The sequence below is a fragment of the Microtus oregoni genome, unplaced genomic scaffold (genome assembly GCF_018167655.1).
Source record: "Microtus oregoni isolate MIOR12 unplaced genomic scaffold, Mior012 000067F_ref0000223, whole genome shotgun sequence".
In the NCBI taxonomy this organism is placed as follows: Eukaryota; Metazoa; Chordata; class Mammalia; order Rodentia; family Cricetidae; genus Microtus; species Microtus oregoni.
In genome coordinates, this window is record NW_024543974.1 from 5395825 (window position 1) to 5540003 (window position 144179).

Sequence of the window (144179 nt, forward strand, 5' to 3'; positions counted from 1 at the left end):
AGACCTGATTAACTGTGAACTGTGACCCCATACAGCAGGAAGCAGTTTGGAGAGAAAAAACTGTGCCCATATTCCCAAATATCGTTCATCAATGTTCTTTTACATTTAAAGAGAGATATGACATAGAGATGAATGATTTGCATTGGTATTGCTTTGTTGATGCAGATTTGGGGTCAATATTGTTATATGTATATGTATTTCTGATCTTGGTTAGGGTATTGTGATTATGTAGCTCATTTAAAAATGTAATATGTAATTGGGAAATATAGGTTAATAAGGAATCACCTTTAATGGTCAGCCTTGTAGTTTGAGGGCAGGCTGGTCTATATAGTGAGTTCCAGGATAGCCAGGACTGTTTCACAGAGAAACTTTGTAGTGAAAAACAAAAAAATAAAAGTATTTCAAATCAAATGTCTTCCTATATGGGTCCTTTTCCACATTAAAATGAAGCTGTTTTGTAGCCTTCAATATTTTTATTAACTGCAGCAAATTTTACTACATGCACTGTCTCTTTGATGTATATAGACTACTAATTGTAAATTACTTAATTATGGAAGGTCCTTCAGCATTACCACAAGCTGTCATGGTACACATTACGTGGTTTATGATGATGATTGCTTAGTAAATTTATTGCTAGTGGGATAGCTCATCAAAGAAATCTATCATTGATATAGCACATAAAACCCAGATTAACAATTTTTAAAATATCAGTGAAAGTATTTTGGAGTAAAAGTATGTATTAAAAGTATTTCAACTAATAGCTGTATCCAGTTCTTGTCTTGATCTTTTAAAGCTTGCAAAGGCTTAGCAATGTGAATTATGTGAGGATTTTCTCCATAATGAAGCTATCAAAGAGTTCCTGGGCAAACAAGATTTCAATTGCTAGTATTCCCAAATCAGGCTATAATACAAGGTTCTGATTCTCTCCATTTCTATGGAAAGATCCAGGTTATTTAAGTGCAAGCAGCCATGAGCAAGTCATGAAGATACACATGAACTGAGCAGAAAGGTCAGAAAAGGAATTTCTGGTTAACTGAACCCTAGAAAATGTTGGGGATATTTTGAGGATAAAAATGATTTTAATGTGTATGCCAAATGATTCCAAAAGAAAATTTGACTTGTGAAATGCCACTGTATGCCACACATTAATAAATCCTCAATATTTGGAGAATTAAAATCAATTGCCTATCATTAGAACTACATTAAATATCAGTTGATTTTAATCTTAATTATTCATAAAATAAAACTTTCTAATGGGTTTCATTTCTTTATTCAGTCTTCTAGGTAGAAACAACATGAGAGGAAAAACTAAATTGTTTTGCAGGAAAACTTGCAAATATTGTTCACTAGCTGAAGAGAAGATAGTCAAACTGGATTAGAGGACAGATAAAGGATGACATAATGACCTGTGGATATCCATGATGAATCAATAGACTAGCAGATCCTCATTGAGATTCCTTAGAATTTGAAGGAATGGGAGACCAGGAATATTCCAGAAAGAGAGCATACCATAAAAATGCCATGTTCAGAAATCTAGCATCCATCCAATCAAAGCAAAGTGATGCTGGAAGTGGGTAGAGAAAGTGAAAAGGAAAATAAACAAATTTTCATGTGTAAGATTGTACCAGGAGGACACTTAAAAAAATCCCACACTAGCTCAGAAATAAGAAATAGGTAGTCATGTATTGAAGAGTAAACTCATTTATCAGAATTCTATGCTTGACCAGTTGAATCACACCACCCAAAGGAGAAGCCAAATGGGCATGGAGTAAGGAGAACTAGAGAGAAGGGGCACACACGCTCAGCTTCCCAATAAATAGTAAGAGAGTCCATGCCCCTATGAACAGGCTAATTCAAGGTATAATATTTCCTGTAGCCCCTCCCCTTTTTCTTTAAATAAGAGAGTTCTAAGTTTAATACAAAATCATATACAATAAGAACAAATATTCTATTCTAACTAGCTTAACTCTTGTATAATAAAAAACTTAGCCAAGTCATGAGAGGAAAGTAACTACACTTATTTAGTCTTAAAGCCCATCAAAGATCTGAGAAGGAAAATATTACTTGAGTGAGTAGGAAGTGCAATCAAACAACTTCAAAAATGTACAAATGACAGGGAGAACTGTCTACTTGGAAAATAACCCAAAATTTTCACTTGCAATGTTGAGGCAACCAACTTTGGCTGAGTCCTAGAATAACTCACAAACTATTTTCAAAGGCAAGAAATTTTTCAAAACTGTCTTACCCTGTCTTGGCAAGATTTGACAGTCCTGCTTACCCATTTCCAGATACTATGTACTTTGTCAGTAGTTGATATATGGCCAGTTCCTTGCTCAGAGGTCAGTTTTGCCAAGAAGAAAACAAGCTTGAAGTGGAGTGACTTTGGTTCTCAACATTCTCTCAAAAATAGATTGGTGATGCCAGGAGTAATTGTGTCTCACGTCAACAGAACTCTAAATTATGTAAATGCCATTTTATACAGTTCTTTGAAGTGGTTAAAGATTATCTATCTATACAGAATATAATCTCTGTGCATCTAAAGAACCTGATTAGTCTAACTATAAGTATGACAAACATAGATGACTATTGATCTATAATTCTTAATACCTGTATAACTTAAAGACTCAGACAATAAACCAAACTGTGCAATAAATGAAGACAATGAACTCCAAATGTAAAGAATATATAAGTATCTTGATCAAAGGTGGAAATGTACACTGCAATATGATATATATATATATATATATATATATATATATATATGTATGTATCAATACATAATAGTGTTTTAAACAGAGACCCACATCAGCGCTCTGGACTGAGCTCCCAAGGCCCAGATGAAGAGCAGTAGGACGGAGAACATGAGCAAGGAAGTCAGGACTGCAAGGGCCTGGTCCACCCACTGAGACAGTGTACCCAATCTAATGGGAGTTCACTAAATCCAGCTGGACTGGGACTGAACAAGCATGTGATCAAACCAGACTCTCTGAGTGTGGCTAACAATGGGGGCTGACTGAGAATCCATTGATAATGGCACTGGGACTTGTTTCTACTGCATGTACTGGCTTTTTGGGACACTAGTCTATTTGGATGCATACCTTCCTAGGTCTTGATGGAGGGGGTAAGGTTTTGGACTTCCCACAGGACAGGATACCCTGCCCTCTCTTAAGACTGGAGGGGGAGGGAGAAGGAGGCGTGGGGGAACTGGTGGGGAATGGGAGGAGGGGAGGAAGTGGACATTTTTGAATGAAAAAAAAAACAAAAGAAGACCATGGCCTGGGGACAGACTCAACTACCCAGATAGTTATAAAAGTTCTTATGAGCAGCTCAACTCTAGACAGTGACCCATAGGAAAAAAAAAAGGGGGAAGGTGTTTGGAAATTTTAAATATACATTTTAAATAATGCTGAGATATGAACAGAATACTTATATTTAGCTATTGATGTATTAAGCTATTTTGTTTGAATAATCATATATTGCATGTAAATAAAATGTTGTTTTAGAATTGAAAAAAAAGAATGGCATATAATTCTGCCATCTCAACAGAATTATAAGGGCTTTGTTCCACCTTACTCAATTCATCTGATTTTAACCTGCCTTCTTCAATTTATTAGCATCAGTATAAAATGTACAGGCTCCAGTAATTGGAACATCACATACAATTTGAGGAAGAAGTCAAGAAGTTCTCTTTATAAGGTTAATTCTATCACTTTTGACATAGTTGCTATTAATTCCCCCCCCCAAAAAAAAATAGCACCATCTCTTTGCCATGATTCATTGTCTTCCCATAACTTTATAATCTCATCTATAGTGAAAGGCACTATAATTTCTGCTGGGTCTATACCTACTAATTGACAAAGTCTCAGTTTACTTTCTATAATTAATTCAGAGACATTTTCCACATAAGTTTTAAATTTTTTACTTGTTTTATGTGGTAAAATGATCCATTCTAGAATAATACCTTCCCTCTGCATTGAAATTCCCATAGGAGAAATTCTGGAAGGCAATATGACTAGAATACAACTAAGATTTGGGTTCACCCTATCCACATGTACCTCCTGTAATTTTTTCCTCAACCATTGTCAGTTCCTTTTCTGCTTCAGCTCTTAATTCTCTGGGACTATTCAAATCTTTATCACCACCTAAGGTTTTGTTTAATGAATCATTAGATCAGGTGTTATCCCAACAGCCAGTCATAGACTGGAAATATCTCCTAATAATCTTTGAAAGTCATTAAAGAGTCTATATCCGATCTCTCCTAATTTGTGCCTTTTGTGTCCTAATTTTCTGTAAATCTATTTTTATAACCTAGGTAATTGACAGAATCTCTTCTCTGTATTTTTTTTTCTGGAGCAATCTGCAATCCCCATTTAGGTAAAACTATCTTTACTTCTTCAAACACTCTTTCTAAAGTATGTGTTTTTGAATCATGTAGTGATGAGGCGAGCAGGCCTGCTTTTCATCCCGCCCGGCTCCTGCACGGCTAGTTTATGCCCCGAAATAATTACATGGAAACTGTATTCTTTTAAACACTAGTTGGCCCACTAGTTCCAGCCTCTTATTGGCTAATTCTCACATCATGATTAACCCATTTCTAATAAACTGTGTAGCACCACTAAGTGATGGCTTATCAGGAAGATTCTAACCTGCGTCCATCTTGGGCCAGAGATCATGGCTTCTGTCTCATTGCCTTCTTTCCAGAATTCTGTTCTATATACTCCACCCACCTAATTTTCTGCCCTATTAAAAGACCTAGGCAGTCTCTTTATTAACTAATGGAAGTAACATATAGACAGATGACCCTCCTACATCAGAATCATATAGCAAAATGTCATCCATGTAATGGTAAATTATAGACTTAGGAACTTGCTTACATGTTATTTCCAATGGCTGACTTACAAAGTACTAACACAGGGTCAGGCTATTGAACATCCCCTGTGGGAAGATAGTGCACTGGTATCTCCTGGTAGGCTGAGAATTATTATAAGTAAGCACTGTGAAGGCAAATTTTTCTCTATTCTTTTCTTGTAAAAGTATAGTGAAGCATCAATCTTTCAAATCAATAACTATAAGAGGCCATCCTTTTGGTAACAGAAAAGGCAGAGGAATTCCAAACTGTAGAGGGCTGATAGGTTGAATTACCTTGTTGACAGCTCTTATATCTGTCACCATTCTCCATTTACCAGATTTCTTTTTTACAACAAGCACAGGAGAATTCCAAGGGCTAGTTGATTTCTCAATATGCTGAGCATCTAATTGCTCCTGTACTAATCATTCTAAACCCTGCAATTTATCTTCAGCTAGAAGCCACTGCTTAACCATATTGGCTTCTCAGTTAGCTATTTTAAAGGGAGAGCTGTTGGTACCTCTAGCAGTTTGTTCATTGCTTTACGTTCTTGTATACGCTGAATGTCTGGTGACCTTCATTCATAGTACCTTATTACATCTGTCCCAGAATTATGACTTTCTGAGACTGTAGGGATGTTAATCTTGGTATTTCTTTGCTGTAGCAGATCACAGCCCTACAAATGTATTGCAATATCAGCTACATATGGCCTCACCTTCCCACTTTGACCATCTGGCCCAATAGTCAACCCATCCTGTGCTTTGTTTAACTTGAGATATGGTTCCAATTTCTAGTAATTGAACATCTGCCTCTTTAAGAGGCCAATTTGGATGCCATGATTCTGGAGTAATGATACTCATATCCACTCCTCTGTCTATCAAGCCAACACTTACAATTCCATTTATACGCACTCTCAGCTTTGGTGTCTGATGATTTATAGAAGTTTGCCAAAATATATGCTTCTCTTTTTCTATTTGAATTTTTGACTTATCTTCCAAATTTGAGTCATCATTTAGAACATGGTAATCTTGCAAGAAGATTCTAGGTATTTTAATTTTCTTGGTGTGACATGTCCACCATGGTTACAGGGAAAGACTGGGCCACTTTTGGTTTGGGGGACTTTGAAAGGCCCCTCAAGGTGTTTCCTGATGGTATCAGGTTGCCATGATTGTATGTTGTTGATCTGCATTCATTGGTTCAATGCTGCCCTTTATCATACATTCTACATATATCTGAAGGCCAAGATCTCCTATTTTTGCCACTCCCAGATGAGATAGTATTCCTAGAAATTCCTTACCTGCAATCCCTTTTCTGGTGTCCTATTTTACCACAATTAAAACATTTGGCAGTTTGATGTCTCCTCATTCATTTGGAAATTGCTTCTCCTACCCAAGATTCATCATTATAGTCAAACATCTCAACATTCATCATATGCTAATTTCATTCATCCATAGGTACTGATCTAGACCTTAAATGCCCAATTATCTTTTTGCATTGTAAGTTTGCATTTTCAAATTCCAGAGATTCAAGAATTATTCGTCTAGCTTCTGAGTCTGTTACTCCTATTTGTACAGCTTTAATGAATCTCTGTAAAAAGTCAGTAAAGAGTTCTCTCCGCCCCTACCTAACCCTGGTATATGATTTAACACTTTTTCCTGATTCCTGGATCCTGTCCCAAGCATTCAAGTCTGCTTTGAGGCATAGGGACAAAAATTCTTTGTTGTAAAGAGCTTGGACCTGTGTGTCAGCATACAGGCCTTTTCAAAGAAGTTTATCTGGGGAATCCTCAAGATCTTTAGCTTTCTCCTGTCATTCCACATGCTTGGATTCCTCCCTGAAATAAGAAACATCAAGCAATGTCCATTATCCAGGACTGCTGACACTAACTGAGAAAAATCGTGGAGGGTATCTCTGACATTAGAGGCCCAGGTTTTTATCATCTTCTTAACAAATGCAGAATGCAAGCCATAAGTAACAACAGCTTCCTTGATTTCTTTTAGATCATTCAGTCCTATTGTCATCAATCTACATTCTTTGGTGTAACGACGTAAATGAATTCATACAGATGGTAATAATATATACAGCTTTAATGGGGAAATAGACTTAGAGAACCTCAGGTTCCCGCGGAGAACAGGGAAGCAGAGAGCATGGTGGGCTCATGCTCACTAGATTTATAAGTAAACATTAGCCCGAGGTGAACACACCCCCTAATGGGCTGGGCTTATCCCTACACTTTGGCTCCCTTTTAGCCTTTAGAAGTTGATGCTTTGTCAGAGTAAATTACAGGGTAGGATACTAAAACCCTGGGAAAACCAGTTCTGACAGTCAGTGGTGATGTTGTATCCTGTCATTGTGCCTTCTTTCCCTGTTCATCAGCTCTAATAATTTCCTCAATCATTTCAAATCTTTTTATCATCGTCTTTTGTAAAGCCTGAATCTCTTGATACAGGGATTTCACTAAGGTATCAATTTTCTCATCCTTATTCTGTACCTGTGATTCCAAGGTTTTAATGTTCCCCTTTAAAGATAAAATCTCCTCCTTAAACTTTTCTTGGATATTGTGTAGATTTTAATCCTGGAGGTAAAATCTGTCTGTTAATTTATTAAAACTTTTTTTTTAATTTATTTAAACTTTGTGATAACTTCTGAACATTAACTTCAACAGTATGAACCCTTTCAGGTAACTTCCTAGTACCCTTAGATATGGAGTCAGTTTGTCCTTGCATAGTATCCACTTGTTCAGATAACCTCTGATTTTCAATTATATTAATCTAGTGCCATATTCTTACTTAATGATAGAATATGGAGAGAAAAACTGAAACCTAGTAACCAGTAAATTGAGACTGCAGGGATACCTCCATAGCCATATAGGTATTGTATAATACCTTCCATTGTGGTAGCAAAAAAGGCAGTAAAAGTTCCATTAGAAACAAAATCTGTCATATTACCTGTTCTCCAGCAGATGCTGCTATTTCTGAGTCACAACTATAACCAATGCAAAGATGGCACGACAGATCCTGTGTTAAAGTCCACCTTGGTACTTGCTAAAAACTGGGGAAATATGAGCCACTCAACAGATTAAATGCAGTTATGTCAATTCCATATGTGGATCAAGAAAACCCAGAGTTCAGGTGCAGAGAACAGAAACCCAGAAACCGCTGACTACACGGAACAAAGAATCTCTCTGGGGGATAGGTTTTGCAGCAGTTGATAAACAATGCAGCCATCTGTGCTTTGTCTCACTGCTTAAGTGCTGCAAACTCCACTGTGGTGGGGATTTTGACAGGGATTCCAGCCTGTGAAGGGGCTCAATGATCTGCCCAGGGCTCAGAGATCTGCCCAGAGGTGTGGAGTTTAAATGCACATGGGCGTCAGATATACAGGGAGTTATGGCAGTAAGACACTTAAAAGAAATCCCATACTAGCTCAGAAGTAAGAAATAGATAGACATTTATTAAGGGGTAAACTTACAAATCAGAATTCTCCACTTGACAGGTTGAATCACACGACCCAAAGGATCAGCCAGCTGGGCATGGAGCAAGGGGAATGAGAGAAGGGGCACAAGCATGCTCAGCTTCCCCATAAATAGTAAGAGAGGCAACTCCCCCAAAGATGTGCTAATATAAGCTGTAATACTTCCTACAGCATAAGATTATTCAAGTTCCTTAAAAGCATGTATCTTGAATTACAACTGAACACTGAAAAAAACATATAAATGTTGCCTCCCCATTCTCTAGTATTTCTCACATAGTTTACCTTATCAAATAAAGATGGCAGGGACATACAAAGCATACAAACTACAGTCCTTTGTATAGGTGTTATCCTCAACTTTGAACTTCAAATATATGAAAATCTGATTCTAAATTCCTATGTAGCCCAGATTCAGATGGTACAACTACTTGATACGAATTTTAGTTCTGGCCAGGTTACACCACAGAGCAAATATGTTCAAAGCCAAGGTCAGCAGCATAAATACAAGGTGAAGGATGGTCACAGAGACAGTATAGTCCATCAAACAGAAGCTGGAGTCTCCAGGTTGTGAGAGGCATAAAGCCAGGTGTATTGCCTAAATACCAAGAGACTAAAAATATCCAGAAGTAAGAATAACACTGGAGAACACATAAAAGGCCTAACACTGTACTTCCAATTCAATGCCAGTGTATAGTATATCTCACAACTAGTAAGGAAGGGAAGCCACAGACAGGTGGCAGAGATCCGTGAGACACCCAGAAGATGAGAAGAAATATTTGCACATCTTCTTCCAGATACTGCATTGAGACCTTCCTGATCTAGTGAGCATGTGTGTTACTTTAGCATGTTTTACACTCCAATTGCTACTTATTAGCCTATTCCGATATCATCTCAAAACTTGGTGTCTGTGAAAGAAATGTTAGACTATTGTAAACAAGACACAAACTGGGAGGAAATATTTATATATTACATATGTGAAAAATTAACTACTCTCCTAATAGAGTTCCATGATGTTATAGGAGCAGCAGGCCGCTTCCTGCTGCCTTGCTAGCTTATGCCCCAAAATAACAACACACAAATTGTATTCTTTTAAACACTGCTTGGCCCATTAGTTTCAGCCTCTTATTGGCTAACTCTCATATCTTGCTTAACCCATTTCTATTAATGAGTGTAGCACCATGAGGTGGTGGCTTACAGGGAAGGATCCTAACCTGCATCCATCTTGGAGAGGAGAGCTATATCATCTACCTGAGGTGTAGGCCCTACTGCCTTCTTCCTCCCAGCATTGTGTTCTGTTTACTATGCCTACCTAAGCTGCTGTCCTATCAAAGGCCAAGGCAGTTTCTTTATTAACCAGTGAAAGTAACACATAGACAAATGACCCTCCTCCATCATTTCCCCTTTTTCTGTTTAAATAAAAAAGAAAGGCTTTAATTTTAACATAATAAAATTACATATAACAAAACATTTATCAAGCAATGATTACAGTTACATTATTCATATCTACTTTATCTTTTATTATAACTAAGGAAAACTATAACTATAACTAACCATTCTTCAACTCCATCAAAGACTCCAGAAGTATATAATACTTTCTAAGTAAACAAGAAATAAGCAACTTGTAAACTCTAGAAATAACAGAGACATCTCGCTGCCTGGACAGTCACCCAAAGTTCTTCTGTACCATTGGGGCATCCATCTTTGGCCTTCAGGCCCCTAGTTTCTAGCAGATAGTTCCATGAAGCAGGATATTCCAAAGACAGTTCAGTCACTTTCTGGTGTGTCCGACAGAATGTCTCACAGAGTCTTTCATGAAGTAGCAACCCCGAAAGACCATCTCACCTTTAGGCAAGTTCAGCTGTCCTCTTTCTGCAGGATTTTTGTGTCCAGTTTATGCAAGTGTTTAGGCAAGAGCAGTTCCTTGCCCAAATGGCTATCAAACTCCATAAGGAGCCACTCCGATGTCCATCTTCCTCTTGAAGTAGATTGGTACCACCCAGGAGCAGTCATATCTCATTGTCATGAAAAACCCTAAGTTATTATAACATTTAAAGTGCCATATTCTGTAGTCTTTGAAAGATATATAGAATGCCTATTTAACTGAAATATATCTCTACATGTCTAGAAAATCTAACATGACTACAAGCTTGACTATTATCGATGATTATTCATTAACAACCTATATTTCTTAATTATATATTACATTTTTAAATGAACTACACAATCACAATACCTTAATCAATATCAGAAATACATATACATATAACAAAATCGACCTTAAATTTATGTCAACAAAGCAAGATTTATACCAATACACATTATTCATATCTATATCATATCCCCCTTTAAATGTAAAGGAACATTTATAAACAATATTTGGGAATATAGGCACAGTTTTTTTTTCTCTCCAAACTGCTTCCTGCTGTATGGGGGCACTGTTAATAAGGTCTTTTATGGTGTAACCTGTGTGCTAGATTCATCTCAGTCGGCAGTTGAGCGAAACAATTTTTTGAGGGTGTTCCCAGCAACCTTTCAGGAGGGTGTGGTCTATAATACCATATTGGGGTAGAAGCAATCCACAGGGTCTTAACCTCTGTGAAAACAAAAGAAGACCCTCTCCAAAGCATCATATCCTTAGACCCAAATTCTGAAATCATAATGCCCTTATGATATCCATTCTGGTTTAGCTTGGCAGCCCATATAATGAAATGTCTCTTTGTACTTAGCTCCTTTACAGTCAAAAATTTTAAAGAAAACACAATAATACAAAAAAAAAATCCAGACTCTTTGTGAATTTTCCATTTTTACGTGGGTTATTTCCCTTTATTTCTTTTAAACTATAACTATCTTTTATCCGTCTCTTTAAAGACTTTACCTTTTTAAGGCATTAACTTTATTTTCTATTTTCTTTTCTTCTCTCTCCCAAGCCTATGTATGTCTAACACTATGACCTATTTAAAAGTCTTTCATATCTGAATCTGTCCTACTTTGAATCTGTAATTCTTTATTATCCAGGAGCATTTCTTAAAATGTTAAGCACTTCTTAAAAATTTGAGTTGTGCCGTGTAGAGGTAATACGGTACCACCTGTTTCCTGTTAGTCTAAAACTTAATTGTTCTGTTACTAGGATAATTACGATAGTTCCTGCCTAAGTCCAGCACAGTTCAGCATGGCAGAGCTGAGCAACTATTGCCTCAGAGGCATTTGGTGTGCCTGAGCGGTGCACAGTTCCAGGCACACAACAGTCCACATTGCCATCAATCAATCCATAGCACTTTATGGCAAATGCTCCATTCAAAAGCTCTGTCTACTGCAGGAACCAGAAAGATATTGCAATGGCAGCACATCCCAGGAAGCTGCATTTTTAAATTGTGCAGCTTTTTCCTGCTACAGCTGCTGGAGTCAGGGAAATTTCTTTGTACCACACCACCCACAAAGAGCAAAAAGCTGTGTTAAACATTCTTTCCCTTATTTTTAAGCCTTCTCAGGGTTTTTTTTTATTAATTTTTATTGAAAAAAATTCCACCTCCTCCCAGCCTCCCATTTCCTTCCCACTCCTCTCACTCCTCTTCCCCTCTCCCACTCCTCTCCCCCTCCCTCTCCAGTCCGAAGAGCAGTCAGGGTTCCCTGTCCTGTGGAAAGTCCAAGGTCCTCCCCACTCTATCCAGGTCTAAGAAGGTGAACATCCAAACTGGCTAGGCTCCCACAAAGCCAGAACATGAAGTAGGAATAAAACCCAGTGCCATTGTCCTTGGCTTCTCACCAGCCCTCCTTGACCACCATGTTCAGAAAGTCCAGTTTTATCCTATGCTTTTTCAGTCCCCATCCAGCTGGCCTTGGTGAGCTCCCAATAGATCATCCCCACTGTTTCAGGTGGGTGGGTGCACCCCTCACGGTCCTAACTTCCTTGGTCATGTTCTCCCTCCTTCTGCTCCTCATTGGGACTTTGGGAGCTCAGTCCAGTGCTCCAGTGTGGGTCTCTTTCTCTATCTCCATCCATCGCCAGATGAAGGTTCTACGGTGATATGCAAGATATTCACCAGTATGGCTATAGGATAGGGCCATTTCAGGTTCCCTATTCTCAGCTGCCCAAGGAACTAACTGGGGACATCGCCCTGGGCACCTGGTAGCCCCTCTAGGTTCAAGTATTTTGCCAACACTAAGATGGCTCCCTTAATTGAGATATATACTTCCCTGCTCCCATATTCACCCTTCCTTTATCCTAACCATCCCATTTCCCCAAGTTCCCTCCATCATCCCCTTCTCACTTTTCTCTCCCTATCCTCCCTTACCCCACCCCCAAGATCCCAATTTTTTGCTGGGCAGTCTTGTCTACTTCCCATATATAGGAGGATAACTATAGGTTTTTCTTTTGGTTTACCTTCTTATTTAGCTTCTTTAGGATCAGAAAATATAGACTCGAAGTTCTTTATTTATGGCTAGAAAACAATTATGAGTGAATACATCCCATGTTCATCTTTTATGGTCTAGGTTACCTCACTCAGGATAGTGTTTTCTATTTCCATCCATTTGCATGCAAAATTCAAGTTGTCGTTGCTTTTTACCGCTGAATAGTAGTCTAATGTGTATATATTCCACACTTGCTTCATCCATTCTTTCATTGAAGGAGATCTAGGTTGTTTCCAGGTTCTGTCTATTACAAATGATGCTTCTATGAACATAGTTGAACAAATGCTTTTGTAATATGATAGGGCATCTCTTCGGTATATTCCCAAGAGTGGTATTGATGGGTCCAGGGGTAGGTCGATCCCGAATTTCTTGAGAAACCGCCACACTGATTTCCAAAGTGGTTGCACAAGTTTGAATTCCCACCAGCAATGTATGAGGGTACCCCTTCCTCCAAACCTCTCCAGCAAAGGATTTTTTAATTTTAGCCATTCTGACAGGTGTAAGATGATATCTCAAAGTTGTTTTGATTTGCATTTCCCTGATCGCTAACGAGGTTGAGCGTGACCCTAAGTGTCTTTTGGCCATTTCAACTTCTTCTGTTGAGAATTTTCTGTACAGTTCAATGCCCCATTTTTAATTGGGTTAATTAGCGTTTTGAAGTCTAGTTTTATATATTTTGGAGGTCAGATCTTTGTCTGTTGCGAGGTTGGTGAAGATCTTCTCCCAGTCAGTAGGATGCCTTTTTGACCTGGTGACAGTGTCCTTTGCTTTACAGAAGCTTCTCAGTTTCATGAGGTCCCATTTATTCAATGTTGCCCTTTATGTCTGTGCTGCTTGGGTTATATAGAGGAAGCAATCTCCTGTGCCCATATGTTGTAGGGTACTTCCCACTTTCTCTTCTATCAGGTTCAGTGTGTTCAGATTTATATTGAGGTATTTGATCCATTTGGACTTGAGTTTTGTGCATGGTGATAGATATGGGTCTATTTTCATTCTTTCACAGGTTAACATCCAGTTGTGCCAGCACCAGTTGTTGAAGATGCTTTCTTTTTTCCATTGTATACTTTTAGCTCCTTTACTGAAAATCAGGTGTTCATAGGTCTGTGGAATAAAATCCGGGTCTTCTATTCAATTCCATTGTTCGACTTCTCTGTTTTTATGCCAATACCATGATGTTTTCATTACTGTAGCTCTGTAATAGAGTTTGAAGTCAGGGGTGGTAATGTCTCCAGAAGTTCCTTTATTGTATAAAATTGTTTTGGCTATCCTGGTTTTTTTTTTCAAATAAAGTTGATTATTGTCCTTTCAATATCTGTGAAGAATTTTGATGGGACCTTGATGGGGATTGCATTGAATCTATAAATTGCCTTTGGTAGAGTTGCCATTTTTACTATGTTGATCCTCTCAATACAAGAGCAAGGGAGATCCTTCCATTTTCTGTTATCCCCTTGAATTTCTTTCTTCAAAGACTTAAAGTTTTTGCCAAATAGTACTTTCACTTCCTTGGTTAAAGTTACCCCAAGATATTTTATGCTGATTGTGGCTATCATGTAAGGTGATGCTTCTCTGACTTCTCTCTCTGCTTCCTTATCCTTTGTGTATAGGAAGGCAACTGATTTTTTGGAGTTGTTCTTATATACTGCCACTTTACTAAAGGTGTTTATCAGCTGTAGGAGTATTTGGTGGAGTTTTTGGGATCGCTTATGTACACTATCATATCATCTGCAAATAATGAAAGTTTAACTTCTTCCTTTCCATTTCGAATCACCTTGATCTTCTTATGTTGTCTGATTGCTATTGCTAGAAAATCAAGCACTATATTGAATAGGTATGGAGAGAGTGGACAGCCTTGTCGTGTTCCTGATTTTAGTGGGATGGCTTTGAGTTTCTCTCTGTTTAATTTGATGTTAGCTGTCGGCTTGCTGTAAATAGCTTTTTTTATATTTATGTATAACCCTTCTATCCCTAATCTCTCCAAGACTTTTATCATAAAGGGATGTTGAATTTTGTCAAATGCTTTTTCAGCATCTAATGAAATGATAATATGTTTTTTTTTTCTTTCAGTTTATTTATATGATCGATTATATTGATAGATTTTCATATGTTTAACCAGCCCTGCATCTCTGGGATGAAGCCTACTTGATCATAATGGATAATTTTTCTAATGTGTTCTTGGATTCGGTTTGCCAGTATTTTATTGAGGATTTTTGCGCCGAAGTTCATGAGTGAGATTGGCCTGTAATTCTCTTTCTTGGTTAAGTCTTTGTGTGGTTTTGGTATCAGAGTAACTGTAGCTTCATAAAAGGAATTTGGCAATGACTCTTCTGTTTGTATATTGTGAAATACATTAAGGAGTATAGGTATTAGTTCTTCTTGGAAGTTCTGGTAGAATTCCACATTGAAACCATCTGATCCTGGGCTTTTTTTTTTTTTTGGTAGGGAGGTTTTTGATAACAGCTTCTAATTCTTCTCGACTAACAGGCCTATTTCGATTGTTCACCTGGTCCTGGTTTAACTTTAGTATATGACATTTATCTAAAAAAAAGTGTCCATTTCTTTTACATTTTCCGGTTTTGTGACATACAGGCTTTTGTAGTAAGATCTAATGATTCTCTGAATTTCCTCTATGTCTATGGTTATGCCCCCCTTTTCATTTCTGAATTTATTAATTTGCATATTCTCTCTCTGTCATTTGATTAGTTTGGATAGGGGTTCATCAATCTTGTTGATTTTCGCCAGGAACCAGCTTTTTGTTTCATTGATTCTTTGGATTGTTTTCTGTGTTTCTATTTTGATGATTTCAGCCCTCAGTTTGATTATTCCAGTCTTCTTCTCCTCCTAGGTGAGTCTGCTTCTTTTTTTTTCTAGAGCTTTCAGGTGGGCTGTTAAGTCTCCAACATGTGCTTTCTCTATTTTCTTTAAGTGGGCACTTAGTGCTATGAACTTTCCTCTTAGATCTGCTTTCATAGTGTGTATCGGCGTAAATAAATGCAAGGCAGATATTAAAGAATATATACAGCTTTAATGGTTAAATGAACTTACAGAAGTGAGGTTGCGGCGTAGCACAGGATGCAGGAAAAGGGACTAGCCACCTCCTGCATGCCTGATTTATAAGTATACATTCGCCTGAGGCAAACCCTCACCCTAAGGGGGCTGGCTTAACCCTACAACAGTGTCCCATAGATTTGAGTATGTTGTTTCTTTATTTTCATTGAATTCAAGGAAGATTTTAATTTCTTTCTTTATTTCATCCTTGATCCAGGTGTGGTTCAGTAGTTGACTGTTCTGTTTCCATGAGTTTGTAGGCTTTCTGGGGTTAGCACTGCTGTTGAATTCTAACTTTATTCCATGGTGACCTGATAAGACACAGGTGGTTACTAATACTTTTTTTTTGTAACTGTGGAAGTTTGCTTTGTTACCAAGTATGTGGTCAATTTTTGAGAAGGTTCCATGAGCTGCAGAGAAGAAGGTGTATTCTTTCCTATTTGGGTGGAATGTTATATAGATGTCTGTTAAGTCCATTTGATTCATTACCTCCATTATTTCTCCTATTTCTCTGTTAGGTTTCTGTCTGACTGACCTGTCCATTGTTGAGAGAGGGGTGTTGAAGTCTCCTATTTTTAGTGTGTGGTTTGATTGCTGCCTTGAGTTTTAGTAATGTTTCTTTTACGTAAGTGAGTTCTTTTATATTAGTGGCATAGATATTCAGGATTGAGACTTCATCCTGATGAATTGTTCCTGTTATGAGTAGAAAATGTCCCTTTCCATGTCTACTGATTGATTTTAGTTTGAAATCAACTTTGTTAGAAATTAGAATGGCCACACCTGCTTGTTTCTTAGGTCCATTTGATTGATAAGCCTTTTCCCAGCCCTTTACTCTGCATAGATGGCTCTCTTTGTGGTTGAGGTGTGTTTCTTGGAAACAGCCGAATGTTGGATCCTGTTTTCGTATCCAATCTCTTAGCCTGTGCCTTTTTATAGGTGAGTTGAGTCCATTGACATTAAGTGATATTAATTACCAGAAGGCCTTCTTAGGTTTTTAAGTGGATTTAGTTACCACATTGGATGCCAATCTGTATATGAAGTGGCAGGCAGCCTCCTGCTGCCCAGGAGGGCTCCCAGCCACCAGCTAACTCTGTAGAAATAGGAGTAGTGAACTGCTTCCCACCACCTGGCTAGCTTTTCCCAAAATAATTACATGGAAGCTATATTCTTTTAAACACTGCCTGGCCCATTAGTTCCAGCCTCTTAGTGGCTAACTCTAACCTTGCTTAACCCATTTCTATTAATGTGTGTAGCACCATAAGGTGGTGGCTTATTAGGAGATATTCAGCATGTCTGACCTGGCATCTGGATCCATGGCAGCTGACAAACTATGCTTTCTTTCTCCCAGCACTCTGTTCTTTCTACTCTGCCTCTCTAAGCTGCTGTCTTTTGAAAGGCCAAGGCAGTTTCTTCATTAACCAGTGAAAGTAACACATAGACAGAAGACCCACTTATATTACCTTGAACTCTTTACCAAGGTTTTACTAGTAATGGTTCTTGTGTAACATTCCTCGAAAATCAAATCCAGGAGACTGGCATTGATACAACACTACTAAGTAGACTTCTAACCCTAAAAAGTATATAAGCAATTTTCAAAATTCATTGGGTATTAAACCAGACCAATGCTTCTTTGCAATGAACACTCACATATAAAAATGTATGAATAAAGGGCTTTACTGCATGACTGTGTCAACTGCAGCTCCCATGATGAGATTCCAACTTCTTCCATTTACTCCCTTTTTCTCTCTTAAATTTTATTTTGTTTTATTTGTAGAAGAGAGTCAGTGGGATGTAAATGATTTGAGAGACTCAAAGAATAAATTAAAAAGTTTTAAAAAGAAAGAGATGCAATCTAACAAAACGTATAGATGAATCTCCAAAGGGAAACTATGGGCGGTAAATAATCTTGTGGAAAAACTCAACAGTATTGCCTGCTCTGAAAACACACATTGAAATTATGTGGCATTAGTATCTACTATCAGAATGACTAAAACAAAAACAGTGACAATACCAAATTATGTAAGAGATGTTATGACCATCCATTATAGCTGTTAGTGAGCTAAATATGACAAAGTCATGCTAGATAATAGTTTGATGGTTTCATATAAACTCTATATTCAGCTAACACATAAGCCAGAGAAATGAGAACTATATGCACTCAAAAATGTGCATGAATATTCACATATTTATTCATAGTAGTTAAAACTGTAAGTGACCAAACTGTCCCAGTACAAATCCTGGATAATGGAATACTACAAAAATGAATGAAATAATGTATATTCATCAACCTAGATGCAGCATTCTAAATGGGGAAAAGGAAACTTAAAGATTTTATTCTGTATTGTATAGTGTGAGTGCTAATTGGTCTTAATAATAAAAGCCTGGAGTCAGGCATTGAGGAAAATGCTGAGAGATCAGAGAGATAAAGGAGCAAAATCATGGCCACCTTACATTTCCACTTCCAAGACTAAAAGAGATTGAGTTCCTGCTTCTTCCTGCCTTTCTCTGGCTAGCCATATCACTTCTTGTCTGTCTGTACAGACCTCCAGACCTATATGCTTAGCTAGTGGCTAGCTCTGCAGCTTGTTCTTCTTGCAAAATTTATTTTTGCAAAAAATACACCACCACAGTATTTCTGCTATTATATAATACACTTTAAATAGTAAAATCATAAAGAGACGCTGAAGAGATGATTCAGTAGTTTAGAGTATTTTGTTGATCTTACAGAAGACATAGGTTCAATTCTCAGCATTCACAGAATTGCTTAGAATCATCCATCACTCCAGTTCCAGGGAACTTAAAACCATTTTCTGAATTCCTCAGAAAATAGACATGGATGTAGTACACACACACACACACACACACACACACACACACACACACACACTTAAATATTTATATGAATAAAATAAGTAAATAAAAATTTAGAAATTTAAAAATAAAAATTATAAAAATGGAGAACAGAATAATGTTTTACAGGGACTAATATGGGGGCTGTGAGTATGAAGGAGTAAGAGATGGAAGTTATTTCCTGGGGGTTTAATAGTTCTGCATACTAATTATTACAGTACTACACAAATATATATATTAATCAAATAGCCTACATCTACCCACCTGCAAGTACATGTAAAATTATTGAAATTATATTATGTATGTAATATATGTATTTCTGTATATCATGACTGTTATTCCAACACTAAAGTGTTAATATCATTGCCTGTATATTAGTATGTACCAATCAATGTTCACTAGAAGAATGAATTAGTAATTAATGAGCAAACTACAGTGTGTATACCAGGTCTTTTGTCTAAGACTGTATATTAATATTAATTTATTAGTTTTGACATTACTCTGCAGTTATATATAATCTCAGCATTAGGAAAATTGGTTCAATGTAGGCTAGTATTACTTTTTCAACTTGCTATTAATATATAAGCATTTTCAAAATAAAGAATTAGAGAAAATTCTGATCAGAAGGGATACAACAAGCATGTTTCCATACAGCTGTAAAGGGTAAGTTCTTGCAACAATTGAGATATACATATGAAGATTACAACAATAATTCTAATCAGCTAAATCTATGGGAATGTATTTTAAGAAGTATCCAAATATCTATCTTAATACACATTCAGGTATTTTCCCAGAGTACTTGCTGCAGAGCTTCTTCTGCTTCTTTAGCCAATAGCCACTGAGATACAAGCCCACTGGGGTGTGGTCTCTCTCTCTCTTTAAAAAAAAGCAGCAGTAGCCCTCCTCTTTCTTGCTCCAGAGACTAGACTCCTTTCCTGGCTGTTGTGTAGGATGGTGTTCTGTAAGTTTTTCCCCTCAAATAAATAACCCTTTGAATCCACACTGGTGTGGGATTGCTTCCCGCATTAAGTACTGCCAATGAGAAAGAAATGACCTGACTTTGTTATGATAGAGTTATGACTAAGAAAGTGAATCATTTCATGCACTGTAGATTACTATGTGGCCAATAAAATATGATTTTGAATATTTATAATGTATGTAAATGTGAAATAACAATCCAGATACAAACCATCTGTACACATAAAAAAATCCAATGGAAATACCATAATTTTCAGAGGACTATCAATGCTAGATTTTTTTGAAATCTTTTTTTTTATTTCCTTATACTTACACTAACATTAACAATTTTCCATATATTATACAGTGAACATGTTTTCACATCTATAATTAAAATACATTAGACTTAGGTGAGGTTAACCAAAGCATTAGCAAGTATATCTTAGTAGTTACACTGTTATATCACTTACTCATTGTTTTATATCATTTTTGTTTCCACATTGTCTACAATAAATTTATTTTTTATTTTTATATAATAAGTTTATATTATTTATATCATCCAAAAATCAATGAATGACAATCCAAAGAAACTTTTCCAGATTAAATAATGGTCACTGATAACTTTGTTGTTGTAATTTTTGACCTGCAACTTTTCTGAAGATCACATGCATTTCACAAGCTTCTCTGAGTCAATATTCATTAGTTTCCTCAATTAGTCATTGATTCATTCCTTCATCTAGTGAAAATTTATCATCATATACCAGTGTAGAGCCAGGCAATAGGTAAGTGAAATATGCAGACGTGGCCTTTTCCCAGTTATGGTTGCTGTGAAGTGTTTCCCATAGGTTCATGTGTTTGATCATCTAATTTCTTACTAAATGCTGCTGTTTGAGAAAGTTGTAGACGTTTTCAAAGGCACAGTCAGCTCTTAGAGAATCTGAGAAGCTGAGAGCTGGGCTCTGAGTATCTATTATAAGACAGCCTTGCTTTGAAACGGTCCCCTGCTTCTTGATCTACAAGAAAGGAGAAATTTATAACACAAACTCTTCTACCATTCTTTCCCTTCCATGATGAACAACACATTCTCAATTTACTAGCTAAAATCAAGTCTTTCTTTTCTTTCATGCCAGTGAGAAAAGAGACTAATACAGACATTTAAAAGTATATTAAGTGGCAGAGATTAAACTAATTGCAAGATAAATCATCAATGGTTCCCAAGATCTCCTATGTATGATATCTAGTCAGATGTAATTTGCCTAGTACTCTCATTTCTATACACACCAGAGGTTCTCAACCTTCCTAATGCTTAGACACTTTAACACGATTTCTCATGTTGTGGTGACCACCAACCATAAGATTACTTTCGTTGCAACCTCATAATTGTAATTTTGATACTATTATGGATTGTTATGTAAATATCAGATTTGCTAGATATCTGAAATGTGACACCCATGAAAGTGTCACTTTACCCCCAAATGGGTCGAACCCCACAGGTGGAGAACACTGATGTATACTGTCAGGTGCAACCTACTTAATAACCTATGAGGCTTTAGTAAGGGAGCTTGAGGCAATTAACACTGATAATCTCTTTGATTATTGTTTTGCTGAAATATTTGTTGAAATAATTTTAGACTTCCATTTAGTTAACATAAATAATACAGATATGTACCATATGCATTTTTCTCATTTCATTTTGTAACATTTTGCAAAATTATAATGTAAATTCAAGCTATCATCTCTCTTAATAATATCCCCTAGCTTTATATATAGTCACATCGGTGTGTATATGCATCTGTATTAGCTCCGTACCATTGTATAAGTTTGCATAATCATGTGACTATCAAGATACACAACAGTTATAACAACATAAGGAAAGTAATGTTGATATTTATACTATTATCCATCTTATTCACCCTAATTCTTCCTGCTATCATGCCTCACTGCTGGTAGACACAATATATAAATGGGAAGAGATGTCAAAGAAGATGTGCTAATGAGAGACACATTAAATGATGTTCAACATCATTTTCCACAAGGAAACTAGATTTAAAATCATGATGAGACCTAAGAGTGTGGCTCGATGGTACAATGCTTGCCTCAAAAGTGTAGGTATTTGAATTCTAAACCCAACAATACATAAAATTACTGAATCTATATTATAATATGCAAAAAGGAAAACAAATAGTGACAGAACAAAATGCTGGTAAAGATGAAAAGAAACTAGCAATGTGTCCATCAATATTGTAATGTAACATGCTATAGTGACTATGGGGAAGAATTTTCATGTCTTTAAAATAAATATTTAGATATCACCTGAAAAAATTTGCCTCAAAGAAGGAAATTTTAACTATACAAAAAATAAATCTGCACACAAATGTTCATAACCCAGTTGCTGGTAAGAGCTCCAAATTAAAATTGCAGATATATTTTGCTTTCCTTTATTTTGGCCTACATAGGGAGTTCCAGACTGGCCTCAAACTCACAGAGAACACCTTGCCTATACCTATCAAGTGTTGAAATCAAAGGTATGCACCTCCACACCCAGCATTTCAGTTATAACTGTATCTGATACTACTACTCAGCAATACAGCTATCATGAGTAAAACATTTAGTGCATTATGGCTACTAAAATATTTTGAAATAGTACATATTGTATGAACTTATTTTTAAAGCATGTTTGAAAGGAAACACATTATAGTTACTTAGATTTTATTTCATTTTGATTCTTTCTCTCAGGTTCTTTGAAAAAAAATACCTTTTGTGCTGTATAATATAGATGATGTGGCAGTCTCCAGTGGTGAGTTAGTGATAAAAATAAGGAGTATGTTATATACAGTTATGAAAATTCAGCAAGCCATGATTTCTACATAAAGTAATTAGTTTTGTTGAAATTCAGATGCAATAATATTTAATCATTAAGTTTAACTGTTTATTATTTTCCTCTTTAAAGTAAACAAATTGAGCTTCACAAACATTAGTTTTTAACCAAGTTTACAAAAGTTCAATGGAGAAACAAAGGCAGGACCATGAGGGAAATGACCTCACCCTCTGCTTCAAGCTTACTCCTCCTCCTCTGTTAGACAAAGCTCTGCTCTTCCATCAAGCACACACCTTTGGGTTAGAGAACACAAGTGGAATGGTGAATAGGAATAAAACACCCACCTAGATATCCAGATTAGCCAAATCATTCCTGGTGAACAATAGGATGACAAATGAAATAGCCATATCACCCCAGTACTTATAATTTCTTTTTTCTCTTTTATGGTGCTGAAGATTGAACATGGAGTCTCATAAGTTAGGCAGTTACTTTTTCATTAATCAACATCCCCAAATCCAGGACTTCTTGTTTTTTAAATACTAATTTTACTTTTGTTAATGTTCATTATTTTAGTCTATGTTATTTTAATTTCTCATCCTTTCCTATTTATGGTTGTTTATGATATATAATCACTGGTGTAAAAGCTTTTATTAAATATCAGTATCTCATTTGCTTTTAATTTATGTTTTTGTCTGTGGCTTCTGCTACAGTGATATTAGTGATCAAGCCCAACACACTGAACACACAGGGTGGATGTTTTGCTAATGAGAGTGACACTAATTCCAGTTGCGAAAAACAGGTGATGGTACTATAATTAAAATTTTAGCCACAGCAATAAGGCAAAAAAAAAGATTAAAATAGGAAAGAAACAGATTGTATCAACCTATATCTAAAATACCCCAAGGACTCCATCAGAAGAAATTTTGATTTCAAAACAAAAATATTTCAGGAAAGTAGAAGTAACTGCCTCAAGCTCCCTTACTAAAGAATGTAGGGTAAAGCCAGCCCCTTAGGGGGTGGGCTTGCCTAGGGTGAATGTTTACTTATAATTCGGGGTGTGGGAGCCTGCACGCCCCTTCTGCTTCCTGTTCTCCGTGGGAACCGTGGTACTGTAAGTCTATTTCTTCATTAAAGCTGTATATATTCTTTACAATCTGTCTGCATTCATTTATGCCGCTACAAAAGAACTCATAGGTCATTAAATGGATTAGGCACCTGATAGTGCTCAACCTATGGGTCTCAACACCTTTGGGAATTGAATGACCCTTTTACAGGGGTCACATATCAGATAATCCTAAGTATCAGATAATTGGATGGTGATTCATAAAAGTAGCAAAAATACTGTTTTGAAGTTGCAATGAAATAATTTTATGGTTGGGTGTCACTATAGCATGTGGAACTATATTAAAAGATCCCAATATTAAGGAAGATGAGAACCATTCATCTCGAGAATGGCCATCCTTACAGAAAGGTCCATTGAATAGCATTTCTCTTACTTACCAGGCACTTGCCATGTATTATTTTTAATACAATAAGGGAGCCATATGTTACAGGAACTATGTGAGTTCTGTTAAACAGACAAGGGCACTGACATTGATAAAAATGAAGAATTATATTTAAAAAACCACACACAAAACTTGTGAATGGCAGAAATGGTGGTCTACATTATTTCTACACTTCTACAAAATGCCAAGCTATAGGCTTTTCTTCATCACTCCTATGGGTCCCTCAGTGAAGGGCCAGGAAGTGAGTATCTAGGCAAAAAAAGTCAAAAGGCAAATGAAATGTCACTACTCAATCAAAATCCTATAAAGACTAAAGCCATATGCTCATCTTTGTGAAGTTGTAATTGACTTCAGAGTATAAACTTTACTTATGTTTATAAGGTAAGAAAACTAAGCACTGTTGAGGAACAATTGAAAGTTTCTAACAGAATTATCACTCCTACATTCTAAGAAAAATATTTTTTCAGTATAAAAGCACTGTTTTTAAGTTGTTATATTCTCTTTGTCAGGGCTGACAAAGTATGTGTCCTTTCTCTTCCACACACTACAGAAACTTGGGCACAGAAATCAATTCCTGAAAACTCTGTAAAATTCAGATATCAACAATGTCAGTTCTAGGATGGTACAATAGTATTGTGGAAACCAGGGGCTAATCCTAATCAAGGGTGCATGAATAGGCTTATCAAAGCACACTATCAATTGCACAAGCCAACTTAAAAAAAAAAAAAAACAGTAGGTGAAAGGATAGTGGTGCCAGGCTCTGCAACAGACAGGGCCGAGGAAAAGGCGATCCCACTGGTCTCTCCCTGGGGCTGAGCGGGATATTGAGTGTCGGTGACCCAGACCTGCCCCTGGACACCAGGGAGAAATACACTGACTTGGGAGTCTTTCAAAGCAGGATCTTGTTTAATTGTATTAGGCAGGAACTTATATAGGGTTGTGATAGGAAGTGGGAGTCTTGGGATGGGGTGCAGTGGAGTAAGGAAAAAGTGCCAATAATATTCTGCCATGTCAGCGGTGGCTGGGCAGAGGCGTGTTAGGTTGGGCTGTGCTGAGTCACTCATATGTTAAAGTCACCGCCAAAGACAGGTCTCCAAACTCGAGCTAGGCTCAGGAAGTTACACTGCACCTCATGCTCAGGCAAACATAGTGGAACACATGTGAGAATAAAGGAGAGAAGTAAATACTGAGATTTAAAAGATTAAACTAGAATGGAGAAAACAGGAGGGTAGGAACTGGGTTAACTAAACTAAGAATTATGAAAAGGAAGACTTTATGGAAATCCACTAGTTAGTAAACTAATTTTAAAATAGAACTTTAACTGAAGAGTTAAAACAAAATAGCTTTGCATGTATAAAAAAAATTTGTTTCACAAGACATGACTAAGTAAAAATTAAATCCAAAATGTAGACTACATCTCTACAACTTATTGGTTAAGGAAGCCCCAGAAGTTTCCCAAACAGTACAATTTGTCGCCATTTCCCCAGGGTCACTCATTATAACTAAGATCCTATTACTGAAGACAATATACACTTTGACAATAGCACATGAAAAATTCAATTTCCAAACAACAAGGAAATTTGTTCCCTGGTGGCAAGATTTCATAGTACTTGAAGGTGACATAGGGAGAAAAGACATCAAAGTACAAGAAACACAGCCAGTACTAAAACCTAAATGCTACAGTGTCTACCTGGCAGCCAAGGTGTGCCCACTGATACAAAATTAGCATTAGTATTACACAGCAACTGATTTTTTACTAGAGTTGAGGCTATTTTATGGGAGAGGGTTTCATTACTAGTACTTTTGTCCTGATTAAAAATTCAATCATAATTCCTAGGGTAGACTGAGTTATTATTTTGCTAGGTGGTCATATTTTTAATTTGCCTTTAAAGAATGTATGCTTATATCCTTAGCCTTGAGCTGTTCTGAGCTATGGTCAGAGAAGCTACTTGACTTTTTTTTCTTTCTTTAAAATGTTTATTTTATGAGCATAACCATTTTGCCTGCATGCATGTCTGTGTACTACAAACATGTCTGGTGCACACAGAGGTCAGAGGAAGGTGCCAGATCCCCCTTGAACAGCTGTTATGGATAGTTTTGAGCCACCATGTGAATGAGAAGGAATCAACTCTGGGTGTTCTCTAATATAGGAGTAAGTGCTTTTAACCAGAGTCATCTCTTCTGCCACAAAGCTTCTTTTTTTAAGTATATAGCAGCCAATGGAAAGATTCATTATTTGTCAAAATGATGAAAAATAGGAGACTCTATGTAATATCTATATTAGCCATACAACCACTAAGGCTCAGAGAATATGATGAAAGAGGGGACAGAAATAATGTCAGAGCTGAAAGAGGGAATGAGTGCTGTGGGCTGCTGTCTTCTGGATCTGAAGGGTGGTATGGGTATATAAGAAGTTTAAAAACCCAAAATACTAACTTCACTGGTCTTTTTGAGATTTAGAAGTTTTCTTGAATAAGCATTCCTCAAATTGTTGGTGGTCTTTGGTGAATTTCCAGAGTTCTGAAAGGGTTGTTTATAATTTGGGGGTCCAGAATTTTTATTGTTTTATGTACAGTCAGGTATATCATGATCTGTCATTCTAGACACCCACACTGCTATGGTAGGGTTTTAATAATTACTCATTTCTTAAGGTAAAGTATTTACTCAGAATTATTGCCACAAAAGAAAATCCATTTTTTATCAAATGCTGTATCTAAAGAGATAGCCACACAATTTTTATCCTTTAGTCTATTGATACAGTGAATTATTTTTAATTGTACAAATGTAACCTTATATTCTTGGGATGTATCCTAATTACATGATACTGCTATAGTTTGAATGCATGTGCATGCATCCAAGATTTATATTGAAATGTAGTTGCAATTATAATAATTGTAAGAGGTGGGGACTTTAGAAATCTCTGTCATTATAAATAAATTAACATTTTTATAAAGGCATAGATTTATTATAATGCAAATGAGTCCAAGCTTTTTTGTACTATCATTTACCCTCCTGTTTTCCCCATGCAAGATAACACAAGAAGTTCCTGGCTAGGTATTAACATCTTAACCTTATGTTTCTTGTAACAATAATGGTGTGAAAATTAATTTCTGTATTTTATGAATTACCCATTTTATATTTTCTTTTATAGTAGCAAAAATAAGAACTTGAATGGCTTTGATTATACTATTTCATAAATCACTGAGTTCTATTCGTTTACATTTGGGTAGAGTATTGGCATCTATGGAAATTAATGCCTGCCCTTCATTTTTTTTCTTCTCAAAGAATTTTTTCCAATAATTATTAAGACTATGTTTGATTGATAAAATAAATCAGGAGACATTCATTTGTTTTCTTTTTTCTGCAGTTTTATGAAAAACTGGTATAATTTCTTGTTTGAACATTTGCTAGAACATGCCAGTAAAACCATCTGGGGCTGGAGTTTTCATTGTGAAAAGACTGCTGCTTAAAGATTTTTATTCATTTAATTCTTTTAGAACCATGTGGACTTCTAATTCTTATCAAATTGGTTTTGGTATATCAGACTTTTAAAATAAATCATCTGATTTATCTAACTATCTACCTTCTCAGAAAGAAAAAACATCATAAAATTTTATCTTTCTAATTTGAAGTATCTGTTTCAGTTATTTTTCATGCTGATTGTGGAAATTTTACAGGAAAAATATCAAAATAATTTTTCTCTGTTTGAAAGATAACTAATTTTTACAAATATATTTTACTTTTAAAGTCTCGGCTTATTCTCATTTTAAAGGCAAATATATTTGGAGTTACTTTATTAAAATTGTCCTTATTAGATAATGCATAAAGAGCAAAATTTATAACGTAGTCATTAGTAGTAAAAGATTGCTTAAGAAAAGTGTTGTTTCAATCTAATTATGATCTCAGGCCAGGTGGTGGTGATGCAAACCTTTAATCCTAGCACTCAGGAGGCAGAGACAGGAGATCTCTGAGACTTTGAGGCCAGCCAGTTCTACAGAGAGAGTTTCAGGACAAGATCCAAAGTTATAGAGAAACCCTGTCACAGAAAAAAACACAACAACAACATTAAAATCTCAAAAATAAAACAAAATTTTAAAAAGATTAAGAAAAAAAAGAAAAATTTTTTGAATTCTCATTTTCCTAGTCACTATTTTTTTTTCAGTTTTCTGATTCTTCTTCTCAACCATTATTTCCCCTTTAAAGATTCTACAGATCTTTGACTCTATATTATTTTTTATCATTCTATACAATTGTATTTTTGCAACCAACTCCATGTTTTCTTAATGATAATTATTTTCTAAGCATTCTTATGATTAGTTATTATGAATATTTCAACAATATTCATTCCTGGAGTTCTGTTTTTACGATGTATTCTTTCCTTTACATTTAAGTTGTACAACCAATTTTTCAATATCTTAAAGTGATGACTTAATAGAAATGTGTGATATTATGACATATATCTTTCCATAATTTTTGACTTATACTGTCTTCCTGATGTCAGGAACTACAATTTCCCTTCTCAAAGGTGTCATAGAAACCCTATTTATTTTCTAGTTCTTTTGTTTTTTGGAGTTGACTGTAAAAAGAATTTCTGATATCACCCTTGTCTAATTGAATGATGTAAAACATTTCTCATCCTAAAGAATGCTGCCCCTTAGAAAGAAGAACACTGCACTGCATACACATATAAGTAAAGAAGAAATTTGAAAAATGGCAGGTGTGCAGGGTTTCTCCATCTGGTCTACTGATATAACCAATGAAGCCCATTTCAAGAGTTTAATTTGAATCTATGTTATAAGTTTCATTCTCTACCTAGTTTTTTTTTCTTTTTTTTTTTTTTTTTGAATTTCGAGAAAAGGTTTCTCCGTAGCTTTTTGGTTCCTGTCCTGGAACTAGCTCTTGTAGACCAGTCTGGCCTCGAACTCACAGAGATCCGCCTGCCTCTGCCTCCCAAGTGCTGGGATTAAAGGCATGTGCCACCACCATACGACTTCTACCTAGTTTTTTGAGAAATAACATAATTACAAATATTTCATAGTTGTGTCAGTGAATTTCTAAACATGTGTAAGCATGTTTAAGATACAGATTAGATTTGATTTCTCATGGTCACTTTTATATGAGGTTTTTTTTTCCATGATAAGCTCAAACATTTTTCAATATGCAGTCTTCGTGTGTGTCTATTGCTGTGACACCATGACTATTGCATAGCAGCATGCAGACAGACAAGATGCTGGAGAATGAGCTGAGAGTTCTACAACTTGATCCACAAACAGCCAAAAGTGAACACCACACTAGACATGTCTTGCACATTTGAGAAGTCAAAGCCTGCACCGCTAGTGACATACTTCCTCCAACAAAGTTGCACCTCCTCCAACAAGGTCACACCTCCTAATAGTATCATTCTCTATAATCCTATGCAGGCCATTCTTCTTTCATACCACCACATATGCTTACTGACTTACCTTTTTCACAACTGCACTTTCATGTTTTTCACAATTCTCTATATCCAGTTCTCTCATTAAACACAAAATAAGACTTCTTATAGACATTAATGATCAAGAATCCACAGTTTCCTAGTTCTGAGTTGTGTTTTGAATTTATTTGAATCATTTTTATTCTGACTTCTAAAATTTTGGTGATACATATATGTAAGAAAGCAACCACTGGTCTAAAGCAAGTGAATACATACATTAAACCCCAGATATCCCATACATGTAAAAGTTTATAGGCCCAAGGAAGCTAAACTTCGTAGAGATATTCAGTAATATATTGCCTGTACCTAATCCATTTGCTCTCAGATAGAAAGGTGAAAGAAAGATCATGTATTCTGTATGAGAAATGAATAAGATATGAATACATTGTTTCCATGCAGGAAAAATATGGAATCTTGTTAGATATACTCACACAAAATTGTGAAATAGGCTCCAAGGGCAGAAGGGCACAACTGGGACAACAATGAAATAGCAAATAAAGTATCTGGTTCCAATTGGAACATACAGAGAACACTCTTACCCCTGAGGCTCACAACCTTTTATTAAGGCACCATCCCCCATGTAAATTTACATTAGTCTTGGGTCAACTTCCTGCATAGCCAATTTATGGCATGTGAATATTTGCCTCAACACACTAACACCATGCTTAACTATACACTATAAAGTCCAAATCTATAAGGCACTTACAGAGATGAACATGACCCTCAGACTTGAAAGAAGACTAGCATTCTCAATGCAGAGAGTCTACCTGTGGGGGCCAGCTGTCATTAGCTAAGTATAGGCAGATCACCCAAAGGAAGCTCTTTATTTCCAACCGCTATCACCTGTCAGAGTAGAACTCAGCCATCCATAAATTTATTAAGAGGCCTGAGTATCAGTAGTTTACCCTGAGGTAATACCTGGTTGCGGGAGGGACCACAAGCTGAGATTACCTAACCATAGCCCAAGAAAAGCCATCAAAAGAAAATGCCTAACATTCAAACCACTGTAGATAGGACCACCTCTAGATAGTGCACAATCACCAGGACACCCCAAGACAAATATCAGCCAATCAGAGGCTCTAAATCTCAGAAACCTTTCACACCCACCTTTACTACTATAACAACCCAATTCTAATTGACCTTGAGGCTCTTCAGTTATTCCAACACATTGACATGTGGAGAGACTGATTTTGCAACCTTGATTAAAATAAAGCCTCTTTGTTTTTACATATGGGATTATATCTCCTTGTTGACTTTTGCAGGGACTTCACAGATTTGGGCATAACACTACCCACAATGACACACTGGGACAAAAATCTAGGGCAATATCAGTGGACTCTAGGACAAAGCACTAGGATGGAAATGTTTCTTGGTGAACATGTAAGAAAAGAAGCAATTGAGGTACATGAGAGAAAATGTCCAGGAATGCACAGAAACATATCCTCACAAACATTTACATATAACCACTTTACCATGCAGAGAGAGAGAGAGAGAGAGAGAGAGAGAGAGAGAGAGGAAACAGAATGTACCACTAAAACTCATGTGTATAAGAAATGTATGGAGGAACACGCTCTCTTTGTCTTGTCCTCTCATAAACTGATGTGGTGAAGTGAGGATGGGCAGGCAGGCATGTCAGTGCTAGAATACAAAAGAAATGCCTCTGTTCCCAAATCACACCACCTAGTCATCCCTCTCCAGGGTGCTCTGTGGCTTTAAACCCCCCCTCCCGCAAGGCTAGTGTTCTCTGATGGGAGGTAGGGGAGTAGAGAATATGGGAAGGGTGGGTGTCTATGGAGGGTGAGAGACTGGGGATGGGAGGGCCAAATGTGGTGGAGGAGGAGGAACTAGGGGATAAAGAAAAGGTGGAGGATTGAGGAGGGGAGAGGAGTTGGGTGGTTGGGAAGGTTGGGGTAGTTGTGGAAGGTGAGGAAGGAAGCAGATGTGTAGGAAGGGAAGGAGGTAGATCCTCTGAGATTGGGGGTCTTCAGTGAACCAGATGGAGGGGCTAAGGATTTGGTCACAAGATGGCAATGCACAGAAACTTCCCCTTACAAGTTTGACCAAGAGGATGTAGAGAGACCTAGATGGAGAGAGGTGTGATATGTGAAATGACAATGACAACTCTTGTAGGAGAGTTAGACAATAACCTTAGCTGCTATCTAGCCCCATCCTTTGAAAAATGAAAATAACTTCTCTAAAAACCAGCAATCCCCTCATTCCATTGAAATCTACCCCAAAGACAAAGGATGGTGTTTTGTAAGGGCCACAATCCACTTTGCCATTAAAAAGCTTTCAATGCAGCTTTGTATACTGAAGGTGGGGACAGTAGAGAAGGCTGTACTTGGCAGATGCTGTCTATAGAATTTTATGATATGAACAGAGCAGAAAAAGTTGGTCCTGTTTGTATTATACCCATTGTCCTTTACAATATCTAATAGCAAATGATGTTGGTGATTAAACACTTCCTTTACTCCACTCCTGAATCTTCCCCTGAATTAAATTCCAAATGCTTGCTGTGATTTATGTTAAGTCATATATAAATAAGTATATTTTGTCTTTGCACATTTTCAGTGATTTCTCTTTTAAGAACTGGGTAGATTCATGAGGGAAATCATGTTAAAGTGTCCTATTGTGCAGTGGCCCAGCCTGTGCTGACAATTCCCAGGCCCTCTTTCCCTCATTCTTCCTCTTGCTAAGAATCACCAATCGGGCTACTACATGCAAAGTTCTAGTCTGCAGGCCTGAAGCAAGGTAGGCCAGAGAGGCATCCCTCATTAAAACCAGACTCTAAGCAATGGAAGAATAAAAACAACCCAGAGAAAGATAGTCCTGGCTAGATCCAGTTGTCTGTATTGATGTCTTACTCTATGCTGGTGTGACTGCTGGCATGTCAAAAAAAAAAAGTTTTGTTTGAGAAATGCAAAAGCTTACTGAATGGGAAAATATTTTACACATATTCAGTATTACCTTTAAAAGTTAAATGTATTATTTTTACTCAATTAAGACTACAGAAAAAAGCAAGAAAGAGCATTTTCATTACTTGTTTTATTGTCTTTTAATTGTACCTTTAACAGTCTTTGCAAAGATTAACTCGGTCAGTACAAATAGGGGTAACTGACCTAGAAGCTAGACGTATAATAAATGAATCTTTGTCTTATGAGAATGCCAAGATTGAGTGAAAATGGAACCTTGGGTCTCTAAAGATCAGATCAGCACCCATGGATGAATGGGTCTTGCATACAAGGGATGTTGAGACACTTGATTATGGTACTAAAGTGTGGGTAGGAGAAATAATTTCCAATGGTAAGAGAAGATATCAGAATACCAAATATTTTAATTGTGGTATAATGGGACATCTGAGAAGGGAAGGTAGATAATGGATTCCTGGAATATGTCTCTTCTGGGAATGGCAGGAATAGGAGGACTCGGCCTTCAGGTGTTTGTAGGAGGTGTGATGAAGGTCGACACTGAAACAATGAATGTAGGTCAATGACAGATAGACAAGGCAACCTTATACCATTGGGAAATATCATGGGAGTGCCTCTTGCAGGCCCCCATGATGAATGTGGTCTAGTCATTCCCATTTACTGAGGGGAAAATGTCTCACCAGGAAAATTAAAAAACCCAATGCCTGCTCTAAAAAGATATACTGGTATGAATGATGGGTTAAATGTGGAGGACAATTCAAAAACTCCAGTAGGGCAGAGGAAATGTATATTTTGGCAGACTTCTATAAATGATCAAAGACCAAAGCTAACAGTTTGTATAAATGGCATATTTATTGAAGGCATATTAGACATGAGTGCAGATGTAAATATCATTTCTCCAGAATCTTGGCATTCTAATTGGCCTCTTCCAGCGGTAGATATTCAGTTCCTGGGAATTGGAACCCTATCTTGTGTAAAAGAAACCACAAGATGGGTTAAATGCATAGTGCTAGAAGGGCAAATAGGAAGACTAAGGCAATATATAGCCAATATTGCAATGAATTTGTGCAGCAATTGAATAACCAGATTAACATTCCTGGAGCCCCAAAATGTATGTTTCTGGGGAAAATATTGGAAGATATTACAGATGATGGACACTGGCCATTCAATCTGTATTAGAACAACAACAAAAAAATTGATAAACCTTCAGCAGTACCAACAACCCTACCTTTAAAATGGTTAACTGTGAAACCAATGTGAGTTAAGCAGTGGTTTCTAGCTGAGGAAAAGTTGCAGGTTTTAGAACAACTGGTACAAGAGCAACTAGATGCTCAACATATAGAATAATCTACCAGCCCTTGGAATTCTCCTGTATTTGTTGTTAAAAATAAATCTGGACAGAGAATGGTGACAGATCTAAGGACTATCAACAAGTTTATTCATCCTATGGGCCATCTACAATCTGGAATTCCTCTGCCTTCTGTTACCAAAGGGATAGACTCTCATAGTAATTGATTTTATTTCTTCACTATACCTTTACAAGAAAAAGATAGAGAAAAATTTGCATTCACTGTGCCTACTTATGATAATTTTCAGCCTACTAAAAGATATCATTGGACCATCTTCCCACAATGAATGCTCAATAGTCCCACCCTGTGCCAATACTTTGTCAGTCAGCCATTGGAAATAATTCACAAGCAATTTCCTAGGTCTATAATCTACCATTACATAGATGACATTTTGTTATCTAATTCAAATATAGATACTTTAGAAAGGATGTTTGAAGAAGTAAAGAAAGTCTTGCTTAAATGGGGATTACGAATTCCTCCTGAAAAGATTCAAAGAGGAGGTTCTGTTAATTACCTAGGTTACAAAATAGGCTTACAGAAAATTAGAACACAAAGGCACAAATTAGGAGAGACAAGTTGCAGACACTTAATGACTTTCAAAAATTATTGAGAGACATTTCCAGTCTACAACTGGCTTTTGGGATAACACCTGATGTAATAATTCATTTAAACAAAACCTTAGATGGTGATAAAGACTTGGACAGTCACAGAGAGTTAACAGCTGAAGCAGTAAAGGAACTGATGATTGTTGAGGAGAAATTACAGGAGGCACATGTGGATAGGGTGAATCCAAATCTAAATTGTATTCTAGTCATATTGTCATCCAGAATTTCTCCTACAGGAATTTTAATACAAAGAGATGATGTTATCTTAGAATGGATCTTTTTGTTACATAACCAAGTAAAAAATTAAAAACTTATGTGGAAAAAGTCTCTGAATTAATTATAAAAGTTAAATTGAGACTTCGTCAATTAGCAGGTATAGATCCAGCATAGATTATAGTGCCTTTTACTGCCGATGAAATAAAAAAAAATAGGAAGACAATGAACCCTGGCAAAGGGCTTGTGCTAATTTTTTTTGGAGAAATTAGTACCAACTATCCCAAGAGCAATAGACTTAACCGCATAAGTAGAACTTCTTGGATTCTTCTCCAAATTGTACATGATGCACCAATAACAGGAGCCCATACATTTTATACCAATGCATATAAAACAGGGAAGGTAGGATACAAATCAGAAGAATTAAATAAGGTTGAACTTATAATTCTGTACAGATGGCAGAATTATATGCTATTCTTATGGTACTAAGGGATTTTAAATAACCTCTCAATATAGTTACTGATTCACAATATGCAGAAAGAGTTGTCTTACATATTGCAACTGCTGAATTTATACCAGATTATATGCAATTGACTTCATTGTTCATCCAGCTGCAATACATAATCAGGAATAGGCTTTTTCTATATACATAGAACATATCTGATCCCGTACAAGTCTGTCAGGTCCTCTAGCACAAGGTAGCACAGAAATTGATCAATTATTGATTGGAAGTGTGCTGCAACCCTCTGAATTAAAAAAAAAAAAAACATCATTTCAATAGCAAAGGTTTAAAGGAAGAGTTTTTTTATTACATGGCAACAAGCTAAGGAGATTATAATGAGGTGTCCTACATGCTCTTTCTATAATCAAATACCATTGCCTGCAGAGAGTAATCCTAAGGGTACTCAAAGGAATGAAATCTGGTAGATGGAGATGGATGTGTTACACTATACAGAATCTGGTAAATTGAAATACGTACACCACACCATAGAAACAAACTCACATTTTCAATGGGTGACTGCCTTTACCTCAAAAAAGGCTGATTCCGTAATCAAACATTTATTAGAATTTAAGGCCATCAAGGGCATTCCTGCACAAATAAAGACAGACAATTTTCCAGCATATGTATCTAAAAAAATGAAACATTTTTTTTGCTTATTATAATATAAAGCACATTACAGGTATAGCAAATAATCCTTAGGTCAGGCAATTATAGAAAGTTCATATCATACTATAAAGGATATGCTGAACAAACATAAAGGGACCGAAAATACCCCCAGAAATAGATTGCATATATCCAACTGTGTTGTTAAAAAGAATATTCAGAGTTTCTGTCTCATACTGGGATCCATCTGTTATGGTACAGAAGGAAGACTTTAGAAAAAAAAATTACCTTTTCAATGCCTATTTTGTCTGTATCATATTCTTCATTGTATGTATGTTTATATGAATGATATTTAAGTTTTCCATGATGAACAATAGATTTTCCTACAGATCCTTTACCTGCAGTAATCTTTGAAGTTTCCAGGAAGAAGATGGCACCACATAGCAACCACTCCACCTAACTGAGATGACAATATAGTGTAGACAGTGCTACTATATGACCATTTTGTGTACCAGCTGCTAAAATGGTGCACCTTCTCATATCCTGGCCAGCACCCAAATAAGAACTTTGAAAGAAAAAAAAGAGCTATTGACAGCTCCAAAATTGTTTTCAACTCTACTAGACATTAATTTTGGAATTTAACCTCCACTTAAGTTTTTCAGGGTCCCATTAAGAGAATATTGCCACCAAGACAGTGGGAAACAATTCTAGAAGATGATGCCTCCTATCCCAAAAAAGTTTGTCCATAGGGTTGGGAACACTGTTTAGGGGTTGTTGATTATTACTTGTACTAGATAGAGGGTTGGGGAGAAAATTATGTTTGTTCAAAAAAGGGGGGGATAGTAATAGTGGGTAATAGAGTAGATATTTGTGAGCTATTTTTTATTAAAAAATTACATTGGTATAGTTTTTTTATATTGCTACAAGTTTAAATTATATTTGTTACTTTTGTTTACATTATTTGTACATATATACAAAGTTATTTTGTCAGATTGTTTATATGCATTCTTCTACCTCAGTTTAGGACATTTTTTATATTGATACAACTTTTAGGGTATATTTTCATATTGCATTATATATTACTCCAACCTCTGATCAAGATACAGGTATTAATTGTATTAATTATTATCAGTCAATAGTTGCTCATGTTTGTTGTACATACAGTCATATCAATTAGGTTCTTTAGATACATAGAGATTGTATCCTGTCTAGATAGGTATTGGTCAACCACTTCAAGGATCTGTGGAACATGAGATCTAAATAACTTAAGGTTCTGATGACATGAGACATGATTGCTTCTGACAGCACCAATATATTCCTGAGAGAATGTTGAGCACCAAAGACATTCCACCTGTTTTCTTCTTGGCAAAAAAAGGCAGAGTCAGGCATATCTCTGTGAGTTCAAGGACAGCCTGGTATAGAGGAGCTAGTTACGGTGCAGGCTCTAAAGCTAATAGAAACCCCTTGGACAACAGAATGTTGTGCCAGTGTGGGGCTGATCAAATATACTTAAAAAGCCTGAAAGAGCTTGGGAAGTAATTCTAGACAAAATAAAAGAATAGAGTTAAGCACAGCTTATTGATAGCAGCATTTTCTAGGGTCTGCTCTGCTTGCTAGAGGCAAGCAAGCACTCTCATTTAAGAGAGGCTTTTTGACTCAGCTTTAGCTGCAAAACTTTGCAGCACTTTTAAGAGGTCCTGCCACAAAATGCTTTAATGCTGTTGATGAGAAGCTGACCGCATGCTTTTTGGTGGTGGCAGGGACCTTGAAACACCATAGAGTTGTGGCAATAAGCATGGCTCCAGTCGGTACCTCCACCATGAAGCTGGAATCTCAGAAAGCTAAGAAATGGGCCGGGTACAGCCATCAAAGACACAAGTTTAATCCTCTCTGTACTGCTTAGCAAATTAAAAACTTATATGGTCAAAAAAAGAGAGAGAAATACAGTAAAGAGAGGTTAAAAGACAAAGAAAACCTCTAAATGGTTTACAATGTGGTGCAGAACACTTATATTCTGTCAACTATGTTTTAAATAAATGCTGATTGGCCAGCAACCAGACTGGAAGTATAGGTGGTACAACCAGACAGGAAGTAGAGGTGGGGCAATGAGAACATGAGTATTCTGGGAAGAAGGAATCTTTTCCCACAGTCCTTTCCAGACACCGAAGAAGCAGGATGTGACCTGTCCCACTAAAAAGGTACTGAGTCATGTGGCTAACATAGATAAAAATAATGGTTTAATATAAGTTACAAGAGTTAATAAGAATCCTGTGCTAATGGGCCAATCAGTTTGTCATTAATATAAACCTAGGTGTAATTTATTTGGAGATTACCAGCTGTGGGAACTGGGCATGATAGAAACCCCAAGAAGCAGCCCCTCATGTTACAACAGTGTGTTAAAAATATATGCAGCCTTGGGAGAGAAAAGAAAAAGTTAAATTCCTTACAATAAAAAGGAAAGAGAGTAGTTGCATGTGGTGGCACACACCCTTAATCTCATAACTTAGGAGATAGAGGCAGGCAGACCTCTGTGAGTTCAAGGCATGGCGGCTCGTGTCTTTAATCCCAATGCTTGGGATGCAGAGGCAGACAGATCTCTGTGATTTCAAGGACAGCCTGGTCTACAGAGGGAGTTCCATGACAGCCAAACATACACAGAGAAACCTTGTCTCACAAACACAAAAATTAAAAGTAAAAATAAAAGAAATAGAGGTTAAAATAAAGCCACTTAAAGATGAAAAATACATAGAGAGTCTGGATACTGTATATTATCATGCTGTCTTTTAAATGCTTGACAGCTGAGGAAGGAGCAACAGCTACTGAAAGACATTTAAATATAAATGCTGCTAGATTAATAAAACATAAATATTTTGTAAATGTCTTGATTTCAAAATTGAAGTCAAAAGATGTGTTGCTTTGGAGCAGAGGTTTTGCTTTTGTTTCCACAGAAAATGAGAGGTTATGGATTCATTTTGAGCTAATAAAAATCAGGTTTGATCAAGGAAGATCACCTGAAAATTCTCTAGTAGGAACAGATGTCCCAGATGTCTGAGTTCTACATCAAGAACAGATTCAAGACTGCTGCCTGAGATGATCAAGACTCACAGGATATTCCAGTCAGGACTTGATCATAATTCTAAATTTTCTCTAGGCCCCCATAAGATTATCAGTGCCCCCAACCAGCAGGAAATATCCTGGAAAACTACTCCCACATTTTTTTTAAAATAAAAGTCTTATATTTTGGGGAAATCAGATTTCCCCTTTCCAAGCAGGTATCAAATTTAAACAGTCTCTTGGAGTAGGTATTTGAGTCTATCTCCCCATCTCAATGCTGAGATTTTGACTGGTTTGAATTTGTGCTGTCATTGTTTCTGTGAGTATTTATTTGTATCAATCCTGTCTAGAACACACTGTTTTGCTTAGAGTCAGTCACCATCTCTGGCTCTTACAGTATTTCTGCCCCCTCTTCAATATATTTACCTAAGCCTTAAGTGGAAAGATTTAATAAAGGACTTAATGTTTCAAAGTATCTCACTTTCTGCATTTTCCAATTGCAGGTCATTCTGTCCATTCTCATATACTGTGAGAAGAAGCATCTCTGATGAAGGCTGAGTGATGCACACAGATCAGGTACAGAACTAATCTATGAGTTTGTCAATGTATCATTAAGGGTTATTTTATTGTTATGCCCTTTAGCATTCTAATAGTATTAGTTTTTTTTTCCTTATGCCCATGTCCTATCTAGTCTCAGGTTCTTGACAACTTTAGCCCTTCCAAGTATGAATTCCATATCATGAAGTTGACCTTAATCCAATTAAAAAAAAACAAAACTTCCACAACATTTGTGCCACTATTGCAACAGTAGTTTTGCAGGTAGGTCACTAATATAGGTCACCAGGTTTATAGTTCTGTGATGTTAATGATTACTTTTGTTCCACCTGTATAATACACAGTATCTTTCAGCACCATGACAATGATAGTCAGTAGGGGTGAAGCTTCTATTTGGACACCAGTTCAATTTCTCCATGTTCTCCAATGGTGAATATATCCACCACTGATACACAACACAAAACAGATTCCATTTTTGGTAGATCTTTTTTTGCTTTGTTTTGGTATTTTTTTTATATCATTGTTTGTTTGGTATAACTTTCATTTTGTTTTTGTGTTTGGAGAAAGAGAAAGAACAGAAAGTTCAGTGGGTAGGGAAGTGGAAAAGATATGGGGGAATGGGAAAATATGATGAAAATATAATATATGAAAATTTTTAAATAAAATAATGACAAAGAAAGTCTTATATTTTAAATTGGTAATGACTTTACAAAGTTAAAAGTCACATTTCTTATGCTTTGTTTTGCTAAAGACATCCATTTGTATCCCCATCTTGTGAAGAATGTCTTTTGGACTCTTATCAAAAATCTCATTCTATATCTACTGTTTTGTTTTGCTTCAGTTTGATAATAATATAACTTCAGTGTTTTATTTCCAAAAATTTTACCAAACCAGCATTCCTGAGATAAACCTCACCTCATCAGCCATCCAAGTGTAGAGGAGATTCCTGTATCCCCTCACATGAGGCAGGACGCCCCAGTGGTTCACTCTGAACAGCTCAGCTCCCACCCATGCCCACAGCCTGACCATGTTTTTTTTTTTTTTTGGTTTTTCGAGACAGGGTTTTGCTGTAGTTTTGGAGCCTGTCCTGGAACTAGCTCTGTAGACCAGGCTGGTCTCGAACTCACAGAGATCCGCCTGCCTCTGCCTCCCGAGTGCTGGGATTAAAGGCGTGCGCCACCATCGCCCGGCTCCTGACCATGGGTTTGCCCACCCTAACATTTATCTAGGACCTGCTGGAGCTTGTAAAGGGCCTGGGCCTGTTGAATGATACATGAAGGATCTCCAGGATGCAGCAAGGCCACAGGATATTCCAGAGGAGCTTCAGGGAGGATCCAATAATGATTTTATACCAGAACCAGAGGCCTTGAACCAGACCACTGACTCACTGCAATAAACCTTTGCTAGGAAATCTGATTGTACAAAGGGTATACTATCTGACATACTGCTTCCAGTGCCACCAGGATGATAAAGATATGTTTGATAAGCAAGAAAGATGGAGAAACAAGAAATTTTTTTTTGTTATTTTCAGGGGTGGTTTTCATTTTTGTTTTTGCTTGTTTGCTTGCTTGGTTTGTTTTGTTTTGTTTTGATTTTTTTAAAGTTTTCTTTTTTGGGAAGATACAGGGGCAAGGAGAGAACATGGGTGACTGGAATGTAAGCAAAATAAGAGTGCATCATATGAAATTCTCAAATAATCAATGAAGAAATTATGCTTTAAAAAATTCTCACCTCCTCAAGGTGAGTAACTGCCATGCATATTGATAAGCTATTTTTTTTTTGGTTTTGGTTTTTGTTGTTTGGGTTTTTCTTAGAAATGATTTCTTTTACTATGGCTTCAAGTACAGACCTTTTTCTATTATTTGTCATTTCATGAGGTTTCATTTTATTTTTAATTATGTGTATATACTCTTGTGCCCAAGTTGAGACCCCCAAAGAGTCCACTGGAATCCAGTCAAGTCCGGAATGCAAAAGCAAGATTTATTTCTTTTGCTAGCTGGGAACTGTCCACTACATACGAAGTAGCATAGTAGGGAGAGCTCCCACTCCTCATTTAGGTTTGACATATATAGTCAAAAACCACAATCCAGGTTTACTTAGGGTCAAGGGGTTTAGTTTTACTGAGTACAGGGTATGGGCTCATTCTGCATACCCTCTTCCTCCTTCTGTTTCTGTGCATGTCCCCCACCCTCCCACCAAGCAGTTATTTCTGCTCCTGTCTAGACCATAAAGCTAGGTGGCTAGCCATCAAGAACAGTTGTGTTTTCCAGCTAAGTCCTATGATGTTTCAAAGAGCTCAAAGCATGTGTCTTAACCAGCTCCTAATCAAGAAAAGCTTTTTAAAGTTTTCCAAGTCCTTACATATACATTCACCTGTGTGTGGGTATGTGAGTGACAGCATCTATAGAAAACAGAAGGAGGCACTGGATTCCATGGATCTTAAATTTCAGATTATTTTAAGCTACCTAACATGGGTATTGGAAATTTAGCTTGGGTCATTCCCAAGGAAAAATTACATGCTCTTAACTACTAAGCCACCCTTACATCTGCTCTGTCTGTTACATGTAATTTATAATCAATGTTAATGCATCTGTTATCATAGATACTGTATTTGTCATTTCTATAAGTGACATGTGAGGTATTGTTCTCCAACTCTACTAATTTTTTTGACAGATAGAATACTGTGTCTTTCCATTTGGGGTAAATTACTATTCTTTATGATCATTTTAATTTTAAAATAATTTTATGTCAATTTGTCTTATTCTGCTTGGGCTTCTAGATCAAAATGTCTTTAACTGAAATACAAAAGAAATTTGTTTCTGACCATTCTAGAGGACAGCAAGTCTTAAAGCAACACAACTGGCATATTAGTGTCTTCTGGTCCACAGAGAAAGTCTTTCACCTGGGCCCTCACAATCCAGAAAGGGTAAATGATCTTGTAGGTTCTCTTTCAGACAGGCTTTAATAGCACTCAAGAGAAGCCTCTCCTCTCAACCTAATCACCTCAGAATCTATCTCCTTAGCTTTTTTCAATTTCAATTCATGACTCTTTGAAAGATACACATTCATCTTTTTGAATATTAACTCCATTAAGAGTCAATATTTATTGAGTCTGGATATTGTACCAGGTATTGCACTAAGTAGCAAACTCATATGTATGTGTTGCCATTTGTGCTGTTTTGATATTTACTGAACTCTACATTTTTCTCTCTCCCTGCCTCTCCCCACCCCCTTCAATGACCCCCAAGGTCCCCATGCTCCCAATTTACTCAGGAGATCTTGTCTTTTTATACTTCTCATGTAGATTAGACCTATGTAAGTCTCTCTTAGTGTCCTCATTGTTGTCTAAGTTCTGGGATTGTGGTTTGTAGGCTGGTTTTCTTTGCTTTATGTTTAAAAAACACTGATGAGTGAGTACATGTCATAATTGTCTTTCTGTGTCTGGGTTACCTGACTCAAAATAATGTTTTATAGCTCCATCAATTTTCCTGCAAAATTTAACATGCCATTATTTTTCTGCTGTGTAGTACTCCATTGTGTAAATGTACAACATTTTCCTTATCCATTCTTCAGTCAAGGGGCATTTAGGTTGTTTCCAGGTTCTGGCTATGACAAACAAACTGCTATTAACATAGTTGAGTGCATATCCTTGTGGCATGATTGAGCATCCTGTGGATATATACACAAAAGTAGTATTACAGGCTCTTGAGGAAGGTCGTTTCCTAATTTTCTGAGAAATCTCCACACTGACATCCAAAGGGTTTGTACCAGCTTGCATTCCCACCAACAATGCAGAAGTGTTCTCTTTTCCCCACAACCTCTCCAGCATAAGATGTCATCAGTGTTTTTGATCTTGGGCATTCTTATAGGCACAAGGTGGAATCTCAGAGTTGTTTTGATTTGCATTTCTCTAATGATAAGGATGTTGAACACTTCCTTAAATATCCTTCAGACATTTTAGATTACTCTGTTGAGAGTTCTTTGTTTATGTCTCTACTCCATTTTTTATTGGATTATGTGTTCTTTTGGCAACCAATTTCTTAAGTTCTTTGTATATTTTGGAGATCAGACCTCTGTCGGATATGGGGTTAGTGATCTTTTTCCCATTCTGTAGGCAGTCATTTCATTTTGTTGACCATGTCCTTTGCTATACAGAAGAAGCTTTTCAGTTTCAGGGGGTCCCATTTATTAATTGTTTCTCTCAGTGTCTGTGCTGCTGGGGTTCTATTTAGGAAGTGGTCTCCAGTGACAATGTGTTCAAGCGTATTTCCCACTTTCTCTTCTATAAAGTTCAGTGTGGCTGGCTTTATGTTGAGGTCTTTGTTCCATTTTGACTTGAGTTTTGTGCAAGTTGATAGATATGGGTCTATTTTCATTCTTCTATATGGTGATATCCAATTATTCTACTTGTTAAATAGGCTTGTTTTCCATTTGATATTTTCTGCTTCTTTTTCAAAAATCAGTTGTTTGAAGATGTGTGAATTGATATCTGGGTCTTCTATTCGGTTCCATTGGTCCTCCTGCCTGCTCTTATGCCATTGAGTTAATCTTGTATCCTGGTACATTACTGAAAGTATTTATGAGTTGTATAAGTTCCTTGGTATAAGTTTTGGAATTGCTGATGTAACCTATTATATTATCAGCAAACGCTGAGAGTTTGACTTGTGCTTTTCAGATTTTATCCCCTTGATCTCCTTGTGTTGTCTTATTGCTCTAGCTAGGACCTCAAGAACTATATAGAATTGATATGGAGAGAGTGGACAACCTTGTCTTGTTCCTGATTTCAGTGGAATCGCTGAGAGTTTGTTTCCATTTAGTTTGATATTGGCTGTTGGCTTGCTGTATATTGCCTTTATTATGTTCCTTGTATCCCTGCTCTCTCCAAGACCTTTATCATGGAGAGATATTGTATTTTGTCAAAAGCTTTTTCAGCATCTTATGAGATGATCATGCGGTTTTTATTTTTCAGCTTGTTTACATGGTGGATTACGTTGACTGATTTTTATATGTTGAACCATCCCTGCATCTCTGGGATAAAGCTGACTTGATCATGTTGGATTGAAAGTGTCTCATGTCAGCAAAACCTTAAGTCATTTAAATGCCATGTTCCATAGATCCTTGAAGTGGTTGAAGATTATTTATCTATACAGAATATAATCTCTATGTATCTAAAGAACCTGATTAGTTTAACTATAAATATGACAAACATAGATGACTATTAATCTATAATTCTTAATAACTATCTAACTTAAAGAATAAGACACTAAACAACTGTGCAATAAATGAGGACAATGACCTCAAAATGTAAACAATGTATAAGTATCTTGATCAGATGTAGGAATGTACACTGCAATATGGTAAATATATATATATGAAAAATGTTTTAAACAGAGGTAGGAGTATGCATGCATACAATATTCAATATAATTTAATTTTGTATCAATATACAAGAATATATGCCAATGTAGTTGTCTATAAATAATAACTCACAAATACCAATCTATTATCTCATCATCCAATTTTTTCTTTTTCTTTTCTTTAAAAAAAAAACTCCCTAAGCTTATATAATTCCTCCCCCAACCCTCTACCATATACCAATTATAATCAACCCCTAAATGATGTCCATAAGCCTGAGGACAACTGAAGGCATAAATCACAAACAATGCCACACAAGTTTGGAATTATGATTAATAGGGCGGTATTTATTTAAAAGGGAAAAAAACTTACAGATCACCGTCCCAGACAACAGCCCTCTGCGCAACCAGGAAGGGAGTCTAGTCGACAGCGGAGCAGGAAGTGAAGAAAGAGAGGAGAGGAAAGTGGCCGCTTTTTTAAAGGGAGAGAGACCACACCCCAATGGGCTGGTATCTCAGCGGCTATAGGCTGGAGGAGTGGGAGGACCTCCCGCAATACCTCCCCCTTTTGTTTAAGTAAGAGAGTTCTAAACATACTACTACATTACATATAATAAGTACAAATATCCTATTCTAACTAGCTTAGGTCTTGTATAATAAATAACTTGGCGAAGTCATGAGAGAAAAGTAACTACATTTATATAGTCTTCAACCCCATCGAAGATCTGAGAAGGGAAATAATGTTACCTGGGTAATTAGAAAGTTCAGTAAAACAACTTCCAAAACATGCAACAAATCACAGAGTCAACTAGCTACCTGGGCAATCACCCAAAGTCACGTTAGCAGCGTTGAAGCAACCAACTTTGGCTAAGGCCTAACATAACTGACATACCATTTCAAAGGCAAGCAACTTTTCAAAACTATCTTACCCTGTCTTGGCAGGATATGACAGTCCTGTTTTATCCATTGATGCATGCTCTGTATCTCTGTCAGTGGTTGAGGTATGGGCATTTCTTTGCCCAAAGGCCAGTTCTGGCAAAAAGAAAGGCTCCAGGTGGAGTGTCTTTGGTGCTCGACATTCTCTCGGGAATAGAGTGGTATTGCCAGGAGCAATTGTGTCTCACTACCACAAAACTCTGAGTTAGATTAAAGGCCATTTTCTACAGCTCTTTGAAGAAGTTGAAGATTATCTATTTATACTGAGTATAATCTCTATATATCTAAAGAACCTGATTAGTCTAATTATAAATGGCAAACTTAGATGACTATTAATCTATATAATTCTCAATATCTATCTAACTTAAAGACTAAGACAATAACGACTGTGAAACAAATGAGGACAATGACCTCTAAATATAAACAATGTACAAATATACATTGCAGTAGGTAAATATATATCAATACACAAATATTATATTAGTATCTTAATCAGAGGTAGAAATGTACACTGCAATATGGTACATATATACTATATATATATATATATATATATATATATATATATATATATATCAATAGAATATATGTCAATACATAAAAAATATTTTAAACACAGGTAGAAACATGCATGCATACAATAGTCAATATAATTTAACTTTGTATCAATATACAAGAATCAATACCAATATATTTGTCTAAAAACAGTAACTCACAATTATAAATCTATTATCCTATCATCCCTCTTTTTTTTTTCCAAAGGATCCCTGAGCTTATAAAATTCCTCCCCCAACTCTCAATCGTATACTAATTATAATCAACCCCTAAATGATGTCCCTAAACCCAAGGGCAAACTTTACTGGGAGAGGGGACGTCGTCCTCTAGAATTACTTCCAGCTGTCATGGTGGCGACGTTCTTTCTGGGGGATCCTGTGAAAGTAAAATGATTGTTAAATTTCAAGATCAATGTCTTTTTAAATTGCCAATAGTCTCTGAGTATTTTGTGCAGGTCTGGCCTAAATGTTGTATAAGATGTGCACCATTTCAGCTAACCAAGTTGGAACTGTCTTGTGTAGCTGGTACCCAAAGCAGGTCTTGTAGTAGCGCTATAAGTATCATGACGTCTTACCAACCAGGTGGAGTTGTTGTTATGGGGCCCCATCTTCTTCCTGGAATCTTCAAATGTCACTTTAGGAAAAACTCATTGTTCATTGTGAAAAACTTAAACATTAATCATATAGACATATATATATATATATATATATTCAATGAAAGACAAAAGATATATTTAATGAAAAGTATGATAGATATGAAGAAAAGCAAAGATGTTTTGTAAAGTCATATTTCTTTCTGTCCCATATCATGGCTCTTCACATGAGACAGAAACTCTAGAAACTCTGGGTTTTTCTCTTACTAACAAGCTTGGAATTGGAGAGGAATTGAGCCAGAGTCCAACTACAAAACCAGCTTTATTAAATTAGAAATATGGTTTAATATATTTTACTTACACAACTCACTCAGTTTTCTAGATATTTCCTATTGGGCAGGTATTTTTCCATCTGTCAGTATCCAAACATCCAGGGTCCCTTGAATTTTTCAAAGATGAGTGTTTTCCTGTGGAGATAAGAGCAGAACCCTGCCCCCATTCTATATATTTTTCTTACCACCTGTATGAATATCATCATTGTGGATGAGTTGTCATTTCTCCTTTCCAAGAGTTTTCTCCTCTTCAAAGCGAAACTTTATTAATTTTGATGGTATCCACAATTTTTCTTCTCCTGTGGAAACAAGAGCAAAATCCCTTCCCCAATGTAGCAGATCTCCTGGCTTCCATTGAGAGGTCAGCACATCTTTGAAATAAATCGGTTGATTTAGTTCAGCAGACTTTACCATTATCCAATGTCTTTCTGCTGCTGTTGTTCCTTTCTCATTAGCGTTAAGAAAATTCAAGGTTAATAAAGCATTATGTAATCTATTTCTGGGGGTATTTTTGGTCCCTTTATGTTTGTTCAGCATATCCTTTATAGTACGATTTGATTTTTCTATAACTGCCTGACCTGTAGATTTATTTGGTATACCTGTAATGTGTTTTATATTATAATAATCAAAAAAAACTTTCATTTTCTTAGATACATATGCTGGACCATTATCTGTCTTTATTTGTTCAGGTATACCCATGATGACCATAACTTCCAATAAATGTGTGATTACTGAATCAGCCTTTTCTGAGCTCAGGGCAGTAGCCCATTGAAAACCTAAATATGTGTCTATGGTATGGTGTACATATTTTAATTTACCAAATTCCATGAAATGGAACACATCCATGTGCCAGATTTCATTTCTCTTAGTACCCTTTGGGTTACTCCCTGCAGGCAACAGTGTTTGATTATAGAAAGAACAAGTAGGAAATCTCTTTATAATGTCCTTAGCTTGTTGCCAAGTAATGGAAAATTCTTTCTTTAGGCCTTTACTATTGACATGATGCTTCTTATGAAAATCTGAGGCCTGCAACATACTTCCAATCAATAATTGATCAATCTCAGCATTGCCTTGGGCTAGAGGACCAGGCAGACCTGTATGGGACCTGATGTGTGTTATGTACATCAGACAAAGCCTGTTCCTGATTATGTCTTGTACCTGGATAAACAATGAAGTCAACTCTGTGTCATCTGGTATAAATTCAGCAGTTTCAATATGCAAGATAACTCTTTCTGTGTATTGTGAATCTGTAACTATATTAAGAGGTTCTTTAAAATCCCTTGGCACCATAAGAATGGTATATACTTCTGCCTTCTGGACAGAATTATAAGGGCTTTGTTCCACCTTGCTCAATTCATCTGACTTGTAACCTGCTTTCCCTGATTTACTTGCATCAGTATAGAACATACGGGCTCCAGTTATTGGAGCATCACGTACAATTCTAGGAATAATCCAAGAAGTACTTTTCATGAGGTTAAGTCTACCACTTTTGGGATAGTTGCTATTAATTTCTCCCAAAAAATTAGCACAACCTCTTTGCCACGGTTCATTGTCTTCCTATAACTTTTTTATTTCTTCAGTAGTATAAGGCACTATAATTTCTGCTGGGTCAATACCAGCTGGTTGAAAAAGTCTCAACTTACCTTTTATAATTAATTCAGAGACTTTTTCCACATCAGTTTTTAGTTTTTTACTTGGTTTATTAGGTATAAATATCCACTCTAAAATAATATCTTCCCTCTGCGTTAGAATACCTGTAGGAGAAATTCTGGAAGGCAATATGACTAGGATGCAGCTAAGGATTTGGGTTCACCCTATCCACATGTGCCTCCTGTAATTTTTCCTCAATCATTGTCAGTTCCTTCTTTGCTTCAGCTGTCAGTTTTCTTGGACTATTCAAATCTTTATCACTATCTAAGGTTTTGTTTAAATGAATTATTACATCAGGTGTTATCCCAACAGCTGGTCATTGACTAGAAATGTCTCCTAACAATCTCTGGAAGTCATTAAGAGTCTTTAACCAGTCTCTCCTAATTTGTGCCTTTTGCGTTTTAATTTTCTCTAACCCTATTCTGTAACCTAGATAATTAATAGAATTTCCTCTTTGAATATTTTCAGGGGAAATATGTAATCCCCACCTAGGCAAGACTTTCTTTACTTCTTCAAACATTCTTTCTAAAGTTTCCTTATTTGAATCAGATAACAAGATGTCATCCATGTAATGATAAATTATGGATTTGGGGAATTGCATACGAATTATTTCCAATGGCTTACTTACAAAATATTGGCACAATGTAGGACTATAGAGCATACCCTGTGGGAGGACAGTCCATTAATATCTCCTATTAGGCTGAGAATTATTATAAGTAGGCACGGTGAAGGCAGATTTTTCTCCATCCTTTTCTTGAAATGGTATAGTGGAAAAACAATCTTTCAAATCAATAACTATAAGAGGCCATCCTTTTGGTAACAGAGAAGGCAAAGGAATTCCAGATTGTAGTGGGCCCATAGGTTGAATTACTTTGTTGACAGCTCTTAGATCTGTCACCATTCTCCATTTACCAGATTTCTTTTTTACAACAAACACAGGAGAATTCCAAGGGCTGGTTGATTCTTCAATATGCCGAGCATCTAGTGGCTCTTATACCAGCTGTTCCAATGCCTGTAGTTTATCTTCAGAGAGAGGCCACTGTTTGATCCATATTGGCTTCTCAGTTAGCCATTTTAAAGGTAGGGCTGTTGGTATCTCTAAAGGTTTGGTATTTGCTGTATGTTCTTGTACAGCCTGAATGGCTGGTGACCTTTTTCCATAATACCTCATCATATCCTTCCCAGAATTATGAGTTCCTGGAACTACAGGAATGTTATTCTGGGTATTCCATTGCTGTAGCAGGTCACGGCCCCATAAATTTATGGCAATTTTGGCTATATATGGCTTTAGTCTTCCAATTTGCCCTTTGGACCCTATGCATTCAACCCATCTTGTGCTTTGTTTTACATGAGATAGGGTTCCAATTTCCAGGAACTGAACATCTACCTCTTGAAGAGGACAATTCGGATGCCAAGATTCTGGGGTAATGATACTTACATCCGCACTTGTGTCTAATAAGCCTTCAATAAAAGTGCCATTTATACAGACACTTAGCTTTGGTCTTTGATCATTAGGAGAAGTCTGCCAAAATACATGTTTACTCTGTCCTACTGGGTTTTTTGACTCATCCTCCACACGTAATTCATCATTTAGACCAGTATTACTTTTTACAACAGAAATTGGAGCTTTTAATTTTCTTGGTGAGGCATGTTCTCCACTGTGACTGGGAATGACTGGGCCACTGTTGGCTTGGGGGCCTGCAAGAGGCCCCCCAAGGAGTTTCCCAATGATATTGGATTGCCCTGTCTGTCTATTGTTGACCTACATTCGTTGGACCAATGCCGGATTTTTTTTTTATTTATTTTATTTTCTAGAAAAGGAGAAAATAAAAAAAACAAGTTTCCACCTGCTCCCAGCCTCCCATTTCCCTCCCCCTCCTCCCACCCTACGCCCCCTCCTCCCACCCTTCTCCCCCTCCCCCCACTCCTTTCCCCCTCCCTCTCCAGCCCAAAGAGCAGTCAGGGTTTTCTGCCCTGTGGAAAGACCTAGGACCTCCCACTTCCGTCCATATCTAGGAAGGTGAACATCCAAACTAGCTGGGCTCCCACAAAGCCATCACATTACGTATGATCAAACCCCGGTGAAATTGTCCTTTGCATCTCATCAGCCCTCATTGTTCACCATGTTCAGAGAGTCCAGTTTTATCCCATGCTGTTTCAGTCAGAGTCCAGCTGATCTTGGTGAGCTCTCAATAGATCAGCTCCACTGTCTCAGTGGGTGGGTGCATCCCTCGTGGTCCCGACTTCTTTGCTCATGTTCTCCCTCCTTCTGCTCCTCATTGGGACTTTGGGAGCTCAGTCCAGTGCTCCAGTGTGGGTCTCTGTCTCTATCTCCATCCATCACCAGATGAAGGTTCTATGATGATATGCAAGATATTCGTCAGTATTGCTCAAGGATAGGGTCATTTCAGGTTCCCTATTCTCAACTGCCCAAGGAACTAACTGGGGACCTCAGCTTGGGCACCTGGGAACCCCTATAGGGTCAGGTCTCTTGCCAACCCTAAAGTGGTTCCCTTAACTAAGAATTGTGGTTCCGTGCTCCCCTGTCCAACCTTCCTTTATCCCAATCCTCCTGCTTTCCCAAGGCCCGACCTCCTTCCCTTCTAACTTTTCTCTCCCCATCTCCCCTTACTCCCAACCCTCCCCACCCCAAGATCCCAATTTTCTCCCCAGCAATTTTGTCTACTTCCCTTAGCCAAGAGGATAACTATATGTTTTTCCTTGGGTTCCCCTTCTTACTTAGCTTCTTTAGATTCACCTATTGTAGACTCCGTGACCCTTATATATGGCTAGAAAACAATTATGAGTGAGTAAATCCCATGTTCATCTTTTTGGGTCTGAGATACCTCACTCAGGATAGTGTTTTCTATTTCCATCCATTTGCATGCAAAATTCGAGAAGTCATTGTTTTTTACCGCTGAGTAGTACTCTAATGTGTAGATATTCCATACTTTCTTCATCCATTCTTCCATTGAAGGGCATCTAGGTTGTTTCCAGGTTCTGGCTATTACAAATAATACTGCTATGAACATAGTTGAACAAATGATTTTGTCATAAGATAGGGCATCTCTTGGGTATATTCCCAAGAGTCGTATTGCTGGGTCCAGGGGTAGGTTGATCCCGAATTTCCTGAGAAACCGAAACACTGACTTCCATAGTGGTTGCAAGAGATTGCATTCCCACCAGCAATGGATGAGGGTACCCCTTCCTCCACAGCCTCTCCAGCAAAGGTGTTTTTGACTTTAGCCATTATCACAGGTGTAAGATGATATCTCAAAGTTGTTTTGATTTGCATTTCCCTGATTGCTAAGGAGGTTGAGCATGGCCTTAAGTGTCTTTTAGCCATTTGAACATCTTCTGTTGAGAATTCTCTGTTCAGTTCAGTGCCTCATTTTTTAATTAGGTTAATTAGCATTTTAAAGTCTCGTTTCTTGAGTTCTCTATATATTTTGGAGATCAGACCTTTGTCTATTGTGGGGTTGGTGAAGATCTTCTCCCAGTCAGTAGGTTGCCTTTGTGTCTTAGTGACAGTGTCCTTTGCTTTGCAGAGGCTTCTCAGTTTTAGTAGGTCCCATTTATTCAATGTAGCTCTTAATGTCTGTGCTTCTGGGGTTATATATAGGAAGCAATCTCCTGTGCCCATCTGTTGTAGGGTATTTCCCACTTTCTCTTCTATTCTTTTCAGTGTGTTCGGGCTGATATTGAGGTCTTTAATCCATTTGGACTTGAGTTTTGTGCACGGTGAAAGATGTGGGTCTATTTTCATTCTTCTACAGGTTGACATCCAGTTGTGCCAGCACCATTTGTTGAAGATGCTTTCTTTCTTCCATTGTATACTTTTAGCTCCTTTATCAAAAATGAGGTGTTCATAGGTTTGTGGGTTAAAATCCGGGTCTTCTATACGATTCCATTGGTCGACTTCTCTGTTTTTATGCCAGTACCACACTGTTTTTATTACTGTAGCTCTGTAATAGAGTTTGAAGTCAGGGATGGTAATGCCTCCAGAAGATCCTTTATTGTATAGGATTGTTTTGGCTATCCTGGGTTTTATGTTTTTCCATATAAAGTTGATTATTGTCCTCTCCAGATCTGTGAAGAATTTTGATGGGATCTTGATGGGGATTGCATTGAATCTATAAATTGCCTTTGGTAGAATTGCCATTTTTACTATGTTGATCCTCCCTATCCAAGAGCAAGGTAAATCCTTCCATTTTTTGGTATCCTCTTCAATTTCTTTCTTCAATGCCTTAAAGTTCTTGTCAAATAGATCTTTCACTTCCTTGGTTAGATTTACCCCAAGATATTTAATGCTGTTTGTGGCTATCATGAATGGTGAAGCTTCTCTGATTTCCCTCTCTGCTTCCCTATCCTTTGTGTATATGAGGGTGACTGATATTTTGGAGTTGATCTTGTATCCTGCCACATTACTAAAGCTGTTTATCAGCTGTAAAAGTTCTTTGGTGGACTTTTGGGGGTCGCTTAAGTACACTATCATACCATCTGCGAATAACGAAAGTTTAACTTCTTCCTTTCCAATTCGAATCCCCTTGATCCCATTATGTTGTCTTATTGCTATTGCTAGAACATCAAGAACTATATTGAAGAGGTATGGAAAGAGTGGACATCCTTGTCGTGTTCCTGATTTAGTGGGATGGCTTTAAGTTTCTCTCCATTTAATTTGATGTTAGCTGTCGGCTTGCTGTATATAGCTTTTATTATATTTAGGTATGACCCTTGTATCCCTAATCTCTCCAAGACTTTTAACATAAATGGATGTTGAATTTTGTCGAATGCTTTTTCAGCATCTATTGAGATGATCATATGGTTATTTTCTTTCAGTTTATTTATAGGCTGGATTACATTGATAGATTTTCGTATGTTGAACCAGCCCTGCATCTCAGGAATGAAGCCTACATGATCATAATGGATAATTTTCCTAATGTGTTCTAGGATTCGGTTTGCCAGTATTTTGTTGAGGATTTTTGCGTCGATGTTCATGAGTGAGATTGGCCTGTAATTCTCTTTCCTGGATGAGTCCTTGTGTGGTTTTGGTATCAGAGTAACTGTAGCTTCATAAAAGGAATTGGGTAATGACCCTTCTGTTTCTATATTGTGGAATGCATTAAGTAGTATGGGTATTAGCTCTTCTTGGAAGTTCTGGTAGAATTCCGAATTGAAACCATCTAGTCCTGGGCTTTTTTTGGTAGGGAGGTTTCTGATAACAGCTTCTAATTCTTCGCGACCAACAGGTCTGTTTAGATTGCTCACCTGGTCCTGGTGTAACTTTGGTATATGGTATTTATCTAAAAAAAGTGTCCATTTCTTTTACATTTTCCAGTTTTGTGTTATACAGGCTTTTGTAATAAGATCTGATGATTCTCTGAATTTCCTCTGTGTCTGTGGTTATGTCCCCCTTTTCATTTCTGATCTTATTAATTTGTGTATTCTCTCTCTGCCGTTTGATTAGTTTGGATAGGGGTTTATCAATCTTGTTGATTTTCTCCAGGAACCAGCTTTTTGTTTCATTGATTCTTTGGATTGTTTTCTGTGTTTCTATTTTGTTGATTTCAGCCCTCAGTTTGATTATTTCCAATCTTCTACTCCTCCTAGGTGAGTCTGCTTCTTTTTTTTCTAGAGCTTTCAGGTGGGCTGTTAAGTCTTCAATATGTGCTTTCTCTGTTTTCTTTAAGTGGGCACTTAGTGCGATGAACTTTCCTCTTAGCACTGCTTTCATAGTGTCCCATAAGTTCGAGTATGTTGTTTCTTTATTTTCATTGAATTCAAGGAAGACTTTAATTTCTTTCTTTATTTCTTCCTTAATCCAGGTATGGTTCAGAAGTTGACTGTTCAGTTTCCATGAGATTGTAGGCTTTCTGGGGGTAGCATTGTTACTGAATTCTAACTTTAATCCATGGTGATCTGATAAGAAACAGGTGGTTACTAATATTTTTTTGTAACTGTGTAAGTTAGCTTTGTTACCGAGTATGTGGTCAATTTTCGAGAAGGTTCCATGAGCTGCAGAGAAGAAGGTATATTCTTTCTTCTTCGGGTGGAATAATCTATAGATGTCTGTTAAGTCCATTTGCTTCATTACCTCCATTAATTCTGTAAATTCTCTGTTAGGTTTCTGTTTGATTGACCTATCCATTGGTTAGAGAGGAGTGTTGAAGTCTCCTAGTATTAGTGTGTGCAGTTTGATGGCTGCCTTGAGTTTTAGTAATGTTTCTTTTACGTACGTGGGTGCTTTTATATTAGGGGCATAGATATTCAGGATTGAGACTTCTTCCTGATGAATTGTTCCAGTTATGAGTATAAAACGTCCCTCTCCATCTCTTCTGATTTATTTAAGTTTGAAGTCAACTTTGTTAGAAATTAGAATGGCCACACCTGCTTGTTTCTTAGGTCCATTTGCTTGATAAGCCTTTTCCCAGCCCTTTACTCTGAGTAGGTGCCTGTCTTTGTGGTTGAGGTGTGTTTCTTGTAGACAGCAGAATGTTGGATCCTGTTTTCGTATCCAATCCCTTAGCCTGTGCCTTTTTATAGGTGAGTTGATCCCATTGACATTAAGTGACATTAATGACCAGTGGTTGTTAAATCTGGTCACTTTTTTAGTAGTAGGGTTTGTGTGTTTCCCTTCTTTGAGTTGCGCTGGTGAAATGTCTCTAGTTGACTGAGTTATTGTGGGCATTGTTGGACTCCTTGGTTAGTGATTTTCCTTCTATAATTTTCTGTAAGGCTGGATTTGTGGCTACGTATTGTTTAAATTTGTTTTTATCCTGGAAAATTTTGTTTTCTCCATTTATAGTGAACGAAAGCTTGGCTGGATATAGTAGTCTGGGCTTGCATCCATGATCTCTTAGTTTTTGCAGTACATCTATCCAGGACCTTCTGGTTTCATGGTTTCCATAGAGAAGTCAGGTGTAAGTCTGATAGGTTTACCTTTTTAAATAACTTGGCCTTTTTCCTTTGCGGCTCTTAATATTCTTTTTTATTCTGTATATATTGTGTTTTGATTATTATATGGCGAGGGGATGTTTTTCTTTGATCCAGCCTATTTGGTGTTCTGTATGCTTTTTGAACCTTCATAGGTACCTCTTTCTTCAGGTTTTGAAAGTTTTCTTCTATAATTTTATTAAGTATATTTTCTGTACCGTTGAGCTGCACTTCTTCTCCTTCTTCTACTCCAATCATTCTTAGGTTTGGTCTTTTTATTGTGTCCCAAATTTCCTGAATGTTTTGTGATGAGAATTTGTTGGTTTTGCTGTTTTCTTTGATCAGTCTGTTTATTTTTTCTATGGTATCTTCAGTGTCTGATATTCTCTCTTCTATCTCTTGTAATCTGTTGTTAGTACTTGTCTCTGTCATTCCTGTTCGTTTACCCGGATTTTCCATCTCCATGTTTACTCTCTCCTTCTGGGTATTTTGACTAATCCTCCACACGTAATTCATCATTTAGACCAGTATTACTTTTTACAGCAGAAATTGGAGCTTTTAATTTTCTTGGTGAGGCACGTTCTCCACTGTGACTGGGAATGACTGGGCCACTGTTGGCTTGGGGGCCTTCGAGAGGCCCCCCAAGGAGTTTCCCAATGATATTGGATTGCGCTGTCTGTCTATTGTTGACCTACATCCGTTGGACCAATGCCGGATTTTATCGCATCTCCTACATATACCTGAAGGCTGAGGTCTCCTATTTTTGTCATTCCCAGAAGAGATATTATTCCTAGAAATTCTTTGCCTGCAATCCCTTTGCAAATGTCCTAATTTACCACAATTAAAACACCTGGCAGTTTGATGTCTCCCCATTGCTTTGGAAATCGCTTCTCCTACCCAAGATTCATCATTATAGCTAAACGTCTCAACGTTCATCGTATGCTGAATCCATTCATCCATAGGTGCTGATCTAGACTTTAAATGTCCAATTATCTTTTTGCATCCTATGTTTGCATTCTCAAAAGCTAGAGATTCAAGAAGTATTCATCTAGCTTCTGGGTCTTTTACCCCTATGTCCAGAGCCTAAATTAATCTTTGCAAAAAGTCAATAAAGGGTTCTCTCTGTCCCTGCCTAATTCTGGTATATGATTCAACCCTTTTTGCTGGATCTTGTATCCTATTCCAAGCATTTAAAGCTGCTTGGTGACATAGACACAGTATGTCACTGTCATAAAGAGCTTAGACCTGTGGATCAGTATATTCTCCTGCACCAAGAATTTGATCTTGGGAAACCTCAATACTTTTGCTCTTCCTTGCTGTTCCGTATGTTTGGATTCTTCTCTGCAATAAATTCCAAACATCAAGGAAGGTCCATTATCTAAAACTGCAGACACTTACTGACGGAAATCATGGGAGTTAGCTCTAGCATTAGAAGTCTACATCCTTATCATTTCCTTTACATATGCATTGTGCAAGCCAAAATTAACTACAGCTTGCTTAATTTTTTTTCAGATCATTCATTGCTTTTGGTGTCCATCTACCTTCTCTGACATCATTTGAGCCTTTAGAAGTTGATGCTTTGTCATAATTAAGTATAGGGTATGCCGCTAGAACCCTGGGTAAGCCAGTTCTAATAGCTGGTGGAGTCCTTGTGCCTCCTTACTCTGTTCACCAGCTGCAATAATTTCTCCAATCTTTTCAAATCTTTTTATCCTTGTCTCTCTTAAATCCTGAATCTCCTGACCTGTATATATTTCCAGTGACTTCACTGAGGTATCAATTTTTTGATCCCCATTCTGCACCTGTGATTCCAACGCTTTAATTTTTTTTCTTTAAATGATAACATGTCCTCCTTAAACTTTTCTTGTATATCATGTAGATTCCCATATTGGAGGTACATTCTGTCTGTTACCTTATCAAAACTTTGTGATAAAGTCTGAAGGTCAAATTCAACAGCCTGAACCCTTTCAGGTAACTTTCTAGTACCCTTGGAAATGGAGTCAATTTTGTCTGTCATAGTATCCACTTGTTCAAATAACCTCTGATTTTCAATAATTTTAATCCTGTCAATTAGTTGTTCATTATTATTTGGTAAAGATTCTATCATTCTTAGGAGTGCCATATTCTTCTGTTCATTATTAGTTCGTAAAGATTCTATCATTCTTAGGAGTGCCATATTCTTCCTTAATGATAGAATAAGGAAAAGAAAACTAAAACCTAGTAACAAGCAAATTAAGGTATCCCCATAATCATATAAACCTTGTATGACGTAATCCATTGTATTAGTAAAAATAAATTTACTAATCCATTGTATTAGTGAAAATAAAGCAGTAAAATTTGCGTTAGAAACAAAAACTGCCATATTACCCATTATCCAGCAAGTGGTGCTGTTGCCGAGTCACGATGAAAACAGGGTCCTTTTTCAGTGCCTTATTAGATGTTAAAAACTGGAAAATGCAAGTTTCTCAACAAAGTATATGTAATTAAATCAATTCCAGAGACGGAACCAGAATCCCAGAATCCAGGGGTAGAGAAGAGCAACCTGGAAGCCGCTTATGTCTCCACGTGACAAAGTCACCCTGAGGGGTTGCAGCTTTCAGCAACCGCATGCTCTGGTTCATGCCACTTAAGAGCTGTGCTTGCAAGGGAGATTTAAAAACGACTCAGAAAAGAGCAAACCACACGGGCAGAGACTACGCAGGCCTCTGGAGTTTAAATCCACCTGGGGAGGCAGACGATAGGGTACGTGGGGACTGGAAGTCAATCTGAGGTGTCTAAAGGGAAAATATAAAGAACTGCAACAAGAAAAGCCAGTGCGTGATGATTTATATTAAGCTGCTGGCTCCACGCACAAGACACAGGCCACAAGGCCGCCACCAACAAGGCCGCTACCACAAGGCGGCCGCCGCCGCAAGGCACAGGCCACGGCTGAGGAAGGGAGACTCGTGCCATGCCGAACTCGCGTCTGGTAGCCGAGCAGGGAAAGGAGAGGTCCTAACACCAAACGTTGGGTGCCAACTGAAGGCATAAATCACAAACAATGCCACATCAGTTTGGAATTATGCTTAATAGGGTGGTATTTATTTAAAAGGGAAAAAAAAACTTACAGATCACCATCCCAGAAAACAGCCCTCCTGCAACCAGGACAGGAGTCTAGTCGCCGGTGGAGCAGGAAGTGAAGAGAGAGAGGAGAGGGAAGTGGCCTCTTTTTTAAAGGGAGAGAGACCACGCCCCAATGGGCTGGTAGCTCAGCGACTATAGGCTGGAGGAGTGGGAGGACCTCCCGCATCAGACAACCTTTGCTGGAAGAGGGGATGTTGTCTTCTAAAATTACTTCCAGCTGTCTTGGGGGCGATGTTCTTTCTAGAGGATCCTGTGAAAGTAAAATGATAGTTAAATTTCAAAATTAATGTCTGGTAAGATTGCAAATTGTCTCTGAGTATCTTGTGGATGTCTGGTCAAAATGTTATAAAAGATGTGCTCCATTTCAGCTAACCAAGTTGGAAATGTCTTGTGCAGGTGGTACCCAAAACAGGTCTTGTAGTAGTGCTAACAGTATCATCATGTCATAGCAACCAGGTGGAATTATTGTTATTGGACCCCATCTTCCTCCTGGAAACTTCAAAAATTACTACAGGAAAATTCATTGTTCATTGTGGAAAACTTAAACATTATTTATATAGACATAAACAGACATATATATTCAATGAAAGGTTTGATAAAGAAAAAATAGATATGAAGGAAAAGAAAGCTGTTTTCTAAATTATTTTCTCTTTCCGTCCCACATCAAATGGATCTTGACATGAGATCGAAACTCTAGGTTTTTTCTTTTAACAACATGGTTGGATTTAAAGAATGACAGAGTCATTGTCCAACTCTAAAACCAGCTCTATATATTCATAAATAAATAAATAAATATATATATATATATATGCCTATACACATATATAAATGTATACATTGTATCCTTTTTACTTGCGAACCATATTTGATTTTCTTGGTGATCCTTATTGGATAGTTATTTTTCTACCCATCATCATTCAAACATCAGAGATTTCTTGAACTTTTGAAGATCAGTATTTTCCTGCAAAGACAAGAACAGGACCCTGCCCCTCTCCTAAATGCTTTTCTTACCACCTGAATGGTTATTACCAGTGTGGATAAGCTATCATTTTTCTGTTTCAATAAGTTTCTAATTTTCAAAGTGAATATTTATTAATTTTGATGTTATCCATATTTTTTCATCTCCTGTGGAAACAAGAACAGAACCATTTCCCCAAAATTGTACATCTCCTGGTTTCCATTGTAAAGTCAACACATCCTTGAAATATTCTTGTTGATTCAATTCAGAAGTTTTTTTCCATTATCTAATGCCTCTCCACTGCTGTTGTTCCTTTCTCATTAGCATTAAGAAAATTCAAGGTTAATAAAGCATTATGCTATTTGTTCAGCATATCTTTTATAGTACAATTAGATCTTTCTATAACTGCCTGACCTGTAGAATTATTTGGTATACCTGTAATGTGTTTTATATTTTAATAAGAAAAAAAGAATTTCATTTCTTAGATGCATATGCTAGACCATTGTCTATCTCTATTTGTGCAGGTGTACCCATGATAACCATAACTTCCAATAAATGTGTGATTACCGAATCAGCCTTTTCTGAGCTCAGGGAAGTTACAATTGAAAACCTGAATACATGTCTATGGTGTGGTGGATATATTTTAATTTAATAAATTACATAAAGTAGAACACATTCATCTGCCAGATTTCATTTTTTGAGTACCCTTTGGGTTAGTTCCTGCAGGCAATGGTGTTTGATTATTGAATGGACAAGTAGGACACCTCTTTATAATCTCCTTAGCTTCTTGCCATGTAATGGAAAACTCTTTCTGTAAACCTTTACTATAGACATGATTTTCTATGAAATTCAGAAGCCTGCAACATGCTTCCAATCAATCATTGATCAATTTCAGCATTTCCTTGTGCTAGAGGACCAGGCAAACACATATAGGATTGGATGTGTGTTATATACATAGGACAAAGACTATTCCTGATTATGTCTTGCACCTAGATAAACAATGAAGTCAATTCTGTATCATCTTGTTTAAATTCAGCAGTTTCAATATGCAAGATAACTCTTTATGTATATTGTGAATCCATAACTATATTAAGAGCTTCTTTAAAATACCTTAACACCATAAGAATGACATATACGTCTGCCTTCTGGACAGAATTATAAGGGCTTTATTCAACCTTATTCAATTCTTCTGATATATAACCTGCTTTCCCTGATTTATTTGCATCAGTATAAAATGTACAGTCTCCTCTTATTGTTGCATCACATCCAATTCAGGGAAGAATCCAAGAAGTTCTATTTATATGGTTAAGTCTATTGCTTTTGGGATAGTTGCTATTAAGTTCTCCCACAAAATCAGTACAAGCTCTTTGCCATGGTTTATTGTCTTCCCATAACATTTGTATTTCATCAGTAGTAAATAGCACTACAAATTCTGCTGGGTCTATACCTGCTAGTTGACGAAGTCTCAGTTTTCCTTTTATAATTAATTCAGAGAACTTTTCCACATCAGTTTTTAAGTTTTTACTTGGTTTATGTGGTATAAATATCTGTTCGAAATAATATCTTTCCTCTTCATTAAAATCCCTGTAGGAGAAATTCTGGAAGGCAATATGACTAGAATACAACTAAGATTTGGGTTCACCCTATCCACATGTGCCTCCTGTAATTTTTCCTCAAAATTGGCAGTTCCATTTCTGCTTCAACTGTACATTCTCTGAGACCATTCAAATCTTTATCACCATCTAAGGTTTTGTTTAAATAAACTATTAGATCAGGTGTTATCCCAACAGATGGTCAGAGACTGGAAATGTCTCTTAACAATCTTTGAAAGTCATTAAGAGTCCGTAACCGGTCTCTCCTAATTTTTGCCTTTTGTGTCCTAATTTTCTGTAAGTCTATTTTGTAACCTAGGAAATTAACAGAATCTCCTCTTTGAATGTTTTCAGGAGCAAATTGTAATCCCCATTTAAAATGGCAAGACTTTACTTCTTCAAACATCCTTTCTAAAGTATCTTTATTTGAATCAAATAACAAAATGTCATCCATGTAATGGTAAATTATAGACTTAGGAAATTGCTTACGAATTATTTCCAATGGCTGACTTACAAAATATTGGCACAGCACTCGGGAGGCAGAGGCAGGTGGATCTCTGTGAGTTCGAGACCAGCCTGGTCTATTAGAGCTAGTTCCAGGACAGGAACTAAAACCACAGAGAAACCCTTTCTCGTAAAACCAATATATATATCGGTATATATATATATATATATATATATATATATATATATATATCGGCACATTGTGGGACTCTTGAATATCCCCTATGGGAGGATAGTCCATTGATATCTCCTAGTAGGCTGAGAATTAGTATAAGTAGGCACTGTGAAGTCAAATTTTTCTCTATCTTTTTCTTGTACAGGTATAGAAAAAAAGCAAAATTTCAAATCAATAACTATAAGAGGCCATCCTTTTGGTAATAGAGAAGGCAAAGGAATTCAAGATTGTAGAGGACCCATAGGTTGAATTACCTTCTTGACAACTCTTAGATCTGTCACCATTCTCCATTTACGAGATTTCCTTTTATAACAAACACAGGAGAATTCCAAGGGCTGGTTGATTCTTCAATATGCCAAGCATCTAGTTGCTCTTATACCAGCTGTTCCAAAGCCTATAATTTATCTTCAGATAGAGGCCACTGTTTGATCCATATTGGCTTCTCAGTTAATGATTTTAAAGTTAGGGCTGTTGGTACTTCTAAAAGTTTGCTAGTTGCTGTATGTTCTTGTACAGCCTGAATGGCTGGTGATCTTTTTCCATAATAACTCATTATATCCTTCCCAGAATTATGAGTTCCTGGGACTATAGGAATGTAAATCTGGGTGTTCAACTGCTGTAGCAGGTCACGGCCCCATATATTTATGGCAATATTGGCTATATATGGCCTTAGTCTTCTTATTTGCACTTAAGTCCCTATGTATTCAACCAATCTCATGAGTTATTTTACACGAGATAGGGTTCCAATTCCCAGGAACTGAACATGTACCTCTTGAAGAGGCCAATTTGGATGCCAAGATTCTGGAGTAATGATACTTTCATCCGCACCTGTGTCTTATAAGCCTTCAATAAAAATGCCATTTATATAGACTCTTAGCTTTGGTATTTGAAAATTAATAGAAGTCCAACAAAATATATGATTACTCTGTCCTATTGGATTTTTGGACTCATCCACCACATTTAACCCATTATTTAGACCAGTATTGGTTTTGACAGCAGACATTGAAGTTTTAATTTTCTTGGTGAGACATGTTCTCCACTGTAACTGGGAATGACTGGGTCACTTTTGGCTTGGGGCCTTGCAAGAGGCCCCTCAAGGGTTTTTCTGATTGTATCAGGTTGCCTTGTCCATCTGTTGTTGACCTGCACTCATTGATCCAATGTTGGCCTTTACCACACCTCCTATATATACCTGAAGTCCAAGGTCTCCTATTTTTGTCATTCCCAGAGGAGATATTATTCCTAGAAAGTCCTTGTCTGCAATACCTTTTCAGATGTCCTAATTTACCACAATTAAAACACCTGGAATTTTGATTTCTACTCATTACTTTGGAAATTCCTTTTCCTACCCAATAGTCATCATTATAGCCAAATGTCTCAACATTCATCGTATGTTGAATCTATTCATCTACAGGTGCTGATTTAGACCTTAAAGGCTCAATTATCTTATTACATTCTAAGTTTGCATTTTCAAATGCCAGAAATTCAAGAATTATTTGTCTAGCTTCTGGGTCTGTTACTCCTATTTGCAGAGCCTTAATTAATCTTTGCAAAAAGTCAGTAAAAGGTTCTCTCTGTCCCTGCCTACCCCTGGTATGTGATTTGGCTCTTTTCCCTAAATCTTGTATCCTATTCCAAGCACTGAGGGCTGCTTTGTGACATAGGGGCTACACTTCTTCTACATAAAGAGCTTGGACCTGTGGATCAGCATAAGCTCCTACACCATGAAGTTGAACTTGGGAGACCTCCATACCTTTTTTTCTTCCTTGCTGTTCCATATGTTTGGATTCTTCTCTGAAATAAATTCCAAACATCAAGGTAGGTCCATCATCTAATATTGCAGACACTAACTGAGAAAAATCATGGGAGGTAGCTCTCACATTAGAAGCCCAAGTCCTTATCATTTGCTTAACAAATGAAGAGTGCAAGCCATAATTAATGACAGCTTGCTTAATTTCTTTTAGATCACTCATTCCTATTGGTGTCCATCTAGCTTCTTTGACTCCCTTTGATCCTTTAGTAGTTGACACTTTGTAAATTACAGGGTATGACACTAAAACCCAGGGCAAACCAGTTCTGACAGCCAGTTGTGACATTATATCCTGTCCTTGTGCCTTTTTATTCTGTTCACCAGCTCTAATATTTTTTTCAATCATTTAAAATCTTTTTATCATTGTCTCTCTTAAAGCCTGAATCTCCTGACCTGCAGGTGTTTCTAGTGATTTCAGTAAGGTATCAATTCTTTTGGTCCCCATTCTGCAGCTGTGATTCCAAGGTTTTAATGTTTCCCTTCAAAGATAACATGTCCTCCTTGAACTTTTCTTGGATATTATGTAAATTGCCATGCTGGAGGTACATGCTATCTGTTACCTTATCAAAGCTTTGTGATAACTTCTGAACATCAAATTCAACAGTCTGAACCCCTTCAGGTAACTTCCTAGTACCCTTGAATATGGAGTCAATTTTGCCTATCAAAGTATCCACTCATTCAGATAACCTCTGATTTTCAATAATTTTAATCCTTTCAACTATCTGTTCATTATTGGTCCGTAAAGATTGTGTCAATCTTAGGGGTGCCATATTCTTCTTTAATGATAGAATGTGGAAAAGAAAAATGAAACCTAGTAACCAGTAAATTGAGGTATCCCCATAGTCATATAAACCTCACATGATATAATCCATTGTATTAGTAAAGAAAGCAGTAAATGTTGCACTGGAAATGAAAACTGCCATATTATCTATTTTCCAGCAGGTGGCACTGTTGCCAAGTCATTACTAGAACCACTGCAAAGGTAACAGAAACAGGGTCCTGTTTCAGTGTCAGCCTTAGTGTTTGTTAAAAACTTGGAAATATGAGTTGCTCAACACAGTAAATGTAATTAAATTAATTCTGTACACTGTACCAGAAACCCAGAATCCAGGGATAGCGAAGAGCAACCCAGAAGCAGCATATGCCTCCACGTGACAGAGTTGCCTCAAGGGGTTGCAGATTTTGGCAAGGGAGATTTAAAAAACAACTCAGAAAAGAGCAAACCAGGCTGGCAGAGACTGTCCAGGCCATGGAGCCCTGGAAGCTTGGAGTTTAAATCCACATGGGGAGTCAATTGATAGGGTGCATGGGGACTAAAAGCCAATCCAAGGTGTGTAAAGAGAAAATATAAACAATTGCAGCAAGAAAAGCCACTGTGTGACAATTTATATTGAACTGCTGGCTCCACACACAGGGCACAGGGTGTGGCTGAGGGAGGGCTAGTGCCAAGCCTAGCTGGACGGAAGGCAGCTGAGTGGGGGGCGGGTTCTAAGATCAAACGTTGGGTGCCAGATGAAGGTATAAGTAACAAACAGTCTCATACCAGTTTGGGATTATGATTAATAGAATGGTTATTTATTTAAAAGGAAAAATTTACAGATCACCATCCTAGAAAAAGAAAGGAGTCTAGTAGCCGGAAGTTGAGCCAGTAGCAAGAAAGTGAGCACACAGCTACTGCTGCTTTTTAAAGCAAATGAGACTACACCAAATTAGGCTTGCATCTTAAAGTCTATTGGCTGAAGGAGCAGAAGGAGCTCCTGCAGCAGTGGATGATGGCTCTGATGTGTTGTTGGATTTGATTTGGCTATGTTTTATTATTTTTGCATCAATGTTCATGAAAGAGATTGTTCTGTAATTCTCTTTCTTAGTAATGTCTTTCTGTGGTTTGGGTATCAGGGTAATTGTAGCCTCATCAAAAGAGTTTAGCCATGTTCCTTCTGTTTCTAAGATATGGAATAATTTGAGGAGTATTGCTATGAGTTCTTCTTTGAAAATCTTGTAGAATTCTGAGCTGAAACCATCTGGTCCTGGTTTTTTTTTTTTTTTTTTTTTTATTGGGAGACTTTTGATGACTGTTTCTATTTCTTCAGAAGTTATAGGTCTGTTTAATTTGCTTATCTTGTCTTGATTTAATTTTTGTAAGTTTTATTTATCCAGAAAGTTGTGCATTTTCTTTAAGTTTTCCAAATTCATGGAGTACAGGTTTTCGAAACATGACCTGATAATTCTTTCTATTTCTTCCATGTCTTTTGTTATGTCCTACTTTTCATTTATGACTTTGTTAATTTGGATATTCTCTCTCTGCCTTTTGGTTAGTTTGGATAATGGTTTGTCTATTTTCTTGATTTTCTAAAAGAACCAACTCTTTGTCTCATTGGTTCTTTGTGTTGTTTTCTTTGTTTCTATTTTGTTGATTTCAGATTTCTGTTTGATTTTTTTGCTGTCTAGTTCTTTTGGTCAGTTTGCTTTTTTTTGTTGTAAAGTTTTTAAATGTTCTTTTAATTCACTAGTGTTGTATTTTTCCAGCTTCTTTATGTAGGCTTTTAGTGCTATGATCTTTTCTCTTAACACTGTTTTCAGTGTGTACCATAAATATGGGTATGCTGTGTGGAATTTTCATTGAATTTTAGGAAGTCTTTAATTTCTCCGTTTATTTCTTTCTTGACCTATTGAAGATTCTGGTGAGAACTGTAATTTCCATGTGTTTGTGGGTTTTCTGGAATTAGTATTTCTGTTGACTTCTAGTTTTATACCATGGTGATCTGATAAGGTACATTGGGTTATTCCAATTTTTTTTTTGTATTTGTTGAGGTTTGTATTGTTACTGAGTATGTGGTCATTTTTTTAAATTTCATATAATATACTTTATTATATTCGTGTTCCTTTTCTCAATTTTTTTCAGACTCCCCAACTTTCTTTCCCATACAATTTAGTATCTTTTTTTCCCACAAAATCAAGTTTGTGCTGATCAAATATTCTTGCATGTGCGGTCTCCCACTGGAGTATAGTTGACTTACGAGGGTCTACACATTTAGAGAAAATGGACCATGTTCACACCAGCCAAGTATTGCCAATAGCTCCCTAGGTCAGAGTGGATAATGGTGTGAGACTGTTCTCTCCATGTTGTGATTTGGTCTCTAAGGACTTTCATGGGTTGTGACACTCTCCCTTCCATTCAGTCCCAGCGAGAGTATGCCAGAGATCCCAGCAGTCAGATATTAGGATATTTCTGGCTGCTGCTTGGTTGCAAGATCCATTTGCTTGGAATATTTGTTTCTTTTCCTTTCACTTTAACTGGGGCTTCTTTTTTTTATTGAGAAAAAAAAATTCCACCTCCTCCCAGCCTCCCACTCCTCCCCCCTCCCCCACTCCTCTCCCTGTCCCCACACTCCTCTCCCCCTCCCCCCACTCCTCTCTCCCTCCCTCTCAAATCTGAAGAGCAGTCAGGGTTCCCTGCCCTGTGGAAAGTCCAAAGTCCTCCCCCCTCTGTCCTGGTCTAGGAAGGTGAATATAAAAACTGGCTAGGCTCCCACAAAGCCAGGACATGTAGTAGGATCAAAACCCAGTGCCATTGTCCTTGGCTTCTCAGCAGCCCTCATTGTCCGCCATATTCAGAGAGTCCAGTTTTATCCCCTGCTTTTTCAGTCACAGTCCAGCTGGCCTTGGTGAGCTCCCAATAGATCCGACCCACTGTCTCCGCCGGTGGGTGCACCACTCTTGGTCCTGACTTCCTTGCTCATCTTCTCCCTCCTTCTGTTCCTCATTGGGACTTTGGGAGCTCAGTCCAGTGCTCCAGTGTGGGTCCCTGTCTCTATCTCCATCCATCACCAGATGAAGGTTCTATGGTGATATGCAAAATATTCATCAGTATGGCTATAGGATAGGATCATTTCAGGTTCCCGATCTTCAGCTGCCCCAGGAACTAACTGGGGACCTCGCCTTGGGCACCTGGAAGCCCCTCTAGGTCCAAGTCTCTTCCCAACCATAAGATGGCTCCCTTAATTAAGATATATGATTCCCTGCTCCCCTATCCAACCTTCCTTTATCCCAGTCATCCCGTTGCCCCAAGTTCTCCCCATCCTACCCTTCTCACATTTCTCTCCCCATCTCCCCTTACCCCCTCCCACCCACCCTTAAGATCCCAAATTTTTGCCTGGCAATCTTGTCTATTTCCCCTACCCAGGAGGATAGCTATATGTTTTTCTTTGGGTTCACCTTCTTATTTAGCTTCTTTAGGATATCAAATTATAGACTCATTGACCTTTATTTATGGCTAGAAACCAATTGTGAGTGAGTACATCCCATGTTCATCTTTTTGGGTCTGGGTTACATCACTCAAGATAGTATTTTCTTTTCCCATCCATTTGCATGCAAAATTTGAGAACTCATTGTTTTTTACCACTGATTAGTACTCTAATGTGTATATATTCCACACTTTCTTCATCCATTCTTCCATTGAAGGACATCTTGGTTGTTTCCAGGTTCTGGCTATTACAAATAATGCTGCTATGAACATAGTTGAACAAATGCCCTTGTCATATGATCAGGCATCACTTGGGTATATTCCCAAGAGTGGTTTTGCTGGGTCCAGTGGTAAGTTGATCCCAAATTTCCTGAGAAACCGAAACACTGCTTTCCAAAGTGGTTGCACAAGTTTGCATTCCCACCAGCAATGGATGAGGGTACCCCTTCCTCCACAACGTCTCCAGCAGAGGCTATCATTGGTGTTTTTGATTTTAGCCAATCTGACAGGTGTAAGATGATATCACAAAGTTGTTTTGATTTGCATTTCCCTGATCGCTAAGGAGGTTGTGAATGACCTTAAGTGTCTTTTGGCCATTTGAACTTCTTCTGTTGAGAATTCTCTGTTCAGATCAGTGCCCCATTTTTTAATTATGCTAATTAGCATTTTAAAGTCTAGTTTCTTGAGGTCTTTGAATATTTTGGAGATCAGAACTTTGTCTGTTGCGGGGTTGGTGAAGATCTTCTCCCAGTCAGTGGGCTGCCTTTTTGTCTTAGTGACAGTGTCCTTTGCTTTACAGAAGCTTCTCAGTTTTAGTAGGTCCCATTTATTCAATGTTGCCCTTAATATCTGTGCTGCTGGGGTTATACATAGGAAGCGATCGCCTGTGCCCATCTGTTGTAGGGTACCTCTCAATTTCTCTTCTATCAGGTTCAGTGTGCTCGGACTGATATTGAGGTCTTTGATCCATTTGGACTTGAGTTTTGTGCATGGTGATCAATATGGGTCAATTTTCATTCTTCTACAGGTTGACATCCAGTTGTGCCAGCACCATTTGTTGAAGATGCTTTCTTTCTTCCATTGTATACTTTTAGCTCCTTTATCGAAAATGAGGTGTTCATAGGTTTGTAGGTTAGAATCTGGGTCTTCTATACAATTCCATTGGTCGACTTCTCTGTTTTTATACCAATACCAAGCTGTTTTCAATACTGTATCTCTGTAGTAGAGTTTGAAGTCAGGGATGGTAATGCCTCCAGAAGTTCCTTTATTATATAACACTGTTTTGGCTATCCTGGGTTTTTTGTTTTTCCATATAAAGTTGATTATTGTCCTCTCATTATCTGTGAAGAATTTTGATGGGACCTTAATGGGGATTGCATTGAATCTATAAATTGCATTTGGTAGAATTGCCATTTTTACTACAAAAGGATGAACGGAGCAAGAGGTCGGTGGTATCCAGAAGAGCACAGGAGAGCCTGGCGCATGCACGAACTGAAGGTGCCCAGGCTCCCTTACAGGGGATCCTGAGGCCTGCCCGGTAGGCAGGCACTCACCACTCTGGGTGGGTAGCCTCAGTGTAGGAGCTTAAAACTGTTCTTGAGCACTGGTCTGAGCATACAGCAGGGCAGGGTTGGGGAGGGGTGCTGGGGGGTTGGGTCGTGCAAAAGAAAGACAGCCCTGCAGAAGGAGCTGGGAGAGGGGGGTTTGTGCTCTCTTCTGGCACAATCCACCCCTGGATAGCACACACTCACCCGTGCAGATGGGATTCCTAAGCAACTAAACAGGGCCGTCCGGTAGCCCAATGATCTGGGGACAAAAGGATGAACGGAGCAAGGGGGGGGGGGCATTATCCAGAAGAGCACAGGAGAGCCTGGCGCATGCACGAACTGAAGGTGCCTGGGCTCCCTTCTATGTGGTCATTTTTTGAGAAGATTCCATGAGGTGCTGAGAAGAAGGTATATTCTTTTCTGTTTGAATGGAATATTCTATAGATGTCTGTTAATTCTATTTGACTCATATCATCTGTTAGTTCCCTTATTTCTCTTTTAATTTTTTGTCTAACTGACCTGTCCATTGGTGAGAGTGGATTGTTGAAGTCTCCCACTATTAGTGTGTAGGGTTCAATGTGTGATTTAAGCTTTAGTAGTGTTTCTTTACATATGTGTGTGCCCTTGTATTTGGGGCAAAAATGTTTAGTACTGAAATTTCTTCTTGATGGATTTTTCCTGTGACTAATATGAAATGTCCTACTTTGTCTCATTTGACTAATTTTAGCTTGAAGCCTATATTGTTAGATATTAGGATAACTACACCCACTTGTTTCTTAGGTCCTTTTGATTGGAATACTTTTTTCCCAACCCTTTACTCTGAGTTGATGTCTGTCTCTGAGGATAAGATGTGTTTCTTGTATGCATAAGAATTTTGGATTATGTTTTTGTACCTGTGTGCCTGTGCCTTTATATATGTGTGTTGATTCCATTTACATTAAGGGATATTAATTACCAGTGATTGCTATCTCCTGTTAATTTAGTTTTTATTGTTGGTGATGTTAATTTGTGTGTTTTTCCCTTCTTTGGGATTTGCTGCTATGAGACCATCAACTGCCTGTGTTTTTGTTGATATAGCCAACTTTATTGGGTTGGAGTTTTCTTTCTAATATTTTGTGTAGGGCTAGCTTTGTGACTAGGTATTGGTGAAATCTACATTTGTCATAGAATATCTTGTTCTGTCCTTCTATGGTGATTGACAGTTTTTCTGGGTATAGAAGTCTGGGCTGGCATCTGTGGTCTCTTAATGTCTGCATAATGCTTGACCGCGGCCTCCTGGGTTTCATTGTCTCCAGTGAGAAGTCAGGTGTAATTCTGATAGGTCTATGTTTATATGCTTCTTGGCCTTTTTCCTTTGCAGCTCTTAATATTCTTTCTTTACTCTGTATGTTTAGTGTATTGATTATTATGTTGCAAGAGGACTTTTTATTTGAACCCAGTCTGTTTGGTGTTCTGTAAGCTTCTTGTATCTTCATAGGCATATCTTTCCTTAGGTTGGGTAAGTTTTCTATTATTTTACTAATTGTATTTTCTGTGCTTTCCCCCTTTCTCTATACCTATCATTATGAGTTAAGTTCTTGTTAGATTTAGTCTTTTCTTTAACTGATGAGTCTCTTTCCTCTATTGTATCTTCAGTGCTTGAGATTCTCTCTTCATCTCTTGTATTATGCTGGTCATGCTTGCGTTTGTGTTTTCTGATCATTTTCTCATGATTTCTGTTTCTACAATTCCCTCAGTTTTTGTTTTCCTTATTGCCTCTATTTCAATTTTCAAGTCCTGAATAACTTCTTTCTTATGTTTGATTTCTTTTTTTCTTTCTTTTTTTTTTTTTGATTTTCTTTAAGTGATTTGCTGATGGATTTGAATTTTTTGTCTGTTTTTTCCTTCATTTCTTTAAGGGAATTTCTCGTTTCCTCTTTTAGAGTTTTAAACATGTTCTTAAAGTTATTTTTTAGGTCATTTTCTTTTGCCTCATTCAAATTTGGTTGTTCAGGTCTTGCATGTTGTAGGGTCTTTAGGTTTTTCTAGTGTTGTGTTGTTCTTTGTGGTGATGCATGTGTTCTTACCCTTTCCACTCATCTTTTCCTCTAATAAGTATTGTTGGGGATTTCTGAGATTCTGTTGAATAATCTTTTAGGTGCCAGTGAATCCAAATTTCAGATGGTTGTTCCTCATGGTATAGTCAGTGATACAGTTCTAGTTACCCCATTGATTACTCCATGTTCCTGGAGATAGCTCAATGCTCCTATGCTTTGCTCTACTCCCTTGGAGTTTGCTGTCTTAGGTCTACTTTGGACTAGGTTTCCATCTTTGTCCTGTTTCTATAAATCCTGGTCTGGAGCCCCTCCTGCAGAAGTCCCTGGGTTGGAGCTGGACTTGGAAATGTTTCTGGTACCAATCTACTGCCTCAGAGGTTCCAGGCTTGAGTTCACTCAGAATCATAGAGGATTTGTTTACTCCCTAAGAGGTCCCAGACTCATGCTCAGACCCGCAGAGGTTTTAGGTTCCTGCCTATTCCCTTTGATTTCCCAGACCAGTGCCTGAACCCACAGAGGTCCTGCTCAGGTCCACTCCCTCTGAGAACCCAGACTCACTCCTGGCACCGCCAAGATCTCTGGATCCTGCCTATTCCCTCGGAGGTCCCAGGTTCACTCATGCCCCAGACTGGTAGAGGTCCTGGCTCAGGCCTAGTTCTGGGGAGGTTCTAGACTCATGCCCAGACCCACTGTGGTCCTGACTGAAGTCTACTCCCTTGAAGGTCTCAGATTCACATCTGAACCTTCAGTGGTCTCTGGCTCACTTGTTCAGCAGTTACTCTGCTGTAACTGTTCTGGTGGAGATTGCTGACTCTGAATCTAGTTGCTAGCTCAATACTGATATGCCAGTCTCATCTTAATGCATACATTTATCCAACTCCTTTCTGTGCCTCTGCTACTCCATCTCCCTCTGAAGCATTTTCTCACTTTATGAGAGTTCTGAACATTTCCTCTCCTCCAGAGACTAAATGATTCACTCCATGCTACTTTCCTCCTCCCCAGAGGAAGAGCAGATGGCATATTCTCTGAGATGACTTCAAAAAGGCAGAACTATATAGTGACATGGAAAGGGGGAGCCAAAATGAACACAAGTTATATAGAGGTCTGGAAAATGCTAGAGCCTATAACTGAACCATAAAGAAATTCCATCTTTTCCATCTTTGTGCCAATGTGTTTGCTTTAGGTACCCAGACACAAACTCCTTTTGGGAGAGCACAGTCTTTATCTGCAACTGACATAAGAATCTGAAGGTATCAGCTTTGCACTGTGGTACTACCTGAATATTTTGCTGTTTGAGAAAGTTTTGATGCACAAGCAATATCAACATCTGTTTCAAGGCTCTCTGCTGGAATTGCAGTTTCACACAGCCAAATTGCCTGTGCTCCCATCAAGAAAATGGCTATTTATTTTATGCAGCCATCTGGCTTTAACTAGGATGTTTTGTCATTTGTGGTCTTGTTTTCTGGCTTTTTCTTTTAAGGATAAAATTTAATGACTTCATAAGTAATTTCCTCTCTAATATCATACACACACATACACACAAATTTGAATCAACATTCTCTAAGTGGTTCACAATGTCAGTGTGATGATAAATGTTTTGCCTTTGTGCCCTCTCTTCTGTTTACCTCAATTGTACTTAGATCTGCTGTACAATTGTATTTGTTGAAAATCAAGTTAATAAACTCTGCAGGGCCCATATGCAGTTGCCTGAAGATGTTTGTGGAGATTAGCTTTCTTTCAAAAGAAGCAGACTGCTTAGAAACTCAGTCTGTTACCAAATATGATTCTCCCCTACCTTTCTGTCACCTCTCACAGTCTATCTTAGTACTTTCAAAAATAATATGATCTCAACCTTTATAAACTTTCTGTATCTTTTAAAGTGAGTGACTTTCCAGGAAGAAGAGTAAAAATGACTGGTGGTCCAGAGTATAATTTCAGTGACTACCATTGTAGGAGAGATGATGTGATCTTAGGATAATCAATTTATCTTTAAGGCTGCAATATCCGTTTTCTTGAAATAAATTTATTTGACATTATGAGGTTTATAAAATCTTCCAAGTATTCTAATTTAAAATTAAAAGACATGAAAGACCCACGGACAACATGTGATTTTTCTTTTACATAGCAATCTCATTTACCTGGAATGAAGCTATAAAATATGAGGTCCATTGGAAGACTGCAAGAAGCCCAAATAAATTTTGAAGAGTTTATATCCACAAAACTTAAAGACTTTATTCATAGAAGTGCGTTTTGCTCATACTCCATTTACTCTCACATTACACACAATTATATCTAGTTTATCAGCCCATTACAAATTAGAATCAGCCAGTAATAATGAAAAGAGAAGCTGCCAAGGGAGAGTCAGAAGTGTTATCAATTGGAGACACAAAACTTAAAATTCACAGGGGTTCTGGTGTGCTTAGGATTGGGCTAAATCTCGTTCTGCTTCCATACTCATGAGATCACATGCATTATTTAGAGATAATCTCTCTGTAGGAAGGCAGAGACTGTAAAATATTTAGGAAATTTTTTGTCCAGAATAATTTATATTTTAAAAGGTAGTGCTCAGCAGTATTGAAGGGTTCATTGAAAGCCAGATGTCAAGAGTTTCTTCCCTACTGATAACCTTTCTACTATATCTCTACCATGCCCGTAGTGACTCACTTCCATAACTCATCTTTATACTCATTTTAAGAGTCATTTTCCTAAAGCAGTTGCTTTGATCAAATTAGTTCCATGACCATGAATCTTCAACAGATGTGCTTAGCCTACTACTAAAACAAAGTACTGAACTTATTCACAAAACACCTACAAAATAGTTCTAATCAATCTTTTCAATGTTATTTCAATTCAATTCAAATATACCATTCCCTGGCTTCTTTTTTCAAAATCTCTTAAGAAACACTGCCTGCTAATTTTTTAGTAGTGTACTGTATCAGAGACCTAGTAACAGAGAAACTCTTGTTTGGAGTATGGTCCAGTCCCTTAGTTTAATAAGTTTTTGAGTTAATCCTGATACACACTCAAGGATAAGACTTACTGAGCTAACAAATATAAAACTATCATTTCTTCTGCCTCTATGATTTGTCTTATGTTTTTCATCTTACTTCTCGTTGGTTTTTGTCTCCATCATAAAATTCTAAATATATTGCAAACATCTTTGAAATAAATCTTAAATATTCAGTAGCCTCGAAATATATTTTTCTATAAACCCTTCTCAACATTTATTTAGAGTTAATTCATTCTATTAATCATAACAGTTCAAAATCACTAAAGTATGTTATTTGCCAGAGAGATGTCCCAGGAGATAATGGTACAGGAATAAGTAGGAAATTATGTCACTGTATACTTTGTAGGCAATGGGAAAGGCACAAAAATCAGATCTTTTTATAAGCTTAAATTTTGCTAAGACTTTCTGCTACAAAGCATCATCTAAGCTCAATATAAAATATAAGAATAAAAAATCAGCAGTGTTTTAGTATACTAAAAACATCTTTTTAATTCTTTGCAGTACTGGATATTGAATTTAGAATTTGGTGGTTTTGAGCATATCTAACTGTGAGCATGTCTAGTTACATAAGCATGTCTAGTGCAGTGATACAAATAATTCCTTTTATAAGAATCTCAAGGTCTTCGGTGATGTCTTTCTTTATATCCAACCAGCGACTGTCAAATACAAAGATACTAGCGCAGCTTATATTGTCAATGTGTGCCAGACATATTCCTGGTATCTTAGAGAACCCCTTAGCTGAGAACACTAAAAATAAACACACATGTTGCCTATTTCTACATTTCACAGTCATTTTTCCTGCCTAAAACCAGAATTAAACATTGGAAGTATAATCATCTAAGAACCTAACACCCTTCTGACAAATGTCAACTGCCCTTTTAAATATTTCAACAACACACCAATTGATTATCCAAAATCATATGGTCATTCCTGACCACATACATACAAGTAACATTTTCCAGACTGAACTATATATATATATATATATATATATATATATATATATATATATATATACACACACACATATATATACATATATATGTGTGTGTGTATACATTTACATATATTCACACAACAATAATTAGTGAAATAAGAAGATATTAATTTAAAGGAGAGTGGGAAGATATAAAAGGAGGGTTTGGAGGGAAGAAAGAAAAGAGAGAAATGTGATTATGTCATAATCTCAAAAATAAATTTTTATAATTTTAGTGCAAAAATAATTTCAAGCCTATCTAGAAATTTACCTTCTGCTCTATTACATTAAACAACTGACGTGGGTCCAACAAAAAGACCCACAGATTGAGAAGGATTTCTCTACAAAATCAAATGAACCGCAGTGTCAGATTTCTCCAGTCAGATAAACCTCCTGACACACAGCTCTGAGAACTCTAAGAGTTGACTTAGAAGTGCCTCCTGAGCACAAGGAAACTTGTTCCCAGTTCTACTGTTTAGCTCAGGCAAGGTGCAGGGCTTGTGAGTAGCCAGGGTCAGCTCTCCTGCTCTCATGCCCTCAAGGCTGATTCACCTGTGTCTCCAACAGGGTCATCTTGAGTGTTCTGCCAAGACAGAAAGCAGAGGCTGATTATTGTGTGCTGCAGCCAGGGAGGGTCAGGGCTAACTCTCCCACTCATGTGCCCCCAGGACCAGCTCTCTCACCTGGACAAAATTCTTAAAATATATTATCTAAATGTGAGTAATTCTCTTACACTAATAAAATTTATCAACAGAGAACATACAACATCTAACCATCACCATCTGATGGAGAACCTCCTTCAGCCAATGGCCATTGAGATGCTGAAACAGGTTGGGTGTGGTCTTGGGTACCGAACAGGTGTGTGCCCACTCTTACTTGCTCTTTCTCTCTCCTCTCTTGCCTGGTTGCTGGATTTGGTTCCTGTTCCCCAATTGTGCAGAGGACTGTGATCTGTGAGTACCTGCTAAATATAAAACATTTTATTATACTCAATTCTGAGCTGGTGTGGAACTACTTTATTCCTGTTCTTCTACAATCATCGTTAGATTGTTTGGGTTACTTTTCTCTTCAACAGGGTTTCCCATTCTCAAATATGGCTACCTCAAATTCTGATCCCCCTGCCTCCATCTCTCAAGTACCAAGAATAGGGGTGTGCACCACCACATCTGGTTTTAGATTCTGAAATTTTTGGTGGTTTTAGCACAATTTTACTTAAGTCTTTATCATAAATGTTTCTTCTTTTTTTATTTCAATAGCTTTTATTAATTTTTTTTATTTTTTATTGAAAAAAAATTTCTGCCTCCTCCCAGCCTCCCATTTCCTTCCCCCTCCTCCCACTCCTCTCCCCCTCTCCCCACCCCTCTCCCCCTCCCCCAACCCCTCTCCCCCTCCCTCTCTAGTCCGAAGAGAAGTCAGGGTTCCCTGCCCTGTGGAAAGTCCAAAGTCCCCCCGCCCTCCATCCAGGACTAGGAAGGTGAACATCCAAACTGGCTAGGCTCCCACAAAGCCAGAACATGGAGTTTCCTAAGGTTTCTTCAAACAGCAAAACACCTGGTTGTTTCTGGACTAGCAAGTTGAGAAAGTAAAAGGTCAAGGACTCATTCAAGGACTAGTTCAATAATGGTATAGTATTATAGAATAGTTTCTTCCGGAACACTTTTCATTCACAAGTTAGATAACGTTTGTATCACTTTATATTGTCTGATTTACACACACTAATCAACTACTTTACACATAACCCTTAGTGACATTTTATTTTTCTGATAATCACATTATCAATTTTAAGTGCTGAATATTTGATGTGATTTTCTAGCTTCTTTCTGTATTTCTTTGCATTTTTATGGTATTCACAAGTAAAATTTAAAATATATATCAAAATATTTCCATGTCATCACTATAAAATGTCTTAAAGTCAGTTAGGAATTAAATTTTGGAACTATCTAATATTATTTCACTTTATCTCCAAGAAAATGAAGCCCAGATCAGCAAACACAAGCTAAAGGTTACACAATGAGTCAAAACAAAGCTATATTCTAACCAGTTTTCCTACCCCTGCATTCCAGATTCACTCAACTGCATTCCAATGTTGAAGCAATGCCCAGGTTTCCTTTACAAAGAAAATGCACTGCCCTCCCTCGAGTTAGCCAATTCCTTTTTACTGTATCTGTTTTAAAATATTCTGATTTCTGTTAGAGTTGGTTTACTGCCATTTTGGTTGTCATCATGAATCCCCCCTTTTGATACCATGAGAATAAAGGAAGAGATTTTAAGGGGTGGAGAATAAAAAAGAAGGAAATGAAATAATATGTCATGAAGGAAGAGAGGTGGGATATTTGGAGGGAAGAGGGAAAAGCAAAATGGGTCAGCAGGAAGGCATGAGTTAGCGCAGTGGGAGAAGGGGATAAATAAGAACCAAGAAGAATGGCATGCACATATGAACACACCATAATGAAGTTCATTACTTTATATGGGAATTTTAAGCAAAATAATTAAGATTAAAAGACCTCCTTTTAACAATTTGCTTTTTGCATTCAAATTATAACTGAAAGATTAATAAGGAATGTCTCTCAGAAAATAAGTTAAAATATTATATATATAAATATCTAGAGCTAGAAAGTCTGTATACCACATAAAATTGACCCTTCTGAAGTTGGTCTCAATTTATACTATACTTCATGCTTTAGAAAGCACTTTCAAGGGTTGAATATGCAGCTCAGTGGTAGAGTGATTGCCTTCATTCCAAGGCTCTGGGTTCATTCCTCAGTGTCTGGAAAATAAAGCACTTTCATCATAATGACCTCTGGGCTCCTTGCCAATCCTTAGGTGGGTAAGGATTGCTTTTGCCCCATAACCAGATTAGCTGGGCATTAATGAGGCAAATATGTCTTCTTTTACCTAACTCTCAGTTTTTTGGAATTTTTCAATCATTTATTTATTTATTTGTTAATTCTAGAAGAGTCTCCAAACAGTATGTAGCTACTTACATACTGTATCCCTACAAAATTAAATATGGGTATATCCTGATAACATATATTTTACATTCAGAAATTTAGGCTTGATGAAATTAACTAACTTTATTGCAACATCTGAATTTTCCAAAACTTTACATAATCTAATCCACTTCCACATAGTTGATAGTTTAATCTAGATGATTTTGTGTTATGATATTCCAAAGTATTGATTTAACATTTTTATATATAAACATGCTCTTTTACACTAAATCCAAACAGTTCTTTACACACACACGTGCACATGTGCACCTTTACATGAACACACATGTACATACAGTGCCTTCACCTGACATAAAGAAATAGAGAAGTGCTACCATAGCACAGGCACATTAAAGATCACTCCTGGAGGTGATGAGAGCAAACTTGAACTCTGAAATAGGCCCAAATGTCACAGGAAGCAAAGGAGATTTCCTACTACTTTTTAGACAATATTACTTGATTTAGCGCAAAAGATTCATGATGTTGTGAGGAAAGGATGATGCTAAATAATGCGGTATGATCAAGTCACATTAAACCAGATGGCAAAACAATGATCTCACAGGATGTTGTATGGAAAGTAATAGTGCACAAACACTATAGAGGATGGTGTATACCACATCAAAACTGGCATCACTGGTTCTTGCCCATTCTATCACTTTACATAAGCCTGCCAACATAGATGATGATTTGGGGAGAGAAGTCACAAAAGAATCTAGATATAAACTAAGATTTGAAATTGGTGACTTGAAGCAATCAGGATCATGTTTTGTACCATCTAGAAGACTTAGGACACAAGAAGCTACACTCACTTATAAAAATAATGGACTAACATATATAGCCCTGCTTTATCAGCTATATAGTTTGTACCTACTCAATAACTATTTTTTAAAAAAAATATTTACTAGAAGATAAAAAGTAAAGAAACAAATTATTCATTAGAAGTAGGAAAGGCTTCAATTTAGAATAGGAACGTCCATATTCAAGCTTCTGTTCTACCCCTTACTAACCTTCTGAAAACAACAAATAATTTTGTTCTTCTCTGCATTTTCATTGCTTTTCTTTTTATTTGTTTGCTTGTTTCTTTTCTTTTCTTTTTTTTTTTTTGAAGTACTAGGAGGGAGTTTAACCTTCACATATTCTATAAAAAAGTGTTTTACTACTGAGGTACATCCCCAGCCCCTTTTATTATTTTTTTATTTAATTTGTATTTTAAACACATCTCATTAAGTTGCCCAGGCTGGCCATGAACTCATTTGGTAGCCCATTCAGGCACTGAATCTGCAATCCTTTTGCTTCAGCCTTTCAAGTAGCTGGGATGGCAGTAATCCTCTGTGGTGTAGGAGTTCCTTCTCTTTTTGTATTACTTTCATTGGTTAATGAATAAAGAAACAGCCTTGGCCTAGCTGATAGGGAAGATCTTAGGTAGACAGAGAAGTTAGAACTGAATGCTGGGAGGAAGAAAGAAGAGTCTGAGAGATGCCACGGATCTGTGGCCAGAGATAGATGTGCTGAAACTTTTCTGGTAGACCACAACCTAGTGGTGATACACTTATTGATAGAAATAAGTTAAACTAATATGTAAGAGTTAGCCAATAAGAAGTTAGAGCTAAAGGCCAAGCAGTGTTTTAATTAATACAGCTTCTGTGTGATATTTTTGGCTGTAAGCCAGCCGGCCGGCTGGGACAAATAAGCTGCCTCTCCTTGCAACAATTGGTGCCAATGTGATGGACTAAGTCTACTTAAAAACCTGAGAGAGATTAATTCTGGACACACACACATGCAGAAAAAACAAAGTTTAACACAGTTTTTTGCTGCTTGCTGGCAGCGTGCTACAGAGAGATTTTCCTGACTCAACAGTAGCAGCAGAAAAAAGGCACACTATTTTAAAATGAGGGTTCCTGGGCTCTGCCACCAGTTCAAACTCTGGCTGTGGAGCATTTGTGGGCTGGGATGTTTGTGTGTCCACTTGGGGTCAGGGGGAAAGTAGCTGATACCATACCCATAGCTCAGCTCTTCCTGAAGGGCAGAAGGCAGGATCAGGTCTACTGGGTTTGGACAGCATAGCGGATTCCTACCACCGTACAGAGAGATGTTGCCAGGGTGCACAGTGCTCTGCATGGCAGATTTGGCTGTAACTCAGATAAAAAGGGTTTAAATGCTGCATACTCATTCTAGGGTTGGACTGCTGAGTGTGACTCCTGCCTGGTGGCCCCAGAGCAAGCACTGGTGGTACTTCCACCATTTTAAAATTGGAGAGAGGCAGAGCCAACATCAATAGAAACTACAACCAAGCTCCTTAGCATTTTAAAAGTTCTTCTAGATAGTAGATAATGCAATATGGACAGATTCAGTCATAAAAGACCTAAAATGGGTCACAGTGTTGGATAAATGTACGTAGGCTTGAGAGAGAAAAGAAAAAAAAGTATAAAAAGTCATAAAATATAGTTAATGCTTTAAAAAGTGTAAAGTCTTTAATGAGACAGAGTAAAGTAATAGAGTAAAAACAAGCCACATAAAGATGAAAAATTCACAGAGAGAAATTCTGGATTATGTATATTATTGTGTTTTCTTTGAATCTTTTGACAGTAAAGGAGCTAAGTATAGAGAGACATTTTATTGTATGGGCTGCTAAGCTAAACCAGCATGTATATTATATGGTATTTTGACTTCAGAATTTGGGTCTAAGGATATGGTGCTTTGGAAAAGAGGTTCTTCTTTTGTTTTCACAAAAGATGAGAACCTTGGATTACTCCCCTCTAGTTTCTCAGCAATATGTTGAGCAATGTTAGCTTCTGTCATCTTTGAAAACCTCTGTGCAAATGTAGATTCAATATTAAAATGCAATTTTCAATTTCCCATCTTACAAATTTGTTGCTCAAAAAATAACTTTGTATTTTTCCCCAAGCTAATACAGATTCGTTAAAAGCAAAATCAGTAACATAAGAAGTAGTGCAATTCCAATCACAATGTAATCTTTGTTCATCATCACCTTTTCTTCAGGATACTGTTTGCTTTAAGGCATCAACTTCATTCTGTAATCTGGCATCAATTCCATCTTTCTGGGACCAAAGTTCATGAGAATCTCTATCCCAAATGTCAACATAATGTTTAGTCTGCAACGGACTGTGTAAGGCTATCACAGATACTGTGGCTAGTGTCACAACTGAAATTAGACTTAATAACACATTCCAGTAAACAACCATTCCAGTAAATCTTTTACTACAAACAAGCAATTAAAAAAAACTCTACTGTTTACTGTATTAAAGGATTATATTACCAAGTTCTATTTAACTTTACAGGTAACCAGACGTAGGGTCATTGCTTCACAGTCGAGGTGGACTGACCATATAAAGGAATAGAGTTAGTTAAGCAAGTGTATACGGTACAGTTAACACAAGAAATATTTTCAGAAAAAAACAAAGTTCCCAATTAGCAGTAGATAAGGCAAAGGAACACAGGCTGTAACATTCCAGCTTTTACACATAGTAAAATTATACACAGAAGCACTGGAAGCAGTTCTGGAAAATGATCCATTATAGAGGTACACAGTCTTTAAGGCAGCAGCCAGCTTCCAAGTATATATCTGACCAGTGTCAGGAAATTGTAGAGTAGCCATTTGAGGTCCACTTATCCCTCCATCTCCCCAGGCCATAAGCCGAGGACCATTAACTGTTTTGTTGTTCTTTGTAGCTGGTGCCATTGGCTTCTGCAGAAGTTACGGACAGTAAAGCACACATGGTCAGGAAAAGATTCTCAGCTGTAACAGATTTATCACACCTTTGCAGAACAGCTTGACCATTAGCAGTGAGAGACTTACTTTGCCCCCAGGTAGGCACAGGAGCTTTAACATGCCAACGAGAACATTTTCTGTCCAATGATAACTGGGCCATTGCTGACACCAGCACCTCTAGATTGTCCTCATTTCCTCTTGATACCATTCTTCTCTGCACAGCTGTTTTAATCGGTACTTTGAGCCTTGATCCAGCAGCATGAAATCTACTGTTGGTGGCCATCTGGTATGGGATAATTGTGTGTATTCTGTCAATCATATTTTAAATAAACGCGGATTGGCCAGGCAGGAAGTATAGGTGGGTCAACCAGACAGGAAGAAGAAGTGGAATGATGAGAACAGGGGAATGCTAGGAAGGAGGAAGCCCATTCCTCCCACTCCTGCCCAGACATCAAAGAAGCAACATGTGATCTGCCCCGATGTGAAAGGTACTGAGCCACATGGCTATCATAGATCAGAATAATGGGTTAATATTAGTGATAAGAGCTAATAAGTAACCTGAGCTAATGGACCAATCAGTTAATAACTTATATAGACCTGTGTGTGATTTTCTTTGGGACTTGCCGGCTGTGGGGTACTGAGTGGGACAGAAAGCCCAACAAGTCAGCCATCATGTTAGAGCCATCCTGAAAAGATACAAGGCCGCACCCCCTTCCATCTACCAACAGCTGCACTGGAACCCATTCAGCATCAGGAGCAGTTTTTGCTCAACTTTCCTTAAAAGAAGCTGGCTCCAAAGCCTGAGACCTTTCAGACACAAAATGTTTCTCTGATCTTGTCAGAATGTCTCCCTGTGGTAAATTCAAAAAGTTTAAAATAAGCAAAGCCTGATACATAATAGTTATAGGATTGTTTTGTAATTCCCAAATGTCTTTCATACCCAAGTCCTGCATTTTACTCCTTTTTATTATTTTAATTTGTTGCTATAAGGTAGAGTCGGCTCTTTCTACAATGGCTTGACCTTGAGGGTTATATTCTATTCCAGTCACATGTTTAATATATTGATCACAGAATTGCTGAAATTTTGTAGAGGAGTATGCAGGCCCATTGTCTGTCTTTATTATGGTTGGCACCCCAATACTGCAAAAGCTTCAAATAAATGGGTAATGACATGATTGCTTGTCTCCCCAGATAATAGTGTAGCCCATATCATGGAGGAGAATTATCTATGGTCACACGAACATAAGATAACAGGCCAAATTCTAGTATATAAGTTACATCCTTCTGCCAAATATGGTAGGAATCCGAACCCTGAGGATTTGTACCGGGGATATTTTGTATTAAATGCAGGGAATTACAGATAGGACAGTTAAGAATAGTACACTTAGCTTGTCTGTAAGGAATTTTATATTGAACATGTAAGTGAAGGGCATAGGTGTGCAAATGTTGATGCTCATTTTCAGCCAGAGCAAAGTTTACAAGAGCATTAGCTAGATTATTTCCCCTTTGTTAGATATCCAGGCAATTTGATATGTGATCATATATGCGAAATAAACACTACATGATTTCACTTTTGCAGTAACTTTTGTAATGTTAAAAATAATCCTTGCAATTGTTCTTGAGCTCTCATTATCAGTGGGGTTCTTGGTCCTACTGCACGTACTGGCTTTGTGGGAGCCTAGGCAGTTTGGATGCTCACCTTACGAGACCTGGATAGAGGTGGGCAGTCCTTGGGCTTCCCACAGGTCAGGGAACCCTGATTGCTCTTCGAGCAGATGAGGGAGGGGGACTTGATCGGGGGAGGGGGAGGGAAATGGGAAGCGGGTGCGGGGAGGAGACAGAAATCCTAAATAAATAAATAAATAAATAAATAAATAAATAGACCACATAATGATGTTAGAATAAAAAAGTATGCTAATAAAACACCAAAAATTAATCCTTGCAGTATAAAATTATTTACATGAATAGAAGCAGTGCCGATGGTCTTTACAACCCAATTACATGTTTGGAATCACTTACTATATTAAGGGCTTCAGTAGGAAAATCCTGCAGTGCCTGAATGACTGTCCATAACTCATTCTGTTGTGCTGAGGAATAAGAAGATAATTGTGACCAAAACTGATTCAGTCCAATAAGTGAAACGAGTTCTACAACCATCAATAAAGACAGTTCAAGTTTGTGAAATGGGTTGTTCAGCTATAAGGTTATTAATGGCAAAATGTTGCTCTTTAAAAAATTTCTTGCCCCTGCTCAGTACATCATCTCAAATCCTTGAGATGAATTTATTCCAGATACTGATATTGAGATTTTAGTAACATTAGTTTAATGGTACCCAGAGAGGAATTATTATTTATTGAAGGCATTAATGTCCAAAATCCCTGTGATGACTGATGGAGAAAATTTATTTTTTTTCTAACATTCTAGGGGAGGGGAGAAACAGGGATGATGTATTTATTTCTGTAATTACTTCCTGCCGACCTTAGGACTTTGTTCTCAGGGCCCTGAAAGGCTAGAATGTTAGTCAAAAGCAATGAGGGAACTTAGAAGAATCTGGTTCATTGACAAACTGAAAATAGAGCAGTCACATTGACTGGATTGGTCCACATCAGGTTTTAGCAAAGTCAGGACTCAGTCATTTGGAGCAGGTTGTTATCAGCAATTGATGCATGCATGCATTTGTCAGCCAAGTGGAAACCTGGTAAAACAGACACAAACTGGGAACAGAAGTTAAATTTATGAACTCATTTGGAGCTTGTTTACTCATATTCTTTTCCCCCCTCATATTCTTAATAATTAAGGAAGGAGAAAGGTATCTTGTACATTTTTATATACATCTAAAGCCATTATTTCTTATAAATTTTATATTTTTAGAATATCTTCTAAGACCCATATAATCTCCAAGGTTTTATGCCTTCAAATCCTAACAACCTGTATTCATATTCTCAATTTTTTTTTATTTTTTTGACCCTCTGAATTAATATAGACTCACAATAAAAGCATTTTTACCTGTGACTAACCATCATAGGAGCAGTTAGACTGCAGTTTTAAGTTACCAACCATAGATGTGATGCTGAAGTTTTTAAGAAACATATTTGGACTTCTCTATGGGAGTCTGAATAGCTAAGAGCTTTAGCATTGTTATTTTATAGGAGGACAATCATATAGAACCCTGTAACTCAGAGGATTGCTTGTATTATGATGATTGATTATTAACTTGTATTTAGAACCTCAGTCTTCCTTTTACCTTCAAAGAACATGATTGCATAATTAATACAACTATTCCTCAGTGACGAATCACCAGTCTTATTAATGGAGAAGTCAATAAGAATTAGCACAACATAATTAAATATTTAGAATTTTTATAGTTTTCCTTAAAACTCATTATTGTCCATATATGAGTTTTTCTATATTATTTTAGGCTCTTGTGTGTCCCCTTGTCCTTTAGACAACATGTAAATCTCCATGAATATCTCCTCTCATGAATTTATCCAGTAGTCCAGAACATTGCATAGATACATTTCAAACAAAAGTCAAAATATATAATATATGTATGTATGTGTGTATGTATCACAATAAAAATAACTTAAATTTGTAGTGACATATAAAAACCTGTAGTAATGTGAAACTTTTGGAACCAGCAGTAGCTTTCTTTGTCTTAACCAGTAATAATTTGTACCCAATTTCCTTTAAAGATGGTAAGTATTTGTAACCAACTGGATCTAAAGGATTAAAACTCATATATTATTTTTTGTGAAAACAAAAGCATAATTTTCCCCAAACATAATTCATCTTTAACTATTATCAGTGCTTTTAAAAGTACACAGGTTGGTATAGCTCAACATTTCGTTTTTTTAGAGCAGTATCAAGACAGAGAACGGTTAAAATGAGAAATTGCTGGCCAGCAGAAAAGACCTTGAGTGTGCTCACAGTGAAGAAGAACTTGACTTAGGAAAGAAAAGAGGGGGAGCAGCACTTGTCGGCACAGAGTGTCCTTGACTGCCAGGATTCCTGAAAAAAAAAAATGTTAACTTCTTCAGCCACCATCCATAATTCTCTATTACACATTTGTGCAGTTTTTCAACTTCAAGCAATTAATTCCCTGCCACCACATACACAAGCACGTATCCCCCTGCAGTATCTCTGCTCACCTGAGCATGTGCCTGCATCCCCTGCCCTCTGCAAGAGCTGCTGGCACGCTGTGGACCAGAGAACGGCAGAGGAAGGTGGCCACTGGCATGTCTCACCTTAGAGAAGTTTTTATTTCAGGACCCAAAGTCCTGGAACTGATCCAATAAAAATGCACAGAGTCTAGAGGTAGAGACAGCTTGCCTCCTCTCTTCCAGGATAACAAAGATCAATAGATAACAGCGAACAGTAATGACAGTCAGACAGGTACCAGTACCGCTTAAACTTTTCAAAGACATAACACATAAAACAGCAACATAGTAACAGTTAAAACACAGACCAAGAAAAAGCGTGCTCATTCATTTGCATACACCTTTTTAAGTCTCTAGGTTCATACTCCCTTTTGTAGGGAACCAGGGGCACACATTCATTATACATTTCAAAAACTGAAGCAATTGTTGTTGTCCTTCCTTAGTACCCCTAATCTTTAAAGTATCTCTAAGTAAATGTACAAACAGCTCTTGGCTGTTTTCTTGGCCCATATTCACTTTACTTTTTTTTTAACACTTATATACAAGTTACTTCTTAAGTTACTTCTTATTTTACAATTATACTCAAGTTACTTTTTACTTGTATTTCACGCTGCGCAGCTAACCTCTTTCTTGTATTTACACCACACCTCCTGTCCTTATAGCAGAAGATTGACTGATAGGCAAATAAGGTAAAGGCAGCTATTGAGCAATACTTTTTAATTCCAAATCAGCAATAGCAGACATCATAATTTGTATTTCACCTTTATAATCACTACCAATTATTCCTAAATGCACTATAATTCCTTTCATACTTAAGCTAGGTCTTCTGGTTAATAAGCCAAAAGTCCCAGGAGGCAAGGTCCCATAGAGTCCAGCCGGCACCTTAACAGGCAAACTGTCCAGCTTTCAAAGTATGGTATGTCCACTGTGGCACTGTGTTTAGTGCTGGCTGGAGTGAAAAAAAAATCGTGGCTTGCCCTTCTTACATCATGGACTTATGCCCAGTATAGCACCACACTTAAGTTGTTTACAATTTTTCTTAAGGTGACATTTCATAGTCTTCCCTGAATTCTCATTCAGTTTATGGTAAGCAGTGATCATAGTTTCTGGCATAAGCTGCATTTTTTCTGATCTTTGATAAAATATTGTTAGAAGTTTTCATGTATTGATTCAAATCCCCTGATTCCTTAATGGGTAAAATGGCCCTTCAGCAATCCTCATTAGCATTCTCATAAGCCAATAACTTCAGTAACTGCTGTCTTGCTTCCTCAACAACTACAGTTCTTTCAGTAGTCTTCTTGACGTGGGCAATAAAATCTATGTAAAGTTCATTAGCCTTTTGAAAAATCCTAGTCCAGGACCCATAGTGTTCTCCAGCTGCCCTAATCTATTCCCACAGCTCATTAGCAATTTTTACTTGTTGATGTAGATCATTATATTGCCCAATTCCTGATAACATAGCATATGTGATAGCTCTAATTTGAGGGTCCTAACTGTGGACATTCTGTCTTGCCTTCTCAATGCACAAATCATTATACCACATTTGAAACTGCAAATATTCCCCTTCTTTCAGTAGCAAACACACCACAATTTTCCAATTCTCAGGAGCCCAATTTCCATAATGACTGGCAGTGCCAATTAAAATTTCTTTAGTATAATGTGATTGTGGACTGTACAAAAACTCCTTTCCAAGTCCTACTAATATTATCTACATCGATACCTTCATACCATGGCAGTTGGGATACTCCCCCAATAGGCAGCTGTCCTATGGCAGGGAATACATGATGGTCAGGGGGTCATCCTCATCCTGGTCAAGGCCAAACTCATCTGGAGAGTCAAGATCAGAAAAATTCAAAGATTCTGCATATCCCCTGACTGCAGCTGCCTTAAATGATTGCCCTCGCAGGGAAGGCGGAGACAGTTTTTCTTTCCCTTTATCTTTGGCGATATTTAACAATTCTTCCAGCTGTTTTTCTAACTTATTTGTCCTCTCCTTAGTAACTTCATTATCCTTCTGAGTAACCTTAACTGGCTTCTCAACTAACTAGGAATTATCTTTTTTAATCTCAGTTTGCATTTCTTCACTAACCTGTAACTTTTTCACCAGAGCATGAACCTCAGATGCTAAGTCTTTCACTGCTTCTTGCACTGCTTTAAAAACTACATAAACAAAAGACCATACAGACCAAAAACACACCGGCATTCTTTCACCTTGCTTCACAGCCTTCACAGCGTTAATCCGAACCCAATCCTAATTTTCTACATCCATTAAATTCTCATCTGAGGGAAACCAGGGATTATAGTCTTTGATAATTTTAAGACACATCTCTAAGTCTGACATAGACACACGAGCACCGTAAGTTTTCAGCAAATGTTTAAGCATAGACAGAAACGGAAAAGAATTACCTCGTCCCATTGACCTGTAATTATTTACCTTATTATCTGGCACTCCTGACATTCTTTCAGGGTTTCTATTTGGGTGCCAACTGTTGAGGACCCTTCCCCAACCCCCTCAGTTATGGATGACCCTGGGTAGTGCTGCAGAAATCAGGACACAGTGGATGCAGAGTAGGAGATACAACTGTATACTTTATTACAAAGCCAGTGCTCTTTTTATAATACTCAAATCATGATCCAAACTAGGTTTCCATAATACATGAAAATAGTTTCATAGACTAGTCACTTGGTTGCAACTAATTTCAAGAGCTTTGTGCCCTAGATAATCTAAACAAAAAGCTTGGTGTTATGGGAAAAACTCTTGTTGTAATATAATATGTAAAAACACCTGATCAGAAGACAAACCACAACCTAATCAGAGCATTTGAACCACAGTGTGCATCTGTGTTCTCAAGGACTGATGATTAGCAAGGCACTTTACTGATGGGAGAGGTATCCCTCCTCCAAACTTGGTTTGCCAAGCTTGTAAGTGAGAGTGCTACCTCAAGTCACCCCTGTACAGAGTATCTATGAAGTTCAAATTCGGCCCTCTATACTACTTCAAGAGGAGGATGGACATCAAAGAGGCATTTGCCATTTGGGCAAGAAACTGCTCTTGCCTGGACTGGTTCAGTAGGCATGAAGTACCCACAGAGAGATTACTTCTGAACTTGCTTAAAGCTGAGATGGCCCTTCGGGGTTCCTGCTTCATGAAAGTGTCTGCAAGACATTCTGCAGGGCACAGAAGAAAGTGACTGAACTGTCTTTGAAATTTCCAGCTTCATGAAAAAGTCTGCTGAATATTATGGGACTGTAGGCTGCAGATGGATGCCCCAACAGTACAAAAGAAGTTTGGATAAATGTCGAGGCATCAAGATGTCTCTGCCAATTCAAGAGTTTTTGAAGTTGCTTAAAATTCACTTCCTGTTTAATAAGGTAACACTGTATCCTTCTGGAGTATTTGATGGATTTGAAGAATAGATAGTTATTATTATAGTTCTCCTCAGTTATGATAAAAGATAAAATAGATAAATATTGCAACTGTAGTTTTTGCTTCATACCTGTTTTGTTATATGTAATTTTACTATGTTAAAGTTAAAGCCTTCCTTTTTGTTTAAAGAGAAAAGGGGAAATGATCTAGGAGTTTCTTCTGTTTGTGTGTTGCTTTCATTGGTTAATGAATAAAAAAACTGCCTTGGCCTAGCTGATAGGGAAGAACTTAGGTAGGCGGAGAAGACAGAACTGAATTCTGGAAGGACGAAAGTAGAGTCAGAGAGATTCTATGGATCTGCAGCCAGAGGTAGATGTGCTCAAACTTTTCTAGTAGGCCATGACCTCAAGGTGATACGCAGACTGATAGAAATGGGTTAAACTAATATGTAAGAGTTATCCAATAAGAAGTTAGAACTAATGGCCAATCAGTGTTTTAATTAATACAATTTCTGTGTGGTTATTTTGGGTGTAAACTAGCTGGGTAGCCAGGACAAATAACCTGCCTCTCCTTGTAACACCTCTGACACCTAATCTGACTTGACTAAATATTTAAATGTCTGTGAAATGCAAGTGTTCTCATCCAGGAGGTATGTTCACTGTTTTGTCTTCTCCCTAATTCCTCTATGAAATTGAATTAAAATCCTTACATGAAAGTTTTTGTGAAATGTAAATTTCTCTATAAATATTAGGTATAAGTTATAATGACATTCATTTTATACTTTTTAATTTTTTTATTATTTTACTTAGGTTGAAGGGATATCTATGTGTCAGTATGTGTTTCTGTGAATGCCATTGAACTTGGTGGCTAGAGATTTTGCATCCCCTGGAACTGGAGTTTCAGGTAGTTATAAGCTGATTGGCATGGGTGCCAGGAACTGAACTTAGGCCCTCTAGAAGAAGAGTATGTGCTCTTAACTGTTAAGCCACTTCTCTAGACCCCATTATTTTATACCAGATCTATTGACTGAGATTTTCTCTCCTGCCCAGTTTCTGCAGTTTTTAAGTCCCAAAGAAATTACATAGAGTTCTATATTAATTATAAACTGATTGGTTCATTAGCTCAGTCTTCTTATTAACTCTTATAATTTATATTAGCCCATTATTCTTGTCTATGTTAGCCACGTGGCGTGTTACCTTTTTTGGCAAGGCAGTCACATCTTGCTTGTTCTGTGGCTGGATCAGGTGTGTAGAAAGAGTTTTCCTCTTCCCAGAGTTCTATTCTCATTGACCCAACTCTACTTCCTGTCTAGTTGTGCCTCCTATATTCCCTACCTGTTTACTTGCCAATCAGGGTTTATTTAAAATATAATTTGACAGAATATAGACCATGGTCCCACAGGACTTCCCCCTCGTTTTTTAACATAGACAAGAATAATGGGTTAATTTAAGTTATGAGTTAATCAGAAGTCTGAGCTAATTGGCCAATTAGTTTATAAATAATGTAGACCTCTGCGTGGGTTCTTTGGGACTTAATGAATGCTAGAACAAGGCAGGACAGAAACCTCAGTCAACATATATCTTTCTTCTTTTCCAATGCAATATTTTATTCATTATTTGGGAGTTTCACATAATGCACCCTGGTGGCATTCACTCCCCAGTCCTCCTAGGTTCACTGACCCTGCTTTGGGATTTCTCCCAAGAAAAAGAAAAGGGAAAAAAACAAGAAGAAAAATATCTCAAAGTAAACTGAGTCTTTCCCTACCTCAATTCCTGCCATAAACCATCAACTGTGAATAACTACATTACAGGATTCCTATCACAAATTTTAAGAGTTCTCTTCAAATAGCTTCATGTCTACACCATTTCTTTTTGGGGGCAGAGAGAAAGTGGTGAGAAGAATTTGTCACAGAAGCCTTCTATATCTCTCATTCTCAACTATGAGTCTGCAGTCATCAACATCACTGCGAAAGAAGCTTTCCTGCCCTTTACTCTCAGAGGTAGCCTGGATCATGGACTTCCATATATTTTCTGCTGGCAGACTATAGACATCAACACAGCTTTTGGTGATCACATAGGCCATGGACTTCTACATGGCTCCTGGATGCAAATATCCTTCAATATATTATTATATTACTATGAGAGAATCATCTAACTTGGAAATATATGTGATGATACTGATACAGTATATTAACTTTTTCATTCCTGAAATAATATTTCTGCTTGCTATTCTTTCATTGATATCAAACCCAGTTTCTTTACAATTCCAATGGCTCAAGAAGAGTGACTTTCTGGGAATCTTCTAGTTCTTCATTGTCACAATGGGACTGCTGAGACACAGAGTTATATATACTGCACAGTTACTGGGTTCTCAGCCTCTCCACTGTGTGACACCCATTACTGAATTATTCAGATTGAATTGTGGAATCCAGTCTAATAAATTCTTTTAATATATTGTTATATTTTTTTTTATTCTGTACCTCTAAACAACTATGATTAACAGAGTTAACATTATCAGGTCTGTCATACTCTATACCTCTTTCCTCCCTGTTACAGAGTTTGTTTTGGTTATACTGAGCATACCCTCATAAACTAGGAAACTTTCCCTATGTCAAAGATTCTTACCTTGATTCACATCAGCAAAAGCCTTTCTTTGGCATATGTATTCATTTCAAACAGCATTAATGAGGATTTTGAAATAGCAGTAAGATATTCTTTCAGTTATTGAGGGTAGCTATAAGGCTTTGTTTCATCTGAAGATTCTACCAATTTAGGTACATCTCGAGCCTCAAATATGTGTTATTAATGTGTCAGACACTCACAGACTTGCATCATGAAATCTGGAAACACAGTCTTGGAAGTGTCTATTAGACAACATTCAGATTATATTGATGAGCCTCAAAAAAGTAAAGTGGGATTCCTGATGCTTGCAAAAACTTTAAGAAGCAAAGACCAATGGTGTAGGAGGTCTTTCAGTATTTGTCTTGCTTTAATGGGTTAATCGATAAAGAAACTGCTTGGCCTGATAAGGCAGAATTTACATAGGTGGAGAAGACAGAACTGTATTCTAGGAGGAAGGAAGCAGCAAATAGAGCCGAGCCAACATGAAGCTGTCAGGTCAGATATGCTGAATCTTTCCTGGTAAGCTACATACAGATTATTAGAAATGGGTTGAATCAATATGTGAGAGTTAGCCAATAAGAAGCTAGAGCTTGTGGGCCAGGCAGTAATTAAATGAATACAGTTTCTGTGTGGTAATTTCCAAGGTTAAACTAGTCGGGCACCAGGGCACAGCCTGCCCCTCCATACTACAGAATGGTGTTCAACGTGGTTAACGAATGCCACATAAAACCTGCAAGGGCTTTAAAAGGAATTATTGACACAAATATAGAGTTTAACACTGCCTTTTGCTGTTTGCTGGTGGGGTGCTGCAGAGAAAATTTCCCAACTCAGCAATAGCAGCAGAAAAAAAGCTGTGCCATTTTAAAATTTGGTTTTCTGGGCTGTGCCATCAGTACAAACAACAGCTATTAAGCATTTAAATGGCATTTTGGGACCCAGATATTTCTGTGCCCACTAAAGTTGGGAGGAAACTGGCTGAGACAATGCCTGTGACTCAGTGCTCCCTGCCTAGGCAGGCAGTGGGATCAGGTTTACTAGGCGTGCACAAACAGGAGAGCATGGCAGATTCCTGCCTCTATACAGACAGATGTTTCCAGGCTGCACAGTGCTCTGCCTGGCAGATTTGGCTGTAACTCAGATAAAAAGATCATTATCAGAGTTAAAGTGCTGCATGTGGCTCCTACCTGGTGGTGGGAAAAAAGCCATGCAGTTTTAAAATGCCAGTTTTCTCCTAGTGCTACCTCTGTCTTTTGCAGGGGACAGAAAATTTGGATGGGGTTTTGTGAGTAAAGTGCTATGGCTTGCTTGATGGCAATGTGGACTGCTGTGTGCCTGGAACTGTGCATGGCTCAGGGGCACCAAATGGCTCTGAGACAGGAGAGGTTCCACCATGCTGAACTGTGCTGATCTCAGATAGGAACTATCATAATTATAATAACAGCACAGTTAACGTTTAGACTGGGAAGGAAACAGGTGGCACCATATTACCCCTACATGGTACAAGCTAAAGATTTTAAGAAGTGCTTAGCATTTTAAGAAGTGCTCCTTGGTAGTAAAGAATTACAGATTCACAATAGGACAGATTCAGACACAAAAGACGCCTAAATGGGTCACAGTGTTGGATGGGTGTACGTAGGCTTGGGAGAAAGAAGAAAAGGGATATAGAGAGTCAAAACATAAAGTTAATGCCTTAAAAAGGGGTAAAGCCTTTAAAGAAACAGAGCACATATATAATCATAGATTAAAAAAGAAAGAAAGAAAAATAAGCAACATAAAAATGAAAAATTCACACAGAGTCTGGATTATTAGTATTATTGTGTTTTCTTTGAATTGTTTCACTGTAAAGGAGCTAAGTACAGAGGAACATCTCATTGTATGTGCTGCTAAGATAAACCAGGATGTATATTTTTTTTTTGCATTTTCCCCAGCTTTTATTTTTTTTTAATTTATTTATTTATTAAAGATTTCTGTCTCTTCCCAGCCACCGCCTCCCATTTCCCTCCCCCTCCCCTAATTAAGTCCCCCCCCCTCAGCCCAAAAAGCAATCAGGGTTCCCTGTCCTGTGGGAAGTCCAAGGAACCCCCCACCTCCATCCAGGTCTTGTAAGTTGAGCATCCAAACTGCACAGGCTCCCACAAAGCCAGTACGTGCAGTAGGATCAGAAACCCACTGCAATTGTTCTTGAGTTCTCAGTAGTCCTCATTGTCTGTTATGTTCAGAGAGTCCGGTTTTATCCCAGGCTTTTCCAGACCCAGGCCAGCTGGTCTTGGGGAGTTCCCAGTAGAACATCCCCATTGTCTCAGTGTGTGGGTGCACCCCTCATGGTCCTGAGTTCCTTGCTCGTGCTCTCTGCTCCTGATTTGGACCTTGAGAGTTCAGTCCTGTGCTCCAATGTTGGTCTCTGTCTCTGTCTCCTTTCATCGATTGCTGAAGGTTAATATTCAGGTCTTACACCTGTCAGAATGGCTAAAATAAAAAACACCAATGATAGCCTTTGTTGGAGAGGTTGTGGAGAAAGGGGTACACTCACCCATTGCTGGTGGGAATGCAAACTTGTGCAACCACTTTGGAAAGCAGTGTGGCAGTTTCTCAGGAAATTCGGGATCAACTTACCCCTGGACCCCGCAATACCACTCTTGGGAATATACCCAAGAGAGGCCTTATCATACAACAAAAGTATATGCTCTACTATGTTCATAGCAGCATTGTTTGTCATAGCCAGAACCTGGAAACAACCTAGATACCCTTCAATGGAAGAATGGATGAAGAAAGTATGGAATATATACATATTAGAGTATTACTCAGCAGTAAGAAACAAGGACTTCTTGAATTTTGCATACAAATGGATGGAAATAGAAAACACTATCCTGAGTGAGGTAAGCCAGACCCCAAAAGAAGAACATGGGATGTACTCACTCATATTTGGTTTCTAGCCATAAACCAAGGACATTGAGCCTATAATTAGTGATCCTAGAGAAGCTAAATAAGGAGAACCCAAAGAAAAACATATAGGCATCCTCCTGAATATTAACCTTCAGGATGTATATTATAAAGGTATCTTGATTTCAGAATTTGGGTCTAAGGATATGATGCTTTGGAAAAGAGGTGTTTTTTTTTTCACAGAATATGAGACCCTGTGGATTGCTTCTAGACCAAGCTGATAGGATAGACCACACACTCCTGAAAGGTTGCTGTGAACACCTTCAAAAATTTACTTTGCTCAACAGCCAATTGAGATGAACCTAGAATACAGGATGCACCATAAAAGACCTGATTGACAGCACCCCCATACAGCATGAAGAAGTATGGAGAGAAAAAAAAACTGAGCCCATATTTGCAAATATTATTTATAAAAGTTTTATTTTTTACATTTAAAGGGGAATATGATATAGATATGAATAATTTGCATTGGTATAGATTTTCCTTTACTGATATAAATTTAAGGTCAATTTTGTTATATGTATTTCTGATCTTGATTAAGGTATTGTGAATGTGTAGTTCATATAAAATATAATGTATAATTAGGAAATATATATTGTTAATGGATAATAATCAATAATAGTCAAGCTTGTAGTCATGTTAGATTTTCTAGACATGTAGAGATATATTTCAGTTAGATTGGCATTCTTCATATGTTTAAAAGACTACAGAATATTGCATTTTAATGTTTTAATAACTCAGGGTTTTTCATGACAATGAGACACGTCTTCTCCTAGCAGCACCAATTTACTTCAAGAAGAAGATGGGCATTGAAGAGGCACCTTATGGAGTTTGATAGCCATTTGGGTAAGAAACTGCTCTTGCCTGTACTGTTGCATAAACTGGACATGAAGAACCCTCAGAGAGAGGACTGCTGAACTTGCCTAAAGGTGAGATGGTCCTTCAGGTTTCCTGCTTCATGAAAGAGTCTGCAAGACATTCTGTAGGATACAAAAGAAAGTGATGGAACTCTCTTTGAAATTTCCTCCTTCATGGAAAAGTCCGCAGGATACTATAGGCCTGTAGGTTGAAGATGGATGCCCCGATGGTACAAAAGAACTTTGGGTGATTGTACAGGCAGCAAGATGTCTCTGTCATTTCTAGAGTTGTGGAAGTTGCTTACTTCTCATTTACTTAGGTAATATTATATCCTTCTGGAGTCTTTGATGGAGTTGATGAATAGAGAGATAGTTATAGTTTTTCATTGTTTTGATAAAAGAAAAAAAGATGTAAATACTGTAACTGTAATTCTTGCTTTATAACTGTTTTGTTATATGTAAATTTACTATGTTAATGTTAAAGACTTCCTTTTTGTTTAAACAGAAAAAGGGGAAATGGTGTAGGAGGTCTTTCAGTATTTGTGTTGCTTTCATTGGTTAATCAATAAACAAACTGCTTGGCCTGATAGGGCAGAACTTAGATAGGCAGAGAAGACAGAAATGTTTTCTGGGAGGAAGAAAGCAGCAGATAGAGCTGAGCTGCCATGAAGCTGCCAGGTCAGACATGCTGAATCTTTCCTGGTAGGCTACGATCTTGTGGTGACATACAGATAATTAGAAATGGGTTGAGTCAAGATGTGAGAGTTAGTCAATAAGAGGCTAGAGCTTATGTGCCAGGCAGTAATTAAAGGAATACAGTTTCTGTGTGGTAATTTCGGTGGTTAATCTAGCCAGGCAGCAGGGCACAGCCTGCCCCTCCATACTACAGACAAATAATATCCCAATTTTTGCTAAAGGTCAAGGACAAAGTCCTTCCTACTGTGTTTCTTGACAGAGCCCTTGCCTGTGCTCCATGAGCTAAAGGGCAACACAGTATGCTGTGTGAAATCATTGCAGAAGAGAGATCTGGATGGTCAAACAATTCTCCTCCAACAGATATTTACATCTTTACCCCCCAAACCTATATATGTTCTCTGCCTCAATGTACAGGCTGAATTGAGCCATCCCCAAAGAAACAGATTGGTAAATACAAATCTGGAGGTATGGCTAGTAGTTCTGCCAAGACAGAAAAAGTTAAACTAATATAGAAGTGGGACTCTGTTGGGGTAACCCCTCCAATCCTCCAATCACCTGCTGGTTGCCAGTACTATATTTCCCTTTTCCTTGGTACTTGGAGAGATTTCTAATGCCTGGGAGGCCTTGATGTCAAGCTACCAGAAATCTTTGAATGTATGTAAGCCATGTACTGAGTTTTTTCTTAGTTTAATATGTCTTACTTATTTAGTTTTACATAGCTTTCTTTAGGCAAAAGTGACTACTAAGATGGTGTTGTCATTTTAACGAGAAATGTTCACAATAGGTTTTGGTATTTGAACACTTGGTTCCATCAGTAGCACTGTTTAGGGCATTTAACTATAGTAGCCCTACTGAAGGAAGGGCTATGCATTATAAGAACAAACTTTACGATTAGTCAGTCTCACACCACTTTCAGTTTATTCAGCTTTGTCCTTGCAGTTAAAGTTGTAATCTCCCAGCTTCCTGATCCTGCAGCAGTGCCTGATACTCACTGTCATGACCACTTGACATGGTTAATAACCCTTACCCTCTGGAACAATAAACAGGTAAATTCTTCTATAAATCGCCTTGGTCATGGTATTTCATTCCAGCATCAGAAATGTAACTAGTATACATGGTATACGCTTAAGATGTATAAAAAATTGTTTAAATATATGCATATGTTGTGAAATGATTACTGTCATCATGATAATTCACATACACATTACGTTTCATAGATTTTGGTATGTTTATGTGTGGTAAAAACACATGAACTATATCCTAGCATGAATTACAGGTATAAAATACAATATTACTAAATATAACCACCAAGATGTCCTCTTCTCACAGTTAGTGATATTCAGTAAACATTCCCCATTTTACCCCATAGTAGCCAGCATTCTGCTGCTATTTTACAATTTACATGGTTTTGGTGTGTGTGTGCGCGCGTGCGTGTGTGCGTGCGTGCGTGCGTGCGTGTGTGTGTGTGTGATATCATGATTTCTCTGTCTTTCTCAGGATTTATCTATTGTTCTGTGTCAGGCTGATTTCTCTTAGCAGAGTTCTAAAGACACTTCCATATGCTCATAGATTACAGAATTTTATTCTTCTGTGTGAGTGAATACTATAGTACTCTTCACATATCACATGTTTTCATATTCATTTATTAGTTAATGATTATTTAAGCTGTTTCAATGTCTAGGTTATAATACAAAATATTGCAAAGGGTATGGGAGTGTAAATACCTATTTAGTATAATAATTTTAATCCTTTTGCATGAATGTCTAGAAGTGGGATTAAAATATGCTAAAAAATCTCATTTGATAATATCTTATAAATGTTGACTGATATTTCTGTCCTGCATGGTTTATTTTTTTTTGACAGAGGTTTCTGTTCTGCCCAGATCTCTCAGCTGTTAAGACAAAAAGAAACACACAGATGTCAACATTAGTTAAAAATTGATTGGCCCATTAGCTCAGGCTTCATATTAACTCTTATGACTTATATTGGCCCATTATTCTTGTCTATGCTAGCCACATAAAATACAGACCATTGTTCCACACCAAAGACCTAAAAACAAAAGTCAAGAACTGTAGGGATAAGCCCAGCACATTCGTGGGCGTGTTCACCTCGGGCTAATGTTTACTTATAAATCTAGCAAGCATGAGCCGCTCTGCTCTCTCTGCTTTGCTTCCCTGTTCTCCACAGAAACCAGTGGTTCTGTAAGTCTATTTCCCCATTAAAGCTGTATATATTATTACAATCTGTCTGAATTCATTTACGCCGTTACACTTGGCACGCTGTGAGGCTTTATGGATAACACCCCCCCCACCCCCCCCAGTGGCCCCCCCCTCTGGAGGCCTCTCCCCATTGCCGGTTCGCTCTGCCCGACTATGGCAACAGAAACAACTATGATTCTGAGTCACTGAACATCTGCAGAGACTCGATTTTTCCTGGCCCTTGCTAGAAAGTCGGCAAAAGATTACAGCGGAACCCCACTGCCTGAATTAGCAGAAGCTCAGGTGCCTGCGGTTTTGCAGCATGAGGGCAGTAGATTTGGTCTGATACAGAGGGATCGCTTCTGAGACCACTCTAACTCCTCAGGCGGAACAATCCACATCTAATTCAATCCGGCCTTGACTCTGCCAGGATTCCTGGCCCTACCCCCAACTGCTATTTAACTTGGGGTTTTGAGTTGTTTCAAACTGCCTCTGACTTAGGCCACATGGACTCAGGGGCAATTTTTCCGCCACCATTGGCAGGAAAACGTCATTACAGGTAATTTTTTTTTTCTTTTATAAATAAAAATACTGATTTGATTGAAAATGTCTGAAAACGTTACCATTCAAGACTTTAACAGCCTTTTTGATTGTATCATATGGGAGATTTTACAAGAGGTGTCTGTCACCCCACATCTATGGATCTTTCTGGGATTCGGAGTTTTCCTTGGTACTATGTGGTTTGATAATAGAAATATGATAAAGTCTATATGAGACAAATCCAGGATTCTTAAGGCAGAGGTTGAATGCTTAAAAACAATTGAGAATGACAATAATCTTCTCAAGAATCAGTTTAAAGTTCTCCAGAAAGAGAACAGGTCTTTGTTTAACATGACTTGATCATCTGAGTAAAATTTAGAAAAGGTACAGGCTGATGTTAAGGAGAAATTCATTACTATGGAAGAAGGAACAGCTGATTTGGATCATAAGCTTTTTTCCCTTTCTGTAGGAACTGAAACATTAACTGAGAGAATCAAAACTGCTGAATGTGACAATCGGATTTTGTCTAAAGCCTGTGACAGATTGTCAAAAAAATTGTCAATTCAGGAAGGCACGGATTATGCCATGAAAATTATGTAAAAAGATGAGATGTTATCTCTACTGGACAAACTTCATACTTTAGAATCCTCAATGAAGGCTTTGGAACATAATTCTGGACAGGAGTTTCAGACATTGCAGAAGGCAATGGTGAATAGAATTGAAAAGATTGAGGAATTTCTAAATTCTGATGAAGAAGAGCAAAGGGTAGAAAGGCATTTTAACTACATCTGTGGGTAAATCTCTCGAGGACAATTTCCACAAAGCTCTACCTACAGCTCTACCTGCCTTTCCAGTAATAACAACAGAGAAAGTGGTTGGTTCCAGAAACCCTAGGGTCATCAAAGAAGATACATGGGAGCCTGTCTGTATGAATGAAATAAAGGAAATTAAAGAGGCTGTGATGACTTTTGGGATCCAGGCCTCCATTGTTAAAGAGATGCTAAAATCTTGTGCCACGGCAAGCAGAGTCAGGCCCTCAGACTGGTTCCAGTTGAGTGGTGTGGTACTTGAGATGGGACTACAATAGAAATGGAAATGCTTATTCAGGCAAGAGGCTAGACTTTTAGAACAGCAGAAAAAAGTGAAGGGATTGACACTTCCCTAGATAAAATTCTAGGTGAGGGGCTCTTTTCTGACCCTCAGGAACAAGATAATTTGGATGAAAACACGCTCTCCATGTGTACTACAGCAGCCTTAAGGGCTTGGGGCAGGGTACAAGACCCAGGACAGAGAATGGAATCATATGTCAGAGTTAAACAGGGTCAGACAGAACCCTTTAGTGACTTTTTACAAAGGTTAACTAAGGCTGTACAAATAGGGATATCTGACCCAGAAGCAAGGCATATAATGATTGAGTCTTTGGCTTATGAAAATGCAAATGTGGAATGCAAAAGGATCTTGGGGCCTTTAAAGCTCAGATCAGCACCCTTGGAAGAATGGGTCTTGCATACACTCAATGTTGATACATTTGACTTTGGCACTGAAGCATGGGTAGAAGAAGCATTTTCCAATGGTAAAGGAGACACCAGAATACCAAATGTTTTAATTGTGGCAAAATGGGTCATATGAAAAGGAATTGGAGACGATGGATTTTCAGAAATAATAATAATGCATCTTCTAGAAATAACAGAAATAGGAGGACTCAGCCTTCAGGTTTATGTAGAAGATGTGGGAAAGGCAGACATTGGACAAATGAATGCAGGTTTACAGGAGATAGACAAGGCAACCTGATACAGTCAGGAAATGTGAGAGGGGGGCCTTACAGGCCCCCATGGCAAACATGATTCAGTCATTTTCAGTTACTGCAGAGATCATGCCTCGTCAGGACAACTAGGAAGCCCCATGCCTACTGTTACAAGCAATAATGATCAGAAAGATGAGTTCTGTGTGTTTTGGCAAACTTCTATAAGTGATCAAAGACCTAAGCTGAGAATGTGTGTAAATGGCAGTTTTATTACTGGCCTGCTGGACACAGGTGCTGATGTAAGTATCATTACCACAGAATCTTGGCATCCATATTGGCCTCTTCAGAATGTAAATGTTCAGCTCCTGGGAATTGGAACCCTATCTCAAGTAAGGCAGAGCATGAGATGGATTGAATGCATAGGGCCAGAGGGACAAATAGGAAAATTAAGGCAATATGTAGCCAATATTGCAGTGAATTTATGGGGTCCTGACCTATTACAACAATGGAATACTCAAATTAACATTCCTGCTAATTCAAGAGCATATATGTCTGAGAGTAATACTAAAAGATATTACAAATGGAGAAAACCGGCCATTCGGGCTGTACAAGAACAAGCAATTGATGTCCCTTCAGAGATACCAACAGCCTTGCGTCTAAAATGGTTGACTGAGAAACCAATATGGACAAAGCAATGGCCTTTAGCTGAGGAAAAGTTACAGGCTTTAGAACAGCTGGTACAAGAGCAATTAGATGCTGGACATATAGAAGAATCTACCAGCCCTTGGAATTCTCCTGTATTTGTGGTTAAGAAAAAATCAGGTAAATGGAGAATGGTGACAGATCTCAGGGCCATCAACAAGGTTATTCAACCTATGGGCCCTCTGCAATCTGGAATTCCTTTGCCCTCTTTATTACCAAAAGGATGGTCTCTCATAGTTATTGATTTAAAGGATTGTTTTTTCACTATACCTTTGCAAAAAGAAGATAGAGAAAAATTTGCCTTCACAATGCCTATTTATAACAATTGTCAACCTTTGAGGAGGTACCACTGGACCGTCCTCCCCCAGGGTATGTTAAATAGCCCCTCCCTTTGCCAATATTTTGTGAACCAACCATTGCAAATAATATGCAAGAAATTTCCCAAATCTATAGTATACCATTACATGGACGACATATTGTTATCTGATTCAAACATAGATACCTTGAACAGACTGTTTGAAGAAATACAGATACTGTTACCTAAATGGGGAGTGCAAATTGCTCCTGAAAAGATTCAGAAGGGAGATTCTGTTAATTATTTAGGTTATAGAATAGGTTTGCAAAAAATTAAGACACAGAAGGCACAAATTCGGAGAGATTGCCTTCGGACTCTTAATGACTTTCAAAGACTGTTAGGAGACATTTCCAGTTTACGACCAGCTATTGGGATAACGCCTGATCTAATAATTCATTTGAAAAAGACCTTGAATGGTGATAAAGATTTAAACAGTCCCAGAGAATTAACAGCTGAAGCAGAAAAGGAACTGACAATGATTAAGGAGAAATTACAACAGGCACATGTGGACAGAGTGTATCCAGAGCTCGATTGTATTCTCATCATACTACCAACAAAAATTTCTCCTACAAGAATTTTAATGCAGAGAGATGATATTATCTTGGAATGGATCTTTTTACCACATAAACTAAGTATGAAACTGAAAAATTATGCAGAAAATGTCTCTGAGTTAATTATAATAAGCAAGTTGAGACTTCGTCAACTAGCAGGCATAGACCCAGCAGAAATTATAGTGCCTTTCACTGCTGATGAACTAAAGAAATTATGGGAAGATAATGAACCATGGAAAAGAGCTTGTGCTAATTTTTTGGGAGACATTAATAACAACTATCCAAAAAGCAAGCGGCTCAACTTCATAAAGAGAACTTCTTGGATTCTTCCTCGAATCGTCCATGATGCCCCAATAACTGGAGCCAGTACATTCTATACTGATGCCAATAAATCAGTTAAGGCAGGTTACAAATCAGAAGACTTGGGTAAGGTGGAACAACGTCCATATAATTCTGTCCAGAAGGCGGAATTATCTGTCATTCTTATGGTGCTAAGGGATTTTAAAGAACCTATTAATATAATTACTGATTCACAATACGCAGAAAGTGTCATTTTATATATTGATATACCTGATGATACAGAACTAACCTCATTGTTTCTCCAGGTACAAGATTTGATCAGGAACAGGCCTTGCCCTATGTACATAACACACATTCGCTCCCATACAGGGGTCCTCTAGCACAAGGTAATGCAGAATTTGATCAATTATTGATTGGTAGTGTGCTACAAGCCTCTGAATTTCATAAAAAACATCATGTTAATAGCAAAGGTTTGAAGAGTTTTCTATTACATGGCAACAAGCTAAGGAGATTGTAAAGAAATGCCCTACTTGCTCTTTCTATAACCAAATGCCACTGCCTCCAAGGCCTAATGCAAAGGGCACAGAGATCCGCCTGCCTCCGCCTCCCGAGTGCTGGGATTAAAGGCGCGCGCCACCATCGCCCGGCTTGGCCACATTTCTTAATGTTATCAATCAAATATTATAATTCATAAGTATTTTCTGAAATATTTATTCTAGGAGCTATGGAGAGAGGTTATTTTAAATCTCTGTACTTGAGTGTTTGCTTATGTCTATTATTTTGCTTCATATCATTTAATATCATTTTATTACATAGGCTTTGTAGAGTAGATATTATCTTTTTACTCAAAAGATATTTTCTTTTTATTAAATACCCAACATTTTTTACATCAGTAGCACCCAAAAATTGGTGTATTTCATGGGAAAAGAATTCTAGAACTCTGAGATACCCTGACAGGCATTTAGTTGAGTAGTAGCCAGTGCATATATGTTACAAAACTACCTTATCCCAAAGAACTGTTTGAGCATGGTGGAAGCAGGACTGCATTCTGAATTCTCACCATTTTTGGCTCATATGGACTCCCAGCGCTCTCTATATTCTCATTTAAGAAATATAGATCTTGGCTAATTTTAATATACAGGAAATTTTTCTGTCTTTTAATATAGTAGATTTATAATTTTATGTTGTTTTGTAGTGGGTTTTGCATATTACCCTTTTACTCCAGTTTTCTTATGAGTAGAAAAATATTTAGTAAAGTGCTATATGCTTTCTTACATTAGTGTATGACTAAAAAGATAGCTAGTACCTAAGGTAAAGATCATTGTAATTAAAAATATGCACAAAGTTCGTGAAACAATTAGATAATTTAAAATCCAGACAACTGAAGTGAAAATGATGAAAAGTAACTTTCAACTTTCTATACTTCCATTCTTCTCCATATGATTTTACCTATGTGAAATATGTAACTGAGGTAGAATTGTTTCATGTGTTACAACTAATTTCTGGAAACCTGCTCCAACAGAGTTCATGTCCCAAAGAGTTGTGTAGTCATTGAGGGAAGGAGGAGACTGATATGATCCAAGGGGGATCAGGATGGCTGCTCTTTTATTGAAAAAACAATATATTACACTCTGTAATTGCACAAAGGATTAAATGGAAGAAAGAAAGCACGAGACCTTGGATACAACTTGTGGCCAGGGGTTGATCTTGATACATTGATAAGCACCATTCACATGTTAATGAAAAGGTCACAAGTTCCTCTTGTCAGAGACAAGACTGTCTCCTTTCTTGGCAAGTGGGGACTTTCTCAAGTCTCTGCAAGTTGGGTGTATTTGTCTAAATGCTTGATGTTGGGAAAAGGACTTTCTTAAAGGATCATACACTCCATTACAGAATATTGCAGGGTTTTTGTGTGGTTTAGTTTATCTAAATATCTGAAGCTTAAAAAAAGCAAGGTAAAGCTAGACAAATATTATTGTGAACCTAAGTAGACTTTAGAAATTTATAAATCTTGATTATCAAATATACTTTATTTAACAAGCATATATTACTTATATAAATTTTCTAGCAACCTGGTGTATGTGAGAAGGCAGAACCAATATGGTTCCACATAGGAGGAGATTTTTCCAAAGAATTATTTTATTTATAGAGGTTAATATTTTACACATTTTTATTCTTCAAAAATTCCCAAAAGAAAAGGCATAAGGAAAATCCCATAACATCTAGGGAAAATCACTAAAAAATGAAAGTAAAAGGGTTCTGGAGAATTATGATCTGCAAAGTCAAAATGCTATAACATTGTCAAGTACCATTGGCTGCCATGCGGTCCATATCAAATAATCATTGTTAGATGTTAGTAAAAGAACAGTGATTAGAAATGGGTGGTATTATTTTGTATGATATTCATTACTTGATCACATGGGTTCTTGAATGTTCTAGGTCAATATCTCAAATAATGAATGTTGTCAATATATTAAAGATACTTATACTTGTTAGTTTATTACCAATGTGGCACAAGTTCAAGTAATTTGGAAGAAAGACTTTCAGCTAAGAAAGTATAAAGATTTGAAGGTATTTTCTCATTTAGTAATTGTTGTGGGAGGACCCAGTCTGTGGTGTATGGTGCTTCCTTTGGGCTGGTGGTGATTCCTGGGCATATAGAAAAGCAGGCCAAATAAGCCAAGAGGAACAAGTCATTAGGCATAATTCTTTGATGGCCTCTGAATTTCTGTCTTTAGGTTCCTGCTCTGTTTAGTTCCTGTTCTGACATCCTTTAATGATGGACCGTGATTGGGCACAGTAAGCTAAAATATGGTCTTTCCTCCTCAAATTGCTTTTGGTAAATGTGTTTTACTGCAACAATACAAATCCAAATTATGACAATTACTTTGTCAATATTTATTTCTAAAGTTTATGTGCAAATCATTCTGCATTCTGAGTTACTTCTGTCATATATCCAGCTATTGTAGTCATGGTATCTAAATTTGTGTACAACAAATACAAAACAATCAATGAACATCCCCAAAGTATCTGACTTTTACATAAGCTTTTCTAAATAGAAAGCCAGGATGTTTTGTTAATCAGAAGTGATACTAAAATCCATTTTTAATTATGTCTTCAAAGACTTAGTAAGTGTTGTCTTCTTTATGACTAATTTTTTTGTCAAACTCAATCTAAAACTTTCTCCAACAAATATGACATTTCATACTGCTCCTCAGAAAGCATGTAAAATGAGCCCATGTTTTCAAACAGCAAGAAACCTTCCAGTAGAACAATTAACTGGTAACATATGGCACTGCTGCCAAGAGGGTTTTTAACACCGTTAAACATTAATGTAGCGTTTTTGCTTCTGTCACAATAAGGCAGCCATCTGTGTTTGAACCTGCTGGGGAACTGCGGATATGTTTGCAGAAAGAAGAAAAAAAATGCAGATAGGCAGGACATTCAGGTTTAGAAGCTTGGCATCGAATGTCAATGATGGATAAAAACACTGAGAAGTTTGTTGGTGTATGGATTATTTTGATCCTCAACGGCTCATTTGCAGAAACTTCTCTTTAAATTTTCATAAAATAACTTCCCTTTTCTTATACTAAGGAGCTTTTTATCCATATACTTGTTTTTAAAGCATGAAAAACAATAATATCTTAACAATAAGCTTAACCATGAAGGCTAGAAGCTTTTATACTGTAATGTTGCTAAAAGTAATTAAATCACATTTCTCAGCATTTCTTTTACAAAATATTAGATAATATCAATTTGATGCTTTCTACATAAATGATATTGTCTATGAGATTGAAATCCAATTATCCTGCTTTATTACTCATTTTACACATCTATCAAATTATCATATAACTGTGTAATTTTTATATCATGCATATATTTTTTTCAAAAGTAATCCACCAATAAATGGCCATCTCCTGTTCATTGACTGAAGGCTTAATATTAAGATATCAGAAATCTACAGATTAAATACAAAAAAATCATGATATTCTTTCTTTGTAAAAGAAAAATTAAATACAAAATTCATATCAAATATAGGTATGTCACAAGTAGCTCATGTAATGTTGAACAAAAAAGAAATTAGAAGTCTTCTGTCATTGAGTTTCAAAACTTACCTGTGGTTATGGGTGGTGATTCATACCTTTAATCCCAGGACTTGGGAGGCCAAGGCTGAAAGAAGATCTCTTAGCATTTAAAGTTGATCTACACAGTAATTTTCACAGTCTATGATGCTGTATCAAAAATAAAACAGAAGAATTCAAAGAAACTTTTCTGTGATAGTTTATAGTAGTCATTAAAATGTGATCCCGATCTATTGACAGACAAATAAATGAAGTGAAATCATGACCATCCAAATAAAATCTTACTTATAAAAACCAATAATTTTCAACAAACATACAAATCTTATTTGTTATAGAACAGATAGTCTCTTCAACATATAATGTTGAGAAAGCAAGTAAACACAACATAATAAAATCAAGCTATTGCTTTATAACCTTTTAAGTATGAACTAAAAATAGTAAATGAAGAGCTAAATATATTGTGTAAATCTAAAGAAGTGTCAGAACAAATCAAGAAATGTTTCATTATATTTTTAGAAAAGGGATTTTTTGTATGTATTAAAAGGGTTGAAAGCAAGAGAAAATGCAGATTAATTGGATTCATCAAAATTATAAGGAGGAAGGTTTCTAACAGTTCAAAAACTGTCAGTTGGGAACAGAGAACTCAAGTGACCAATTTGATTGGCAAATGCCTCTATCTTTGCTTTTCTACTTTTCTCTCAGATTCAGAGATTTGGGAGATAACTCTCTAAATGTGGCTCCAAGGTCTTTGTATAAGAGCTCAGGAATCACCTACAGTTTTTTCCATCTGCATACTAGAAAACCAGTGCCCATTACAAAGCATATTTTATAAATCTGTAGTAAGTGTTTTTATACAAAATCTCATGCTAATATAATTAATCTCATGTTAAAATAATTTTCCAATTATTCCTTGTCAGTGCTTAGAATTTTGTATTGTTTTTCATGTTTCTTCTGTCCAGCAACATTAATTTATTAAGTATAATTTTTGGGTGTTAAATATGGATTGTTTTAAAAGTTTTGATGCCACCTAATAAGATACATACTTTTAATTCTTTTGCCCATTTCAATATCTTTTGTTGTTTTTATTAGCCTATGTATTCTGGCTAAGAATGTTAATAGACGAAGTATGCATCTTGAGTTTGTTCCTAGAAGAAATAGTAATAAATCTTCCAAAACTGACTATACTAAATGTAGACTTAGCATATTTGGTCTTTGGTCTACTGAACTCAATTCTTGTCTTAGTTTGTGGAGTATTTTTATTGTGAAAGGACACAGAATATTTCTGCATGCTCTTTTAGATTAAATATGATAACTTTGAAGGTTTATTCCTGTATTCTGTGTACAGTGGTTGAGTTTTGATATTAGGAAACATCTATGCATGCCAGGACTAAATGTCATCCATTTATGTTAAATAATCCTTTCATAGTGTCAAATTTCATAAAGTGACATGTTTTTAGGCAAATTCACATTATTCGTCATAGATAATTGATTTCATTTACTTGTTTGCTTTGTTTTATTTTTCTTTTCCCATTGTCTTTCTTAATTTGGGTATCAGGTAATGCTGGCCTCATAAGCAGTTTTAATGCTTGCTACTTTTTTTATTTTATGAAGGTGTTTCATTATAATTAATAATTATTCCTTTCAAGTGTTTGGTAGAAATATTGAGAGAAACCATCACATTCTTGGCTTTTCTAAAGAGCTGTTATTACAAATTTGATGTCTTTACCAGTTGTTGTCATGTTCATATTTTCTTCTTACTCAAATTCTACCATGATTATTAGGTTTTTCTAAATTTTGGCACTATCCATTTTCCTTGTTTGTATATAATTATTCAGAATACTCTCATATAATTATTTTATTTCTGAAAAATATATTGCAGTTTTCTCTGTTTTATTTGCCATTTTTGCTACATTTTAGTTTTTGTGGGCAACTTGACACAATCTATTTTCACCTAGGAAGATAGAAACCCAACTAAGGCACTGCCCAAATCATATTGGCTTGTAGTCATGTTTGTGAAAGATTTTATTGATTGTTTATTAATACTGAAGACTCCAGAAAAATACACGTGGCATTATTGACAGACATATGGGCCTAAGTTGTCTAATCAAGCCATCAGAGCCAAGCATTGATCAAGACAGCAAGCTATTTTTTTCTGTGGTTTTCTTCCTATGTTCGTAAATTGTGTTCTTGATATACCTTCAAGTGATGGTCTATGGCCAGGAAGGGTAAGCTGAGATAAACCCCTTCATATCTAAGTTGCCTTTTAGTTATAATATTTTATCACAGCAATAGAAAGCAAATAACAGCTAGCAGTTGCACTAGTCTAAAAGAGAAAATGAGGATTTCCCTTTTCACATATACTCTCCAGTCCTATTATCAATTATTTCATTGATCTTGGCCATTTAGATTGGGAAAAGATGAAATATCAAAATAGTTAAAATTTGCATTTTCATAATTTCAAAGGTTGTTGAATATGAAAACTTTTTTGAGATTTTTCCGAGACATTATTATTCCTTTTTTTGATAACTTTCTGTTCAGAAGGAGGGAATTTATTAATTGAGACATTTGTATACCTGACTCTGTTCTTTGGATAATTTATGTATTATTCAAAATTAATCCCTGTCAGATATATAATGAGCCAAGATTCTCTACTACATGGACTCACCTTTCACTGGAATGTTTTGTTATATAGTAGCTTTTTAATTTCATGGAATTCCATTTGTTAATTATTAGCCTTTATTTAATGCCAAATCAAGGACTATATAGAAAGTGCATTTCTATATCCATCATTTGTGAGACACTACCTATGGTTTCTTCTAGCTGTTTCAATGTTTCAAGGTTTATACTATGGCCTTTGATCCATTGGGAGTTGATTTTTGCAGGTAGTAGATTTGTCTATAATTTTATTCTTCTACACATGGACATCTAGTTTTCCAACTATTTCTTGAAGATGTATGGTTTTAGCTTCTTTGTCAAGCATCAGATGGCTGTAGTTACATGAACTCAAGTTTGAGTCTTTTCTTTTTTTACCATCAATATGCATGGTTTTTTTTTGTGCTGGTACCATGCAGTTTTTGTTACTATAGCTTTACAATATATTTTTGTTGTTACTTAGGATTGTGTTGATTATTTGGGTATTATGTTGTCTATTTCTTTCAATTCCAGAGTTTTGTTCATTTATATTTAAAATCATCAAACTGGAGATAGTTTTCTACTACCATTTTTATTCTTTTTTGTATATTTTACCAGTTTATATACCAGTTTTCCTCTGCTAAACTCTGTGTTCATGGTTGATATGTTTCAATATTAAACTAAATTATATTTCTATTTCTGTATACATAGTAGATATATTATTTGGGTATCCAACTCCAAGAACTCCAAGAATATAAATTATCTTAAAGACTTTGTAGTTTATTTTAAAAGAAGTAATTAAGTAAAAAAAAAATACTTCTTTATAGCTCTACTCCTACTTCTTTTTTTTTAATTTTTTTTGCTATTTGTCTTAGTTCGAGCTAACGGGGGTGGGGATCTGGAGGCAGGAACTGATGTAGAGGACATAGAAGAGTATGGCTTATGGGCTTGTTCCTCAGGTATTGCTTAACCTGATTTCTAGCTTGCAGGACCACTTGCCCAAGTTTTTCCCCATCCACAATGGGCTGGGTCCTTGCACATCAGTTACTAATTAAAACCTTCAAAACCTGCCTACAGCCCATTACTATGGAGGCACTTTCTCAGTTGAGACTCCTTCCTTTCTGATGATTCTAGCTTGTATCAAGTTGCCAAAAAACAGCCAGCAGAACTGATGACTTGTCAACTTGACACTTAAAACCATCACAATTATTCCATAATGTTTCATTTCTTGTTCATCCCAAAGACCACACATTATTATAGACATCAGAGTATAAAACATTTTACAAACTTAAAATGGCACACAGTACTACAAATTTAAATCTTTAAAGGTTGTCTCTTTAAATGCCTTTAATCCCAACACTTGGGAGACAGAGATAAGCAGATCACTTTTGAGTTCTGGGCCAACCTGGTCTGCAGAGCAACTTCCAGGATAGCCAGGAATACACAGAGAAACCCTGTCGTAAAAAACAGAAAACCAAAACAATACAAAACAAAATTGAGGCTCCTTTAATGTTCAAAGTCTCTTTCTTAAATATTTAAAGTTTCTCACTGGGACAACCTACAAAAAAATAAAGTACTTTTCATAAAACTAGCTGGCACAGTATTATAAACATACATATTATATATCACATGCCTGTTCATACATACTTTCAGTTCTTTAGTGTGTATGTGTGTGCATGTGTGTGTGTGATTACGCACATATTCGTTTGGATATGCACATGCACGTAGAGTGTACAATTGCATTTGGTGTAATAATATCTGTATGTGCTTTTAATTTTCAAGGTCAGAGGTTGCTATTGAATGTCTTCCTCAATCACTTTCCACCATAATTTTTAAGATCTCTCACCGAACCTGAAGTTGTTGATTCCACTAGAGCTGCTGGCCATCACTAATAAAGGGATTTTCATGTCTTCATTGTGCTCGGATTGCAATCATATGCTGCCACACCTGGCTTGTTTTTTTTTTTTTTAATACATGTTGGGAGTGGGATTGGGATATGCAACTATGATCATTCAGAACTTTATTGATCATTCTTTGTAGATCAGTCTCAATGGTAACAAAATTACATGAGTTCTTTGAATGTGTACATCCCTTCTACCCTCTTTGAGAAGCCTTGAATTACTGTTTTCTGAAAGACGCTGTCATGACCTTTCCCTCTTTTTTCTCGGAATACTGCAATGAGAATATTTGTCTACCCAATAATATTAGTTAAGTTGCTATGCTTTAAACAAGTTTATATAGCTTTTCTCGCTAATAATTTTAAATGACTGTTTTCAAGTTTCATTTGAATGATTGTTTTCATCAATTCGTTTTTTAATTTTTTTTTAATCTTTAATTTTTTTATTAAAAATTTCTGCCTCCTCCCACCTCCCTTTTCCCTCCACCTCCTCCCACTCCCCACGCGCCACTCCCCTCCCCCTCCCTCTCCAGCCCATAGAGCAGTCCAGGTTCCCTGCCCTATGGGCAGTTCAATGTCGTCCCCCTTCCATCCAGGCCTAGGAAGGTGAGCATCCAAACAGGCTGGGATCCCACAAAGCCGGTGCATGCAGTAGGTTCAAAACCCAGTGCCACTGTCCTTGGCTTCTCAGCAGCCCTCATTGTCCATCATGTTCAGAGAGTCCAGTTTTATCCCATGCTTTTTCAGTCCTAGTCCAGCTGGCCTTGGTGAGCTCCCATTAGATCAGCCCCACTGTCTCAGTGGTGGGTGCACCCGTCACGGTCCTGACATCCTTGCTCATGTTCTCCCTCCTTCTGTTCCTCATTTGGGCCTTGGGAGCTCAGTCCGGTGCTCCAATGTGGTTCTCTGTCTCTATCTCCATATGTCGCCAGATGAAGGTTCTATGGTGATATGCAAGATATTCATCTCTATGGCTACAGGATAGAGCCATTTCAGGCTCTCTCTCCTCAGCTGCCCAAGGATCTAGTTGGGGACATCTCTCTAGACCCCTGGGAACCACTCTAGAGTCAAGGCTCTTGCCAACCTAAAATGGCTCCCTTAATTAAAATATATACTTCCCTGCTCCCATATCCATCCTTCCTTTACCCCAACCATCCCATTCCCCTAAGCTCTTCCCATCCTCCCCTTCTCACATTTCTCTCCTCGTCTCCCCTTTCCCCCATCCCACCCCACCCCCCAGTTCCCAATTTTGCCCAGTAATCTTTTCTACTTCCAATACCCAGTAGGATAACTATATGTTTTTCTTTGGGTTCACCTTCTTATTTTGCTTCTCTACGATCACGAATTAAAGCCTCAATGTCCTTTATTTATGGCTAAAGACCAATTATGAATTAGTACATCCTATGTTCATCGTTTTTGGGTCTGGGTTACCTCACTCAGGATAGTGGTTTCTATTTCCATCCATTTGCATGCAAAATTCAAAATGTCATTGTTTTTTACCATTGAGTAGTACTCTAATATGTATATATTCAACACTTTCTTCATCCATTCTTCCATTGAAGGGCATCTAGGGTGTTTCCAGGTTCTGGCTATTACAAATAATGCTGTTATGAACATAGTTGAACAAATAATTTTGTAGTATGATAGGGCATCTCTTGGGTATTTTCCCAAGAGTGATATTGCTGGGTCCTGGGGTAGGTTGATCCCAAATTTCCTGAGAAAGCACCACACTAATTTCCAAAGTGGTTGCCCAAGTTTGCACTCCCAACAGCAATGGATGAGTGTATCCCTTACTCCTCATCCTCTCCAGCAAAGGCTATCATTGGTGTTTTTGATTTTAGCCATTCTGACAGGTGTAAGATGGTATCTCAAAGTTGTTTTTATTTGCATTTCCCTGATTGCTAAGGAGGTTGAGCATGACCTTAAGTGTCTTTTGGCCATTTTTTTTTAATTTTTTTCTTTTTTTTAAATTTATTTATTTATTAAAGATTTCTGCTTCCTCCCCGCCAGCGCCTCCCATTTCCCTCCCTCTCCTCTGATCAAGTACCCCTCCCCTCATCAGCTCAAAGAGCAATCAGGGTTTCCTGACCTGTGGGAAGTCCAAGGACCACCCACCTGCATCCAGGTCTAGTAAGGTGAGCATCCAAACTGCCTAGGCTCCCCCAAAGCCAGTACGTGCAATAGGATCAAAAACCCATTGAGTTTTCAGTAGTCCTCATTGTCTGCTATGTTCAGCAAGTCTGGTTTTATCCCATGCTTTTTCAGACCAAGGCCAGCTGGCCTTAGTGGGTTCCCGATAGAACATCCCCATTGTCTCAGTGTGTGGGTGCACCCCTCAAGGTCCTGAGTTCCTTGCTCGTGCTCTCTCTCCTTCTGCTCCTGATTTGGACCTTGAGATTTCAGTCCAGTGCTCCAATATGGGTCTCTGTCTCGGTCTCCTTTCATCGCCTGATGAAGGTTAATATTCAGGAGGATGCCTATATGTTTGTCTTTGGATTCACCTTCTTATTTAGCTTTTCTAGGATCACTGTCCTTTATTTATGGCTAGAAACCAAATATGAGTGATTACATCCCAAGTTCCTCTTTTTGGGTCTGGCTTACCTCACTCAGGATAGTGTTTTCTATTTCCATCCATTTGTATGCAAAATTCAAGAAGTCCTTTTTTTTTTTTACTGCTGAGTAGTACTCTAATATGTATATATTCCATACTTTCTTCATCCATTCTTCGATTGAAGGACATCTAGGTTGTTTCCAGGTTCTGGCTATTACAAACAAAGCTGCTATGAACATAGTTGAGCATATACTTTTTTTGTATGATAGGGCCTCTCTTGGGTATATTCCCAAGAGTGGTATTGCTGGGTCCAAATGTAGGTTGATCCCAAATTTCCTGAGAAACCACCACACTGCTTTCCAGAGTGGTTGCACAAGCTTACATTCCCACCAGCAATGGATGAGTGTACCCCTTTCTCCACAACCTCTCCAGCAAAGGCTATCATTGATGTTTTCTATTTTAGCCATTCTGACAGGTGTAAGATGGTATCTTAAAGTTGTCTTGATTTGCATTTCCTCTTTTGCCCTTTTGAATTTCTTCTGTTGAAAATTCTCTATTCAGTTCAGTGCCCTATTTTTTACTTGAGTTAATTAGCATTTTAAAGTCTAGTTTCTTGAGTTCTGTATATATTTTAGAGATCAGACCTTTGTCTGTTGTTGGGTTGGTGAAGATCTTCTCCCAGTCAGTGGGTTGCCTTTTTGTCTTAGTGACAGTGTCCTTTGCTTTACAGAACCTTCTCAGTTTCAGGAGATCCCATTTATTTAATGTTGTCCTTAATGTCTGTGCTGCTGGGGTTATATGTAGGAAGTGGTCTCCTGTACCCATATGTTGTAGAGTACTCCCCACTTTCTCTTCTATCAGATTCAGTGTGTTCGGACAGATATTGAGGTCTTTAATCCATTTGGACTTGAGTTTCATGCATGGTGATAGATATGAATCTATTTTCTTTCTTCTACAGGTTGACAACCAGTTCTGCCAGCACCATTTGTTGAAGATGCTCTCTTTCTTCCATGTTTACTTTTGGCTACTTTATTGAAAATCAGGTGTTCATAGGATTGTGGGTTAAAATCCAGGTCTTCTATTTGATTCCATTGTTCGACTTCTCTGTTTTTATGCCAATACCAAGCTGTTTTCAATGCTGTGGCTCTGTAATAGAGTTTGAAGTCAGGCTGTTTAATTTTCTTCTTCAATGCACGTAGAGGGTCTGTCATTTAAATTACATATCACAACTATGAATATCTATGTCATCTCATTTTAAAGTTTTATTATGGTTGAACTTTTATTTGTGTATCATTTTACAAATATTGTGTTATTTCATATCAATATGTTTACCTCATCAGCCAATTTCATGACATTTTGTTGAATGTTTTAAAGTCCATAGATTTGAATTTATTCATCATTTGTTTCTAGAATTTCATTGTTACCCTTCCATTAGGGCGTGTTTCTCTGTTTTCATGTTTTGAATGTTTCATCATTGTTTTATTCTATTGATGCTTCTGAAAATACCAATATTCTTCTTCAGCCTTTATAAACTGATTTTAAAAAGGGATATTCTATTACCAATCAGTTCTACTAGATTTTCTAAGTGTCTCATATCAATTCATAAGCTTACTTATGCTTTATGTATGTGTGTGATTATATGTTTGATTTTAATTCTCTCAAATTTCCTAAGTATTCTGTTTCTCATTTTTCCATTGAAGCATAGTTCCCCATACCAGTATCTTTTGAGTAAATAATGTTCCATTATATTCTTGTGAGTCTCCTAAATGCTTCCAAGTAGTCTCCAAATAAGAATGACATTTGAGTAAGTGTTCTAAAGGATGCATTAAAAATATCAAGACCTTAAACTCTTCACTTCTTTGTCTATATCCTGGTAGAGTATCACAGCTGTGAAAAGTTTTGTTCTGATGTTACAGTGCAGGGTATTAATAAATGTATGGACAAGCATACATTAGAGACAGCTTCCTCTAGTTCCTTTCCTATGACATCTTTTTAAATTTTGCATGGATTTTTATGCAATAATGTTTAACACAGAATTAACAATAATAGTGTCACAAAGAAAAGAAATAATAGCACTTCTCCTTGAAGTTATTTAACCAAGAAAAGTCCAGATTTGTCTTATGTCCTATATCTGTTGTGTGATTCTGAATCTGTTTCAATGTTTTTGTCTTCTTCCTGTGTGTTTGACATATAACTGTGTGTGTCTGTCCCTAAAAAGAGGCTAGACTCTAATTTTATTGAAAATCATAGAAATCATCACATGGAGAAGGAATGAGATACTTTACAGAAATATTTAATAGAGTTTAACAAGAAAGTACGTCACTGGCTCTTACAGATCCCCACTGACCCAGAAAAGAAACATCATTGTTTCTCAACCAATACCCATAAATGTCTGCTTTCAACATTTATGGTAGATTTCAGTAAGTTACTTTCAACTTCTGTGTTTGCTGCTTTCTGCAAATGATATGCATGTATCATCTGAGTCATGGGCATGGAAAAGTACATGATTTAAGATTACAGCCATGCATTAGCTGTAAACCTATGATTAGCTTAGGTTTTAAAAGCTGATTTCATAGGAAAGTCAAGGAAAGTTAGCATTATTACTACAGAGTTTTCCTAAAAGCAGGTTATATGAACAGTTTGAGTAAGCAATAGGTTAGAATTCTTAAGTGACCTGAAGTTGTATTATTAAATTTAGTGGTGAGGTCTAGCCAATATTCCAGTTGCTTAGAATGTAGAATATATTTTCTCAGTAATTCATCATTATAGAATTTTATATTGCTTTGGGTAATACAGCTATTTATATATTTACTGGAATTTTCTAATATATCTCTGTTAATTCAGTGTTGCTGTGGACTAATAGAGAATTAAAGCTTGATAGCTTAATGTCTTCCTCAAATATTCTTTATTTTTTAATGTATGAAGTTAAAGTTACAAATTTAAGTAGAGTATTCTATATGAAGGCCATAAATATTGGTGTGGTATATAGTTTCTTCCTATAATGTTATTTTTCTGAAGAAGTCACAATATGGATGAGTCATAGACCATGGTGAAATTAAATTGGTACTGAACTGTAATCTTCATCCTATCTTCATCCTATCTAGCTTTCTTAGTACTGGAAAGTGCTTTGTATACTACCAGAGGAGGAAAGTAATCATCAGTCTTACCAAATTGTGAACACAGCAAACTACTAATGGCCTGGCAAGATATAACCAGTGGTAGAATGGTGGCATGAATGTCATTAAAGTAACAAAATACTTTCCAATGGATTTAACTCTCACTCCACAAAGCAGAACCAATTAGGGCCAAAAACATGTTTTAGTGAAGAATTATACCATGTCTTCAAAGAAGAGTTAATGTTCTCCTACTAAAATCTCAATATTCCTAAATTTATTCCAAAAATAGATACAGAAGGACCATTTTCTATTTCATTTTATGAGGCCAGACTGACCCTAATACCTAAACCATATACTAATACAACAAATAAGGAGATGTACAAACAAATTTCCTTTATAAACTAGAGTCAAAAATTCCCAATTACATACTTCCACACTGAATTTAAGAAAATACCAAAAAGATAATTCAACCTGTACAAGTAGGCTTCCTCTGAGACATTCAGGGATGACTCAATATACAAAAATCAAGAAATGTCGTCCACAATAGACAAAATAACCCACATGATCATCTCTTTAGATGTTGAAAAAGCTCTTGACAAATTTCAGCATCTCTTCATTAGTAAAAGTCTTGGAGACAGTAGGGATACAAGAAATATACTTCAATATAATAAATGTAATTTAAAAGCAAACCTATAGCCTACACCTAATTAAATTGAGAGAAACTCAAAGCAATTCCATTAAACTTACAGACCAAGTTTTGGCTCTCTATTCTCTCCATAGCTACTCAATATAGTCCTTGACATTCTAGCTAGATCAATATGACAACTGAAGGAGATTAAGGTGATACAAATTGGAAAGGAAGAAGTTAAAGTATCATTATTTTCAGATGGTGCAGTAGTATACAAAAGCAACCCCAAAAATTCTATCAGTAAACTCCTACAGCTGATAAACACCTTCAACAAAGTGGTTGGATACAAGATTAACTAAAAAAATATTAGTGACCCCATTATAGACAGATGGCAAATGGACTGAGAAAGAAATCAGGGAAACAACAGCTTTCACAATAGCCACAGATAATATAAAATATCTTGGGATAACTGTAAAAAAAAATCAATGATTTATTTAAGAAAAAATATTAAAATTTTTGAAGAAGGAAATTCAAGAAGACATCAGGATATGAAATAAATTCCCATGCTCTTGGATTAGAAAGATCAACAATAATAAAAATGACCATCCTGCTAAAAGCAACCTACAGATTCATTGCAATCCCCATCAAAATTACAACACAATTCTTTATAGACCTTGAAAGAACAATACTCAGCTTCATATGAAAAAGAATCCCAGGGTAGCAAAAACAATCCTGTAAAATAAAAGAACTTCCAGAGGTCTCATTATCCCTGATGACAAGCTACACTAAAGAACTATACTAATGAATACTATAGTATATTGGCATAAAACCAGACAAGTTATATAGATCTTTCACTTCCTTGGTCAGAGTTACCCCAAGATATTTTATGTTGTTTGTGGCTATCGAGAAAGGTGATGCTTCTCTGATTTCCCTCTCTGTTTCCTTATCCTTAGTGTATAGGAAGGCCACTGATTTTTTGGAGTTGACCTTGTATCCGGCCACATTACTAAAGGTGTTTATCAGCTGTAGGAGTTCTTTGGTAGAGTTTTTGGGGTCATTGGGTATACTATCATATCATCTGAAAATAAAGAAAGCTTAACTTCTTCCTTTCCAATACGAATACCCTTGATCCCATTATATTGTCTTATTGCTATTGCTAGAACTTCAAGCACTATATTGAAGAGGTATGGAGAGAGTGGACATCCTTGTCGTGTTCCTGATTTTAGAGGGATGGCTTTGAGTTTTTCTCCGTTTAATTGAATGTTAGCTGTTGGCTTGCTGTAAATAGCTTTTATTATATTTAGGTATGACCCTTGTATCCCTAGTCTTTCCAAGACCTTTATCATAAAGGGGTGTTGAATTTTGTCGAATGCTTTTTCAGCATCTAATGAAATGATCATATGGTTTATTTATATGGTGGATTACATTGATAGATACCATCTTACACCTGTCAGAATGGCTAAAATTAAAAACACCAATGATAGCCTTTCCTGGAGAGGTTGTGGAGAAAGGGGTACACTCATCCATTGCTGGTGGGAATGCAAACTTGTGCAACCACTTTGGAAAGCAGTGTGGTGGTTATTCAGGAAATTCGGGATCAACCTACACTTGGACCCAGCAATACCACTCTTGGGAATATACTCAAGAGAGGCCTCATCATACAAAAAAGTATATGCTCTACTATGTTCATAGCAGCATTGTTTGTAATAGCCAGAACCTGGTAACAACTTAGATGCCCTTCAATGGAAGAATGGATGATGAAAGTATGAAATGTATATACATATTAGGGTACTACTCAGCAGTAAAAAAAAAAAAAAAAAAAAAAAAAGGACTTCTTGAATTTTGCATACAAATGGATGGAAATAGAAAACACTATCCTGAGTGAGGTAAGCCAGACCCAAAAAGAGGAACATGGGATGTACTCACTCCTATTTGGTTTCTAGCCATAAACAAAGGACATTGAGCCTATAATTAGTGATCCTAGAGAAGCTAAATAAGGAGAACTAAAAGAAAAACATATTGGCATCCTCCTGAATATTAACCTTCATCAGGCGATAAATGGAGACAGAGACAGAGACCCACATTGGAGCACTGGACTGAAATCTCAAGGTCCAAATCAGGAGCAGAAGGAGAGAGAGCACGAGCAAGGAACTCGGGACAGCGAGGGGTGCACCCACACACTGAGACAATGGGGATGTCCTATCGGGAACTCACCAAGGCCAGCTGGCCTGGATCTGAAAAAGCATGGGATAAAACCGGACTAGCTGAACATAGTGGACAGTGAGGACTACTGAGAACTCAAGAACAATGGCAATGGGTTTTTGATCCTACTGCAGGTACTGGCTTTGTGGGAGCCTAGGCAGTCTGGATGCTCACCTTACTAGACCTGGATGGAGGTGGGTGGTCCTTGGACTTCCCCCAGGGCAGGGAACCCTGATAGCTCTTTGGGCTGATGAGGGAGAGGGACTTGATTGGGGGAGGGGGAGGAAAATGGGAGGTGGTGGCGGGGAAGAGACAGAAATCTTTAATAAATAAATAAAAGGAAAAAATAAAAATTAATTAATTAATTAATTAAAAAAACAGTCAAGTTGATGAATGGTATTGAATTGAAGACCCAGATATAAAGCCACACATCTATGGACATGTGACTTTTGATAAAGAAGCCAGAAAGACACAAGGGAACAACAAAGCATCTTAAACAAATGGTGTTGATCTAACTGGATGTCTGCATGTATGAGACTGAAAATGAAAATATTTTCCATCCTGCATAAAATTCATGTCCAAGTAGATCAAAGATGTAAACATAATACCAGATACACTGAACCTGATAGAAGGAAATATAGGAAGTATTCTTAAATGCATTGGCCCAGGAAACAATGTTATGAACAGAATAACTGTGCATGTACTAAAATAAATGATTAATAAACGGACCTTATGAAAAGTGAAAAGCTTCTGTAAGGTTAAGGACACTGTCAATAGGACAAAATGGCAGCATACAGAATGGAAAATTATTTTCACCAATTCTATATCCAATAAGGGTTTAAATGCCAAAATATTTATAGAACTCAGGAAACTAGACATCAAAAAACTAAACAGTCCAATTAAAATTGGGGTTCTGATTTAAACAATTAATTCTCAGTGCAGAATCTCAAATGATTGAGAAACCCTTAAAGAAATATTCAGCATCCTTAGCCATCAGGCAAATGCAAATCAAAATGACTCTGATGTTCTGAAAATCTTACACCTCTTAGAATGATCAAGATCAATGACACAAATGACAGCCCATGCTAATGAGGATGTGGAACAAGGGAAACATTCCTTCATGGTGGGATTACAAATTTGTACATCCTTTATGGAAATAAATATTATGTTTCTCAGAAAATTGGAAATTGATCTACTTCAAAAACCTAGCTATACAAGTCTTGGATATATAACCAAAGGATGCTCCTCCCTACCATAAGGATATTTGCTCAACTATGTTCATAGGGACTCTATTCATAATAGCCAAAGATGGAAAACAACCTAGATATCTGTAAATTGAAGAATGAATAAAGTCAATGTAATACATTTACACAATAAAGTATTGATTAACTGTTAAAAAATGACACTATGAAATTTGCAGTCAAATGGATGTAATTGGATAAAATCACCCTGAACAAGGCAACCCAGGCCCAGAAAGACAAAATTATGTGTACTCACTTATAAGTTAATATTAGCTGTAAGTAAAGGATAATCATGTTACACTCCACCACCTCATAGAGGCTAAAAATCAAGGAGGGCTCTAAGTGGGAAACAAGGATATCCCCTGGATAGGGAAAATAGAATAGATTTTTTCAGGTGGACTGTGAGTAGGTCAGAATAGGAACAGGGGACATAGGGTAGGGGAAGATGGTGGGATAGAATATGGGGAGAGATGATTAGAATTGGAGGGCATTTATTGGGTTATGTGGAAACCAAATATAGTAGAATTTTCCAAGATTCTACAAGGGGTACCCTAGGGAAGAAGTCTAGTAAAGGCGGGTATGGAGCTTGAAGGAGCGATCTTTTGTAGGCAGACAAAACTTTCACTGCTGGGACTAGGACAACAATCTAGCCACAAAACTTTCGACCTACAATCTAACCTATCTGCAAAATGTGCTAGGGCAGTGGAGGTGCAGAACTTGGTGGGATTGGTCAGTCAATAACTAATCTAATTTTAGGCCCAACTATAAGAATAAGCCCTGACCCAACAATTTCTGGATGACCAGGATCTGGAAGCTGCTTAGCTCAGAGACCTAGGATAGAAAAAATCAACAAAATGATTCTTAATACTGTTCTTCTATATATACTCATAGTTCAGTGCCTAGTCCAATCGTCATCAGAGAGGCTTCCTTCAGAATCTGATGGGAGCAGATGCAGAGACCCATAGTTAAACATTAATCAGAGGGAGCCCATATCAGGGATCTTCATCAGGACTCTCCCCTTGGAGATCCAGGAACACTGCATAAGAAAGGAAGAGTTATAGGAACCACAGGGGTTAAGGACACCACATTAAGCACACCTTTATAGAGTCAAATAAACAGGACTGACTGGGGCATACAAAGATGGAAGGGGCAACCATGGAGCCTGAATGGGTCTTCCCTTGTCACTCTGCTTTTATGCTATGTTGTTATATTTGTGTTTTAGTTGAAGTCATAACAGTGGGAGTGTGGGTATCACTCTGACTCTTTTGCTTTCTCTTCAGATATTTTTTTTTTCTCTTACTGGGCTGTCTCATCTAACCTTAATATGAGAGTTTATACCTATTTTTATTATATGCCATATTTGATTTTGATATCCCTGGGATGTTTGTTCTTTTCTGAAGGGAAAAGGAAGAGGAGTAGGATCTGGGGAGAATGGAGATGGGGAGAGACGAGAGGAGGGAAAGGAGGGGAAACCGCCTTAGGGATTATTGTATGAAAGAATAAAAAATGCTTTGGAGAGATTAGGGATACACGGGTCACAACTCAACATTATAAAGGAAGTTTACACCAAGCACATATTTAATGTGAAGGTAGATGGAGAAAAACACAAAGTAATTCCAATAAAATCAGGAAAAAGACAAGGTTGTCTACTCTATACATATTTATTCAATATAGTATCTGAAGTCTTACTAGAGCAATAAGAAAACTCAAAGAGATCAAGGGGATACAAATTAGAAAGGAAGAAATCAAAGTATCTTTATTTACAGGTGATATGATAGTATATATAAGTGACATTACAAATTCTGCCTGGAAATACCTACAGCTGATAGACACATTCATTAAAATAGATGGACACACTGACAAATGTACCAGGAAATAAAAATATTTCCCATATTCATGAATTGGAAAGATTAACATAATAAAAATGGCCATCCTACCAAAAGCAACAGATTCAATGCAATCCCCCTAAGAATTTCAACACAGTTTTTAGATCTTAAAAAGATAACTTTAGCTTCTTAAGGGAACACACACACACACACACACACACACACACACACACCAAACAGCAAATAAATAAATAAAATAAAAACCCAGGATAGCTAAAACAATCCTGAATAATAATGAAAAAAAAAACTTATTGGAGGTACCTCCATTCCCAAGTTCAAGTTGGATGGAGATATAGTAATAAAAGCAGAATTGTTTGGACACATAACCAGACCATCAATCAATGAAATATAATCAAAAACACAGACATAAATTCAGATATATATGGGTACCTGAATTTTTTAAATAATCCGTTAGTACACACCAGAAAAAAAATCAGCATCTTCAACAATTGTTGTTGGTCAAACTGGATGATTGCATGTAGATGACTCAAAATAAATCCGTGTGTATCACCCTGTACATATCTGAACTAAAACTGCAGCAAAGACTAGAGAGAAATTGGAGAATATCCTTGAACTCATTGGCACAGGAGATGACTTGCTGAACAGAACAGCATCAGCAAAGGCACTAAGGTCAAAAATTAGCAAATAGGACATCATGAATTTGAAAAACTTCTGTAAGGCAAAAGACACATTCAATACGACAAAATGGCAGCCTACATAATGGGAAAATATTTTTTTTACCAACTCCATATTCAAAATAGTGTTAGTAGCCAAAATATGTAAAGAACTTCCTTTCCAAAAATAAAAACAAAAAACAAAAACAAGAACATAAATAACCCATATAAAATAAGGTATAGGTGTGAACATATAATTCACACCTATTTGAATTATATGTGCACATAAAATAGGAAGTGCAGATGATTATTTATGGATAAATGGGATGACAAGAATAGGAGGATTATGCTTGGAAGGGTAGAAAATGGATGACAAGGAAGTGAAATGTGGGGAGAGAGCTAATACTACCCATTTCCACACAACCGATTGACCAGATAAGTCAAACTGGTGCCTGCATAGAGCATTCACCCCTACATGGTTTGGGACATGAAGGCATTCTACATACTGCCAAAATAGAAATATAAACACTAACCCAGCTACAAACGCTTTAATCTAATATGTTGTCCTGCCTGCAAGATATGTTAATGCAAGGGTGGCACAAAGCTTGTGACTAACCAATATCTAATTTGACTTCAGACTGACTCTAACAGATGGAAACTATAACAGGACACTGCTTTGGTGACTAAGAGCCTGAGGGTACATAGCCGGGTGATTTATGGTGAAACCAAATACCACTGTTCTAAAGAAAAAAAAAGTAGTAATAAAAGACACTTGTTAGAATTCTGCTATACTCATAAGTCAGTGCCTTGCTCAGCCATCATCAGAGAAGGTATTTCCTGCAACATATGGGAACAAATACAGAGACTCATGTATTACTAAAAGAGGAAGAGATTTTGGAACACTTAACCCTAAAGGGGATGTCTCCATCAAATCCCTCTCCTTGAAGCTCTGGGAAGACCTAGGAAGAGGAGGCAGAAAAAGTATAAGAGCCTTTAACAAAGAACATCAAGAAAAAAAGGTTCACTAAAACAAAATGATTAAGGCACATATGATCTCACAGAGACTTAAGCAGTATGCTTATGTCTGCCTGGGTCTACACCCAGTCCTCTGCATATATATCATTGCCTCAAGTTTAGTGTTTTTTTTTTATAAGTTTCCTGATTGAGGGAATGAGTAAATCTGTTTCTTGTGACTTCTTTCGGTGTCTTTTCCTTCTGTTTGTTTATTTTGTCCATTTCAAATGTGTTAAGTTTTGCTTTCAATCCATATTATATTATTATCTCTTAGATGTCTGTTTTTGAATGAGAAATAGAAAGGTGGTTGATGTGGAAGTGTGGAGATGGGGAGGAACTGAGAAGAATAGAGGTAGTAGTTGCCATAATCAGTATGCATTTCTGAGAAAAAATAGAGTTTTCAATAAAAAGAAAAATAAATAAGTAAACCATAAGAACAAAAAAAATATGAGATTGCCTTGAGTCTCAGAAGAGATTTCAGAATTTGTACTTTTAAGCTGTCTTAAGACTGTTAAAGACTATGGTAACTTTTTGTTTGGGGCTGGATGCATTTTGTATTTCCTGCTGGAGCAGGAAAGGGAGTAGAATGTAGTGATTTGAATGTGAATGGCTACAATAATTTCATCTGTTTGAATGCTTGCTCCCCAGTGAGTGGCACTTTTTGGAAAAGGTTAGGAAGCTTGGTATATTAGAGTAGGGGTGACCCTGTTGAAACAAATATGTTACTGAGAGATGGCCTATGAGTACAAAAGCACATGCAAGGCCCTTCTCTCTCTCTCTCTCTCTCTCTCTCTCTCTCTCTCTCTCTCTGTGTGTGTGTGTGTGTGTGTGTGTGTGTGTGTGTGCGTGAGAGAGAGAGAGAGAGAGAGAGAGAGAGAGAGAGAGAGAGAGAGAGAGAGAGAGACTCCCACCTTCAGATCAGAATGTAAAGTTCTTGGCAACTGTTCCGGTGCCATTCTTGTCTGTTTCCCATCTTAATGATCATGTACTAAACCTCTAAATCTCCAAGTCAGCACCCAGTTAAATATTTTATTTTATAAGGAAAAGAACATAATATGTATTAATAAATGAAAATTTTAAGGAAATATTTCTTAAAGCTTTTGATAGGTAATATAAGAAAAAATTGCTGAATTTAGACTACTTAGAAAAACCTTTTATTATTTCATCATGTAAGAAATATTTTTAGGTAAGAAATTTATATTCATTATTCAAAATATTTTTTAAGACTACATATTGCCATAGGAGTTGGTAGTGTTGTGAACAAGGAATTTGAATTGTGAATAGGTATGGGCTTTCTTAGTCTATTGTGAAGAGCCACCATAAACATAGCATGAGAACTCTTATAAAGGAAAATATTTAATTGGGTCTAGCAAACAAGTTCAGAAATTTAGTCTATTATCTTTATGTCAGAAAGCATAACAACACACAGGCAAACATGGTACTGAAAAAGTAGCTGAGAGTTCTATATGAAGATGGATAAGCAGGTAGCAGAAAGAGGCACTGGGCCTGATCTGAACATTAGAAACCTGACATCCCACCCTCAGTGACATACTTTGTCCAACAAGGCCAAGCCTACTCCAACAAGGCCACACCACCTAATAGCACCACTCCCTGATAACCAAGTATTCAAATCTATGAGCCTATAGGGGCCATTCCAATTCAAACCACCACATGAACTCCAATCCCTATTTTCTCTTTAATAATACATTATTTTTGAGCCTTAGTTCTACCAGCTCCAAAATAGGATTGTTGCTTCCAATTTCATGATATGGTTTTATATACACAAAATGCAATGATACATTTATATGTTGGTATTTAATTTCATAAGCTGCTATTGTAACCTATAATGTTATTTTGGAGGGATTGGTATGTATTACTTTCCTAAATCTTACCCAGTTCATTGGCCTCATACTACTTTCTTTCCAATTACACTATTTATTTTTCTCTTCCTGTATCTGACTTTGAGGTCCACCTTGAGCCTTAATTGGTTGATAAGTTTTTTAATGATAATTTTATCTTAATTTACTTTTCTCTGAACTTCTACAGTACTTATTTTCGTAGTGTTTGTCAGAAATTTTGTACCACTTTGCACAAATATTAGATCATTGACTTATGACACAAAGGTTATTATCCATTCTCAATCTTCTGTAATTAAATCATGATTTCATTAATATGCTGAATATATATCAGTCTAGATTATACCTTTTAAAAATTTTAATGAAAAATGATAGATTTGTTTTCTCCATAGAAATTTCAACAAGTATAGACATGTTGAATTTGTGGAGTACAAATAATTTTGAGGAAAAGAATACAAAAAAATTAGGAAACTTGGCATGAAATTTTCATTTAAATAATGCACTTTTTATTAGAAACATTTTAAAATAACATAAGGGCAATAAGATATTAATAGCTTGGGAAGTCAGCAATTATTTTTTTAAGAGTTGTTCTGAAGAACATCTGTTTCCTCACTTTGTTTTCTGTCCAATCTTTGGCAGCTAACAGAATACTGGGTGAAATCAGACTTTGTATATAGTGGTTTAAGTCTGCCCTACCCATTTTAACTGTAACAATAGACAAACAACTGGAGGCATGGCTTTTTGAATTATTATTAAATTTCATTAAAAACGCTGTTTTCAAATTTAGTCTATCTTTTTATCTGTTTTGTTTCTTGGTGTTTCTCTTTTTACTACTTAGATTTATTTAAGGGTTTGTATACACTCCATTGTCAATAATTGAAGGGCAATTTGAATCAATTCCAAAAATAGCATATTTGAAACTGGAAATTCAGATAATGACTCTCATTTTAGTCTATATGCACTGCAAGTTCAAAGTATATTCTTAAAATATGCTTATGTTTATAAATACTTTCGTTTATTATCTTTTAAAAAGTATTTGTGTGTGTAAATCAGAGTGAATGCTACATGTCTGTAGAAGTCAGAATACAGTGTGGGTTCTCCCTGGAGCTAGAGGTAAGGGTGGTTTTGAGCTACTTCATAGCTTGGAAAAGAACTGTGGTCCTTTGTGAGAGAAGCACCCATCTTTAACTGCTGAGATATTTTTTCCAGTCTCATTATATACTTTGCAATTCAAATTATGCAGCTGATTTTTAAACTCGTTAGTAAAACACACTGCTAAGATAGAGAGATTATTTTCAGTCTCACTACATTCCTTTTGATATTACTACTAATGCTCAAATATTAATAAATAGGATATTTAAAACTATATATTTTTCTTAATAATAACTTTTAAAATGATACTTGTAAATCATTCAAGGTCTACAAACATGTCCCAGGAGAAAAAAAAAAAAAAACACTTATAGTGGAAGCATAAGGAGTGTAGTTGAAATTTCCAGAACAAGTTTAAAAGCTATGCATACATGATGACTACCTGTAATCTCATCAATAGGAAAGCAGAAACATGGAATCACAGTGGTGAGGTGGGTGTGCTGACAACTGGCAAACTAGGATAGTGAGAATTGAAGTATTTTAGGTTTGTCAGGGCCCCTTGCCTCAGTAACTGAAATGGCTATCAGTTAAGGAAGGCATCTGATATCAACACGGGAATTACACACACACACACACATACACACACACCCACACACAAACACTATACCCCACATACCTTTAAACACACAAACACACACAAAAACACCAAAAATGTATGTTTGTGTCTATTTGAATGAGATGTCTCTCATAGCTTAAGGCACTTGAATATTTAGTCCCAAGTTGGCGACTATCTGGGAAGGTTTAGGAAGTATGACCTCACTGGAGGAGGTATGTCACTGGGTGTAGGTTTTGAGGTTTCCAGTCTCTCATTCTTATGAATTCTCTCTCTGTTTCTCCATTATGGTTCAAGAAATGATCATTCATCTGTTCCTGCCACCTTGTCTTGTCTACCTCATGCTGGCATGTTTCCCACATGCCTTTGGAACTTTGAACCCAATTAAACGCTTTCTTCTGTATATTACCTTGACCACGGTCTTTTATCACAGCAAAAGTAGTGTAACTAATGCATTAAAAAATTCTAATCCATTGTTATTGATTTATTCAAGTATTTATGATATTAATAAAATAGACAAAAGAATAGTCTAATTTTATAAGATGTGATAAAAAATGGACTGAATATTTAAATTACTCTTTAAAAAACATGAGAATGATAGAAAACACAAAATGTCAACATAAATTAAATTGTTTTCCAAGGATGATTAATTTCAAAATTTTATTAACTAAAGAGAGATGATAATCTGGAAATACAATTCTGAACCTTTTACTACTCAAATGAATTATTTCTAATACTTTGATGCTATTTGTGATTGTTGACAGTTTAATGAATACTTCTACAATAATAATACTTCTTATGACATATGCTTATACTATCTTTACTGTATTATATAAAGACAGAAATATTGAATTATATAATTTAAAATTTTGAAATACTAGCATTAAACACTATGTATGGTTCATAGAATATTTTCTCTAGGAATTCCATGTCTTTTCACATGAGATTTTCTTCATTTCAACTCACCAAAAGAGAAGATTTGTAGACAAGATTCGGAAAGCTAGCACTTCACTTAGGAATTGTTTTCAGGATCCTTTTTATAAGGAAGAAAAGGGACCCAGGAAGAAAATAGTGTTGTTAATCAAACAATTTACAATGAAGGTATTTGGAATTTATCTTTTTGGAAATCTCAGAGATAATATTCATTATGGACTTCAAGTGATCTCATTTAAGAGAACAGTAGGCTATCTTCAGTTTATCTGTGAGGATAAATTCTGTTAAAAATAAAATGCTGATACTGATTATTGGAAATCAAGCTAGAGTTCAGTGAAATGCTAAAAACAGGTCAATGAGAAGGGAGATCATATTCTTTTTCATATTTTACACGAAATTTTACCTTCTTCAAATTTATGAGCATGTTTATTTTTTAGCTCTTTGTCATTTTGAGTTTTAATTATGTATCTTTATTGTTTACATACTCTTCCTAGAGGAGAAGCTATAATACCAAATATTATAGAAATTTGTCTTTTTTCTGTTCTATCTTCAAAATAGAAAGCTGATTGCCACTTATTAAATTTCCTATAAATATTACTTTAATTAACTAACAGAGGATTTGTTGTAATTGCAAGTTCTGACTAAGTTGACAATAGATCTGAAGGAACACATACTGAAAAAAAAATGAAGAACAAATATGTTTTTGTGATGAATCAAACTCCATACTTTCATCTGGCTCTTTCACTAATCAAGAAAAATTAATGAGAACTTCCCCTCTTATAACTTAGTTAAAACACTTGACTTGATCCTGAAATCCTTCAGTAAAAGAATTCAATCATATGAAAAAACCCAAAAGCTAGATAAATGATTGTTCATTAATTTGACAATTACCACAATTAAAATTTAATTTATTCTTGCAAACTTTCATAGATGCATTAAATGTATTGAGATCATATCTACTCTCATTCCTATCCTTCTTTTTACCACAAGCAATCTGCCCTCATATCTTTCTTTGAATTTCATGTCTTCCTTTTATAATTTTTATACATTTTTAACCCATTAAGTTTAATTTGTGCTTACTGTATGCACATGGGAATAGGGTCATTCATAGGGGTATATAGAGTCTACAACTAGTAGCCATGCCCCCTAAAGAATAATGATTATCTCTCCCCCAGCAGCCACCAACAACCAATAGCTCCCAGAAACATGTTGGCATCTCAGGGACACATGTATAATTCATGCTGAAAGATTTATCTGGCTTGATCTTGTTCAGATCTTATGCTAGTATCGAAGGTTGCTGTGAGTTTATATGTTAACTAGCTATATCATGTCTAGAGGGTAGACTTTTTATCCCTCCTTCTCATTCTCTATGTCTTACAACTTCTTTGTGCTCTCTTATTAAATGTTCCCTAAACCTTTAGAGCAGCAATATTGGTGTCTCATCTATGGCTAAGCATTTACAACCACTTATTTTCAGTATATTTAAGAGTAATGCATCATTTCATCAACAAGTGCTGGAGGTTCTTCTGTATTTGTGTTGGTTTTATTGGTTATTAAAGAAACTGCCGCTTTTGGCGCGTGGCATCGCCCAGCCCAGCCTATATGGGCGCTGAGTCCGAGTACCCGGGGCTCCCGGGGGGCAGCAGTTCCTTTGTTTCTGTGGCCTGCCTGCACCAAGCGGGGTAGGCGCTTTGTCTGCAAGCTGCCCAACCAGCATGGAGGCCTGATCTTTCGGCACCAGGAGACCCAGCATTGGGCTTCCGTCCAGAGCCCTCCCCACTTCGCCCCCACTGCCCTCTTTTGGCGCGTGGCATCACCCAGCCCAGCCTATCTGGGCGCTGAGTCCGAGTACCCGGGGCTCCCGGGGGGCAGCAGTTCCTTTGTTTCTGTGGCCTGCCTGCACCAAGCGGGGTAGGCGCTTTGTCTGCGAGCTGCCCAACCAGCATGGAGGCCTGATCTTTCGGCGCCAGGAGACCCAGCATTGGGCTTCCATCCAGAGCCCTCCCCACTTCGCCCCCACTGCCCTCTTTTGGCGCGTGGAATCGCCCAGCCCAGCCTATCTGGGCGCTGAGTCCGAGTACCCGGGGCTCCCGGGGGGCAGCAGTTCCTTTGTTTCTGTGGCCTGCCTACACCAAGCGGGGTAGGCGCTTTGTCTGCGAGCTGCCCAACCAGCACGGAGGCCTGATCTTTCGGCGCCAGGAGACCCAGCATTGGGGGTCCGAGTATCCGGGGCTCCCGGGCGGGCAGCAGTTCCTTTGTTTCTGTGGCCTGCCTGCACCAAGCGGGGTAGGCGCTTTGTCTGCGAGCTGCCCAACCAGCATGGAGGCCTGATCTTTCGGCGCCAGGAGACCCAGCATTGGGGTGAGTTTCTGGCCCACGGCGCCAGCCTGGGACGGGGAGCTCGGGGGTTTCTTGGCCCCCTGTCCTGCTTGGGCTCTCTGCAGGGCCTCTACTCCCCGGGTGCTGCCTCTTTCTTCCTGGCCCACCCAGCTTCCGTCCAGAGCCCTCCCCACTTCGCCCCCACTGCCCTCTTTTGGCGCGTGGCATCGCCCAGCCCAGCCTATCTGGGCACAGGGTTCGAGTATCCGGGGCTCCCGGGCGGGCAGCAGTTCCTTTGTTTCTGTGGCCTGCCTGCACCAAGCGGGGTAGGCGCTTTGTCTGCGAGCTGCCCAACCAGCACGGAGGCCTGATCTTTCGGCGCCAGGAGACCCAGCATTGGGAGAGCCAACATTGGGGAGAGACAGCGTTTGGTAGGCAAGGAGACCTAATCCGGTAAAAGAAGATCCATAGGGAGCATTTGGAAGAAGAGATGGGCCGACGTCAAGGCAAGAATTCGCCCAACAAGCTAAAAAGCAACATGAAGCTACCAGAAACAAGCGACCTCACAACGGGAGGACAAGAACCCCTTAATCAAGAGGAAGGAGAAAAGATTGACTTCATGAAAGTGATTGACACCCTTAAACAGCATGTAAAAAACGCCCTTGTAGAAATGGATGAGAAATATAACAGAAAGTTTGAAGAATTGAATAAATCAGTGAATGATACCCTAGAAAACCAAGGAAAAACAATCAAACAGATAATGGAAACAGTTCAAGACCTGAAAACTGAAATGGAGGCAAAGAAGAAAACACAAACAGAGGGCTGTCTGGACATGGAAAATCTAGGTAAATGAATAGAGACTACAGAAACAAGCATAACCAGCAGAATACAAGAGATAGAAGAAAGACTCTCGGATTCTGAAGATACCATAGAGAAAATAAACACACTGATCAAAGAAAACAGCAAGTCCAACAAACTCTCATCACAAAACATTCAGGAAATATGGGACACAATAAAAAGACCAAACCTAAGAATAATAGGAGTAGAAGAAGGAGAAGAAGGGCAGCTCCATGGTCCAGAAAATCTATTTAATAAAATTATAGAAGAAAACTTTCCCCTCTTTCTTCCTGGCCCACCCAGCTTCCGTCCAGACCCCTCCCAACTTCGCCCCCACTGCCCTCTTTTGGCGCGTAGCATCGCCCAGCGCAGCCTATCTGGGCGCTGGGTCCGAGTACCCGGGGCTCCCGGGCAGGCAGCAGTTCCTTTGTTTCTGTGGCCTGCCTGCACCAAGCGGGGTAGGCGCTTTGTCTGCGGGCTGCCCAACCAGCACGGAGGCCTGATCTTTCGGCACCAGGAGACCCAGCATTGGGGTGAGTTTCTGGCCCACGGCGCCAGCCTGGGACGGGGAGCTCGGGGGTTTCTTGGCCCCCTGTCCTGCTTGGGCTCTCTGCTGCCTCTTTCTTCCTGGCCCACCCAGCTTCCGTCCAGACCCCTCCCCACTTCGCCCCCACTGCCCTCTTTTGGCGCGTAGCATCGCCCAGCGCAGCCTATCTGGGCGCTGGGTCCGAGTACCCGGGGCTCCCGGGCGGGCAGCAGTTCCTTTGTTTCTGTGGCCTGCCTGCACCAAGCGGGGTAGGCGCTTTGTCTGCGGGCTGCCCAACCAGCACGGAGGCCTGATCTTTCGGCGCCAGGAGACCCAGCATTGGGGTGAGTTTCTGGCCCACGGCGCCAGCCTGGGACGGGGAGCTCGGGGGTTTCTTGGCCCCCTGTCCTGCTTGGGCTCTCTGCTGCCTCTTTCTTCCTGGCCCACCCAGCTTCCGTCCAGACCCCTCCCCACTTCGCCCCCACTGCCCTCTTTTGGCGCGTAGCATCGCCCAGCGCAGCCTATCTGGGCGCTGGGTCCGAGTACCCGGGGCTCCCGGGTGGGCAGCAGTTCCTTTGTTTCTGTGGCCTGCCTGCACCAAGCGGGTAGGCGCTTTGTCTGCGGGCTGCCCAACCAGCACGGAGGCCTGATCTTTCGGCGCCAGGAGACCCAGCATTGGGGTGAGTTTCTGGCCCACGGCGCCAGCCTGGGACGGGGAGCTCGGGGGTTTCTTGGCCCCCTGTCCTGCTTGGGCTCTCTGCTGCCTCTTTCTTCCTGGCCCACCCAGCTTCCGTCCAGACCCCTCCCCACTTCGCCCCCACTGCCCTCTTTTGGCGCGTAGCATCGCCCAGCGCAGCCTATCTGGGCGCTGGGTCCGAGTACCCGGGGCTCCCGGGCGGGCAGCAGTTCCTTTGTTTCTGTGGCCTGCCTGCACCAAGCGGGGTAGGCGCTTTGTCTGCGGGCTGCCCAACCAGCACGGAGGCCTGATCTTTCGGCGCCAGGAGACCCAGCATTGGGGTGAGTTTCTGGCCCACGGCGCCAGCCTGGGACGGGGAGCTCGGGGGTTTCTTGGCCCCCTGTCCTGCTTGGGCTCTCTGCTGCCTCTTTCTTCCTGGCCCACCCAGCTTCCGTCCAGACCCCTCCCCACTTCGCCCCCACTGCCCTCTTTTGGCGCGTAGCATCGCCCAGCGCAGCCTATCTGGGCGCTGGGTCCGAGTACCCGGGGCTCCCGGGCGGGCAGCAGTTCCTTTGTTTCTGTGGCCTGCCTGCACCAAGCGGGGTAGGCGCTTTGTCTGCGGGCTGCCCAACCAGCACGGAGGCCTGATCTTTCGGCGCCAGGAGACCCAGCATTGGGGTGAGTTTCTGGCCCACGGCGCCAGCCTGGGACGGGGAGCTCGGGGGTTTCTTGGCCCCCTGTCCTGCTTGGGCTCTCTGCTGCCTCTTTCTTCCTGGCCCACCCAGCTTCCGTCCAGACCCCTCCCCACTTCGCCCCCACTGCCCTCTTTTGGCGCGTGGCATCGCCCAGCCCAGCCTATCTGGGCGCTGAGTCCGAGTAGCCGGGGCTCCCGGGGGGCAGCAGTTCCTTTGTTTCTGTGGCCTGCCTGCACCAAGCGGGGTAGGCGCTTTGTCTGCAAGCTGCCCAACCAGCACGGAGGCCTGATCTTTCGGCGCCAGGAGACCCAGCATTGGGGAGACCCAGCATTGGGAGAGCCAACATTGGGGAGAGACAGCGTTTGGTAGGCAAGGAGACCTAATCCGGTAAAAGAAGATCCATAGGGAGCATTTGGAAGAAGAGATGGGCCGACGTCAAGGCAAGAATTCGCCCAACAAGCTGAAAAGCAACATGAAGCTACCAGAAACAAGCGACCTCACAACGGGAGGACAAGAACCCCTTAATCAAGAGGAAGGAGAAAAGATTGACTTCATGAAAGTGATTGACACCCTTAAACAGCATGTAAAAAACGCCCTTATAGAAATGGATGAGAAATATAACAGAAAGTTTGAAGAATTGAATAAATCAGTGAATGATACCCTAGAAAACCAAGGAAAAACAATCAAACAGATAATGGAAACAGTTCAAGACCTGAAAACTGAAATGGAGGCAAAGAAGAAAACACAAACAGAGGGCCGTCTGGACATGGAAAATCTAGGTAAACGAATAGAGACTACAGAAACAAGCATAACCAGCAGAATACAAGAGATAGAAGAAAGACTCTCGGATTCTGAAGATACCATAGAGAAAATAAACACACTGATCAAAGAAAACAGCAAGTCCAACAAACTCTCATCACAAAACATTCAGGAAATATGGGACACAATAAAAAGACCAAACCTAAGAATAATAGGAGTAGAAGAAGGAGAAGAAGGGCAGCTCAATGGTCCAGAAAATCTATTTAATAAAATTATAGAAGAAAACTTTCCCAACCTAAGTAAAGATTTTCCTATGAAGGTGCAAGAAGCATACAGAACACCGAATAGGCTGGATCAAAAAAAAACATCCCCTCGCCATATAATTATCAAAACACAAAGCATACAAAATAAGGAAAGAATATTAAGAGCTGCAAAGGAAAAAGGCCAAATTACTTATAAAGGTAAACCTATCAGACTTACACCTGACTTCTCCATGGAAACCATGAAAGCCAGAAGGTCCTGGTTAGATGTACTGCAGAAACTGAGAGACCATGGGTGCAAGCCCAGATTACTATACCCAGCCAAGCTTTCATTCACTATAAATGGAGAAAATAAAATTTTCCAGGATAAAAACAAATTTAAACAATACGCAGCCACAAATCCAGCCTTACAGAAAGTAATTGAAGGAAAATCACTAACCAAGGAGTCCAACAATGACCACAATACCTCAGACATCTAGAGACCCTTCACCAACACAAAACAAAGAAGGGAAACTCACAAACTCTACGACTAAAAAAAAATGACCGGAGTTAACAACCACTGGTCATTAATATCACTTAATGTCAATGGACTCAACTCACCTATAAAAAGGCACAGGCTAAGAGATTGGATAAGAAAACAGGATCCAACATTCTGCTGTTTACAAGAAACACACCTCAACCACAAAGACAGGCACCTACTCAGAGTAAAGGGCTGGGAAAAGGCCTATCAAGCAAATGGTCCTAAGAAACAGGCAGGTGTGGCCATACTAATCTCTAACAAAGTTGACTTTAAACTTAAATCAATCAGAAGAGATGGAGAGGGGCATTTTATACTCATATCAGGAACAGTTCATCAGGATGAAGTCTCAATCCTGAACATCTATGCCCCTAATATAAAAGCACCCACGTACATAAAAGAAACATTGCTAAAATTCAAGGCAGCCATCAAACCGCACACACTAATAGTAGGAGACTTCAACACTCCTCTCTCACCAATGGACAGGTCAATCAGACAGGAACCTAACAGAGAAATAAAAGAACTAGTGGAGGTAATGAATCAAATGGACTTAACAGACATCTATAGAACATTCCATCCAAATAGGAAAGAATATACCTTCTTCTCTGCAGCTCATGGAACCTTCTCGAAAATCGACCACATAGTCGGTAACAAAGCAAACATCCACAGTTACAAAAAAATATTAGTAACCACCTGTGTCTTATCAGATCACCATGGATTAAAGTTAGAATTCAACAATAATGCTACCCCCAGAAAGCATACAAAGTCATGGAAACTGAACAGTCAACTATTGAACCATAGCTGGATTAAGGAAGAAATAAAGAAAGAAATTAAAGTCTTCCTGGAATTCAATGAAAATAAAGAAACAACATACTCAAACTTATGGGACACTATGAAAGCAGTCCTAAGAGGAAAGTTCATAGCACTAAGTGCCCACTTAAAGAAAACAGAGAAAGCTCACATTGGAGACTTAACAGCCCACCTGAAAGCTCTAGAAAAAAAAGAAGCAGACTCACCTAGGAGGAGTAGAAGACTGGAAATAATCAAAATGAGGGCTGAAATCAACAAAATAGAAACACAGAAAACAATACAAAAAATCAATGAAACAAAAAGCTGGTTCCTGGAGAAAATCAACAAGATTGACAAACCACTATCCAAGCTAATCAAACGGCAGAGAGAGAATTTGCAAATTAATAAGATCAGAAATGAAAAGGGGGACATAACCACAGACACAGAGGAAATTCAGAGAATCATTAGATCTTACTACAAAAGCCTATATGCCACAAAATTGGAAAATGTAAAGGAAATGGATACTTTTTTAGATAAATATCATATACCAAAGTTAAATCAGGACCTGGTGAACAATCTAAATAGACCTGTTAGTCGCGAAGAATTAGAAGAGGTTATCAAAAACCTCCCTACCAAAAAAAGCCCAGGACCAGATGGTTTCAATGCGGAATTCTACCAGATCTTCCAAGAAGATCTAATACCTATACTCCTTAATGTATTCCACAAGATAGAAACAGAAGGGTCATTACCAAACTCCTTTTATGAAGCCACAATTACTCTGATACCAAAACCACTCAAAGACTCAACCAGGAAAGAGAACTACAGGCCAATCTCACTCATGAATATCGACGCAAAAATCCTCAACAAAATACTGGCAAATCGAATCCAAGAACACATCCGAAAAATTATCCATTATGATCAAGTAGGCTTCATTCCTGAGATGCAGGGCTGGTTCAACATACGAAAATCTATCAATGTAATCCAGCATATAAATAAACTGAAAGAAAAAAACCATATGATCATTTCATTAGATGCTGAAAAAGCATTTGACAAAATTCAACATCCATTTATGTTAAAAGTCTTGGAGAGATTAGGGATACAAGGGTCATACCTAAATATAATAAAAGCTATATACAGCAAGCCGACAGCTAACATCAAATTAAACGGAGAGAAACTCAAAGCCATCCCACTTAACTCAGGAACACGACAAGGCTGTCCACTCTCCCCATACCTCTTCAATATAGTGCTTGAAGTTCTAGCAATAGCAATAAGACAACATAATGGAATCAAGGGGATTCGAATTGGAAAGGAAGAAGTTAAACTTTCGTTATTTGCAGATGATATGATAGTGTACATAAGCGACCCCAAAAACTCCACCAAAGAACTCCTACAGCTGATAAACAGCTTTAGTAATGTGGCAGGATACAAGATCAACTCCAAAAAATCAGTCGCCCTCTTATACACAAAGGATATGGAAGCAGAGAGGGAAATCAGAGAAGCTTCACCATTCACAATAGCCAAAAACAGCATAAAATATCTTGGGGTACATCTAACCAAGGAAGTGAAAGATCTATTTGACAAGAACTTTAAGGCATTGAAGAAAGAAATTGAAGAGGATACCAAAAAATGGATGGACCTCCCTTGCTCTTGGATTGGGAGGATCAACATAGTAAAAATGGCAATTCTACCAAAGGCTATTTATAGATTCAATGCAATCCCCATCAAGATCCCATCAAAATTCTTCACAGATCTGGAGAGGACAATAATCAACTTTATATGGAAAAACAAAAAACACAGGATAGCCAAAACAATCCTATACAATAAAGGATCTTCTGGAGGCATTACCATCCCTGACTTCAAACTCTATTACAGAGCCACAGTAATGAAAACAGTGTGGTACTGGCATAAAAACAGAGAAGTCGACCAATGGAATCGTATAGAAGACCCGAATTTTATCCCACAAACCTATGAACACCTGATTTTCGATAAAGGAGCTAAAAGTATAAAATGGAAGAAAGAAAGCATCTTCAACAAATGGTGCTGGCACAACTGGATGTCATCTTGTAGAAGAATGAAAATAGACCCTTATCTATCACCGTGCACAAAACTCAAGTCCAAATGGATTAAAGACCTCAATATCAGCCCGAACACACTGAACCTGATAGAAGAGAAAGTGGGAAGTACCCTACAGGAGCTGGGCACAGGAGATCGCTTCCTATGTATAACCCCAGAAGCACAGACATTAAGGGCAACATTGAATAAATGGGACCTACTTAAACTGAGAAGCTTCTGTAAAGCAAAGGACATAGTCAATAAGACACAAAGGCAACCTACTGATTGGGAGAAGATCTTCACCAACCCCACAACAGACAAAGGTCTGATCTCCAAAATATATAGAGAACTCAAGAAACTAGACTTTAAAATGCTAATTAACCCAATTAAAAAATGGGGCACTGAACTGAACAGAGAATTCTCAGCAGAGGAAGTTCAAATGGCCAAAAGACACTTAAAGTCGTGCTCAACTTCCTTAGCAATCAGGGAAATGCAAATCAAAACAACTTTGAGATATCATCTTACACCTGTCAGAATGGCTAAAGTCAAAAACACCAAGGATAACCTTTGCTGGAGAGGCTGTGGAGGAACGGGTACCCTCATCCATTGCTGGTGGGAATGCCATCTTGTGCAACCACTGTGGAAGTCAGTGTTTCGGTTTCTCAGGAAATTCGGGATCAACTTACCCCTGGACCCAGCAATACCACTCCTGGGAATATACCCAAGAGATGCTCTATCATATGACAAAAGCATTTGTTCAACTATGTTCATAGCAGTATTATTTGTAATAGCCAGAACCTGGAAACAACCTAGATGCCCTTCAATGGAAGAATGGATGAAGAAAGTATGGAATATATACACGCTAGAGTACTACGCTGCGGTAAAAAACAATGACTTCTCGAATTTTGCAGGCAAATGGATGGAAATAGAAAACACTATCCTGAGTGAGGTGTCCCAGACCCAAAAAGATGAACATGGGATGTACTCGCTCATAATTGGTTTCTAGCCATAAATTAGGGCCACGGAGACTACAATAGGTGAACCTAAAGAAGCTAAGTAAGAAGGTGAACCCAAGGAAAAACATATAGTTATCCTCTTGGCTAAGGGAAGTAGACCCAATTGCCGGGGAGAAAATTAGGATCTTGGGGGTGGGGTGGGATGGGGGTAAGGGGAGATGGGGAGAGAAAAGGTAGAAGGGAAGGAGGGGGGACTTGGGGAATCAGGAGAATTGGGATAAAGGAAAGGTGGATAGGGGAGCACGGAACCACAATTCTTAGTTAAGGGAACCACTTTAGGGTGAGCAAGAGATTTGACCCTAGAGGGGCTCCCAAGTGCCCAACATGAGGTTCCCAGTTAGTTCCTTGGGTAGCTGAGGATTGGGAACCTGAAATGACCCTATCCGAGAGCAATACTGACGAATATCTTGCATATCATCATAGAACCTTCATCTGGTGATGGATGGAGACAGAGACAGAGACCCACACTGGAGCACTGGACTGAGCTCCCAAGGTCCCAATGAGGAGCAGAAGGAGGGAGAACATGAGCAAAGAAGTCGGGACCACGAGGCGTGCACCCACCCACTGAGACAGTGGAGCTGATCTACTGGGAGCTCACCAAGGCCAGCTGGACTGTGACTGAAAAAGCATGGGATAAAGCCAGACTCTCTGAACATGGCGAACAATGAGGGCTGATGAGACGCCAAGGACAATGGCACGGGGTTTTGATCCTACTTAATGTGCTGGCTTTGTGGAAGCCTAGCCAGTTTGAATGTTCACCTTCCTAGATATGGACGGAGGGGGGAGGACCTAGGACTTGCCACAGGGCAGGGAACCTGGACTGCTCTGTGGACTGGAGAGGGAGGGGGAGAGGAGTGGGGGGAGGGGTAGAAGGGTGGGAGGAGGGGGAGAAGGGTGGGAGGAGGGGGAGGGAGATGGGAGGCTGGGAGGAGGTGGAAACTTGTTTTTTGTTTATGTTTTTTTTCTTCTTTTCTTAATAAAAAAATTATTAAAAAAAAAAAAAAAAAACTTTCCCAACCTAAGGAAAGATTTTCCTATGAAGGTGCAAGAAGCATACAGAACACCGAATAGGCTGGATCAAAAAAAAAAACATCCACTCGCCATATAATTATCAAAACACAAAGCATACAGAATAAGGAAAGAAAATTAAGAGCTGCAAATGAAAAAGGCCAAATTACTTATAAAGGTAAACCTACCAGACTTACACCTGACTTCTCCATGGAAACCATGAAGCCAGAAGGTCCTAGATAGATGTACTGCAGAAACTGAGAGACCATGGGTGCAAGCCCAGATTACTATACCCAGCCAAACTTTCATTCACTATAAATGGAGAATATAAAATTTTCCAGGATAAAAACAAATTTAAACAATACGCAGCCACAAATCCAGCCTTACAGAAAGTAATTGAAGGGAAATCACTAACCAAGGAGTCCAACAATAACCACAATAACTCAGACATCTAGAGACCCTTCACCAACACAAAACAAAGAAGGGAAACACACAAATTCTACGACTAAAAAAAAATGACCAGAGTTAACAACCACTGGTCATTAATATCACTTAATGTCAATGGACTCAACTCACCTATTAAAAGGCACAGGCTAAGAGATTGGATAAGAAAACAGGATCCAACATTCTGCTGTTTACAAGAAACACACCTCAACCACAAAGACAGGCACCTACTCAGAGTAAAGGGCTGGGAAAAGGCCTATCAAGCAAATGGACCTAAGAAACAGGCAGGTGTGGCCATACTAATCTCTAACAAAGTTGACTTTAAACTTAAATCAATCAGAAGAGATGGAGAGGGGCATTTTATACTCATAACAGGAACAGTTCATCAGGATGAAGTCTCAATCCTGAACATCTATGCCCCTAATATAAAAGCACCCACGAACATAAAAGAAACATTGCTAAAATTCAAGGCATCCATCAAACCGCACACACTAATAGTAGGAGACTTCAACACTCCTCTCTCACCAATGGACAGGTCAATCAGACAGGAACCTAACAGAGAAATAAGAGAATTAGTGGAGGTAATGAATCAAATGGACTTAACAGACATCTATAGAACATTCCATCCAAATAGGAAAGAATATACCTTCTTCTCTGCAGCTCATGGAACCTTCTCGAAAATCGACCACATAGTTGGTAACAAAGCAAACATCCACAGTTACAAAAAAATATTAGTAACCACCTGTGTCTTATCAGATCACCATGGATTAAAGTTAGAATTCAACAATAATGCTACCCCCAGAAAGCATACAAAGTCATGGAAACTGAACAGTCAACTATTGAACCATAGCTGGATTAAGGAAGAAATAAAGAAAGAAATTAAAGTCTTCCTGGAATTCAATGAAAATAAGGAAACAACATACTCAAACTTATGGGACACTATGAAAGCAGTCCTAAGAGGAAAGTTCATAGCACTAAGTGCCCACTTAAAGAAAACAGAGAAAGCTCACATTGGAGACTTAACAGCCCACCTGAAAGCTCTAGAAAAAAAAGAAGCAGACTCACCTAGGAGGAGTAGAAGACTGGAAATAATCAAAATGAGGGCTGAAATCAACAAAATAGAAACACAGAAAACAATACAAAAAAACAATGAAACAAAAAGCTGGTTCCTGGAGAAAATCAACAAGATTGACAAACCACTATCCAAGCTAATCAAACGGCAGAGAGAGAATTTGCAAATTAATAAGATCAGAAATGAAAAGGGGGACATAACCACAGACACAGAGGAAATTCAGAGAATCATTAGATCTTACTACAAAAGCCTATATGCCACAAAATTGGAAAATGTAAAGGAAATGGATACTTTTTTAGATAAATATCATATACCAAAGTTAAATCAGGACCTGGTGAACAATCTAAATAGACCTGTTAGTCGCGAAGAATTAGAAGAGGTTATCAAAAACCTCCCTACCAAAAAAAGTCCAGGACCAGATGGTTTCAATGTGGAATTCTACCAGATCTTCCAGGAAGATCTAATACCTATACTCCTTAATGTATTCCACAAGATAGAAACAGAAGGGTCATTACCAAACTCCTTTTATGAAGCCACAATTACTCTGATACCAAAACCACTCAAAGACTCAACCAGGAAAGAGAACTACAGGCCAATCTCACTCATGAATATTGATGCAAAAATCCTCAACAAAATACTGGCAAATCGAATCCAAGAACACATCCGAAAAATTATCCATTTTGATCAAGTAGGCTTCATTCCTGAGATGCAGGGCTGGTTCAACATACGAAAATCTATCAATGTAATCCAGCATATAAATAAACTGAAAGAAAAAAAACATATGATCATTTCATTAGATGCTGAAAAAGCATTTGACAAAATTCAACATCCATTTATGTTAAAAGTCTTGGAGAGATTAGGGATACAAGGGTCATACCTAAATATAATAAAAGCTATATACAGCAAGCCGACAGCTAACATCAAATTAAACGGAGAGAAACTCAAAGCCATCCCACTTAACTCAGGAACACGACAAGGCTGTCCACTCTCCCCATACCTCTTCAATATAGTGCTTGAAGTTCTAGCAATAGCAATAAGACAACATAATGGAATCAAGGGGATTCGAATTGGAAAGGAAGAAGTTAAACTTTCGTTATTTGCAGATGATATGATAGTGTACATAAGCGACCCCAAAAACTCCACCAAAGAACTCCTACAGCTGATAAACAGCTTTAGTAATGTGGCAGGATACAAGATCAACTCCAAAAAATCAGTCGCCCTCTTATACACAAAGGATATGGAAGCAGAGAGGGAAATCAGAGAAGCTTCACCATTCACAATAGCCAAAAACAGCATAAAATATCTTGGGGTACATCTAACCAAGGAAGTGAAAGATCTATTTGACAAGAACTTTAAGGCATTGAAGAAAGAAATTGAAGAGGATACCAAAAAATGGATGGACCTCCCTTGCTCTTGGATTGGGAGGATCAACATAGTAAAAATGGCAATTCTACCAAAGGCTATTTATAGATTCAATGCAATCCCCATCAAGATCCCATCAAAATTCTTCACAGATCTGGAGAGGACAATAATCAACTTTATATGGAAAAACAAAAAACCCAGGATAGCCAAAACAATCCTATACAATAAAGGATCTTC